We start from the raw sequence: 144,179 nt of genomic DNA on the forward strand, positions 1-144,179 counted from the left end.
CCATTTCTAACAATTAAACCTTGGGTAAGAAATATTATCTTTTTAATGTTGTGCATTCTGTTAATTTTTAAGAATAAAAATATTATATTCTGTTTATACGTTTTACTATATTTGCAATAGTGTTTGAGTGAAAATTGTCATTCTCATTATAATTTTGTTTGCTTACTCTATCTATCTTAAGTTTCATCCTAATTAATAATTTTCTGGACATTCATTAGTTATAACTATGGACATGCATTAGTTGTGAGAAGAGTTTTCAACGTTTCCATAGTCACATATTGGAAAATGCATGCGGGGAAGAAAGTCAGAAATATGTAAACTGTGATTTTGGGGGGAGTTGGGTCTACCAAGAAACATTGTTCAAAAAGAAGAAGAAAAACATCCTCACATGACCATTGGAAATAGCCTTGTTTAGTGCTCCATCAATTATGTAATGTACGCACTCTTAATTTTTGTAGGACAATAGCAAATATGGATTTGAAGCTGGATTTGTCCCTCCATCCCTAATAAACTTTGAAAATAGCCTGCCAAGAGACCTTATCATTGTGAAGATGCCTCAAGACAGTTAACCACGAAATCAACTCCATATATTGAAAGTGGTTCAAGTCTCCAGCGACCATATGTCAATAAACTCACATCATATCCCACACCGCTAGATAAAATCAATCATTGGATAGAAATGTTGTTGATTTCGTCATCTTTTGGAGGTTCATATGGCGGCAGGTTTTCAAGTTTTGCTTCAGCAGCAGCGAGATTCTCTTTAGCTTTAATGATTCTTTCTTGACGAGATTCTTCTTGCTTCCTCAAGTCTTCCATTTCTTTATATTTTTCCCTCGTACTTGCACCCCCTATAGAAAATGTAAATGAATGTAAACTTGAGGATTTAGGAGACAAGAGTGATACTGTCATTGAAAGTCAAATATGGATTTGAGCCATCCAGATGACGAAGGAGTCAGTAGAAGATTGAGAGGAACTTCTTCGTAATGTCTCTTTTCACATTGACATGAATGCCTATTGATACCGCTACTAATATGTCTTTATTCAAGAGACCTACATGATTTTATTTGGTGTTCTTATCTGTCTTGTAATGGGGAACTCATATCATACACAGTAGACTCTAGGTGCTACATTGGAATTCAATCAAAGTTGCCTAGGTCTGGTTTCGTATTTCCAAGAAACATCTTTCACGTTTTTTTAGGCTAAATTTGTATGAAATAGAATTGATTAATTCTCCCTACCCTCGTCTCCCTTTTTTTTCTGATAGTTGTGGACGCTCAAAATGTAATGGTGCAATTGGCTACATTGGCTCCATTGGAAAGGACAAGTTTGGAGAGGAGATGACAAAAAAATTGTCTTCAGCGGGTGTTAATGTGAGTTTCTCTTCGTCTTAGACTTACAACTGTTCTATTTTGGTTATGTCTTCACCTTCTTCCTCATGTTAAGACGATTATCAAAATTGTAATCAGGTACATTATTACAACTGAATTTTGGTTATGTCTTCGCCTGATTTTACCTTCACTTGCGAAATTGCGGACAATGTATGCTAAAGTAAGTGTTCTATCTTATAACTTTTGACGAGTCAGCTATAAATTTTGTAAAGAAAGATATTTGGTGATTTTTCACAGTAGCTGTACGTTTCTTCTCACACGATTGTATTTATTCTTAGGTTTGGAGGTTCATTTACATTTTCTATAGGGGGTGCAAGTACGAGGGAAAAATATAAAGAAATGGAAGACTTGAGGAGCAAGAAGAATGTCATCAAGAAAGAATCATTAAGCTCAAGACAATCTCGTTGCTGCTGAAGCAGAACTTGAAAACCGGCCGGCATATGAACCTCCAAAAGATGACAAAATCAGCAACATTTCTACCCAATGTTTGATTTTCTCTAGCGGTGTGGGTTATGATGTGAGTTTATGGACATATGGTCGCTGGACACTTGCACAACTTTCAACATATGGCGTTGATTTCGTGGTTAACTGTCTTGAGGCATCTTTTGGGCCCGAGTTCTGCTCTCTCTTTTTTTTCTATCATAAAATGTATTGGTGTACCTAATTAATAACCTGTGATGTTGTTGTTGTATTGGTGCAAGAGTCTCCAAATAAATGATGGATACAATTTTCAGATACCTATGCTATTTATGTTGTAACTTCTTGAGTTCCAAATAATATATGCATGATTTTATGTATACAAAAATCTAAATTCTTCTGTTGATAATAAGCCATGTATAAGGCCAGTAGCGTGCCTATGATATAAAGAAACTAAACTATTTAATTCCAGAAGTTGGAATTAAACATTAAAGATTAGCTTCATTTTTGTTATTTGATAGTGTTTGGGAATTAGTTATTGAATTTGGAAAAAAATAATAATAATTCCTTTTCGCACAATGAGAAAAAAAATAAGCCAGTATAAATCGAGCCTTTGAAACTTTATTTCCAGAGGAAATCGAGTTTCAAAGACTCGATTTCCTTTCGTTTCAGAGGAAATCGAGCCTTTTAAACTCAATTTCCTTTTGAATACTTTTTAGAGGAAATCTAGTTTAAAAGGCTCGATTTTTGCTTCAAAAATATAGTGGAAATCGAGTTTCAAAGGCTCGATTTCCTTCTCACTCGCTTCATACCAACATTGGTCTTTATTTACGCATATGCCATCCAATGTAAATCGAGTTTCAAAGACTCGATTTCTAGTGCCAATCCTTTTTCTTTTTTTTTTCTTTGGCAGTTACTCCTGCAGCAGTAAACCAGAACTAGTTTTCCCTTCCCCTGCAGCAGTAAACTAGATCCAGAACACATCACATGGGCAGTAAACAACTACATACAAGCATATGATACCAATCAAGGGGAGAGTACATCAGAACCAAACAACCGGATTAAAACAGATACTATTCATGTTGTGCATATTATAGTTGCCAAAGTAGTTGCGACTAATGTTCATGTAATATCATTGCTGGCATTATAGGCAACAGCTGTACAACGCAACTAATGTAACGAGTACAATGGGTAGCAAATAGTTCAATTACAACAACATTCGGCAATAAACTTGTCATCAAAAGCATTTAGATAACAACTAACTGAAATTAACATAGTCTACATTCGGCAACAACATTCAGCAATAAACAAAATAACACTTGTAGATAACCACAACATTTAGCAACAACATTCAACACTTGTCCATATAGAAGATAACCACAAGTCCCACGTACATTGCCAAAGCTTCAATCGAGTCTCCGCTTGCCTGATTAGATGAAAATACAATCATTAGTTTCCAAATGCAAAGAACAAAAACCAAATGAAATAATATGCATATTATATAAAAATAGTAAGGGCACTTGCCTAGTTTGTAGCACTACCACTTGTGGAAGCCCCACGGGAATTGGGACAACTTCTGCGGTTATGCCCTTCTTGATGACACACTCCACATCGCTGCCTCGGTTGAATCTCCCTCAAGTCCGGATCTTCCCTCCGGCTTCCCCGTTCTCGTCGTACCCCGTCCATTTCATTCCTTATTCTTGAGGCCACAGGACGACCTTTGGCCCGCAATAGCTGTGGGTCAGGCACCCACCGTGGTCCGCGAACATCCCTCCACAATGACTCTAACTTTGGCACCACAAAATGATGTGAATATGTGTGAATGGCGTTGTTCAAACTGTAACATGGGTCAATATAGCTGGTCGCATCGAGGTGCAGACCTTGAAGATATTTAATTGCATGTGAACAAGGGATCTTCAAGTTTTGCCACTTTCCGCAACCACATATTCTATCAAATACGTGCACTTCATGACTATGGTTTCCCCCTCCACCTCTATGATCGTTGTACGGGGTAAGCACTTGATATACACCAGTTTCATGATTAAAATTCCTCACAGTGTGGCCTGCGGTTTTCTGCGCATTTTTGTTATAGATTTCCATTGCATAATCACTCCACACCTTACCTCGAGAGAGATCTTCTGTAATTTTTTTATGTCGATCATGGAAATATGCAACAAGTTTGGACCAAGTGAACTCAACCATTGCCGCAATGGGCAAACCACGGGCACCTTTAAGTACCCCACTAAAGCACTCAGAGATATTGGTTGTCATTGCCCCGTAACGTCTTCCACCATCATGTGACTGGGTCCATTTGTCCACATCCTCACTGGTTAAATATGTGTATGGCATACAGTGTCCAACATGGCGAGCAGTAGGGTCTACACCCCTCAGTAAATTAATCTCGGCCTCCTTAATGATTTGCATTATGGATTCAAATTTAGCTTCATGGGTCCCATATCCAGCTTTCAAGGCCAATGCCTTTAGAATCCGGTCATCAAAGCGTCTGTTGAAGTTGCTAGCAACATGTCGAAGGCAATATCGGTGATATACCTGTTCTGTTCCGTCCCTCCCTCTAGGCCACTGTCGAATGGCGTTTTTGATACCTTTATGTTGGTCAGAAATAATGCAAATGCCGTTGGCAGGTATAACATGCTCAATCGAAGCCCTGAGACACTCTAAAAACCACCCCCAACTAGCCTCTGACTCCTTATCCACAACAGCAAAGGCAAGAGGCAAAACCTTTTGGTTGGCATCAGTTGTCATTGCAATCATCAAAACCCCTTTGTATTTACCATACAAATGAGTCCCATCAATACTGATCACTGGCCTACAATATCGGAATGCAGCAATGCATGGAGCAAATGCCCAATATACATAGCGCAGTAACGAATTCTCGTATGGCCTAGGTATGGTGTGATAATTGTACTGGGTACCCGAATCCTGATCCAAGTATGCCAACAACAACTTTCGCAACCTTTGGTAAGACTCCTCCCAATCCCCAAATATCTTAGCAATTGCCTTTTGTTTTGCATCCCATACTTTATAGTAAGAAAGCTCATGTTTATACTTAGTATGCATGATGTCCCAGAGATCTTGTATACGAGCAGTGTGATTTTGTCGCAATTTTCCCACAATTTCTGATGCAACAAAATTAGAATCCATCATTTTACCGTCTCTTCGCAGGCCAAAGGGTATACAAGTGTGTGGACCCACATAAGACGTGACCATCCATAGACCATTAAGTTTAACCTTCATGAATGCCCCAACGTACCACTTGTAGTTGTCGTCAATGCATGCAGCGCACAATTTAGTTTTGGTCGACCTCCGGATTATAAAATTTCTATTATCATTTGCTGCGTATATTATCAATGCACGCTTCACCGCCTCTTTATTTGCAAAAGTCAACCCTTTATGAAAATGCATCCCATCTTCCCAAGTAGAAACAAATGGTATCTGAAGACGTGAAGGATCAACCATATTTTCCCAAGTATTTGCGTAAAATGAGTCGGCAGGAGGTCTGTAGGCAGTAGTCGCATTTGTATCATGCTGGATGCCAATATCATCATCTGCATCACCTTCATCATGGTACTCCATATTTTCCTCTTCAAAATTGGGAACAACTTCATGGTCATCCATATCGTTCTCAAAGTCGCCTCGCTCAATCCTCTCTTCGTATTCATTCACGTTATCAATATTTTCACCATCATTCGCGGCATGATCTTCGTCTTCGTCTTCCTCCTCTAAATGTGTCTCTTGAGGATGGAGGGGTTCACCAGTATTGGCAACATGATCTTGAGATGGGAGCGTATAACCTCCCATTGTATACCCTCCCATTGTAGTAAATCCATCATCTAGGGCTGTAAATTGTAAAGCCGTAGTTGTTTGTTGCACCACCTCAGTATCAACTTCTACAAGCGGCTCTGAACTTACGTACAACTCAGCAACATTTACTTGGGGCATTTTTTGGATCCTATTAAACATCATCTTTACATGTTTGTCTTCTTTGATCTCCATATACCCGTAATTTATCCGTTCATGAAGGACTTCTTGTGGGTAACGATAAATAATCTTGATGTCATACCAAGCAGGGTTCAAACTCAATGAGTGCATTATTTTCCTCTTCAAATCATCCAACGTCTTCAACTTACGACGTATCATCATGTAGTAGCATTCAATACCCGGCCCTCTAAATGGGAATCCGTCAATCTCTCCAGGATTGTCAAGGGGTCCACCATAGTATACATTTATATCAATATTCTTCAGAAATTGTGAACCTATTAGAGAGTAAAGTATAATATGTTAGTGACATATTTTATCTCTTTTATTTAACATCAATTAGAAAACCTTGAATATCTACTCAAAGTACAAAAATTACAACTTCTCACCCCACATCACATACAAACACACTCAATCATTATCATTTCGTACTCAAACAAATAAAAAAATTAAAGACAAAACTCACCCCCATTACAAAATTTCGACTCAATTCTAACAAAAATATAAATAAAATATCAAACCAAACAACAAAAGTCATGAGGATGTGCAAATGAATGAGTGCAATTTGATCATGAGCAATCAAAATTAGACATATCATCTAATTTCAAAATCAAGGCATTAATATACAGTTAAATATACCATATGTGATATACAAACTCAAATTTAATACAAATTATGGAGAAAAGGAAGCAGATAAATTCACCGAAAGCTAGCAAAAAGACTTCCTAGGTCATGAATAAAATATATATATATATATATATATCTTTCTCCTCACTTTCTAAAATAGATATATATATATATATATGTATGTATGTATGTAAATATATATATATATATATATATATATATATATATATATATATATATCTTTCTCCTCACTTTCTAAAATAGATATATATATTTATATAAATATATATAAATATAAATATATATATATATATATATGTATGTAAATATATATATATATATATATATATATATGTATGTATGTAAATATGTAAATATATATATAGGTAAGAGTGAGGAGAACATTACCTGACATGAGGATGTGCAAATATGCTACTAGGATTGTATGAGAGTGAAGAGAGGAGCAATGTTTGTGTGAGAGTGGAGAGAGGAGCAATGTTTGCAGGATTGTATGATGAGATGGTTTTGCTGAATGTGTGAGAGAAGAGCAATGTTTGCTTTCCTGTACAGTTTTTTTTTTTTTTAAGATTCCTGAGAGACCTAGGAGACCTATTTTCTGAAGACATACACGCGTGCTTTCTTTTTCTGAAAATTCACGTGATACTTATCTACTCTCAGAGACAATACACTACTCTCAGAGACAATTCACGTGATACTTTTTCTGAAGATTCAAGACCAGATCAGAGTTCAGACCAGACCAGAGAGACATGGAAGTGACAGATGGGACCCAACGCTGGGAAAAGACCCCACTTAAAAATCGAGTTTATGAGACTCGGTTTCCATTTCAGGAAACCGAGTCTTTAATACTCGAGATCTAAGTGGCGTTTACGTGGCAAGAATCGAGTCTCTAATACTCGGTTTTAAAAATCGAGTCTTAGAGACTCGATTTTCAGGTGGATGTCACCTGGAAAAAACGCCACATCAAACTAAAAAACCGAGTCTCAAAGACTCGATTTTTAGGCCTAAAATTGAGTCTCTGAGACTCGAGATTCTAGTAAATGATATAGTTTAGAAACCGGGCCTGCTAACTATATAGTTGGAAACTAAGGGTTAATTTGCTATTTTCTCCCAAAACATACCCACAGACCACATTCTTTTTTTTCTTTTCTTTTTTCGTCAGTGAATAGCGAATTGCCAAAAATGGGCTAGGCCCAAAATAAAGAAGAAGAAGAAGAAAGATCTAGCTATACCCGTGGACGTGAAAGTAGGTTTAGTGTTTGATTGGGCCACTCTCTTTCTCAAAACCCAGTTTCAATTTTCGCTCGTCTCCTTTTTTTTGGGTACAATCGCTAGCTTAAGTAAATTCACCGACCACCCTCTGCTTCAATATACTCGGAAGTCGGACCTCATACATGATAATCGTTTCCCTGATATCTATGTTAATTGTGACGGTATTGTGGATGCCTAGAACATGTTCGATGAAATGGGTAAACAAGGATTTGTTCTTGGAACATAATGATATTGGGCTATGCAAATGTGGGGGGGAAGCTTTAAGAGGCTACAAGGTTGGTTGAAGAAATGCTGCAAAGAGATAACTTTTCACGGGCGGCAATGATGTTGTGTTACGTTCACCATGACTGGCCTAAAGAGGCGTTAGAATTTTACAGAATGAGGTTAAGACATTGGAATTCAAAATCGAGTAAGTTCACTATATCCAGTGCTCTTCCTGCTTCAGATTCATGGATATATAATGTGGAATGGATTGGATTTAGATGAGGCGGTTTGGAGTGTTTATCAGACATGTATGGGAAATGCGGGAGTATAGAGGAGGCTAGGCAAAATTTTGACAAGATGGTGGATAGGGATGATGTATCTTGGACAGCGGTGATTGATAGATACTTGGAGGATTGGACTATGGAAGAGGGATTTTCTTTGTTCTCGGTGTTATTGAGATTGGTGATTAGGACTAATGGTTTCACGTTCGCTGAGTTTTTAAATGCCTGTGTTGATCATGTTGCATAGGACCTGGGCAAGCAAGTTCATGGCTACATGACAAGGATAGGTTTTGATTTCCTATCATTTGCAGCGAGTGCTCTTGCTCATATGTATTCAAAGTGTGTGAATATTCAGAATGCTAAAAGGGCATTTAAAGCAATGCCCCGACCAGATTTTAGTTTCATGGACTTCCCATGCTTGATTAATTTGATAAAGTACTTTGATAAAGGAAAAGGGTGGATTAACACGTATTACAGATCATTCTGCTTGTACCACTGAGAATATTATTAACCAAATGCCCATGAAACCTGATAAGATCCTTTGGGCTTCCCTACTTGGTGGTTGTAGAATTCATGGAAACTAGTTACAAATAAAAAAATTGAAATAACCCATGGAATATGCCAAAAGAATCACCAAGTATAATTGTACATCATTCCGGGCCTCTGCAGCTGCATGATGTCTTCATTAGCAAAGCGTTCAGCTGTTCTAACACCTTCCTCGCATCATGGTGAGTGACAGAGAAAGCATCACAAAAACCAACTGAATCTGAGAAGCCCAGTTCACTTGTTGTCCCTATAACTAGATGTTTTTTTCTTCTGCTTTGGGGGACAACGCTTGGGCGAGATCAATAGCTTCAACGAGAATCATATTTGAAAAATGAGGGCCCAATGGCAGCACACTTCAGTAACCTTTCAATGCCATTAAGAATAACTAGCAAACTACCTGCGCGATGCGCGGATAATGCTATAAGCTTCTATTCAAGAAGCTTATGGAAAATGTTGACTATATAATAGAGTAATAACACAAATTATTGTTGCAATAACATAAAGGCTTTGGTTGAATTAAAATAGTACAAATTCAGGTGATAAAGAATTTAGACCATAGCATAATTGTTATAAAAATTAGAAATTAGTTTAAGCAAATAGTTTGTCGTAAAAAGCAAGAATTTTAAGTTGCATATGCACATATCCTTTTTTTTTCTTTTTTTTTGTGCTAAATTGATATGAAGCCTCTTAATTTGAAAATACACTTCAATGACTCAGGTGCATTTTCATAAGAAAACAAAACAACACAAAATTCAATTTTGGTTGTAATAATTTTCAAGCTCTTTCTCAATTTGATACCTCAAAGTTACGTGCTTTAAGGGCTGGAGGCCAATTATTCAAAGTTACATGCAAAGATGAGATTGAAGGTTAAATGCAAAATTACTTCAATAAAGTGCCACATAACATGACTTCATGTTTCAAAATAATATATATGAACTTATTTTTATGGCTGCACATTTCCTTTGTAACAGAATCATTATTACAAATAGTTTAACAATGGAAGAACACTAAATGACCAAATAAGGTGATATGGAACTTTATAGAAGATAACAAAATGAATTATAATATATTGCACATTTGCTACAGTGTGGATAGAACTTATTGCTGAAAACTGAAAACTGAAAACTGAAAACACTGTAGCAAAATAATTTTTAAATGTGTAAATAGTACTGCGGGACCCATTTTTAATAAAAAATTACTAAAAACGTACATAAACAGTGCGCGCACAGTGCACGCACAGTACGCGCACAGTGCGCGCACTGCACGCACAGTGCGCGCTTGTCCCCCTCGCAGCAGAAGGAAAAAAAAAACAAAAAAACAAAAAACAAAACAAAATGCAGACGCAGCATAATAAGCTGGATCCAAACCAGCACTTGATATACATAGGGCAAAGAGTGAATTGTTACAAATTCCAAATAATTTGTAAATAAAAAATAAAAAGAAATCGTATGAATTTCTAAATCCATATGGTTATCACCATAATTCCATTTAAATAAAGTTGTACAAATTTAAGGCCAGGTGACCCAATATTGTATCTTTGAACGAGATCTAAATTGCGCAAGGCCAAATGGGGTCCCATTACTTACATGTGTTGGGTCACCACCAACAACCAATACCATATTCTCCCTTAAATTGGCATCAGCAAGCAGCCAAGCACCAAAGGTCAATTTGTTTTTGTAAATATGAAATCGTTTGCTGAAATAATATTTGCAAATACATGTCATGTTAGATTTATCTAGTTAATATCAATTCTCCAATCTTATACTAATCCTTGATGTGTGTTTTTTATTGTACAATGAGCATATTGTAGTAAATTGATCTTAACACAAACAAAAATATCAAGAAATATAGAAATAACACTATAGGATGCCAATTCATGTACTCCATAATTAACCCAAAATAGAAAAAATTACCATGTGATATCACCATGACCCATCTTGGATTATTCCACCCATGACGTTCACTTTCTTCTTCAATATGCAAGCTTCAAATCCTTGATTGTTATGATTCATCAGTGTCATAGAAAGAAGGAAAACAACTTTTTTTTTGTCAAAATGAGTATGAGTATTGCTTGTCAACATCTAGAGAGAGAGAGAGAGTACCAAATGGTGGTTCCCAATGTGAGCACAACCCACAAGGTTCAATATACTTTTAACCTTGCCTTCTTCACATTAATGCTTTTGCATTTGTATTCTAGTTCTAGTACTTATAGAAGAAGAATGAGAATAGGAGGGGTTAGGCAGTGCAAGAGTCACATGTACCAAGGTCGTGTAAATGAAAAGAATTGTAATTCCTTTTAAGATAGGGATATTCACCCTTTTAAATGTGAGAGAAAGAAATGACCACATGACACTTATTAGAATTTTAGGTGAGGTGGAAGGTCAAATGAAAAGGAAAACTACTCTAAGGAAGTTGTACGGGTATGCTAAAAGACATGAAAATAAGAGAGATGTGGAGGAAGTAAACTCTTCAAAGGGACCACCACATGATGAAATCTCATGCTCTCCTGCATGAACTCTCTGCTTATATATATATATTGATTATTCTCAATGGGGACTTGAAAGACAAATCTCAAACACCTTGACAATCTATGCATACTTACTTCTCTCATGAAGAGCAATCATTAATGCTTCTTCTGAGACAATCTTGACTAGCACCTACTGTTGGCAATGTCATTGACCTTGATTTTTTTGTACTTCCATTTGACTTAACATACTCAAACCTACAATAGTTTCCAAGAAGAAACAATTCTCGGATATCATTATTTGGGAAGTGATATCAAATAGGGTGCGTAACCCACAAGAAGCAAACATGTTTGCTTCAAGAAAATAATTTTGAATATACAAGGTGATAGAGTCTAGAATCCACTAGAAAGAGGACAAAACGTCTGTATTTTTATTAATCTAAACAATGAATGCCTTAGAGCATTCACATCAGTGTAACTATTTTGATATTTCTCGCCAAAAGTCAAAGATAAAAAAAAATAAGGCTACTAGTAAAACACCCATAAAACCCTAATTTACACTAATCATGAAATTAGGTAGCAAAATAGTAAATTTGACCAAAAATGACAAAATTAAGATAATTGCAAAATTAAAAACTACCATCTCTAAGAGACATCCCAAAACAAAAAAAAATCTTATTGTCTTTTAAATTAAAAGTTATAAAGGAAAAAAAAGAAACTAAAAATGGCAAAAACACAGATTTCAAGGGCTAAACAAAAGAAATTGCTCGAAAAGCAGCTTTGCACCTAGTGTCATTTCCCTTAATGTCACCAATTTTCACACAATTTTGTCACTGTCACTGATGATTTATACTCATGCTTTTCTACTTCTTGGATTTTTCGCGTGCTGACTTACGACAGTCTCTCTATTATAAGGAAGTATGTGCTGTCTCATCTATATTAGGAAGCCAATTTAAGTTGATATCTTTTTCAGCCACCTTTACTTCAAGCTTGGTGAGGAATTCCTTAATAGGCTCCCATAACTTGGCCCTCTCATCGTCATATACCACAAGCTTTAACTGCTTAACGTTCATTATTGATTCTGGAAATGGATTACGCAATCTCAGACACTCTTTCATGTTAAGCACTTCTAATTTACACAACTCACCAATGTTTTTGTTGGCAACTTGCTAATGCTTAGGCAGTCAAATATTCCAAGAATGGTTAACTTATCAAGGCTTTTGATTGATTCTGGCAACTTTGACAACTCAGTACAAGACCTAAACCTTAGGACTTCTAAATTTACCAACTTTCCAATTTTTTTTGGCAATGCAAACAACTTATGACAATTGGCGATGCTGAGTTTTTTGAGGTGGACAATATCACATAGCCCAATAGGCAATTCCTCCAGATCATTGCAATAATCAATGTTTATCTCCGTCAAATTTGGCAACGCATCCGAAACCTGGATAGTACAATTCTCAAAAGCCTTACCAATATTACACATAAACAAGGATATTTTCTTCAAACTCTTCAACGGAACAAGGGTCTTGCAAAGGGAAGAAATTGAAACTTTCTCTAATATGATTCTCTTTAAATTGTGTAGAGACCCCAAAAGTTGAAAATTGCTTAGCTCGGCATGAAAGAAACCATAATTAGTGACCATCAAAACCTTGAGTTCATCCATTTTATCCACAAAATCAGGTAAGGTGTAATTCTTTGTCTGAAAATTCAGAACTAAAACCTCAACTTGGGAGCTTGAATGTTGCACCAACTCCAAGAGAACGATTCATCTGCAAAAAGAATTGTATACAGTGTGACAGGCAATCAATATTTTGTTGTTTACATAGTGTATGTGTATATGTGTCTTTGTTAGAGAGAAAATGTGCATACCGGTTGAAATAGATAATAAGCGAGCATTAATGAGTTGATGTTTCTGTTCTCTCCACCACCTTGGTTTTCACTTATGTTCATAATCAGTCTTTGTCTCTATCGTATAGGCTCCTAGCTGCTCTGATGCAAAGCAAGCTCTCTAAGAACATCATGTTGTGTGACAAAGTCATCATTGTAATATTGTGCACCTCACTTGCATCATTTCTTGTGAATGGGAAAAATTAGAAGCTTAGGACGTATTCAAAATTTTCAAAGTATAACTTTGTAAGAGCTAACATAAGACAACGTGTCTTTTAAAATATGATTAACAAAAGAGTGAAACACATCTCCACGCCTAAGAGAGTTGATAACAATCTCTGAATTACTTTTGAAAAATGAGTCCAAATCTTCTGTCTCATCAATTGTGCTCCACTTCATGCTCCACCAATAAAACTTGGACTGCTAGCCTCTCTCATTAAATGAGATAACTCTGACTTTAACACCCATGTTACTGGCGTTAACGTTAAAATCCCTTTCTTTCTTTTTCTTTTTTTTCTTCCGCAGCTTTTATTTCTTCTCTTTGTTTCCGGCTTTTGGTTCCTTTTTTTTTTTTTTTCTCTTCTCCATGTGGTTTGAGTCAACAAGTACGACTTTTGGTTTCTTTTTTTTCTCTTCTCCATGTGGTTTGTCTCTTGCCGCAACTTTTGTTTTTGATTTGGACTCTTCCCTATTTTGTCTCATTGTATTCCTTTCTCCCAAAGTGTTTCCGGCTTTTGCTTTTGTTTTTGTATGCCATTCCTTTTGTCCTATAGGTGCAGATTTTTCTCAACTTTTGAGAGACTCTTGCTACAACAAGCAACCTTCAAGGCTTTTACGTATTGTTCAGTCACACAGTAAGTTCTCTCCTTTTGGTTTAGTGTATATAAATTTCTTTTTTTAATTTATTTTAGGATTTATAACAACTTTCTTATATACACTTATGTGAGTTTGTGTCTAAAGTGTGCGTATATATATGTTGTTTATTAAAAAAAATAACTATGTTGTTTTTGTTTTCTAATAAGGTCATGAGTGATAGCAATTATCATACTAAGACTGATAGTCAATCAGTTCGAAAATTGAATTTTGAAGATGAGGATTCACCACTTGTGATAGTTGAACAACCAAAACCAATATCAATAGATAGCAACGATAAAATTCATGCTAACATAGAAGAAGGAGTGATTCCGAAATTAGGAATTGAGTTTGAGACTGAGCAAGATGCGTATGATTTCTATAATAGTTATGCGCGTGTAGTTGGATTTAGTATTAGGCGAAGTAAGGGCCACAAGGGTGATAAAGATGGTTCACATAAATGGTTAGATAGAGTTTTTTGTTGCTCTTGTGAGGGTATACGAGGGAATGACAAAAGAGATGATAATGTGAAATGCCATCGTCCGAAAACAAGATGTGGTTTCAGAGCAGAGATGAAAATTAGTTGTAGATATAGTGAAAAATATTGTGTGGTAAAATTTGTGTCAGAGCACACACATGTCTTAGCTTCTCCTCATAAGCGTATATTCCTTAGATTTCAAAGGTCCATTAATCCAGCCCAAGTTGTTGAGGCTGAATTAGCCAAATAGTTTTGGAATTGCACCAAGAGCAAGTGTAGGACTAATGGCCAAAAGAGTAGGTGGACTTGACAATCTTGGCTTCATTCCCGAGCATTATAATAATTATTTGCGTACAAGACGAATAGAAGAGATGAAAAGCGGGGATACTGGAGGCTTACTTGAATATCTTCAAAGAATGCAATTTGAAGACCTTAATTTTTCTTATGCAATTCAGGTTGACCTTGATGATCTAATTACAAATATTTTTTGGGCAGATGGTAGAATGAAGTTGGATTATAAATATTTTGGGGATGTAGTGTGCTTTGATACAACTTACAAAAAAAATAAAGAAGGTAGGCCGTTTGCATTGTTTGTTGGTGTAAATCATCATAAACAAACTATCATCTTTGGTGCTGCATTGTTATATGATGAAACATCTGAGACTTTCATGTGGTTGTTTGATTCTTTTCAGAAAGCAATGTTTGGTAAGAACCACAGACTATCTTCACAAACCAAGATGCTGCAATGGCAAAGGCATTAGCTTCACAATGGCCAGAAACACATCATCGTTTATGTGTTTGGCATATGTACCAAAACGCAGCTAAGAACCTTAAAGAAGTGTTTGGAAGGTACAGTACTTTTGCAGCAGATTTTAGTAGTTGTGTATATGACCATGACTGTGAAGATGACTTTTTAGATGCACGGGATAATATGCTTGATAAATATGATCTAAGGAATAACAGTTGGTTGCAAAGACAGTTTGAGTTAAGGGAGAAATGGGCTTTGGTTTATGAGAGGAAAACATTTTGTGCTAATATGTCTACTACTCAAAGAAGCGAGAGTATGAACAGTTAAATTAAAAGGTACATAACTTATAATTATGACTTGTTGCGTTTCTTTCACACTTTCAAAGGTTGGTTGATGATAGATGTTTTGAAGAGTTGAGAGCAGATTTTAAAGCAACTCAAAGTAAATCATCATTAGAATATCCAATAGAAATATTGAAGCATGCAGCAAGTGTTTATACTCCTGCAGTATTTAAGTTGTTTAATCGTGAATTATGGCTCACTTGGGATTGTGAATTGCATAAGGAGGGTGAGGTTGGATCTATGGTAAAATATAAAGTTATTTCTCCTCGTAAATCTCGCCAACACGTTGTTCAATTTGATTCATTGGCTTCTACAGTGATGTGTAGTTGTAATAAATTTGAATTTGTTGGAATTTTATGTGTCCATGCCTTAAAAGTGTTATCTCTTCAAAATTATAAAAGGGTGTCAAATCAGTATATTTTAAAAAGGTGGACAAAAGATGCAAAGGTTGGTTCTGCAATGAAAAATTATATGCATGTAGGGCCACATGACCAAAATGCAGATGTGGGAAGTTGTTATAAAGTGTTGCTTAAATTGTATTCTAACTTGGCAGCAAGAGCTACACTGACTGATGAGACTTTTCGTATTTCTTTGGATGCTCATGAAAGTACTTTGAACAAAGTAGAGGCAAATTTGAAAAATTTATCAATTGAAGAATCTACTGTTGGGAGCACTCATTTCAAATCAAAGGCTTAACAAGCTAATGATAATGTGCAGCCTACTAATTGTGAAGGAAATAAAATTAAAGGAATTAAGCTTAAAGGGAGACAAGCATGTGTAGGGACATCTCATAGAAGAAAGGGTGCATTAGAGAAAGCTACAAGAAAGAGAAAACGTCAAACTAAAACATCCTCTCATATTCAACAGCTCACACCGGTATGAAATTTGTTTTGTGTTTTGTTACTTTGTGCTTACGATTTGTGAGACAATAGTATGTACTAATTCTCTAAATTATTTATATATGATTTTCATTGTGAAATGTATCAGGAAGATAGCATGGGAAATTTAAATACACCTAGCTTTACTGATATGTTGAACTTGACACAGGTAGTTAAATGAAAATTTATTTATTGATTTATTTTTTGCTTTTATTTTTATTTGTTTCATTGTGAAATGTATCAGGAAGATAGCATGGCAAATTTAAATACACTTGGCTTTACTGATATGTTGAACTTGACACAGGTAATAAAATGAAAGTTTATTTTTTGATTTATTTTTTGCTTTTATTTTTATTTGTTTCATTGTTAAATGTATCAAGAAGATAGCATGACAAATTTAAATACACCTAGCTATACTGATATGTTGAACTTGATACAGGTAATTAGATGAAAGTTGATTTAATTATTAATTTTTTGCTTTGATTTTATTGATTTTTGATTTGTTATACATTGATAAGTAGGCACAATTACCCAAAGTGGGAAATCAAAGAAATTATGAAGATGTTGAATAAAACAAGATAGAATTGAAGATAGAAGTGTGATTGCTTGTAGGAATTTATCAGCGACGCTCCAAGTCCATAAAGATCATGCATTGAGATATTAACTTAATTTTGCAAATTTTTTATCTTTTACTATGGTTTTCCAGATGTGTCTTTTAGTTAGATCTAGTTAGCAAAAAGGCTCCTTGAACTTCTGTATTTGGGGGAGGAGCATCGTTTTTTGTTTGTTTATAGGCCTAAAACTTCTGCTTCCTTTATAAATTATCTTCCTTGAACTTCTGTATTTGTGGCACTTGCCTAATTTTGTTCACGGGGTCCTATTTTAATTGTAGTGACAAAGTTCTTGACTCTAGAGTCAATTGAAAGTCATAATCCATATAGAGAAAATACTGGTGGATTTTAAATTTCATATATGAAATCCTATTAGCCTAGCATGACAGTACAATTGTAACTAGCCTCACTGGACAAGGTTACTCCCTGTCTATGGATTAGCCTCTTCTTGATAGCTCCAAGCAATGGCCAAAGCATAGTGGCTAGCCAAGCCACACAACTGACAGCACGTTTAGCCTTGAGAAGCAAACTTTGGGACTTCACTCTTTCACTCTTCACCCCTTCAAATGGCCGAATGGCCTCTCCTTTTATTTCTTCATCCTTCTTTTCTCCCTTTCACACTCTTCACATCAAGTCACAATAAATGCAAGCCAACTTATCTTGACTTTGCTTCAACCAATTTCTTTTCTTCAGCTCTCCCTTAGCCGAATGATGCCTTTTGCTTCTTTCTTTTCTTTATTCCTTCCAACGTGTCCCAAAGTTTAACGTCACATATTCATTTATTTGGCTTGACTTTTGTACATCCCTTTCATAAATGTTGCTGGACTTTTGTACATAATTATAGAGGAAAAAATGAACTCAATTCTTCTCTTTCAGACAAGCTTCTCCAGCAAGTTCAATTTGCTTTGCTGACTTCTTGCCAATTCTTCAACAAGCTCATTTAATGAGCTAAGACAAAGTGTTGGCTGGACCATGGTGTAGTGCACCCAACATTCACCATCATCAAGGGATGTGTACAACTTCAAGCAGATAACAATGTTATCTGCAAAATTGGTATGGTTCCCCTGTTTTTGTTTCGGTAGAAACTGTTTTTCCTGCATATAATGTTTTGTTCCTGCAGAATAGGTCCGGTTTCATCTCAAAAAAAAAAAAATATATATATATATATATATATATATATATATATATATATATATATATATATATATATATATATATATATATATATATATATATATATATCTATTGAGACATATCCGACCTTATCTCAATTGAAACACAACACCAAAACATATCAGTCCAAGCATTCTCAGCAGATATCCATTAATCTAGTCAGTCCTTATCAAATAGAGTTTGATAAAATAATGAAATCTGGAATTTAAATAAAATGTTTTCTATATATTCAAATCAAATTGTAATATCTATAATAAGATATATACAAGAGAGCTTCTACGGAGGAGCTTCTCGTCCTAGTCACTCATTTAAGAATTTCAACAAACATATAAATTACAAAATCCAACAACCCCAATTATTTCCTGACTACAACCTTTACATCATCCAAAAACATTTTTCTTTCCACGTGTTTCATAATGGAACAAAAATCAAACACCATTATCATCATAGACAAGTCACTTTGTAGAAACCAATAGAAGCAGATGAACACTTGAAGATGAAGTGCGGATGTGTCTGTAATCGGGGCAAAGTGAGGATGAAGATGAACACTTGAGACGTCAACCACATAGAGAAGAGAAAAAAAAAGAAACCTTGAAAGCCTTGAAGGTTGCTTGTTTCAGCAGGAGTCTCCCAAAAGTTGAAACAAATCTGCACCTATAGGACAAAAAGGAACCTCTGTGGCATACAAAAACAAAAGCAAAAGCCGAAAACACTTTGAGAGAAATGAATATAATGAGACAATAGAGGGAAGAGTCCAAATCAAAAACAAAAGTTGCGGCAAGAGACAAAACTCAAAAGAGTTCTTGTTAACTCAAACCACATGAGAAAAAAAAAAAAGAAAAAAAAAAGAAAAAAAAGAAGAAACAAAGAAAGAAAGCGATTTTAACATTAACATCAGTAACGTGGGTGTTGAAGTCAAAGTTATCTCATTTAATAAGAGAGGCTAGTTGTCCAAATTTTATTAGTGAAGCATGAAATGAAGCACAATTGATGAGACAAGAGATTTGGACTCTTGAAAAAGGACAGGTGAAAGCTCGTTTCAATGGTAAACTGCACTGCTCTTCTTGGTACTAAAGCCTCCACAGCCACAACAGAAGGTTCTCAAAGTGCTACTTGAGAAGCCAATTCAAGTTGATATCTTTCTTAGCCACCTCAATCTTAAGCTTGGTGAGGACATCCTTGATAGGCTCCCATAACTTGGCCCTCTCTTCGTCACATACCACAATCATTAATTGCTTAAGATCTATTGTTGATTCCGGCAATGGATTACATAATCTCAAGCACCCTTTCATGTTAAGCACTTTTAAATTACACAACTCACCAATGTATATTGGCAACTTGCTAATGCTTAGGCAATTAGATATGTCAAGAATGCTTAACTTATGGAGGCTTCTAATTGACTCTGGCAACTCTGACAAATCAGTACAAGACCTAATCCTTAGTACTTCTAAATTCACCAGCATTCCAATACCTTTAGGCAGTATAAACAACTTATGACAGTTGGTGATGCAGAGTTTTTTTAGGTGGACAATGTCACACAACCCAACAGGTAGTTCTACTAGATCATTGCAATAGTCAATGTTTATCTCTTTTAGATTTGGCAATGCATATGAACCCTGGATGGTACAATTCTCAAAAGCAATACCAATATTGCACATAAATAACGATATTTTTCTTAAACTCTTCAACGGTACAAGGGTCTTGCAAAGGGAAGAAATTGAAATCTTCTCCAACCTAATTCTCTTTAAATTGGGTAGAGACCAGAGCAGTTGAAAATTTTTTATTTCAGCATGAAAGAAACCACGATTACTGACTATCAAAACCTTGAGTTCATTTGCTTTCTCCACAAATTCAGGTAAGGTGTAATTCTTTGTCTGAAAATTTAGAACTAAAACCTCAACTTTAGGTGCTTGAATGTTGCACCAACTCCCCAAGAATGATTCATCTGCAAAAAATACAATGTATACACCAAAAAATTCTTTAGGGAGGCCAAGCCAAATATAAAATAAATCCAAAGAAAAACTACACACACAAAATATGTTTGTAATATTATTTAACAAATGCTATTTTCTTACATATAACAATATATATCTAACATTAATAAAAACTAAAAGATTTTTAACTCCTAACCATGAAATCAACATTTATTGTTTCTTCTAAAAGAAAAAAAAAAAAAAATCATATCTCTAATTTTCTAAATGTAAAATTATAAAAATAAAGAAATTTTTTTTTTTTGGAGAGAAAATAAAGAATGTTTTTATTAAAAAGATTTGCTTATATATTTCTAGGATATACTATTATGGTATAAGAGTATAGAGCGTTAATAATATATAAACTTTTTCTATTTTTATGAAATACATTAAATACACTTTAAATTAATGAGTTATTCATGGTATAAGAGTAATTAGAGGAAAAAAAAAATGATGTATTTGTCATCTAAATAAATGTGTTACATGTCTTTAATCCAGAGAGGGGGGGGGGGGGGGGGGGAATATTTAATTTATATTAAGGATAGATTTTTTTTTACCAAAAGTATAAGAGGGAGGATGGATTTTTCAAAAGTCAAGGGGCTTATAGCCCCCCTCCCTCTGCCCCTGATTGAATATGATGTGATCAGCACTCAATATTATGTAGGTTACATAATGTGTATGTGTGTATTTGGGAGAGAGAAAATGCGCTGACCAGTTGAGATGGATAATAAGCGTGCATTGATGGGTTGTTGTTTCTGTTCCATCCACCACTTTGGTAAATTGGTTCCACTTATGTTCATAATCAGTCTTTTCCTTTGTCCCATAGGCTCCTGGCTACTTTGATGCAGAGCAAGCTCTCTAAGAATATTATGTTGTGTGACAAAGTCTTCATTGTAATAGCTCTTGACCTCACTTGCATCTTTCCTGGTGAATGGGCAAATTAGAAGCTTAGAAAAATCTTTAAAATAAAAAAAAAAATCATTTTTCACACACACACACACACATATCCAACAAAATTAAGAATATAATTATAGGAAGTTATAGACTAACAAAAGTTAAAATCCCTCTCTTTTCCTGGGCAGAGTAATCGACATCTCTTATTGTTTCTAGTTTGGTATAAGTTTCTTTCTTTCTAGCTCTTTGTTGTAATCACATTTCACATCAATGAAATAAAAAGTCCAAATTTAGCGCGGACAGGTCAATTAAACTATAATAACAAATTATCAATTGCCATCAAAAGTTAATTAAGCCATAAAGGGTCATAAATAGTTAGTGTACCTCGTCATCTCAAGGTTAGCCAGATTTCGAATGGTGAGTTCTTGCAAATTGGCAATCGCATGGATGCCATCTTCATCTAGTTCATATAATTCTGCCCACATATCAATAAGGTTAGCAGCAGAGATCCTTTGTTCTGCATAAAATGAACCAAGGTCCAAGAAGCACTCTTTGATAATGATCTTGTCATCTGGAAATTCTAGGCTTTTTTGAAGATGAGGAAGCAACTCAGTATCAGAATTGAAAAAAAAATGACCATCAGACCATTTCAAAAGTCTACTGTGCCATACCACTGCATGTTGCCCACACAGTGAGCCACCAATTATTTTAAGGACCAATGGAAACCCTCCACAACCTCTTACTATCTGCAATGCAAGGTACCAAATAAACTCAATTACTGTTCGAAATTCAACAAGGGTAATTTTTTCCAAGATAAATGACATTAATTATTCAGAAATATGAAAACAGAGTGTGTGACAAAATTTTCCCCCTTTTTTGCAGTCTCGCTTTGGAAAGTTGGGTTATTGGAAACAAAACAAGCAAAGCTTAAAAGTATGTATAAGTAGGAATAATGATTTTGGCAAAGTACATTTGGTATTATGTATGTACCCATGAAAAAATGCATATCTTCTGATATATATATCACAGATTCACCAATTACCTTTTTGATATCTTCTTCTGGAATATAAGAGCTCTCATCTTGTAGGAATGCTGAGTGACAAAAAAGAGTCATTGCATCCACGTCATTTAGTTGTTTCAAGTTATATGTATGTTTAAATCTTGGAAATGCAGTTCTTGAAGTAACCAAAATCTTGTAGTTTGGAATATTAAACTTAAACTTTTCGAAAAGGAATTCTGATCCAAGCCAGACATCATCCAGTATCAACAATATAGGATTCGGTCCAATATGACTCAACATTTGTGGTAGCTGGCAGATTGCATCTTCTTCACTTTGAATTTGATACTTAGGCTGATAACCCTTATAACTAAATAGGTTTTGTACAATGACCTTCACATTGGGAGTTTTAGAAACGTTGACAAAGAGAATATTGTTCGCAAACATGCCTGTATATCCAAAAACAATGTAGTTAGAAAACAGCCTTGGAGGCACATTTCATGTCTCATAAAATTACATTTAGAAAAAAAAAAAAACCCTCACATAATGGCTAAGTCATGAACAAAATTCCCAAGCCCAATCAAGGGAAAGGGTGAGAAGTGAGCCAACAAAAAAAAAAAAGATCTGAGAAATGCCTGCCACAATTATAGAGTCATGAGAATTGCTTTTCTTTTTTTCAATCATCTCCTACAATGACATATTAATTAAGGAGGTGATAGAGAATATGACTTTGGACATAATAGAATGATCGATAAGAATGCAAGTGGTTGATCATAGATAGTTTGTTGACAATTCATAGCCGAAACACCAAAATTTGGGAATAAGCCTTGATTATTGTTGTTGTACCTCTTTTCTTTTACTACTTTTCTAAGGAAATAATTCCAAAATATGAAATATGACAAAAACACTGCTTCAAGTGTTGAAAGGGCCAAAATAATTGAATGAACATGATTTGCCATGGCCACATATTGTTAGGAAAAACTAACCACTTCTTGGTGGGACCAAAGTCTCCCTCAATGGTGTCAACCAAGTGTGCATTTACCAACATAAAGGTAATCGCTGTTAGCCACAGCAAATAACAATGCTAAACTAAAAAGATATGCAATATCGATTCTAAGAGACAAATTATCAAACATAAAAAGCATACACAGTTTGAAATGAAGACTACATCCAGACGAGCTCCAACGATCTACTATAGAGTTTACATAATTTATAGTTTTTTGACTTATCATATCACCCCTCCCTCAATTTATTAAATATTACCATTTTTTTTTCTTTTTTTATAAATTTACTTGTGATTTAATTACACAATTCTTTTCATGTTGTACTATTTTTTATTAACCTTACAATATTATGAAAATTTATTTGAAAGTTTGTTTCAATTTTTTTTATAGATATTTTTAGTCAATTTTGCTAATATTTACAAATTTAATATACCTTTATTTGTATTTTAATTAATTACTAAATTAATTATGACAACTTCAGGTTTCAACCCGGTTAAACCTTAGTCCGAGCTTAAAAACCTTGAACTTCCACCTTTTTCGGTGCTTTGAACAGTTCAGGTTTGAAACCATGCCATAAATTGACTTAGCATCCCTTATGCCAAGTCCTGAACAACAGCCTTTGAATGCTTTTGATGTGTACTCTCACCCTTTAGTACAGAGACACTTCAATTGCTTCTCTGCCTCTCCAATTAACCATAGCATGAAATTGTTGAAATGGTTGAAACACTTGATCTTTTGTGTTCAACAAATTCCCCACATCTTCCTTGATGCATCGTCAATAAATGTGACAAAATATATATTGCCACCCAAAGACTCCACCTCAATAGGACCACAAACGTCAGAGTGACTAATCCGAAAGGATTAGATTTCTTTTTTCTTTTGTGAGGATATGGAAAAAGAAATATTATGTTGTTTATCAAAAAAACAAAGATTGCAAGGGTTTAGCATTTTACCTTTGAAAAAGGAAATAAGAGGCTTCTTTGCTAAAATTTGACACCGTTTATCGTTGATGTGAGTCAACCTTTTGTACCTCAATTTTGATTTGTTCTTTCACAACATATAATACATCCCTACACACCTTCACATGTGTCTTGTAAAAAGTGCAACAAAGCTTGCCTTTAGCCACCATAAGTGACCCCTAGTTAAGTTTACGTCTTTCATTACCAAAGTAATTGTCATAATCCCAATGTGGTTATGGAAATAGATAAAGACACAATTCAAACATGCCACACATCCTTCAAAGTCAACGTATACCCAACACTAGTTTAGATGCAAACATCACCACTTCTCACAATTTTTGAATAACTTTTGTTGCCCATTTTCTCAAAACCAAAGTCTCTAGCCATGTACAAAGTGTAGAACTCCTTGTTAGAAGTACAATGGACAGAAGCAGAACAAACCACTCAATTTCCTCCCCAACATGCAAGCACATATCCTTCACCCAAGAGAGAACCATTACTTGTACACCTGAGCAAGTAGCCGTTATATTATTGTCATAATCTTTCTTTTGATTATTTACCTCCTTTTGTTATCCTTTCCATGCTCAATAATTCATTTTCAAATGGCATTCTTTACCAAAATAAAATCATTTGCATTTCTCAGATTTCCCTTTAGTCTGAGATCTTCCCATGGATTTGCCATTATCCTTATGTTCACTACTCTTGCTTTAACCCATGTTCTATGTAACAAGAGCTTGTGCATTTTCTGTACTAGTTGACTTCCTTCTTGTTTCTTCATTGATCAAACTACTAGTAACTTCACTCATGGACAATACACCTTTAGGAGCAGAGTTACTCAATGTATCAACTAAGGTGTCCCAACTATTTGACAATGAACTTAAAAGCAATAAAGATTGCAACTGCAAGGACCATCTTCATTGTAGACAACTAATTCACAATCTCATTAAAATTCATTCAAGTGGTCGGGTTGTGGTAATCCTCTATAAAATTCATATTAGCAAGCTTCCTAATCAAGAAAGCCACGTTCCCTACTTCTTCCATAACTCATGAGCATCGGTTTCATTAGAAAAATGATGGATTACACTATCATCCAACCAGTGCCTAATGTTTCCAAATGGACATTTGATGCAACTTTTTAAAGTTTTATCATCCATATATTTTGGCTTAGTTTCATCACCCTCAGCAGGCTACAATAAAGGAGGTCTTCCAATATCAGTTTCCAAATCAACCAATTTGTAGTTATGAGCTAGGAAGCACAGGCACGAGTATGACACAACGACAAGATAATTTTTGAAAAATTAGGACACGATTACGGCATGTACACACACACACATATATATTTCAAAGCTTATAAAATTTGTTTTATAACAAAAATATTATTTGTTTTTAAATAATTGTTAAAAATTCTTTTAGAAGTGTATTTTTAGCCTAGCCACTGATAATATATACATGTGTCTACTATCTACCTACCTAGATAATGAAAAAAAGAATTTTAAAAAGTTGACTACCTAGCTAGATAGATGGTGGACTTTATCTCATAAAACACAAAAATTTGAAAAGAAGCACCTATTTACACATCTTTTGTTCAAGTGGGTGGCTTGAGATAAAAGAGCTCTTCACATGTGACACTGTGAGACAGACAAAGCAATAAAAAGCACACATGGACAAAAAGGGAAAAGGGTAAAATTATAAAAGCAAAATAGATTATAGATCTAAGAGCTGAAGAAGAGGAGATCGGCTTGGGAAGAAGAAGAAGATCAGTGTGAGAGGAAAAAGAAGAAGAAGAAAAAGATCGGTGGAGAGGAGATCGGCATGAGAGATAGTTGGTTTCAGCTTTTGGGCACATGTTGTGTCCCGCTGTGTCTGTTATTTTTATTTTTATTTTTTTTTAAATGGTTAGGACACATGTGCAGCTGTGTCTAACGCGTTTCCTATACATGTCAAACACAGGCATGGGCAGCCCAAATGCCGTGTCCATGCTTTCCAAGTTTTATCGCACATATTGAGTTACACAACAAACTTGGATAAATAGTTGCTTCTTTAAGAGCTCTACAAATCCAACTTTATCATAATAAAATATTCCAGAAAATTTGTTAAAAAATACTCTAAACACTTTTGAGACAATTGCTTTAATATATTTCAATGGGCATGGTAGAAGTAGGAAGAAGAGCTAAAACGTAAGCTCTGTGTGTGTGTGTGTGTGTGTGTGTGTGTGTGTTTTGGGGTGTATATGAGTGCATTGTAAAGGCTTGAGAACATAGGCAAAAATAAGCAAAAAATTCCTTATTGGCTTAGACCAAAGGCGCAACACAACTTAGCTAATGAGACATAATATTATTAAAAAAAAATTTATTTTAACTGTATTTCAATTCACTTGTAAATTTTAATTTTCATCTGTAAATGCAATCCTATTCATTCCAATTATAGCCAAACACACAATATTCAAGAATAGTTTCATTTTAGAATTGAACAATGAACAATGAAGTTTTTTTTTTTTTTTTTTTATAAATTTTGTTTTTGCTACTAGCCTACTACTTGACACTTTACTTATACTATGAAGGATTTAGAATTTCAGACACTAGCAATATAAATACTTTCAAACAATAGAATTACCTAAAATGTTTGCCAATTATACATATATATATATTACATTAAAGTTGTAACACAATCAAAATTGAAACTGAAATTCAAATTAGTTTCTAATTATTCTCTAATTTTACGGTATATGTCCAATTTATTTTTCTTATTTTTGGTGCTAAGTGATCCATTCATAATACTTAGCATGAAAACTGAGGTGACTACCTCACTCACCTAGGTAAGACAATCAAAATCCAAATTACTTTCTAATTGTAGCCTAATTTTGAGCAAGGTATGTATTTTATTTAACTTAATTTTGGTACCAAGTATCCTATTAATAATACTCAATGAGAAAACAGAGGTGATTGTGCCATTCACTTAGGTAAGACCTCTTCATCATTACTACTATTGAATTTTCCATGTGTAAGTGCCTAGACACATGCTATAATCTAGTTAGCATGTAAAATTAAACACACCCACCAATCTAAGAAGCATGGACTTTGATATAGGACACTACTATTCTTGAAAGATTAAGATTTGGCAGGGATATAACAATTAATTAATGGGTCCGGTTAATGTATGCCCTTAACAATCCATTTTAAGAAACTTTTTATTGGAAATTGAAAAAACTGTCAAACTTTTTTAACAGTTTTTTCAATTTCCGATAAAAAAATTTCCTAAAATGAATTACTAATATATACTCTAAGGACATATGTTAGTGAATACCTTAATTAATAAATATCTTAAGTATATTTTATTTATTTTAGGGGATATTTTATAAATTTTTTAAAGTTTTCAAAATAAAAACTCCGAAATTTTTGTATATATATATATATATAGTCAAAAGATTTTTGTTAAGAATTTTTTTTTTTTTTTTTCTCTTTACACCCACAAAGGACGCAAATGTCCACGCCAGGATTTTAGAGGGTGTGCTTATTAAATACACAGATCTGGCTCCTAGGCTAGCCCACTTAGGCCATTGCTTGGGACCCCTATTAAGAATAGGCCCCAAAATTTAGATTAATAATTAGTTTTATTAAAAAAACAAATTTGAAAATATAGTTGAGTTTCTTTTGGGTAAATGAAATATAGTTGAGTTGTGTGCTCTCTATCTTACCTCAATAAGGTCTCAAAAGTAGGCCTATAAAAATCCATATCAAAATTAGGCCTATAAAAATCCATATCTATAAAAGTAGGCCTTTAAAATTTATTTTATTCTTGCTATATTATAAATAAAAAATTTATCATAGGTAGTATTTTTTTTTTTTGTAAATAATTTAAAAATTGAAATATATATATAAAGCTTAACAAAAAAGTACAATAGAATAGAAAAAATTTCTTAAATCTCAAATGGGATATATTAATTAAGAAATTCGTAAAAAATTCTTAGAAGATAATGAAATACTAGAATGAAAAGATAACAATGAAAACAATCATAATGAAGTTATATTATGTAATATTATAACTATTCTGATTAGGGCAAAACTTAGATACAGTACTTAGATGTTATTCCTTAGATTCACTCTTTTAAGATTCAGCCATGTGACTGTACTTAACTAAAAACACACTCCCATCTTATAAGAAAATGCCTCATGGCTGAATTTTTAGAAGAGAATCTACGCAATAACACCTTAGTACCTTAGCTAAGTTTTGACCTTTGATTATATAAAGAGGCTAAATAATTTCTAAATACGTTTATCTGTTATAAAATTTTATTAACAAAACATGTTACAATTGTTTCTACAAAAAAGAAAATGTTTAAAATTAATATTGATATTATCCTACCTAAAATACATTATATTAGAAGAAAATCTTGAATTAGTGATTATCAATCAAAAAGTAAATGCAAGCAAGACCTAAATATAGAAACTTTACTACTAATAATGCTACATCCTATATATGAAATAGCAGGAAGAACATATTTTATATTTATAATTGATTTAAATAAATAACTCATTTATGGTCTTGGACCCCAAACAAATTAAAGAGATGGAAGTAGTACCTTTAATTTTCTCATCCTGACAGAGCATTTGGACCAATGTGGTCTTCCCACTTCCAGCAGGAGCAGTCAATAGAAGGTGATGCACCTCATCCTTCAACAGCAGTGTCTTCAACTCCTTCATTGGCATATCAAACCCCACTGTAAAAATCGGGGGTCTACGAACCGCACAAAATGCCCTTGGTCTATCCCAGTTCGAATCCTCTTGTTCTTGAACAATATTCAAGTTTATCGAAATCTCGGTCCCATGATTCCTTGTGCTATTTGCTTCCGTATCATCCTCACAGGACCTTGCGATGTCCTCGTCCGACTCGCAAAGTTCGATGGGGCAACAGACTTTAAAACAGCACCACCGCCGGCTTTTCGAGCACTTGCGAACTAGATTCTCACCCTTTTTCACGTCTTCGATGGAGCACTTTGTATTCTTTTTTGGGAGATTTAATCGCTTTATATCATCTATGACCGAAGGCAATAAACGATCTAGCCTGGATCCTAGCCTGGATCCGAGGCGTTTAAGAAGGGCTTTGTTTTCCACTTTCTTAAATGTGTCATGTAACACCGCACAGACCTCTACAAGTGTTTCCTCAAGTCTAATCATTATTGCTACTGCAATAACTCTTAAAAACTTTGCTTCGATCGACAAATAAACCCAACTCTTCAAAAGATTGTAAATCCAATCTAGTATTTCGAAACCCAATTTAGAAACAAACTGACAGAGACTTCCCTCTGCCCAACAAATTTTGTTTAAGGATGTTTTAGAATTTCCTTCAAATGAACGAAAAAACCGCAACACAGTATAACTTAAATTAGCTGCGAAATCTTAAAATTACGAAGCCGAAGTAGCACCTTATATACTGCTACAGAACTTTATAAAGACGCAAACCCAGCAATTTCTTCTTAGTTTCTCTGCGAGGAAAAGGAAAAGGAAAAGAAGCTGAGGAAATTAAATAATGCAGTTGAGTACTTAAAGAGAAGAGCGTTAAAAGAGATAGTATAAGCCCGTCTCACCTGAGAAAAAAACATACACGATTCTTTCGAGGAAAAGAAAGCAACCAACGCACGACAATAAAGCAACCAATGCGCGCTTTTGACTTTTCTCCGCAATTTCGCATATCTTTATCACGAACAAGGAGCTGGAAGTTAAGGACAAAGTTACATAATATTTTTTATTTTTTTTAGGAACCAACCAAGTTGTAGACCCTAGCGACACGGCACAGACTTTTATTATATCATTTTTTTATTTATTTTTTAAAGACAAACGGCATGGACTAGACCAGACCTTTCAGAACTGGAATAAAAACAGATGACAAGCTTTCACATTCGGTTTTCAAACTTTAGCCCAATAGACAAGTTGGACAGATCATAGCTTTTGCATCAGGCTTTCAAACTTTAGCCCTATGCACAAGTTGGACAGATCATAGCTTTCACATCTGGTTTTCAAACTTCGGCCCTTTAGCCCAATACACAAGTTTGACAGATCATAGCTTTCACATCTGGTTTTCAGACTTTAGCCCAATACACAAGTTGGATGAAAAAAGTTTTTGTAAATGAGATGGGAACTGGGGCGGAGGAGACATTAAGCGAACTGAGAAATGAGAATCTCTCCTTTTCATGTCTTGTTAAATTATTAATTCTTTCGAAAGATTAAACTATAAAAAATAATAAATTTATTTCTAACATTACAAACATTTAACAAATTTATATAATATTTAAAAGTTAAAGTGTAACATATTAGTTCACTTCAATTCATTTGGTTCACTTTGGTGATGCTTTGGGAAGAAAAGAGAGGATGTGTAGAAAGAGGCTCAATTTACAATTATGTCATTTTCTCAGCATAACATTAGTAGGTTCTTACTAAAATTACATTTTTTTTATATTATTAAATTTTTACATCTTTTTTTTCTAATATAAGTGATGGATTTACTTATATATGTTACATTTTTTAAGTCATTCAAGACATATAAAGGACAAACCTTTTGTAAGGAGTATTGAAAACAAATTTCAATAGCACATTATTTTATTTACAAAATATATCATCTTATATAATACTTGAATGTAAAATGCATTATGTTTCCTTGAAAAAAAAAAAAACTTGCAAAATTTAAAAAAAAATTCAAATAACAAGTATAGATAGCTTAATTTAGAAAATCAAATATATTTTATCAATTCTAATTTGTTAGAAAATAATCACATCATTTTAATAAAGGTTTGAAACTAACACTTAATAAGTTTCATCTACTATTTTCATTTTCACTTAACAAACAAAAGATCGTAAAATTTGTCTGCATGTTGCGCAAGTCTACAACCAACTACAAAATACAGTAAAAATTATTACACTTCATACTCATCAAGAGTATGTTTATATTTGATTTTTTATTTTAAATTTTGGTTACTTGGGAAAAAAAGTATGAAATGTTACAAATGAAAAATTATTATTGTTGAGTATAGATTGAGTCTATGTTTGGTTTTTTTTTTTTTTTTTTTTGAGAAGAAAGACATTAAATTTCATTAAGGGAAGTCGTTAAAATTAGCTTGTAAAACAATAACGACGTCTAGTGGTACATCTTCCATCCAAACTTGGAATTGGGGGTGGAAATTGCTTGTCTCGCAAGCAAGAGAGCTACAATGTTACAATGCCTACGTAGTACGTACATGGGAATAATTTAACATTGAAAAATAAGAGGCAAGGTACTGTATATCTTTTGCAATGTGGCCTGTGGGACTCGAGGACCGAGGAAGGATAGCACAACTGTAGCCTTCAGTCGTTCCTCATATAGAAGCATTCATAACCTGATGAATGAGATTACCCGAGGAGAAGATGGGAAGAGATAGAATGTATTTTTGAAGTATAAGAGGTGTGAAAGGCGTCTCAGAGGAGAAAAAAGATATTTTTGGGAAGTCCCCTATAAAGTTTCACCTACCACCTCCGCATAAAATGACTAGCAACAGCTTTATCAACTGCATTGATAAGGAAGTAACTTGAACAGCAGATCCACAGCTAAGCAGCTCCTTCTACCACCTTCACCAGAAGTCTAAAGACGAGACAACTACAAGACGAACATAGGAGGGTGTAAGAAGATCATGGGAGCTTATTAATGACATATATTACTAGAATACTATAGAAAATAACTGCAGAATATGGGATAGAACACAGAACAAGATACAACAAACTGATAGATATTATTATGTTGAACAAGTTTTTTACAGGACTGGAAGACATAGACTGTAAAATATTTCACAAGCTGGCTGACTCTCTAATTTTTCTTACTCTAATTCACTCTCTCTTTTCTGTTTTCGCTTCACTCTGCTAAACTAATGATACAAAGGGCCTTTTTATAGGCAAACATCTTACAAGAAGACGAAATAATTTACAGTAACAAAGCGTGAATTCTGAATTCTTGCTTTACAGGTGTTGGAAACTGGCAGAGGACGCACTTACGGCCGAAGCTTCGCAAAATCTTCTTCGACGGCGGAAATCCCAGGAATCTGAAGTAAAGGACTAGTGATAATTCATGCATACTTGAAAGTAGTGTGACGGCAAGGTGGAAAAGGAGGCCAAGACAAAAGTGGGTCCCACAATTTTCGTTTTTTTTTTTTTTTTTTTTTTTCATATATCCTTTTGTACATAATTTCTTCTAATCATCTCTTCCTTGAAACCATTCTTCATCAATGTCTGCATCTGGATCAGGATTATGGTAATAGGGATCATCAAAATCAAACGGACTGGGCATTTCCCAATGGTGTTGATGAGGCCATTGCTGTCTGCAAATGTCAGGGTCGGCGGGTATCATCTGCATGAATCTGGGCTTGCTCCAAAAGCTTTGCTGCTTTTGCTTTCTTTGGACAATTTTTTGCAAAATGACCGGGCTTTCTACATACAAAACAGACTTTTGAATTTTTTCCTTTGAACTGCTTTCTTCTGAGAAACTTCCATTTCTTTTTTCTGAAAAATTTCTTCTTTGGATGAGAATATTTCTTCTTCCAAGAGTACTTCTTATAATGACTTCTTCTCTTTGTGGGGCAAGAACAATTCTTATCATAACACTTAATCTGCAAATCTTTTCTTTTGCAATTGTCTTTGGGCTTGCTATGGATCTTGTCAATCTCCGAAAGAAACTTTCTTTGATTGCAAAGTTTTTCCAAAGCAATGAGGACATGCTGATAGATTTCTCCAAGAGAGGCTTGCTGCAAGGTGATTTTTTGAAGATTCATCATGCGAAGAGTTTCATCACCAAGTGGTTCTGGAAAAGAATTCAAGAATGTGTGCTTGGAATTCACATCATCCATGCCATTAAAGGCATAATATCTCGCTTGACATTCGTCAAAGTGTTTCTCCAAATCTTTTCTTTCAAAAGAACAAGATTTCATCAATAAGAATTCATCTCTCGGCTACTATGTAATGGGCTAATGAACCAAGAAATTCATTATGGAGGATCGTGAAAAAATCCTCGAGTGTGTTACTGGGTTGCTTGTCTTTGCTCGTATTCTCCAAGATTAATCCACCATTGTCTCGGTCTACTCGTGAGTCTTGCTACAAATTTGGAAATTATCTCAGTAACCGTATTGTTTGGGGCTTGAAGTTCTCATTTATACACCATGAATACATGTTGAAAATCTCATCATGCCATTTTGAAGGAGGAATTGTTATCCGGGGTGAACAGGGTGTTTTGAATCTGTGGTTGATGAGTAGTTTAATCTTGTGTGATGATCGGGGATGATGACAGGTGGTGTAGGGAATATTGGTGGTGGTGGTGGAGGTTGTTTAGGACGAAGGACATCATCTTCTTCTTCTACTTTTGGGTCGGTCATAAAGACTTCATCTAAGTCAAGAATCAGACAAGTCTAGATGCGCTTCATCATGACCGGAAGAACAAAGGGGTTCTGTTTGTTCTTGAAGAGTTAAAGTTCTAAGAAATGATGATATCGGGTTTGGAGGATCAGTGTTTATGGCTAACAGGTTCATATCTGGAGGAAGCACCAATGGTTGGATCTGGTGGTTGGTATAAGGGTTCTTTGTCTTTTTTGAGGGGAGGAGGTTCATTTTGTGGTTTGGTTGGAGGTTCAAGTCTGGGTTCGAGTTGAGGTAGTAGTGTTGGGTTTGGTATATTGGGAAAGAGTCCACATGGTTTAAAAGGGTTTTGAGCTGGATGTGTCATGTTTAATGGTTGGAGGTTTTGGTATGGGGAAACTGGGGAAAACGGTGAGAGTACTGGTATGGATAGATCCTTATACAGTGATTGACGAGGTTGGTATGGCATGTAAACTTGCATTGGAAGTGCTTGAGTAGCTGCTTTCTGTGAGTTCTCCAAAGACTGGAGTTGTATTAACAACTGCTTTTTTTCTTTTTCTTTTTGCCCGATGAGGGGAAAGGATATAGACAAATCCTTTACTGTAGAAACAATTGTCTCCAATTCTTGTTCAATTGACATTATCTTCTTCTTCAAATCTTCAACGAGGGAATTTGAGGATGAAAAGGTATTGGATACCGCTTCAGTCAACTGTTGTTGGTTGTCAAGAATTTTTGAAAGGACTTGATTCTGTGCTACAACATTTTCTGCTTGCCAATTGAGGGCTGCTTCAGCTGATGAGACCTGTTTTTTACTTCCATCTGGATTGGTTCCAACAGGGTTTTTTATCTTCCAAACATGTTTTACATTGGCTTGTGGGTGGTCAAAACTTTCTAAGGGAGGAAAATTTTGTGAGTATGAGGGTGATGCATGGTCAAACATGTAACAAGGTAAGGGTTTTTGTGTGTCGGTTTGACTGGAAGGCTTGGGTTGACATTTTTGTATCTGGGGAAGGACTTTCTGGTAATATGGGATTAAGGGTGGTTTCTGGTTTTGTTGGTTTTGAACCTGGTTTTCTTTGCACGGGGAAAAGGATGGAATTTTTTGTTTTCTGGATCTGGGGTAAAGGACATAGTAATCAAACCTTCCTGAGGGTTCTCCAAGGAGGTCGACTTCTGGGTCTCCTGCTTCATATCTTTCTTTGAGAATCTGCTGGGAAGACTTCTTCTTTCTTCTTTTCTTATCTTATTCAAATATTTCTTCTTCTCTGCATTCTTCACAATTACAAACATCCCACCATATATGGCCTGTGGGTGATTTTCCTTCATAGACAGGTTTTCCATTTTCTTGAAATGCTTTGATCTGAAGACCATCAAGACCTTCATAAGAAACTGGCTGGATCATAGCTGTTGGAAAGACTGTCACTTCTTCTTTTTCTGGTGTGGTTGTCCTAAATCTGACTTCAACTTCACCATTCGGTTTCGATGAAAAAGGAGTCTGGATCGAATTGTTGAGATGCCTGATGGAGAGTCTCATATTTTGTAACCCGTTTGTCTGGAAAAAGTTTTTTCATTTGTTCTTTATCCAACTGTCTTGGAACAACTGTGCACGAAGGCGTCATGCCTGGATCAAGTTGGATCAAAAGAGCATCATTAGATTGGGCAAACTCTGGTATGGCGACATCAAAAGCATGGTTCTGGAGTCTGTAAGCAAGTTGGTAGTGAAGTGTGGCTGCAAAAGTATCTGGTACTTGAGAGGCTCCTGTAATCTGAACTTGAACTTTAAGGGCATCACATATGTGAGGATCTCGGAGAGACATGTTGAAATTGGGAAAAAGGGTGACAAAGAATGTTCCTGCATTTAGTGTAGTTTAGACTATACCAATGACTGCATTGTGATATTCCATAAATCTAGAATCAAGGAGAGCAATTCTAGAAACTATAGGGAGTCCTTTTCTGCCATGAAAGGTGAGTGCAAGTCTTACTGCACCAAAATGGAGGTGAGTATAACCTTGTCTTTGCCATGGGATGACAAATTCTCTGGGAAGGGCAAGAGTGATAAAATTTTCTTTCTCACTGGCTGGAATACTAAACTGGTCAAATTTTGAAGCTTGGACATACTCTTTGACACTAGAGGGTTGAGAAGGACCTAGAAATTTTTTTATGGATTTTTTGAAAGTTTTTTGGGGTTTATCAAACACAGTATAGGGATTTACAATGGGAAAGTCTGTAATAGGTATTTTACTATCTTCAGGAATATGGGAGATTTCATATAGATACTCTAATCTATTTGCAGTAGATTTTCTAAGGGAAAGATCACAAGAAGTGGGAATGGTATCAGTGACTGCTGAGGATGTGACTGCTGAGGATGATGAATTGGAACTGGCCATGACTGTTTCTAAAATGAAGAACAATTTTCCTAAGATCTGACAGGACTAAAACGCCACTCCTAGGTGGGCTATTGGTGTGGGGCCAATTATTGGGGCTATAAGTGAAAGAGGACGAAACCAAATGTAAAAGACTAAAGGACGAAGAAGACTAAAATACAAAGAACAACAAAACTACAAAACTAAGTTATTTCATGAACTTAGGAAGCTACGGGGGAAGAAATGGAAAAGATGAAATGTGGATAAAGACGAGACAACTACAAGACGAACATAGGAGGGTGTAAGAAGATCATGGAAGCTTATTAATGGCATATATTACTAGAATACTATAGAAAATAACTGCAGAATATGGGATAGAACACTGAACAAGATCCAACAAACTGGTAGATATTATTATGTTGAACAAGTTTTTTACAGGACTGGAAGACATAGACTGTAAAATATTTCACAAGCTGGCTGACGCTCTAATTTTTCTTACTCTAATTCACTCTCTCTTTTCTGTTCTCGCTTCACTCCCCTAAACTAATGATACAAAGGGCCTTTTTATAGGCAAACATCTTACAAGAAGACGAAATAATTTACAGTAACAAAGTGTGAAGTCTGAGTTCTTGCTTTACAGGTGTTGGAAACTGCAGAGGACGCAGTAGTGGCTGGCTTCTGCAAAATCTTCTTCTGACAACGGAAATCCTGGAGCTGAAGTAAAGGACTAGTTATAATTCATGCATGCTGGAAAGGAGTGTGACGGCAAGGTGGAAAAAGAGGTCAAGACAAAAGTGGGTCCAGAGTGGGTCCACAATTTTCGTTTTTTTTTTTTTTTTTTTTTTTCATATATCCTTTTGTACATAATTTCTTCTAATCATCTCTTCCTTGAAACCATTCTTCATCAATGTCTGCATCTGGATCAGGATTATGGTAATAGGGATCATCAAAATCAAACGATCGGGCATTTCCCAATGGTGTTGATGAGGCCATTGCCGTCTGCAAATGTCTGGGTCGGCGGGTACAATTTCGGAAGGATTCTGGTTGAGAGATTCTGCCATTGAAAGTGAATAGTGACGGGATATCCATGATACATACGTGTGTCCGTGAATAGTACCGTCGGCATTTGTTACCCAATGGACATCTGGAGGGTGGACAATTCCTTCTGCTTGTACATTATTTTTTGAATTTAGCTTTGCAACTATACATGCTGAAGTGATTCTTTGACCAAACCTGGGGTGATCCGCTTTGTGATACTTGGACCATTGACCATCATGAGCATCATTCTTCAAAAGTTCATGCCAGAATTTGTTAAAATATTTATTATCATGAAGAAAAATGTATGAGTAGAAACGTGGTTCAAAGTGAATGCACAAGTAGTACTCATTGAGTAAGTACCACATGTAAAGGTAATGAACAACATTCCATCGTGTTATCCAAAATGCAAATGGGGTTTTCCATGGTTGCTCAATATCTGGGTAAATGGCAAGGAAATGGTTCTGGTCTTGTATGAGGTAATTATGGAGGACTTGGATGATTCTTTTGGATCTGGCTTGAAGGGTTAGGATTTTTATTTGGTCTTTTATGTCTGATGGAAGGGTTTCTATTATTTCCATGATGTCATTGGAGGATGAAGAGGATGAGGAAGGACCTGAGGATGAGGATGGATCTGTTATTGGATATACACATAAGGGTGGAGGGATTATAGTGGTATGGAGGACTAGAGGTTTTCTGAAAAGGTAATCAGTGATAAGGTTATCTGTACCTTTGATGTGCTTGACTTGGAAGGACCATTGTGAAAACCAATTTGACCATCTAAGTAACTGGGGATGGGGGAGCATTTTTCTTTTGAACTGGAGCATTTTTGGGAAGGAAGACATATCCATTTCTACAAGGAAATTGTGACTAAGGAGGTGAAACTGGAACTTTTCAATACCATGTTTAACTGCTAGAATTTCTTTGAAAGTGGAATGATAATGGAGTTCTGAAGGCTTGAATGCACCGCTTTTGTATCCACAAATTCTTCTTTTTCCATTAATTTCTTCAAAGAGAGCCTCAATACTCATCACTTGCATCCGTCTCGTAAAATCCTTTTTCCGTGCACGGAATCTCGCAAAGGGAAGCTTTTCACTAATTTCTTCAATGTTGAACCTTCTTGTATGAAATTTGAATTCCATGATGGAGGAGATTTCTTCAATAACTTGGACAAAAAATCTCTATATCTGGAAATTTTGGAATGAAATCGACATGTAGTTAACAATTCCAGAAACCTGTTGGATCCGCAGTGTGGTAGTATATCCGGAAATTCACCGCATAGAGACTATGTGTCACGAGTATACTTTCCATCCGAAATGTTTACTCCAAGGAAATCAATAGAGGATACTCCTATGACCATCTTCTTTTCGAAAGCATTATCCCTTGAGCTTTTACTAAATTGTAGAATTCGGTAAGCAATTTTTCATGGGATTAACATCTATTGAGAATAGGAGGATATCATCTACATAGATCAATGCATTTGACAACGATGGTTGAAACAAAGTTACCATTGCTTTTTGGAACTGGGATGGAGCATTTTTTAGGCCAAAAGGCATTACCGTCCATTGATAATGGTGGTCTGGAATGCAAAAAATTTGTCTTGTATCTTTCTTGGATGGATTCCAAGTTGCCAAAATCCTCGCTTTAAGATCAAACTTTGAAAATACTTTGGCATTGGAAAGATCTTGGAAAAGAGCACTTTTGTTTGGCGGTGGAAACTTGTCATCGGCAAGGAAATGATTAAGATCTTGGTAGTTAATTACCAATCCGAGCTTTCCTCGAACTTGTTCTGCATGCTTGTTAACATAGAAGGCTTCACATGCCCATGGAGAAGTTGTGGGTTCAATGAGGCTTTCTCGAGAGAAGGGTAGCTAACTCCCCGCTTAGCTAGGGACAAGTGTTCGGATTCATACCTCTATGGCTAGCTTTTTGTAGGGTTAACATCTTCATTCTTTTTGAAGGGGAGGGTTATGAAAAAGGCTGGGTTTTTCCATAGTGGGTTTGGGTTTTTTAAGAGGAATTCTCGAGTGGGTGGCCGCACAAAGATTCATTGATGATCTCGAGCTTTCAAGGAATCAAAGGGGTTTAGTGAAAACAAATGTGGTACCTGGGTCCATGTGAGAAGGTGTTGTTTATGCAGCAGGCCTTTTGAAGACCATCTCGAGGCTAGGTATCTGTGGTGGAGGAGGTCAAATCCTATAAGGAGGTCTGCACTGTGAGAGGGGATCCAAGGACTTGGTGTTTAATGGTAAGGGTTGGGAATATTCTAATGTGAATAGGTTTGCTTTTCCGGGTGATCGTGAATGTTTCTCCATTGGCTGCTCTGAACATCTGATGATGGGGTAACCAAAAATCTTCTGGTAAAATCTTAGGATGAAGGATTGTTGCTGCTGCTCCTATGTCAAACAAGGCTATCACTGGGATGGGTCTGGAGTAGGTATCCAGGAGGATGTGAACTTGGGCTATTGGTGTGGGGCCAATTATTGGGGCTATAAGAGGCTAAGATGTGTATATGGTTTGGATTTCTGGGTCTAAATCATCTGTAATGCTTGAATCTGATTCTTCTTCTGAGGATGAATAGGCTATTACTGCCAAGGCTTGGGGAGAATAATCATCATCAAGTGAAAAGAGTGATTCCACATCTGAAAATGGGGTATCATCTGCATGAATCTGGGCTTGCTCCAAAAGCTTTGCTGGTTTTGCTTTCTTTGGACAATTTTTTGCAAAATGACCGGGCTTTCTACATACAAAACAGACTTTTGAATTTTTTCCTTTGAACTGCTTTCTTCTGAGAAACTTCCATTTCTTTTTTCTGAAAAATTTCTTCTTTGGATGAGAATATTTCTTCTTCCAAGAGTACTTCTTATAATGACTTCTTCTCTTTGTGGGGCAAGAACAATTCTTATCATAACACTTAATCTGCAAATCTTTTCTTTTGCAATTGTCTTTGGGCTTGCTATGGATCTTGTCAATCTCCGAAAGAAACTTTCTTTGATTGCAAAGTTTTTCCAAAGCAATGAGGACATGCTGATAGATTTCTCCAAGAGAGGCTTGCTGCAAGGTGATTTTTTGAAGATTCATCATGCGAAGAGTTTCATCACCAAGTGGTTCTGGAAAAGAATTCAAGAATGTGTGCTTGGAATTCACATCATCCATGCCATTAAAGGCATAATATCTGCTTGACATTCTGTCAAAGTGTTTCTCCAAATCTTTTCTTTCAAAAGAACAGCATTTCATCAATAAGAATTCATCTCTCGGCTACTTCGATGTAATGGGCTAATGAACCAAGAAATTCATTATGGAGGATCGTGAAAAAATCCTCGAGTGTGTTACTTCCGGGCTGCTTGTCTTTGCCGGTATTATCCAAGATTAATCCACCATTGTCTCGCCTACTGTGAGTCTTGCTACAAATTTGGAAATTATCTCGTACCGTATTGTTTGGGGCTTGAAGTTCTGCTGTACACCATGAATACATGTTGAAAATCTCATCATGCCATTTTGAAGGAGGACTGTTATCCAGGGTGAACAGGTGTTTTGAATCTGTGGTTGATGAGTAGTTTAATCTTGTGTGATGATCAGGGATGACAGGTGGTGTAGGGAATATTGGTGGTGGTGGTGGAGGTTGTTTAGGACGAAGGACATCATCTTCTTCTTCTACTTTTGGGTCAGTCATAAAGACTTCATCTAAGTCAAGATCAGACAAGTCTAGATCTGCTTCATCAATGACTGGAAGAACAAAGGGTTCTGTTTGTTCTTGAAGAGTTAAAGTTCTAAGAAATGATGATATCGGGTTTGGAGGATCAGTGTTTATGGCTAACAGGTTCATATCTGGGGGTCTGGAGGAAGCACCAATGGTTGGATCTGGTGGTTGGTATAAGGGTTCTTTGTCTTTTTTGAGGGGAGGAGGTTCATTTTGTGGTTTGGTTGGAGGTTCAAGTCTGGGTTCGAGTTGAGGTAGTAGTGTTGGGTTTGGTATATTGGGAAAGAGTCCACATGGTTTAAAAGGGTTTTGAGCTGGATGTGTCATGTTTAATGGTTGGAGGTTTTGGTATGGGGAAACTGGGGAAAACGGTGAGAGTACTGGTATGGATAGATCCTTATACAGTGATTGACGAGGTTGGTATGGCATGTAAACTTGCATTGGAAGAGCTTGAGTAGCTGCTTTCTGTGAGTTCTCCAAAGACTGGAGTTGCATTAACAACTGCTTTTTTTCTTTTTCTTTTTGCCCGATGAGGGGAAAGGATATAGACAAATCCTTTACTGTAGAAACAATTGTCTCCAATTCTTGTTCAATTGACATTATCTTCTTCTTCAAATCTTCAACGAGGGAATTTGAGGATGAAAAGGTATTGGATACCGCTTCAGTCAACTGTTGTTGGTTGTCAAGAATTTTTGAAAGGACTTGATTCTGTGCTACAACATTTTCTGCTTGCCAATTGATTTTCACTCGATGAGACCTGTTTTTTACTTCCATCTGGATTGGTTCCAACAGGGTTTTTTATCTTCCAAACATGTTTTACATTGGCTTGTGGGTGGTCAAAACTTTCTAAAGGAGGAAAATTTTGTGAGTATGAGGGTGATGCATGGTCAAACATGTAACAAGGTAAGGGTTTTTGTGTGTGGGTTTGACTGGGAGGCTTGGGTTGACACTTTTGTATTTGGGGAAGGACTTTACGGTAATATGGGATTAAAGGTGGTTTCGGTTTTGTTGGTTTTGATCATGACTTTCTTTGCATGGGGAAAGGGATGGAATTTTTGTTTTAGGATCTGGGGTAAAGGACATAGTAATCAAACCTTCCCGAGGGTTCTCCAAGGAGGTCAACTTCGGGTCTCTGCTTCATATCTTTCTTTGAGAATCTGTGGGAAGACTTCTTCTTTCTTCTTTTCTTATCTTCTTCGAATATTTCTTCTTCTCGCATTCTTCACAATCACAAACATCCCACCATATATGGCTTTGTGGGTGATTTTCCTTCATAGACAGGAGTTTTCCATTTTCTTGAAATGCTTTGATCACGAAGACCATCAAGACCTTCATAAGAAACTCGGCTGGATCATAGGCTTGGAAAGACTTGTCACTTCTTCTTCTCGGTGTGGTTGTCCTAAATCTGACTTCAACTTCACCATTCTGGTTTCTGATGAAAAAAGGAGTGCTGGACTGAATTGGCTGAGATGCCTGATGGAGAGTCTCATATTTTGTAACCCATTTGTCTGGAAAAAGTTTTTTCATTTGTTCTTTATCCAACTGTCTTGGAACAAATGTGCACGAAGGCGTCGTGCCGCCATAGCTTCGACTTCAATAGCTGTAAAAGATAGGGGGATGCGTTGGGATAGAGAGACCATAACCTAAATAACTCATTTCTAATTATCATCCCAATACCAGCACAATTTTCTGATTGAAAAAGACTTCTATCAAAGTTAATTTTGCACTGAGAGTTTTCTAGAGGTTGCCATCTTGTAGGTTGTCGCCAAATTGGTGCAATCGTGGAGATGTTGTGGAGAGCAAACTCACGCAATCTGTCTCTTTCCTAACTTAATAATTGATCCAGCATACCAGTAACGTTTCCAAGCTTGAGATTATTCTGACGGTTCCACAGCACCCAAATCACCGTTGAGAACAAAGTCGAGTCTCTATTTTTTACAAAAATACACCCAACAATCGACAAAGGTTGAAACTTGCTTTAAACTGCTATGATTTCATATGGGGACTTTATACCAAAGCTTATCCAGTTTTGGACAGAGGTATAGTGCATGCCTCACGTCTTCTTGGTGATCATAGTAGAGTTCACAACTGTCCCTAGTGATAATTTGTTGCTTAACTAGATTCTTCTTCACAGGTAAAGAATTTTTGGCTGCTCTCCAAACTAGATTTTTTTACCTTACACAGAACGGTTAAAATCCAAATTGCTTGCCTCAAAGGTTTCAATTGTGCAATATCGGATTGAACTAGTTGGCTATCTTGAAACTCCAACTGCAAAAACTAGTACCCTAACTTGATTGTGTACTCTCCAATGGGGTTGTAAGGCCATGTGAGAATTATGTGCAAATTGATTCATTAGTCCAAATTATGCGCAAATTTAATTAACTATTTACCTAAGTTGATTAATTAGTCCAAATTATGGGCAAATTTAATTATGGCACAATCAAATCACCAAGCAAAATAAAGTGTAGCGAAAAATAAGTTTGACACGACCATTTGATCACAATGAGGAAAACCTCACAGGTAAAATCTCACCGAGTAAATTTGTAGTTCAGTTTTCCTGTATCTCGATATGTCAAGCAGGTATCGAGATTCATTTATTGTCGATAACTTGATAGGTATCAAGACTTGCACAACATCTTTTCTTAAGTAGTCTTGTATTTTTAATAATACCACTTGTTAACGAACAATATGTTCTTAAAAACACTTGAAACTAAGACTCAGTTACATATAAAGTTTATGTTGATCTCATATATGCCAATACATAAAAATATGACCCTTACAATTATACTTTAGGAAATAACTATTATATACTCAATGTACACACAAATCTCCTTTTGCACTGAAATCATGACTTCAAATCACAATTTGAAATCAAAAAAATTTGAATTGAAGTTATTTGAAGTCACGATTTTAGTACAAAAGATAATCTGTGTATACTTTGTATGCACTAAGTGGTGTGTAATAAATACCATTCACTTTATACTCATCAGTCAATCAACGTATCAATTATGTCTGATTTTTTTCTTCTAATTTTGGTTACTTAAAAAAAAAATGTATGGAATATTGTTATTGGTAAAACATGAAGTGCAAAAATTAAAGTGGAACATAAAATTTTTATTCTAATTTTATCTTCTTCTTTTTTTAAATCTTTCAAATATGCTAAAAGAGAAAAAAATTATTTAAAACAAAATTTTTATTAAAAAAATAAATAATATTAGAAGCGCATATGAAAATATCTTTTTCTTGATTACTATACTCTTCCATTTGAGAAAAAAAAAATTTGACGTGTCCACTTCCATTGCATATTCATTCTACAGTTAAAAATTGTATTTTACTATTTATGAGATAGAGAGAATGGGTTATACTTATAGGATGGGGAGATAACGTAAATGGTGGTGTTAAACTTGGTCTATTTGAGTTTTAAGTAATCTTAAATGATGTGTCAATTTATAATGATGTCACCTAACTATTCTGTTGTATGAAGCTAGACACTCACAACATTGAGAAATTATACAATTCTTATGGCAGACCATCGTCAATTTAACCTTTTTTTTTTTTTTTTTTGCAATTTAAAATAGATAGGAGTCTTTTAATAAAATGGAGGACCACGTCACCATAAGAATTATATAATTTCTCTGTAACTTGCTAGAAACATTGGTATACCTTCTCACGATTTGGAGGAGTTGTTGCTAAACTTTTTCCTTGAAAAAGTATGTATAATGGTAATAGTCAGAGTATACCTACTTTCTACATTTGAACATTTGTACTCCACTACATCCAATTCAAAATTGTGACTAAATTAATAGATAAGAGTCTTTTAATGAAATGGTAGACTACGTCACCATGAGGATTGCATAATTTCTCCACAACTTGCTAGAAACATCGGTATACCTTCTCACAATTTGGAGGAGTTGTTGCTAAACTTTTTCCATGGAAAAGTATGCATATTGTTAATAGATTGAGTATTCTTGCCTGCTATATCTGAACATTTGTACTCTAGTGCACCCAATTCAACTTTCTGACTGAATTAATAGATAAGAGTCTTTTATTGAAGTGGTGGACCATGTCACCATGAGAATTGTATAATTTCTCTGCAACTTGCCAGAAACATCGGTGTACCTTCTTATGATTTGGAGGAGTTGTTGCTAAACTTTTTCCATGGAAAAGTATGTATATTGGTAATAGACAGATTATTCTTACCTACTGCATCTGAACATTTGTACTCCACTACACCCAATTCAAAACTGTGATTGAATTAACAAATAAGAGTCTTTTAATGAAATGGTGGACCATGTCACCATGAAAATTGTATAATTTCTCCACAACTTGCTAGAAACATTTGTATACCTTCTCGCGATTTGGAGGAGTTGTTGCTAAACTTTTTCCATGGAAAAGTATGTATATTGGTAATAGACAAAGTATTCTTACCTGCTGCATTTGAACATTTGTACTCCATTACACCCAATTCAGAATTGTGACTAAATTAATAGATAGGAGTCTTTTATTAAAATAGTAGACCACGTCACCATGAGAATTGTATAATTTCTCCGCAACTTGCCAAAAACATCGGTATGCCTTCTCATGATTTGTAGGAGTTATTGCTAAACTTTTTCCATGGAAAAGTATGACTATTGGTAGTAGACAGAGTATTCTTACCTGCTTCATTTGAACATTTGTACTCCACTATTCCCATTTCAAAACTGTGACTAAATTAATATAGGGATTATCCAATCAAATTAAAGATTCAACAACTTTATATTAGATACATCTAACAAGCACCTACTTCGAAATTCCATTGCTACATTAAGGAAAAAACTAAAAAAACTAAGATAATCAATCACGATTGTATCTTAACATCAAATTTAGTTGAGAAGAATCAACCACAAGAAAGGAAAGATACAAATTGCAAAAACTTTTTGCCTTGTTTGACTTGAGGGGAGGGAGGAGAAGTAGAGCAGAGTTGGTCAAAAATTAACTCTACTTTACTCCTCCTCCCTCTCCTAATTTTTGGCCAACCCTACTCCACTTCCCCTTCCTTCCCCTCAGTCCAAATGGACCATAATTAGTAATTCATCCCATTTGCTATGCAGAACATATACCTATAATTTTTGTTCTATACACATACGCAGTTTAGAAGATTATATTATACATGTTATCACATCCTTTTATAAACCAGGGTATATTGATCCACAGGGGTGGAGCTATATCAAGGCTTGGCCCCCCCAAAATTTAAAAAAAAATTATTTTTTATGTTGTATAAGTGTTAAAAACTTTAAATATTTAGTTACAAAAATAGAAGTTGGCCCTCCCAAATGTTTGAGTTAGTCCAATAATGCTCTTAAAAAACAATAGAATATGTCAATTAGTCTAGTAGCTATAAAGACAAGGTAGTTTTTGTTTTCTTTAATTCATTTTTTGTACATATTTAATATCAGACTAGACAGCTTTTGAACAATATTGGAGTTTAAAAAATAATAAGTTCTCCTAAATAATTATCTTGCAAATATGCATATGTGAAAGTTTATATTTGTGTATGTGCATTTATGCATATATGTGATGGTTTATCTCAACTCAAGACTAATATATTAGTAACAAAATTTGGCCCCCCAAACAAAAATTCCTGGCTCCGCCCCTGGAACCACTAACAAACTTGAATAGCTATTGCCACTGCTCCAATATTTCTACAAAAGACCAGGGTATACAGAGCATATTTCAGCCTAGACCTCCTATAAAAACTATAGGCCATAGCAACTGTTTGCCATTGCTCCAACCACAGCAACAGTTGTGAGAACATTACTTTGTTCCCATCATCCTATCCAGCTTGACAGTTTATCTAGCCCTTCTTTTCATGTGCTATGGTTTCTTTCTCACTCTGTTTTGATCCATCTCTGCTAAAAAAAACTCATTATTAACACCCTGCCAACAGCCAGACACATTTTCCTTACTATTCTAAGTGATATTTTCTCGGTGCTTCTTCTTGTTTTTCTTCACATCCCCATTAGGAAGCTTCTGTTCATCCATTTTGCCACCTTCCTCAGTGGCTGCCCTATTTTTCCTCTGCATATAATCAATATTACCTTATGCTCATCTGTCGGTTGGAATAATGCCAAAGATTGACAGTGCAATCATCAAGTAGAAACCAAAACGACAAATGGAATGATCCTCATTCAGAGCAAATGTGAGAAAAGCTTTCCCTTTTTTTTAACACATAAAAATGTATGAAGAACTTCCAAAAGACTTTCCTTTCCCTATGTCTTTCAACAATTAAAAGACTCACGTGCCAGTAATAAAGCTGATAATAGAACTCACATCGAAACACATGGAAGCAAAAAAAATGTAGGCTACGTTTAGCGTCTTTAGACGGTCACAATGAGACAATGTAAGGAATTTAAACAGATTTAACGGACTACTGAATACATTGGATGTTAACGGATTTCTAGTTATAGGCTGAATTGGGAGGTAATTGGCTACTTCGAGGGATCCATTCTCAGAGAAATAGAGATAGAGATAGAGACAGAAAGAGACGAGGGAAAAGATAGAGCTAAGAACATTTTATTACTTCCATAATTCTGTACATGTTACAATTTCTCTTTAATAGTCTGCTCAGGTACTCAACTGGTAATTACAGTTAGTACCTTAACAACTTCTTAACCAGCTAACTATTCTAGAAACTGACAGACACAGTAACTAACTTGCAATAGACACAACCCCATTGGTGACAGCTGAATTGGGGTCTTAACATTGGATTGTAATTGTGAAGTCTAGATAACATTATAATAGAAATCATGCAAGAGATTGTCTTAGTAGTTGATCACTTGATCTCTTATGATAGCGTGACTTTTGGATCTTTGGCATATATTGTGGAAATCTAATCATTGTTCATGAAGCATAATCGTCAACCAACCGCCAGTATATTATTTCTGATGAATTGAATCCAATCTCTTATAGTGCATGACTATTGGATCTTTAGCGTATATGGTGGAAATTTAATCAATGTTCATGAAGCATAATCATTGATCAACTACCAGTATATCATTTTCGATGAGTTGAATCCAATGCTATAAGAGGCTATCATTTTTTTTCTTTGAATATATATATATATATAAAACCCAATAAGAGTGACTTCGCCATTTTAGGGAATGAGATTCAATTGGTGCTCAGAAATTAAAACATATTTGAAACTCGAGCTCCATAGTAACTAGTAAGTGATAGAATGCTTGTGAAGTTTACCACATAATGTCTCAACCCTCAAGGATCTTCTCTATTAATCTGATTTTATTCTTTTATGCCATTAAATTATCCTGGTACATGATATTTATAATGCAAATCCCCCATTTTGCTTTTTGTTTTTGTTTTGTTTTTTTTTTTTGAGGGGGGACTTGCTACTTTTACACGCTTTGTAGGGTAAAAAAAGAAAAACCAAAGACAATAACTTACCCACACACACATATACAGGTACTGGTACATGATATTTATAATGCAAATCCCCCACTTTGCTTTTTGTTTTTGTTTTTGTTTTGTTTTGTTTTTTTTTTTTTTTTTGAGGGGGGACTTGCCACTTTTACACGCTTTGTAGGGTAAAAAAAGAAAAACCAAAGACAATAACTTACCCACACACACATATACAGGTAAAGGCAGAGTTCGTGAGAAACATATATTACAATAATAAAAATTGAAATGACCCAAGGAATATGCCAAAACGAATGATCAAGTATAAGCTAATAAGGCATAAAACAAAGGCCAATGGCAACATACTCCGGTATCCTTTCAATGCCATTGAGAATAATTATTTAGTGGTGACTCGTATACATCCTCCAACACCATGATAATCTGTGCACACTTAGTTCTCTGTTGAAAAATAATCATTGCTTCTGCTGAGAACTATCTTGACTAGCAGCTACTGTTGGCAATGGCATTGACAGTGATTTTCCATATTTAAATTTGACGTAACATACTCAAACCTACTACATTTTCCAAAAGGAAAGAATTCACAGAATTCATCATTTGGGAAGCCAATTCAAGTTAATATCTTTTTCAGCCACCAATACTTCAAGATCAGAGAGGAATTCCTTGATTGGATCCCATAACCTGGCCCTCTCTTCATCACATACCACAAGCTTTAATTGCTTAAGATCCATTATTGATTCTGGAAACTGAGTACGCAATCTCAAGCACCCTTTCATGTTGAGCTCTTTTAAATTACACATCTCACCAATGTGTTTTGGCAATTTCATAATGCTTAGGCAGTTAGATATGTCTAGAATGCTTAACTTATAGAGGCTTCTGATTGAATCTGGTAGCTCTAACAAATCAGTACATGACCTAAGCCTTAACACTTCTAAATTCACCAACTTTCCAATTTCTTCTGGCAATGCAAACAACTTATGACAATTGGTGATGCTGAGTTTTTTGAGGGGGACAATATCGCATAGCCCAACAGGCAATTCTTCTAGATCATTGCAATAATCAATATTTATCTCCGTCAAATTTGGCAATACATCTGAAACTTGGATAGTACAATTCTCAAAAGCCTTGCCAATATTACACATAAACAAGGATATTTTTTTCACAGTCTTCAATGGTGCATAGGTCTTGCAAAGGGAAGAAATTGAAACCTTCTCTAATCTAATTCTCTTTAAATTTGGTAAAGACCCAAGCAGTTGAAAATTGCTTATTTCAGAATGAAAGAAACCATAATTATTGATTATCAAAACCTTGAGTTCATCCATTTTCTCCATAAACTTAGGTAAGGTATAATTCTGTGTCTGAAAATTTAGAACTAGAACCTCAACTTTGGGTGCTTGAATGTTGCACCAATTTGACAAGAAAAATTCATCTGCAAAAAGAATGTTATACGGTGTGACAAGCTATCAGTATTATGTAGGTTACCTATTGTGTATGTTTGTGCCTTTTGATAGAGAGAAAATGTGCCTACCAGTTGAGATAGATAATAAGCGAGCATTAAAGAGTTGCTGTTTTTGTTCCGTCCACCACTTTGGTGGATTGTTTTTACTTATGTTGATAATCAATCTTTGCCTTTGTTCTCTAAGCCCCTGGCTGCTCTGATACATAGCAAGCTCTCTAAGAATATCATGTTGTGTGACAAAGTCTTCATTGTAATAGTTATTGACCTCACTTGCATCTTTCCTGATTAATGGGCAAAATTAAAAGCTTAGAACATATTAAAATTCTTCAATCTTCACATATAAATAATATATATTCCATTATCATCCAACAAAACTAAGAATATATTTACAATCTACACTATCAGTTTCAATCTAAGATAAATGAATTCAAGTGTCTGCCTGACAAGCAGCAAAAGGGTATAGACTAATAAAAGTTGAAACCCCCTTCTTTTCTTGGGTAGAGTAGTTGGAATCTCTAGTTTGGCATCACTTTCCTTCTTTCTAGCTCTTTGTAGCAATCTAGTTTCAATGGTAAAAAAAAAAAAAATTCCTAAATTGGCCAGACATGTAAAATAAACTAAAACCATAATAACATAATATTAATTGCCATCATTAGTTAATTAAACCATAAGACATGATAAAATATTTGGGCCTATGGTTGGGTATAGAGTTATAGCTTATTTCTACTAGCAGCAATCATATGAAGAGATCACGCTACAAGAAAATCATATTTTCGAAATAATAAGGTAGCATACCTTGACATCACAAGGCTAGCCAAATTCCGATTGGTGAGTTCTTGCAAATTGGCAATGGCTTGGATGCCATCTTCATCTAGTTCATATAATTCTGCCCACATATCAATGAAGGCAGCAGCAGGGATCCTTTGGTCTTCAGGAAATGAACCAAGGTCCATGAAACAGTTTTTGAAGATGACCTTGTCATCTGGAAATTCTAAACTATTTTGAAGCTTATCAAGCAGCACAGTATCAGAATTGAAAAAAAATTGACCATCAGACCAATTCATTAGTCTACTGTGCCATACTTCTGCCTTTTGCCTACACAGTGAGCCACCAATCACTTTGAGGACCAGTGGGAACCCCGCACAACCTCTTACTATCTGCAATTAAAGGAACTAACAAACTTAGTTATTGTTTGGAGGTTACAGGGTAATCTTTGCAAAGATTTTAATAATAATTGCTTGGAAATTTGAAAACATTGTTTGGTGACAAATATTTTCCCCTTCTTATTAGTCTAGTTTTGGAGACAGTTGGGTTATTGGAAAACAAACAAGCAAGGCTTAAATGTACGTGTAGCCGTGTGGGTATGACAACATAATTTTGGCTGGTACATAAGGTATTATGTAAGACAAAGTACCTTTCTGATATCTTCTTCTGGTGGAATATAAGAGCTCCCCTCTTTCAGGGATGCTGAGTGACGAAAAAGAGTCATCGCATCTCCATCATTTAGCGGTTTTAAGTGATATGTAAATTCAAATCTTGGAAATGCAGTTCTTGATGTAACCAAAATCTTGTAATCTGGAATATCAAACTTAAACTTCTCAGGAAGGGATTCTGATCCAAGCCAGACATCATCCAGGATCAATAATATAGGATCAGGTCCAATATGATTCAGCAATTGAGGTAGACTGTCAATTGCATCTTCATCACTTTGAAATTGAAACCCAAGCCACAAACTCTTATAATTAAATAGGCTTTGTACAATGAGCTTCACGTTGGGAGTTTTTGAGACAGTGACGAAGAGAATATTTTCCTTAAATTTGCCTAGCCAACCAAACACAATGTAGTTAGAAAGCTGCCATGGAGGCACATTTCAAGGCTCAAAACATTACACACAAAAATATTATTAGGTCTATAAGGAGGATTGTTGAAATGATCATCTTGGTCCTTTTAACTAATAAAACACTGTCATTTATGCAAATATGAAATTACCTAGTGAGTTATTATTTTTAATTCTAGTACTGATTAGGAATTTGACTCACACATATGCATAAATGATATTAATTCATTAGTTGAGAGATTGGTTGGAACGGCCACTTCAGCAATCCTCCTGGTAAACCTAATTCTCCAAATACATGTGCTAACACCATAAATAACTTCAACAACATGCAAATTAGCAACAATTTTTATAACACTTGCCAAGTAAAATTACACACACACACATACACACAAAAGAAAAGAAAATAAAAGAAATGGAAGTACGTACCCTTAATTTCTTCATCCTGACAAAGCAGTTTCACCAATGTGGTTTTCCCACATCCTCCAGGAGCAGTCAATAGAAGCAGCTGCACCTCCTTCTTCAACAGCAGCGTCTTCAACTCCTTTATTGGCATATCCAACCCAACTTTTAAATCTTGGCGTCCAGCAACCCCGTGGCTCGACCCAGTTGGTGTCTCCACGACCCTGAACGAACCCATTCTCTTGCTAATACTGATCACCGTTTCCAAAGTCCTCAACCCATTCCTTGTGTTATGTACTTGCAAATCAACCTGACAGAACCTGACGATTTCGTCTTCCAACTCTTTAAGCTTTGGGGAGTAATATACTTTGAAAAGGTAGTTCCACCAAGGGATTGTCGAGCACTTGCGAACCAGGTTCTCTCCCTTTTTCATATGTTCAATCAAGCTCTTTGTTTCCACTTCTGGGAGCGTAAGTTGTTCGCTTAATCGTCCTATTTCGATGACCGTTGGCACCAGACGATCTAACGTGGATTCGAGGCGTTTAAGAATGGGTTTGAACAAACGGGCTCTGTCTACCACATACTTAACTACAACACGGAAATCCGCAAAGCCCTCTCCAAATGCTGCCCCTAGAGCAGCCCCTGCATAGTCCAAAGGCATAGCTTTGCTTTGTTTTTTTTTTCTTTCAGAATGAATGAGAATTTTATTCAAACAAATGAAAGAATGCAACAAAGTACAAGTAAACTAAACTAGCAGTGCAACCTGAAAATTACAAAGCTAAAATCAATACTTATATACTACAAAAATTATAAACATGGTACTGACAAGGAAAAGGAACAGAAAATACGAAGTGAATCTAAACGAAACCCTTCAATTTCCTCTCAGTTTCTTTGCGCTCATAAGGAAATCCGACAGAATATACAAAGTGAATCTTAGTTTCTCTGTGCTGATAAGGAAACGAAACAGAAAATACAATGTTAAACCCTGCAATTTCTTCTCTGTACTTTCTTTATGCTTATTATTTTATTTTTATAATCAGTACTTTCTTAATTTATGCTTCTTTGCGCTAAAAGGCAGTAAAAGAAAAATATAAATTAAAATAAAGCAATCAATGTCTCTCGCCAACCAGGAAGTTTCCAAGTCTTATCGCAGATTGTCTGACACCGTTGACTGTGGAAGCTCCTTTGCATTGCATACAACTATACAAAGGAAACATACTCACTGAGCACAGTGAGTTCTTTTTTCTTCGTCGTGAAATAGGAATAGCGTGTAAGAGCAATTTCATCAGTTGGTGTATAAGTGTGTATAATAAAAGAAATGCTTAAATTTACACATTTTTGATCAAAAACAGCTCACATCAGCTCATGTATAACTGTTTATATTTTACATTCTCCTTCAAATTGCTACAGTACCGTGTAAATTTACACGGGTACTGTAGCATGTGTATTTAATTTTTTAATTATTTTTTCTCTCTCCTCCTACTGACTCTCACCTCCCCCTCTCTCTCTCTCTCTCTCTCTCTCTCTCTCTCTCTCTCTCAGACACAGCACAGCTCTCTCTCTCTCTCATCTCATCCTTTTTTTTCTTCCTCTAGCCGCCGGAGAAGAATGGGTTTGGGTGTGGGTGAGGCTCGACGGAGAAGACGCTCGCCGGAGAAGACGCAGCGACGCTCGACGGAGAAGACGTAGGCTGACGGAGAAGAAGCTCGCCGGAGAAGACCCAGTGGGGAGGAAAATAAATAATAAAAAATGTAAAAGAAGGAATATTTTATTAAATAAATGTGTAAAATAAATAAACTGATGTGGGTGTTTTGTAAAAGTGGGTTTTTTCGTGTAAAATAGACAAAAATTATGAACGAGCTGATGTGGTTGCTCTAACAGAAGGTAAAATTTACCTTCTAACTTCCATTATTTTTTGTTTCATTTCTTTTTAAGTCATTTATGAATGTGTTGTAAGTTTCCACTGTTAACTAATTTCTTTTAATATTTCAAATTTTATTTATTTTTAAAATTTAGAAAAAAATTAATTAAAAAAAATTTAATCCACCCTCAACGTCAGATGTTAGGATTTGATTAGACCAGCGTCCTGTCTAGTGTCTAGCCCCAGTTTCATGTTTGGAAGAGCTGTATCAGTTGGATAATCAAAGCTTTGCCATAGTACCAAACTTGTTAATGTTTCTTTATGGATCAATAATAGATTAATTTTTTTATATTTATATTTTAATTCTAGAAAAAACGTTAATTAAATAAAACGAGAAATTGGGTTAGCGTTTTTGGTTAGGCCACTCTTTTCTCAAAACCTAGTTTCAATTTTTGACTACTAATTTGCTTGCTTAACCAAATTCACCGACCCTCTCCTCTGCTTCAATACAAACTTTATGTTCCCAGTTAGCATAGCCGCATAGGGCTCTTTAATGGAAAGAATGAAAAGTTCATTCCATTATTTAAGAGTTTTAATGAAGGGAATGAAAAGTCTATTCCATTATTTGGAAATTTACATTCACACAAAAGCATGCGGGGTTTTCATTTATAATCGTTTCCCTAATGTCTATGTCAATTGTGAGGGTATTGTTGGAATATTTTTATATAAAATAATTTTTTAAAACTATTGATTAATTGCTGATTTAATTTTTATATGTTTTTAATATAATTTCATAACGTGCCTATGATGAGTTGGCTGATATAAGTACTACTAACAAAATGAATGTTTTTTTTTTTTTTTTGATAGGAAAATGAATGAATGATGAATGTTATTGGTTTAATGTATATAGCAATATTCCTTGTCAAATACATTTCCTTATAACACGTTTTCTTTTCATATGATCTGATGACGTTTTAATATGGGAGTTGTTGGTATAAATAACTATTTACTATTTGATTTTGCAAGGAAGTCAAACCAACGTTAAAATGTCATTTAAGACAATTTCAATGGGTATGACTTATTTAGTCTATATATATATATATATATATATATTTGCAGCCAACATGTCCGAATTTGATATAAGAAAATCAATTTTCTTATGGGCATTATTTTCATGTAAAAAGAAAACTCCCTTTGTATATACTATATTTTTGGGTAAAAAAAAAAAGTACTATTAAAAGTTTCCTGTCCTACAAGCAATGTAGGTTTGTAAGAATTATCAGCGAAGGTGGCTCAGTTGTTGTATTCCTAGGGCGACACACACAATATTTTATTCTACTACACCGAAAATCTCGTAGACACGTGTATCGTCTCAAAACAATGACATGGTCCACGCCTCAATCCTGCCATCTAAAAATATATATGAATTGACAGTAAATTGCTTCTTGTTATGAGATTACAAAGTATCATCAGGGTAACATCTCTCCACTTTTCTCTATTTTTATGGTAAATCAAATTTATGTGAATTTTAATCATTTATATAATATGTTAAATGTAATGAAATTCAATATTTATCAATTATTGTTCTTAGGAACAACAGGTATTGCTTATGCCTAGAACATGTTTGATAAAATGGTTGAACCTGAACCTGGATTTGTTCTTGGAACACAATGATATTTGGCTATGCAAATGTGGGAAAGCTTAAAGAGGCTAGAAAATTGGTTGATGAAATGCTACAAAGAGATAATTTTTATTTTCGTGGACGGAAATGATATCATGGTGCGTTCTCGGCCTATAGAGGCTTTGAATTTTATTGAATGAGATTAAGACAAAATTAATTCCTGCATCAGATTCATGGATACATAATGTGGAATGGATTGGATTTAGATGTGGCAGTTTTGGAGTGTTTATCAGCCATGTATGAGAATTGCGGGGAGTGTAGAGGTGACTAGGCAAAATTTTGACAAGATGGTGGATAGGGATGATATACTTGGACAGCAGTGATAGATAGATACTTGGAGGATGGGACTATGTAAGAGGGATTTTCTTTGTTCTCGATGTTGATGAGATCAGTGATTAGGCTTAATGATTTCAGGTCTGCTGGGTTTTTAAATGCTTGCTGATCATGTTGCAGAGGACCTGGGGCAAGCAAGTTCATGGCGACATGACACGGATAGGGTTTGATCCCCTTTCATTTGCAGAAAGTGATCTTGATCATATGTATTCAAAGTGTGCGACTATTCAGAATGCAAAAAGGGTATTTAAAGGGATGCCTTGACTGGATTTAGTTTCATGGACTTCCCTGATTGTTGAAAATGCTCAAAATGGTCAACAGAATGAGGCTCTTAAGTTCTTTGAGTTACCTCTCAAATCAAGTTCCCAGCACGACCTCATTACTTCTGTTGAGGTTCTTTCTGCTTGTATCCATGCTTGATTAGTTTGATAAAGTAATTGAAGATTTCCACTTAATAAAGGAAAAGGGTGGATTAAAACATATAACAGATCATTATGCTTGTACTACTGAGAATATTATTAACCAAATGCCGATGAAACCTGATAAGATCTTATGGGCTTCTACTTGGTGGTTGTAGAATTCTTGAAAGCTTTGAATTGGTAAAGCATGCAGCAGAAGCATTATTTGAGATAGAACCTGAAAATGCAGCGTCTTATATGCCTTGGCTACTGCTTGTATGTGGGGTCAGGTGGCAAAGGTTAGAAAGGCTATTGATGACATAGGGATGGTAAAGAAACCAGGTTTAAGTTGGATTGAGATTTAGAAAGAGGTGACCTTGGTTGAAAATTATGCTAATGCTCGTATGTGCAGGCTTCTCTCTCCTACCACAATGAGAAGCTTGCAGTTGCATTTGGAATCATTTCAACTCCACCAGAAACAACAATCAAGCTTTTAACACTTTAAGAAATTGTGTAGATTGCCACGGTGACTTTAAATTTATTACATACACTGTTCAAAGAAAAATGATAGAAAAGGAGTTGCTTATATGACTATTCCATTTTCCCTTATAAGACTTGGTGCTGCTTCTTTGAGACTATTGGGAGTTGTCCAATGGTGGATCTACAAGTATGAAATTTTATTGTATTTGGGCTAAATTCTTTAGTTTTGAGTTAAAAAATACAAAGAAAATACTGAAATAGACATTAGAAATTAGAAATATGAGCCCAAAAATGCAATAAAAATGATAAATATTCCAAAGTCTTATTCAGTCCTGATTGGTTCTATTCGGTCCATTTGTCCTCTTCGGTCCAATGTCATCCTATTTAGTCTATTCAGTCCACTAAAGTTTTATTTCGTCCAATTTAGTCCAGTAGGTCTTATTCGGTCCATATTGGACCTATTCAAGCCACATTGGTCCTATTCGGTGCAATCTGTTCACTTTGATTTACTTCAGTTCTATTTGAGCCATTCGGTCCACATTAGTCTTATTTAGTCTATTTTTTTCACTTCGGTTCTATTCTGTCCACTTCTGTCTTATTCAGTCCATATTGCTCCTAATCAGTCTAGTCTGTCTACTTCGGTCTAGTACGTCCACTTCAGTCCTATTCAGTCCATATCGGTCATATTCCGTCCATATGTTCTTATTTGGCCCAGATTGGTTCTATTTGGTCCATTTGTCCTCTTCGGTTCAATTTGGTTCTATTTAGTCCATTCGATTCACTAAAGTTTTATTCGGTCCAATTTGGTCCCCATTCAGTCATATTCAGTCCACATTGGACCTATTCAGTCCATATTGGTCATATTCAGTGCATTCTGTTCACTTTGATTTACTTCAGTCCTATTTGAGCTATTTGGTCCACTTTGGTCCTATTTGATTCATTTTGTTCACTTTTTTTCTATTCGGTCCATTCTGTCCACTTTGGTCTCATTTATTCCACATTGCTCCTAATCGGTCTAGTCTGTCCACTTCGGTCCTATTCGGTCTACTTTGGTCCAATATGTCCATATCGGTCCATTCATTCTTATTCGATCCACTCAGTCCTATTCGGTCCACCTTGTTCCTGTTACTATGATATATAAACCTTCTCTACATGGATTTTCATTCATCATTTCCGATTATTAGTTCACTTTCTATTTGGATAAAAGCGACCATCAAGTTGTAGCTTTATTTGTGCTCCTATCATTTTTATGGTTTTCACGTCCGGTTGTCAAACTATAAGCCAAATATACAAGTTGGATAAAATAAAAAAAAGTTTTACATGCTTTAGCCAATTTACAAATAAAAATCCACTGCATACCTTTCGTACGATAGTCATTTCACAAGTATAAGTGTTTGTGAGGTGTGGGAGTAAATGCCAGGGTTCAAGTCTTCAGGATGGAGCTTTACACACATGTATATTTAGATTAAGTTAAAGTAGAATTTCTATCTTAGGTTGGACTTGTGTCCAGTGGCTAGTTCCACTAGATACGTTGAGATGCAGGCACGTGTCCAAAAGCCTCTCTCTTCTATCTTGTATATAAAAAAAAAAAAAAAAAATCATTACACTTTATTAGACTCATCAATTTAACTCATATGTTATGTTTGATTATTTATTTTAAATTTTGGTTACTTGGAAAAAAAAAGTATGAGATGTTGTTATTGGTGAAACATGAAATGGAATTTAAAGGGAGACAAGATTTTTATTCTAATTTTATCTTTCCTTCTTTTTTTTTTTTTTTTTCAAATAAACCAAAAGAAAAAAATTGAAAACAAAAAAAACAAAAAAAGCTTTTACAAAAAATTAAATATTATTAAAAAACTGATGAAACTTTTCTTTTCTTGATTACTGTACCCTTCCATTTGAGTGAGAGTGTGTGTTTGGGTTAAAATGAAAAATGAAAATTATTTTACTATTTAACTTATTTTTGCTATTATTCATGAGCTCTACTGCACTTTTTGGCACTATTCATGAGTCCTACTGTATTATTTCAACTAACTTTTACCTTTATCTACCGTACTTTCAGTAATAATTTTTTAATTTTAGCAAAATAAGTGGTATCTAAACATACCAAAATATATTTTGAAGGGAGAGGAAATGTACGGACTATGGAGATAACGTAAATGGCGGTGTTAAAACTCAATTTGAGTTTTGAGTCATCTCAAATGACTAGTAGGTTGTGTCAATTTATAGTGTTGCCACCTAGTGGTTTGGAGTTGTAGTTTAAACTTTTTCCATGGAAAAGTATGTACACTGGTAAAGACAAAGTTTGCCTACAAACTCCCACCAAAACTGTGATTGAACAGTGTATTCTTACCTGCTGCATCTGAACATTTTTACTCCACTTACACCCAATCAAATTAAAGATTCAACACAAGTTTATGGTAGATACGTCTAACAAGCACCTACTTCGAAATTCCATTGCTACATTAAGCAAGCAACTAAACAAATTAAGATAACCAGTCACAAGTGTATCGAAACATCAAATTCGTTGAGAAGAATCAACCACAAGAAAGGAAAGAAACAAATTGCAAAAACTTTTAGTAGTTCATCCCTTCTGCTATGCAGAACATATACCTATAATTTCGTTCCATACACATACGCGGTTCAGAAGATTATATTATACATGTTATCACATCCTTCTATAAACCAGGTTATATAGACCCACTAACAAACTTGGACAGCTATTGCCACTGCTACAATATTTATACAAAAAGACCAGGGTATACAGAGCATATTTTAGCCTAGTCATATAAAAACTGTAGGCCATAGCAACTGTTTGCCATTGCTCCAACCACAACAACAGTTGTGAGAACATCACTTTGTTCCCATCATCCTATCCAACTTGAAAGTTTGTCCAGCCCTTTCTTTTCATGTGCTATGGTTTCTTTCTTACTCTGTTTTGATCCATCAGCAACAAAAAGCTCATTATTAACACCCTGGCAACAGCTTGCCACATTCTCCTTACTGTTCTAAGTGAGATTTTCTCCATGAGAAACAATCATTGCTTCTGCTGAGACTATCTTGACTAGCAGCTACTGTTTTTAACAATTCTCAGAAACCATTATATGGGAAGCCAGTTCAAATTGATATCTATTTCAGCCACCTCCACTTTAAGCTCAGTGAGGAATTCCTTGATCGGCTCCCATAACTTGGCCCTCTCTTTGTCACAAACCACAAGCATTAACTGCTCAAGATCTATTGTTGATTCTGGCAATGGATTACGCAAACTCAAGCAACCTTTCATATTGAGAACTTTTAAATTACACAACTCACCAATCTGTTTTGGCAACTTGCTAATGCTTAGGCAGTCAGATATGTCAAGAATGCGTAATTTACTGAGGCCTCTGATCGACTCTGGCAACTCTGACAAATTAGTACAAGACCTAAACCTTAGCACTTCTAAATTCACTAGCTTTCCAGTTCCTTCAGGTAGTGCTGCCAACTTATGACAATTGGTGATGCTGAGTTTTCTTAGGTGGAAAATATCACACAGCCCAATAGGCAATTCCACCAAATCAATGCAATAGTCAATGCTTATCTCTGTTAGATTTGGCAATGCATTTGAAACCTGGATAGTACAGTTCTCAAAAGCCTTATCAATATTACACATAAACAAGGATATTTTCTTCAAACTCTTCAATGGTACATGGGTCTTGCAAAGGGAAGAAATTGAAACCTTCTCTAATCTTATTCTCTTTAAATTGAGAAGAGACCCGAGCAGTTGAAAATTGCTTATTTTGGCATGAAAGAAACCATAATTAGCAACTATCAAAACCTTGAGTTCATCCATTTTCTCCACAAATTCAGGTAAGGTGTAATTCTTTGTTTGAAAATTCAGAACTAGAACCTCGACTTTGGGTGCTTGAATGTTGCACCAACTCGACGAGAACAATTCATCTGCAAAAAGAATGGTATACGGTGTGACAGACCATCAATATCATGTAGGTTACATAATTTATATGTTTGTATCTTTGATAGAGAGAAAATGTGCCAACCAGTTGATATTGATAATAAGCGAGCATTAATGAGTTGTTGTTTCTGTTCCGTCCACCACTTTGGTAGTTTGTTTTCACTTATGTTCATAATCAGCCTTGCCCTTTGTTCTATAGGTTCCTGACTGCTCTCATGCATAGCAAGCTCTCTAAGAATATCATGCTGCGTGACAAAGTCTTCATTGTAATAGCTTTTGACCTCACTGGCGTCTTTTCTGGTGAATGGGCAACATTTAAAGTTTAGAATATAGTCAAGTTTTTCAGTCTTCACATATGAAAAATATATGTTCCATTATTTTCCAACAAAATTAAGAATATAATGACACAATCAAGGGAAACAACACCATTAGTTTTTATCAACCATAATGGAATTCAAATGTTTGCTAGCCAAGCAGCAAAAAGGTATAAACTAATAAAAGTTGAAATCCCCCTCTTGTCCGAGGTAGAGTAGTTGGAACACCTGATTGTTTCTAGATTGGTATAAGTTTCCTTCTTTATAGCTTCTTTAGTAATCACCTGTCATATCTATGGTATGAAAAATCATAAATATGCCATCGACATGTCAAACAACCAATAATAACATATTATCAGTTGCCATCAAAAGTTAATTAAGTCATAAGACATGATAAAATATTTTGTGCCTTAGGCCAGGTATAGAGTTGTGGCATAATACAACCAGCAACTAGCAGTAATTATCTGAAGTAATCACACAACAAGTAAATCATATTATTGAAATAAAAAGCCAGCATACCTTGCCATGACAAGATTAGCCAAATTCCGAGTAGTGAGTTCTTGCAAATTGGCAATGGCATCGATGCCATCTTCGTCTAATTCATATAATTCTGCCCACATATCTATGAGGGCAGCAGCATGGATCCTTTGGTCTTCAGGAAATGAACCTAGGTCCATGAAACAGTCTCTGATGACCTTGTCATCTTGAAATTCTAGGCTTTTTTGAAGTTGACCAAGCAGCTCAGTATCAGAACTGCAAAAAAATTGACCACCAGACCATTTCGTTAGTCTACAGTGCCATTCCTCTTCAGACCGCCCACACAGTGAGCTTCCAATCACTTTAAGAGCTAGTGGGAGCCCCCCACAGCCTTTTGCTATCTGCAATTCAAGGAACCAAAGAAACTCAGTTATTATTTGGAGGTTATAGGGGTAATATTGACCAAGGTTTTAATTATCTAAACAGCACTTACTATCCAGAAATTTGATAGCATGTTTCGTGTGAGAAATTGTTTCCCTATATATATATATATATATATATTGATGAAGTACCTTTTTGATATCTTCTTCAGGAATGTTAGAGCACCCATCTTGCAGGGATGCTGAGTGACGAAAAAGAGTCATTGCATCTTTGTCATTTAGCGGGTTTAAGTTATATCTAAATTTAAATCTTGGAAATGCAGTTCTTGAAGTAACCATAATCTTGTAATTTGGAATCTTAAACCCAAACTTTTCAGGAAGGGATTCTGATCCAAGCCAGACATCATCTAGGATTAACAATATAGGATCAGATCCAATATCTTCCAGCAGTTGTTGCAGTTGTTCGATTGCATCTTCATCACTTTGAATTTCAAACGTTGGCTGCAAACCCTTACGACTAAATAGGATTTGTACAATGACCTTCACGTTGGGAGCTTTTGAAACGTTGACAAAGAGAATATTTTCCTTAAATGTGTCTATACAAACACAATGAAGTTAGAAAACTGCTATGGAGACACATTTTATATCTCATAACATTACACACAGAAACACAGATAATGGTCAAGTCATATGAACTAAATTTCCAATCCCAATCCCAATCCCAATCCCAGCAAAGGGTAAGAAGTGGACAAAAGCAATTTGTGAGAAAAGCCACCAATTATGAAGATATGAGAATTGTTTTTTTGGTATTTTAAGCATCTTCTAACATGACATGTCAATTACTTCATATATATTAGAATAGTGGAAAAGAATACATGGACTTGACCCTAGTTACTTTATTGTCATCCATTGCCAACTCTAAGATTTTGAGACTAAGGCTTGGTTATTTTTGTAAAATTTCTCTTCTTATACTATTTTTCTCCGAAGTATGAAATATGCCAAAAATACTGCTACGACGATTGAAAGGGTCAAAACAAAATAATGAACATATTAGACTTTTTTTTTTTTTTTTTTTAATCAAACAGAAGTCAATTTCCCATTACTCCAATTCCAATTATAGCCAAACATATACTATTCAATCAGTAGATTCATATCAGAATTCAAAAATGAAATTCTATATGTATTTTGTTGTTGGTACTCCCTAACGGTTTACCATGAAAAGGACTTACATACTAGCACCATAATAACTTCAACAAAATGTGAAACATACTTCTTCCTTAAACAATTGACAATTATAAAGTAAAATTACACAAAAATAGGGTGAGAGTCAGAGTCAGAGAGATGGGAATACCCTTAATTTCTTTATCCTGACAGAGCATTTTCACCAAAGTTGTTTTACCACATCCTCCAGGAGCAGTCAATAGAAGCAGCTTCACCTCCTCCTTCAACAGCAGCGTCTTCAACTCCTTTATTGGCATATCCAACCCAACAGTTAAATCTTGGGGTCCAAAAACCCCGCTCAACCCCCTTGGTGTCTCCACGCCCCTGAACGAATCCATTTTCTTGTTTATACTGTTCACCATTTCTAAAGTCCTCAACCCATTCCTTGTGCACAGTGCTTGCAAATCAAGCTGACAGAACCTGGAGATTTCTTTGTCCAAATCTTCAAGTTTGGGAGAGTATTTGACTTTGAAAACGTAGTTCCACCACCGGATTTTCAAGCACTCGCTAATCAGCTTCGCTCCCTCTTCCATTTGTTCCATCAATCTCTTTGTTTCCCTTTCTGGGAGTTCAAGTTGATCGCTTAATCGTTTTATTGCATCGACCGTAGGCACCAAACGATCTAGCGTGGATGCGAGGCGTTTAAGAATGGGTTTGAACATACGGGCTTTGCTTACCACATCCGTAACTGTGTTATGTAACACTGTAAAGCCCTCTCCAAATGCTGCCCCAAGAGCAGCCCCTGCAACGTCCAAAGGCATAACTTCGCTTTCTTTTTTTGTTTTTTTCAGGATGAATTAGAATTTTATTCAAACCAATGAAAGAGCGCAACACGGCACAAGTAAACTAAACTTGCAGTGCAGCCTGAAAATTACAAAGCCAAAATAAACACTTCAATTTCTGATGAGGAAACGAAGCAGAAAATACAAGGTACTTCAATTTCTTCTCAATTTCTTTGTGCTTCTTTCGCGGAAAAGAAAGAGAATTAAAAGGCAGTAAAAGACCAAAAAAGAAAAAAGCAATCAAAGTCTCCCGCGAACCACGTAGGAAGTTTCCGAGTCTCAGCTAGTTGACTGACACCGTTGACTGTGCGAACTGGAAACTCCTTCGCATTACACATTTACAAATTACACAGTATGTTCTTTTCTTTTTTTCTGATGAGGAAACGAAGCAGAAAATACAAGGTACTTCAATTTCTTCTCAACTTCTTTGTGCTTCTTTCGCGGAAAAGAAAGAGAATTAAAAGGCAGTAAAAGACCAAAAAAAAGCAATCAAAGTCTCCCGCGAACCACGTAGGAAGTTTCCGAGTCTCAGCTAGTTGACTGACACCGTTGACTGTGCAAACTGGAAACTCTTTCGCATTACACATTTACACAGTATGTTCTTTTTTTCTTTGTCATGGAATAGGATTAACGAGTTGACCCAAAACAAAAACAAAAAAAGGGGCTAGGCCCAAATAAAGACTGTGGACGAGAAAGTGGGTTAAGTGTTTGGTTGGGCCACTCTTTTCTCAAAACCCAGTTTCAATTTTCGACCGCCAATTCGCTCGCGTAACCAAATTCACCGACCCCTCTCCTCTGCTTCAATACAACTTTACGTCCCCGGCGAGCAGCACTTTAAGAGGGTGAGAAAGTTCATGCTCACGCCCAAAAGCGTCCGGGTTCGTGCCCGGGTTTTTATTTATAATCGTTTCCTTAATATCTATGTCAATTGTGAGGGTATTGTGGATGCCTGGAACATGTTTGAGGAAATGGGTGAACAAGAATTTGTTCTTGGAACACAGTGATATTTGGCTATGCAAATGTTGGGAAGCTTAAAGAGGGTAGTCAGTTGGTTGATGAAATTCTGCAAAGAGATAATTTTTCGTGGATGGCAATAATATCATGGTGCGTTCACCATGACTAGCCTGAGGAGGCTTTGGAATTCTACAGAATGAGATTAAGACATTGGATTTGGATGTGGTGGTTTTGGAGTGTTTATCAGACATGTATGGGAAATGCAGGAGTGTAGAGGATACTAGGCAAAATTTTAACAAGATGGTGGATAAGGGATGATGTATCTTGGACAGCAGTGAAAGATAGATACTTGAAGGATGGGACGCGACTATGGTCGAGGGATTTTCTTTGTTCTCGGTGTTGATGAGATTGGTAATTAGGCCTAATGATTTCACGTTTGCTGGGTTTTAAATGCATGTACTGATCATGTTGCAGAGGACCTGGGCGAGCAAGTTCATGGCCACATGACACGGATAGGGTTTTTAAATGCTCTTGTTCATATGTATTCAAAGTGTACGATTATTCAGAATGCAAAAAAGGGTATTTCCGTATTTAAAGGGATACCTTGACCAGATTTAGTTTCATGGATTTCCCTGATTGCTGGAAATGCTCAAAATGGTCAACCAAATGAGGCTCTTAAGTTCTTCTTTCTGCTTGTATTTATGCTTGATTAGTTTGATAAAGTACTTGGATATTTCCACTTAATAAAGGAAAAGGGTGGATTAACACACATAACAGATCATTATGCTTGTACTGCTGAGAATATTATCAACCAAATGCCCATGAAACATGATAAGATCTTATAGGCTTCCCTACTTGGTGGTTGTAGAATTCTTGGAAACTTTGAATCGGTAAAGCATGCAGCAGAAGCATTATTTGAGATAGAACCTGAAAATTCAGCTTCTTATATGCCCTGTCTACTGCTTGTATGTGGGGTCAGGTGGCAAAGGTTAGAAAGGCTATTGATGACATAGGGGTGGTAAAGAAACCACTTGGATTGAGATTTAGAGAGAGGTGCATGTATACCTGTGGTCGAAAATTATGCTACTGCTTGTATGTACAGGCTTCTCTCTCCTACCACAGTGAGAAGCTTGCAGTTGCATTTGGAATCATTTCAACTCCACCAGGAACAACAATCAAGCTTTAATTTTAACAATTTAAGAACTTGTGTTGATTGCCACAGTGACATTAAATTTATATCATACGCTGTTCAAAGAAAAATAATAGAAAGGGATTCAAATTGGTTCCATTCTTTTAAGGATGGGAGTTGTTCATGTGGAGACCATTGGTAATTCAAGCCACCTGAAGATCCAAGGCACGTCTCTACATGATGTCAGAAACATAAGTGGAATAATGTTCCTCTGATATGTGCATTTCCTACAAATCTTTCTGGATTCATTTCTTGGGGTGTTTTTGATATATGACTATTCATTTTTTCCCTTATAAGACTTGATGGTGCTTCCTGAGACTGTTGGGAGTTGTCCAATCGTGGATCCACAAGTCTTTAGAGAGAGAGAGAGAGAGAGAGAGAGAGAGAGAGATAAGGGGGGTGGAGGGGAAGAGTAATTGCACTTTACCTTACTTGTTCTTGTTTTCATGTTGATAATTGATTGGTTGCACAAATTACTGGAGAGTACAAATTTTTCTAATGTTGTTTTTCTTTTGCTTCAACAGTTAGCTAGAGGTGTACTTGAAGAGCTAAAGCAAATATGATAGCATTCTTTATTCACCATTGTCACTGCTTGCATTAGGTAGCTTCTGTTTTCACTTTATTTAGTATTATTACAGTTTTTGTTAAAACTGTTGTGTCATGTTCCTATTGAATACTATTTAGCTATGGAAGCCTGGCATGTATGCCGCCTTGGATTTTACACTAAACTTTAAGAGGGCCTTCAAAATCTTGGTCGCTATCCCAAGATTCCCACTTTGAGAACTTGGGTGTCAAAATGCTTATCAATTTTTCCACGAACGTTTCATCTCTATATGACCACACTGCAAATGAAACACAGCTCCTTTTATGGATAAAACACACTGCCACACCATCTTATGCAAGTACACTCTATCATCAAGCTTTGATGGACTTCCATTTTCCAGTTTCCAGAAGGTAATAATGTTGGGGATATTATACAAAGTAAAAATAGAAGAACAAGGTTAACACAAAAGACAAATAGAAAATAGATAATTTGGAGGCACAATATTGTTTTTCTTAGACAATATTTGCCCCCTACACCATTGTTGCTAAAAGGTTATCGCAAATTTGTTCCTAGGATACAACCAAGATGTTGAGTTCTACAGATAGCAATTCTAGAGAATGACCACATGATTTCTTGTGTTTCTCTCTATAAGCCTCTATATATACCCATAGGGTTATATTTCATCAAAAGGCACGTATGGAGAGTTAAAGTGTTTTATAAAACCATTCACAAGGCTTAAAACCTCTTCAAACACACTGAACAATTACCAGAAAATTTTGCAGAAAAATCCTAATTTTCGACTTTTGATCGGTCGAAAATCTAGGTTGCACCGACACGGCATTTTTGCTAACGTACCGGTGTCCGACACGTTTCGGACACCGGTACCAGTACGACTCTCCAGACTCCGGTGTACGAGCTGTCGTTTTTTTTTTTTTTTTTTTTTTTTTCAAAAATTGATGTATCGCCGTATCCGTGTCCGTGTCCGTGTCCGTGCATCATAGTCGAAAATTCCTTTCAATCAATTAAGTGCTCTTTTCAATCGGTCGAACAAGAATCGAGCAATGATCGAGTCATCCAGAAACTCGATTGAACCAAAGTTTCGACCAATCGAAAATGCTTAACTTCGAATTTTCACTTAGAAAATTGCAAAACTTTAATTTTCACTTTAATAACTTTATGAAACAATATTTTCAAACTCAAACATCATCATTATTACAACCTATACTTGTATATACCTATATATACAACAAATAATAATTGATAACCAAATTAACCTTTTGTTCATCAAGGCCTTGGGTGAGGCTAGTTGATATAAGAACTAGTTGAACCATCTTTAAACTCTTTGATTATCTCTTCTCTATATTTTCTGGTTTGTGATCCCCTTGAATTATAGTAACTGCATTATGCAACATGCTAGCATGATTTCTCTTTTGTACAAATATAATTTTCTGCCCCAAATTCTATCATAGTTTAACAAATCTGTAACTAATCGCTTGAATTTTAGCAAGTTCACATTCTACTGATCTATAGCCTCTAAAAGATAGTTCTCCTGTCTTTACAAAAAGTAGTAATCTTGATTTATTTCTTGGATGCGAAATTTTTTTATTTTCTTGTTAAAATGTAGCTGGAAAGTGGAAGCACCTGGCAATCAGAAGTGACTGTATCAGAATTCCAGATTGATTTAGCTTTCTATTTTGTATGTGCATTTGCTAGGCTTGTTATTAAGAAATTGCAATATCATGAAAGATGAACGCCTCATGAATCATGAGCTTTCAGAATGTTGCTTCATTAATTTAATAGGCGTTTGTTTACAAGCACTTTATTAACTTCTATCAAATACGATTACAAGTTACAACATCAATCCTTTGGCTTTTGGATTTTGCATTGTTGTCATACATGATAAGAAGACATTAATCTAAAAATCCGTACAAAACATGGATATTACATGATCTATTAAATGCAGCTGCCACACCCCACTGTTATAGTTTCTATTACTATGATATATAAACCTTCTCTACATGGATTTTCATTCATCATTTCCAATTACTAGTTCGCTTTGCCATCTATATCTATAGATATATATATATATATATATATATATATATATATATATATATATATATATATATATCTAAAAGTTAGGGCGTAATATTTATTATTGTTACGCTCTAATTAAGCCACGTCAACATTCACGTCATTATCGTTTTTTCTTTCTAATTTTTATATAATTTTTATTAACATTCACTTATTTTTTTAATAATTACACTTTCTTTAACCTTTATCTCTCCCTTACCTTTTCATCTCCCCACTACTCTTTACTTTAATATCACTATCCACCCTTCTCTTTATCTTCCTTTATTTTGTCTCTTCTTATTCACACTTTCTTACTATAAATTTATAATCTTCTCTTCCATTCTTTGCATAGTTTTCCCGCAAAAAAATGTTATCTCTCTCTCTCTCTCTCAATTTTTTGGTGGATTTTGTTATTTATTTGACATAACATACTCAAACCTAAAACATTTCCTGAGAAGAGATAATTCTCACAACTCATTACTTGGGAAGCCAATTCAAGTTGATATATTTTTCAGCCACCTCTACTTTAAGCTCAATGAGGAATTCATAGGCTCCCATAACTTGGCCCTCTCTTCGTCACTTACCATAAGCTTTAACTGCCCACGATTTATTGTTGATTTTGGCAATGGATTACACAATCCCAAGCACCCTTTCATGGTGAGCACTTAAATTACACAACTCACCAATGTTTTTTGGCAACCTGCTAATGCTTAGGCAGTCAGCTATGTCAAGAATGCTTAACATATGAAGACTTCTAATTGACTCTGGCAACTCTGACAAATCAGTACAAGACCTAAACCTTAGTGCTTCTAAATTCACCAGCTTTCCAATTCCTTTAGGTAATGCAGACAACTTATGACAATTGGTGATGTTGAGTTTTTTAGGAGGACAATATAACACAGCCCCACAAGCAATTCCACTAGATCATTACAATAGTCAATGCGTATCTCTATTAGATTTGGCAAAGCATTTGAAAGTTGAATAGTACAGTTCTCAAAAGCCATACCAATATTACACATAAACAATGATATTTTCTTCAAACTCTTCAATGGTACAAGGGTCTTGCAAAGGGAAGAAATTGAAACCTTCTGTAATCCAAGTCTCTTTAATTTGGGTAGAGACCCAAGTAGTTGAAAATTGCTTATTTCAGTATGAAAGAAACCATAATTAGTGACTATCAAAACCATGAGTTCATCCATTTTCTCCACAAACTTAGGTAAGGTGTATTTCTTTGTTTGAAAATTTAGAACTAAAACCTCAACATTCGGTGCTTGAATGTTGCACCAGCTGCACAAGAATGATTCATCTGCAAAAGGAATTGTATATGGTGTGACCAACACTTAATATTATGTAGGTTACATAATGTGTATGAGTGTGTATTTGGGAGAGAGAAAATGTACTAACCAGTTGAGATAGATAATAAGCGTGCATTGATGAGGAGTTGTTTCTGTTCCATCCACCACTTTGGCAGATTGTTTCCACTTATGTTCATAATCAATCTTGGCCTTTGTTCCTCAGACTCCTGGCTGCTCTGATGCATAGCAAGCTCTCTAAGAATGTAATGCTGTGTTACAAAGTCATCATTGTAATAGCTGTTGACCTCACTTGCATCTTTCCTGGTGAATTGGCAAAATTAGAAGCTTAGAACATATTTAAAAATTTTAAATATGCATATGAAAAACATATATTCCATTATCAACCCAAAAAAGAAAAAAGAGAATATACTGACTCAACTAAGGGAAATCAACACTATCAGTTTCTGTAAACAATAACTTAAATCAAGGGTATGACAGAAAAGTAGCGAAAAGATATAGACTAAGAAAAGTTGAAATCTCCCTTTTTTCATGGACAAAGTAGGTGGAATCTCTGGTTCGGTATAAGTTTCCTTCTTTCTAGATCTTTGTAGTAATCAACTTTTCAATGGTAAGAAGATATTTGGGCCTATGGCCAGGTATGAACCATAATAACATATTAGTAATTGCCATCAGAAGTTAATTAAGCCATAAGACATGATAAAATAAGTTAATTAAGCTCATATGTATTCAAAGTGTGTGAATATTCAGAATGCTAAAAGGGCATTTAAAGGAATGCCTCGACCAGATTTAGTTTCATGGACTTCCCATGCTTGATTAATTTGATAAAGTACTTTGATAAAGGAAAAGGGTGGATTAACACGTATAACAGATCATTCTGCTTGTACCACTGAGAATATTATTAACCAAATGCCCATGAAACCTGATAAGATCTTTTGGGCTTCCCTACTTGGTGGTTGTAGAATTCATAGAAACTAGTTACAAATATAAAAACTGAAATAACCCATGGAATATGCCAAAAGAATGACCAAGTATAAGTGTACATCATTCCGGGCCTCTGCAGCTGCATGATGTCTTCATTAGCAAAGCATTCAGCTGTTCTAACACCTTCCTTGCATCACGGTGAGTGACAGAGAAAGCATCACAAAAACCAACTGAATCTGAGAAGCCCACTTCACTTGTTGTCCCCATAACTATATGTTTTTTTCTTCTGCTTTAGGGGGCAACGCTTGGGCAATTCAACAGCTTCAAAGAGAAATCATATTTGGAAAATGAGGGCCCAATGGCAGCACACTTCAGTAACCTTTCAATGCCATTCAGAATAACTAGCGGACTCTCTGCGCAATGCGCAGATAATGTTGTAAGCTTCTATGTAAGAAGCTTATGGAAAATGTTGACCATATAATAGAGTAATAACACAAATTATTGTTGCAATAACATAAAGGTTTTGGTTGAATTAAAATAGTACAAATTCAGGTGATAAAGAATTTAGACTATAGCATAATTGTTATAAAAATTAGAAATTAGTTGAAGCAAATAGTTTGTCATAAAAAGAAAGAATTTTAAGTTGCATGCACATATCCTTCTTTTTTTTCTTTTTTTCTTTTTTGGGTGCTAAATTGATATGAAGCCTCTTAATTTGGAAATACACTTCAATGACTATGAGGTGCATTTTCATAAGAAAACTTGGAAATACACTTCGATGACTATGAGGAGCATTTTCTTATGAAAACAAAACAACACAAAATTCAATAATTTTCAAGCTCTTTCTCAATTGGATACCTCAAAGTTGCGTGCTTTAAGGGCTGAAGGCCAATTATTCAAAGTTACATGCAAAGATGAGATTGAAGGTTAAATGCAAAATTACTCCAAGGTTAAATGCAAAATTACTCCAATAAAGTGCCACATAACATGACTTCAAGTTTCAAAATAATATATATGAAGTTATTTATGGCTGCACATTTCCTTTGCAACAGAATCATTATTACAAATAGTTTAACAATGGAAGAACACTAAATGACCAAATATGGTGATATGGAACTTTATAGAAGATAACAAAATGAATCATAATATATTGCACATTTGATATACATAGGGCAAAGAGTGAATTGTTACAAATTCCAAATAATTTGTAAATAAAAAATAAAAAGAAATCATATGAATTTCTAAATCCATATGGTTATCACCATAATTCCATTTAAATAAAGTTATACACATTTAAGGCCAGGTGACTCAATATTGTATCTTTGAACGAGATCTAAATTGACGCGAGGCCAAATGGGGTCCCACTACTTACATGTGTTGGGTCACCACCAACAACCAATACCATATTCTCCCTTAAATTGGCATTAGCAAGCAGCCAAGTACCAAAGGTCAATTTGTTTTTGTAAATATGAAATCGTTTGCTGAAATAATATTTGCAAATACACATCATGTTAGATTTATCTAGCTAATATCAATTCTCCAATCTTATACTAATCCTCGATGTGTGTTTTTTATTGTACAATGAGCATATTATAGTAAATTGATCTTAACACAAACAAAAATTTCAAGGAATATAGAAATAACACTATAGGTTGCCAATTCATGTACTCCATAATTAACCCAAAATAGAAAAAATTACCATGTGATATCACCATGACCCATCTTGGATTATTCCATCCATGACGTTCACTTTCTTCTTCAATATGCAAGCTTCAAATCCTTGATTGTTATGATTCATCAGTGCCATAGAAAGAAGGAAAACAACTATTTTTTTTGTCAAAATGAGTATAGGTATTGCTTGTCAGCATCTAGGCAGAGAGAGTACCAAAGGAAGTGTCATCTAGCAAGTTGAATACAAAAATACGAATGGTGGTTCCCAATGTGAGCACAACCCACAAGGTTCAATATACTTTTAATCTTGCCTTCTTCACATTAATGCTTTTGCATTTGTATTCTAGTTCTAGTTCTTCTAGATTAAGAATGAGAATAGGAGGAGTTAGGCAGTGCAAGAGTCACATGTGAGGATGGACACGAAAAGCCTAAATCTGATACGTACCAAGGCCGGGTAAATGAAAAGAATTGTAATTCCTTTTAAGATAAGGATATTCACCCTTTTAAATGAGAGAGAAAGAAATGACCACATGACACTTATTAAAATTTTAGGGGAGGTGGAAGGTCAAATGGAAAGGAAAACTACTCTAAGGGTGTGTTTATTTGGAGGTGAAACAGGATAGATGGAAAACTTTTAAGAGAAAATAGAAGGGAAAACTTTTTTAGAGTGTGTTTAGTTAGATGGGGAGGAAGGAAAATAAATAGTGTGGCCCAAGTATTTTCTCTCCGAACCTACCAAAATGTTTTCTCTCCAAAATGGAGAAAAAACTGAGTAAGGATGAATTTTTTATTGATTGACAAAAATACCCAATACATGTGCACACACACTTCTTCAAGTTGCCTTTATTTTATTTTATTTTCGTTGCTTTGGCTTATGTTTTTTTTTTGGGCAACGTTGCCTCTTCTTTTTTTTTCTTTTGATTTTCTAGGCCTGCCTTTTTTCTTCTCTTTTTTTCTTCTTCTGGGCAGCAATGTTGCCTTTCTTTTTTTGTTTTTTTTTTTTTCCAGTCTTGGGCGTGCCTTCTTTCTTTTTCTTTTTTTTTTCTTCTTACGTTGCCTTTTCTTTCTTTTTTTTTTTCTTTTTTTCCTTTTGATTTTCTAAGGCCTAGGCGTGATAGTTGTTTTTAAAAAAAACTAGATGTGATTTTTTTTTGGGACATAATTTTTATCTTTCTAATAGAGTTGGGTGATTGCTCTTTTTTTGTGGTTATTTGTCACTTTTTTGTTTCAATTGGGCATAATTCTTTAGAAAGGGTATATGAGTCAATTTATTCAAATCCATTTTTTCCATCCCTCAACTTTTCCACTCCCAACCAAACAAATAGGAGAGAAAATAAAATTTTTTCTATCCTCCCACTTTTCCATCCTCCTACCATTTTCTATCATTCCACTTTTTCACTTCTCCAACCAAATGGACCCTAAGGAAGCTGTTCGAGTATGCTAAAAGACATGAAAGTAAGAGAGATGTGGAGGAAGTAAACTCTTCAAAGGGACCGCCACATGGCGGAACCTCATGCTCTCACACATGAGCTCTCGGAGGAAAATCACTTTGATCTCTTGTTTCGGAGAAATAAGTGGCTCACACGAAATGGAAAGAAACATATTCTATTTGATCTCGAAGTCCTCATATAGCACTTCTTCCAATCCTAGATGGTCTCCACGCGGAATCTGCTGTGGATAGGAAAAGGGATAGGGGAGTGCACTAGTCAATCAATGAGCAATATGGTATGATTTGCTCGAATGCAATGGGGAGGTGGGCTCCAGTCCTATGTTTTCCAATTACCAAAACATACCACACCATCTGGTTTTTTTTTTAGGAACACACCACACCTACTCTTCTTCGTCTGTTACAATATGCATTTTGCTTTTGCTATGCTTATGTTCAAGGTTGTTAAAATTGGGATCCTACGTAGGATCGTGAGAAGTAGGTGGGATTGTAGATCGTAAAATCGGATTGTGAATCGTAAGATCCTACATTATTTGAGAAAAAAAAAATACACATTGGTATGTTAAGTAATCACATAAATTATACATTCATTTATATAATTATCATACATCACTACATCCATTTGTAAACATCATTTAAAGAGTCCAAAAACCTCAAAATGTGACACACTATTGGGATATCTATTATTTGGGTCCAATTGACACTTTCCCTACACTAGAGTGGAAAAACTTGGTCTATTGAGATTTTATTTTTTATTTAGATCCAACTGAGCCTTCTGTCGAGTTAAAGAAGATTACAAGAAACTAAGGTTGCTTGGGATCAGTAAAATCGTACAATTCTACCGATCATGAACGATTGCAAAGATCCTTGAAAGATCTGAATCGTTTTGAGCAAGTGGGATCGTAAAATTGTAGAATCTTAGGATCCATATTAGGATTTTGACAACCATGCTTATGTTGCTATTCGCCAACATTATAATTATGAGTTGTATAGTTTGCTGAAATAACATGTTGTCTTATTGTGCTCCTAGGAAAAATTATCTTCATCTCAAGAAATTTGTGCTAGATCCAAGGGCAAAAGAATCTTCCATGGAAGCACATGTTCATTCACATGGGTTGGTAATCAACAATATTCCCCATCTTGCACATACCTGCCCAGGGTCCCTCATGGTATTTTCTTCTCTCTCTCCCTTTGGGTACCAAGATGTTCCTTTATTACATGTACTTGATTCGTATGGCCTTTTGGGGAAGCATAATATTAAAGTATGCATTTTACTAATTATTTGTGTCTAACATTATGGTGCCACATCTTCCAATTTTGTTTTTTTTGGCAGATAGTTAATTTATTTTCTGAATTCCTCAACGTCTTTCACAATCTATAGAGAAAGAAACATCATTGCAACTTCAATGATATCAACATAATTATTTTTTTCCTTTTTTTTAATTTTTTTCCTTTTTCCAAATTTGTGTAGTTGTTAAGTTGATGTTTCAGTATTGTTATATACAACTTGATACATATATATTATTTTTCTTGATTGATTTGATACATTCAAAAGGGAGACTTTTGCAAAGGTAACATGTAAAAATGTTGTTATTTGCTTGATTTTCATTTAAGTTCTATGAAGTTTTAGCCACCACAAGAATTAACACTTGAATACTTTGACAAAAAAAAAATCACTTTGACGATTGCAAAAAGATAAATTTCTAACGAAAAACCACACAATTTGAAAGATCATTTCTTTAACCTAACGAAAATACATGCACTTTAATCCTTTTATATTGTTACTAATAATTTTAATGTGTAATTTTTTGGTGGTAGAGATCAAGAAGAACCATGACGTGTAGCTTGGTGGTGTTAGGACTTAGGAGAGCTCTTGAGCTAAGAAAGTTGTTTTTATCCAAAAGATTTTTTTTTTTTTGGGATAAAATCGAAGAGTTTTAATACAACCTTGATGCATTTGTATATATTTTTGTGTATGCACACACGTTTATGTGTGTGAGTAGTTGTTATTATGTGATACTATTGCTACTTTTTAATTAATCATAATTCAAATATTGCGACATACTCCAATGGATTAAAAATATATTTATTAGAGTAATCATTAATATGCTCAGATTGTAACTTTCTATTCTTGATTTATGTACAATTGTACAATTTCTATATATTTTCTAAAAAAAATTTGCAATTGATTATAATTGGACAAAATTAACTATTGCAATATTTCCAAGGCCATATAAGCTACACTTTCGTTCTTATAAAGATTTGAAGAAGGATGAAATGAGGTATGTTATACTAAATGATAAGTTAATTATCTTACTACACATCAGCTTGCTTGCATCTTCAAGTAGGTATTTTGTTGTTCTTTTTCTCACCAATTAGTTTAGTTCTATACTTCCTCATAATTTGTTTTTGTGCCCAACATTATCTTTTTGGTATCTAATGATGTATTATTATCTAATGGGATGGTTTCATAATAATTCTATGGTATTTTATTGAGCATTATACTTTGATGTCATACATATCTTTTTCTTTTCTTTTCTTTTTTTTCTTTTTCTTTTTCTTTTCTTTTCTTTTTCTTTTTCTTTTTCTTGATAATTCAATAGTTGGGGAGGGGGTTTTAAATCTTGTATATCACCATTAGAAACACTAGGAGATTCTTATTAATCTAGAAAGCTCTAAGTACAAACATGTTGATGCACTCTATTAAGATGACTATTCATCTCCTTCACCAAAAAAAAAAAAAAAAAAAAAAAGATGACTATTCATCTACTACTGAGTACTAAATCTTCTCAATTGTTATCCATACAACATGAGTTATTATCTATAGTTACGACTATTCACATCCTTCCATCCAAAATTGGAATTTGGAAGCAAAACAGTTTCTTTGTAACATAAATGCAGAGTTAAGAGTCTTCTATCCAAATCACCCGTCCACTTTCAATAGCTAATCCAAATTTTATATATTCTACCTATAAGATCTCTCTCTCCATTTTAGTTTTTTCCCCCCCAAATTTCCATACTAGCCAATGCCTAGCGAATATGCAAGACAAAGGTGTGCAAACTAACAAGAATTCAATTCCACTGTTGATTATTGCTTACAATCCTAGAGGAATTTTTCGATTCTTTATTCAAATTTTGGTAGCCAGTTTCTTTTACATATCACTCTTGATTTTTGTTTAGGTGTGTTTCACAATGCTGAATTATCACTATATTTATATCGCAACTTCTAATGACTTTTTGAATGGTTAGTATTTTTTGTTTAACTTTAAGACTAGATGCTAAATTGCTCACAACGTGCATGTAGTTTTGTTTCTAGAAGGTAGCCAACCAATCAATGTAACTCATGTCTCATTCTTTTAATGTGTTGTGGCACATGGCAAAACAAGTCAGAATTGTCTAACTCAACCTAAAAAATATCTGACCCTAACCTGATTTTTTTTACCCGAAACAAAATTGAGTTGACCCGTGACCTGATCCATTTTTTTGTTGGTCAACCCGACTCGACCCGACCCACGACCCGACTCGACCCGAACCTGAACAATTTTTTCAAAACTTTTTTTTTGGGTAAAAAAAAATAGTACAATTAAGACAATAATGGTTTAATTATTTGTTGTGAGCTTTAAGGAAACAATTGATACATTGCATAACTGTATGCAAATTAATTAAAAGATAAATGGTTGAACATTCTGTAATGAGTAAAGATTTTTAGATATCAAATAGCAAAGTACATGCCAAGATAATGTGGTTACAGTAGAGTTAAAAATATATATTTAAAATTGTAGACATGTGTGAGAAACATTCACAAGTGTGAAAATAGTGAAGCCAAAGTATCAAATTAGCATAAATTATGAATGCTTAGACCTATTTTTTAACAATTTATGTCCAAAATAAACGGCTTTTCAAAATAAATTATGATATTTCCTAGAGTGTGTGTTGCTTAACAATAATATGATATTAATAAAAGAGACCATGTATAAATAAGTAAGCAATCAAAATTTAATGTATATCTCAAATTGAAATAGAGTGTCAACCACAATTGATAATAGATTATAAAATTAATTTTCAAGATTGTAAATTTCTTATATATTTTTATTCTTTATCAAATGAGTTATCCAATAAGTCATTTGTAATTTTGTTTTATATTTTGGAATGTTGATATTGTGTAGAAATAAAACTTGTGTGTTTGTTATACTTATCTTTGTGTTATTTTGTTTTAGATAACAATGTTAGGATTTGTATAATTTTAAAATTATTGAATAAGTATTGATAAGTTTAACTGAGTTCATTCTTGATATAAGTGGTGAATTCAAAATAATACATTTTACATCAATTAATTTGTTGCATAACTTTTCAAATGACAAATACATGTTGTTTTCTTTATTAAAAAAAAATTCAAGTGAAAAATAAGGGTCAACCCGACCCGACCTGCAATCATATTGACCCGAACCCATTTTTAACCCGCTTAATTAAAATGACCCGTTTTGACCCGTGACCCGTTTGACATGCAACCTGATTGACCGGACCCAAACCCGACTCGACCCGCATGTTTTGCCATGTCTACTTATTAGAGAAGAGCCAGGAGAAGTTTGTTGATTCTATGTTAAAGAAAGCGAAGGTAATAATTCCTTAATGATTGTCTTTTGCATAATTTTTCATACTTATTGGTTATCAATCATAAAGTTCAAATACTACCACCTGAGTTGTTATTAGGTTTTCAGTTTCTGGGTTTTGTTTTATAGTTCTCAAGTTTCCTTTGCGGCAAGAGGAAAAAGGTGGCTGAACATCAAAGAGATTCTTGGTATTCTTTCGTGGACTAACAAATTGATTGATTTTGATAGAAACACTGATTCCAAAATCCTATCCTTTTTGGGTTAACGACATCCATACAGAAGATGCTACCAATAGATGCAGTGGCTCTCCTCCTTTACTCTCTTCTATTTCACTCTTATTTCGCTTTGGTTTGATTGTGTTTTGTTGTGTTAAATCATTTACAATTTATATATTTATGATCACATCACATGTTACACGTATCATATATTTTTTAATCTAATTCCTTTGCTTTTAAAGACTGAAAAATTTATCTAAATTTTGTTGAGGCTTAAAAAGTAATTAAAAACTCATTGCTCATAGACTTTTTTCAATCTGTCTAATCTGCTAGAGTTTCGTGTTGGTTTAGGACCCTCATAGAGTTTTTTATTTGATTACAGATTATTTTTTGTTTTATAGATGAAAGCATACACCCAAAAATCTTCTAGCAATCAAGAAGAAAAATTAATGTGAGAGAAGAAATGGTGGTGACAGAGTTGCTTCCTTGTCCAAAAATATTATTGGTACTATATTATATATGATCATATCTTCATATGTTGCTTCCATTCTTTGTTTTGCTAGCTAATAATCAGGGAATTGTCACTCATGGTATTTCTTCTTAATTAGTTGCTGACCGAGTAGTTCAAACTTTGAACCCCTCTCTTAGAATCTCTATGCACCCAATATGTGGAGAGGTACCATCCCGCCTAAAAAGGCATTGATTTTTTAAGATATAATATTTTCTTCTAGAAAATTAGTGTATTTTCTATCCAAACTAATAGAATTTGTGTTACCCTATTTATTTATATGGTTGGTTGAGAAATTTTGATGATTTATTTTGTTGGTGAGAATTTTTTGTCTGAATCTTAAATTTAATACTAAATATTAAATTTGATGTTTGCTTCTTCCCTTTTATCTCTTGTCCTAATCTATTTGTCTCTTCGGCAGGCTTCAAGTGTAGGAATGGTGCACACAATCTTTGGTTAATAACTATGCAAGTTTGTTTTAATTTCATGTGATTTTAAATAAAAGTTTTTTAATGATAGTTAGATATCTATTTGCTTTAATTTAGATTATGTTTGATATCTATTTGCTTATGAATGATATCAGATCTGACCCTCACTTTTACTAAGCATAAGGTATCACATTGACAAAACTTAATGTAACTTATTCTATGCTTTCTTTCTGTTTGAGAAAATTTCAAATCCATTTCATGTGTTTGTTTTGTGTTTTTGTTTTGTGCATCTTTGTGGCTAATAAGCATGGTTTTAAAAACCAGTACGGTGAAAGAACCAAAAAAGGGGCTGATTACTGGTTTTCTAGTCGAATTAGTGACGTCATAAATAATTTAATTAATAATTATAAAAATAAATAAATGATTTTATAATAGGTCATTTTAACTAAAAAAATTAAACAATAGTAAAATATTAAACTCTAGCTTACCAACTTTTAGACACCGCTGAACACAATTCAACGAAAACAAAAACAAAAAAACATATACAAGCACCACAAACCCACTATAAAATATTTTAGTTATTTTTTAACCTTTCAAATAACAAAAATTGTAAAAATAACAAAAATAAGTGCACCAATGTGTAATAATATCATTGCCCACTTATATTTTTTCCCTTCACACATTCACACCTACCACACAATTTGAAATCACATTCACACGTTTTCCAATCTCATATCTCACTTTTTGCTTTTCAGCCTTTTTCATGTCTCTTTCTTCAATTCTCTCTCTCTCTCTCGTGAATATGTGCACTGCAAGAGGCAAGAGCAGAAAAAAAAAAAAAAAAAAGCCTCAACTCAAGCAGACAAATTCTTACAAATCAACTTTTCTTTGGGCTTCTTTGGTTCTTCCTCAACACAATATCGTAAATCTGATTTTTTTTTTTTTTCTCTTTTGAGCAAAAGGTAAGTAACTTAAATTGATTTTTTGGTTCACTGTGGGTACTTAGGCTTCACCACTTCATACTTAATAGAGCATTTTCAAAATCAAAATCTCTCTTCTTAAATCTGAAACAAGATCTCTTTTTTTTTTTTTTTTGGTTAAAAAACACAACAGTTGAAGTATTTATGAAGAAATGCTAAAACTGATTTAACCGGACTGGTTTCCGATTATGCCGATTGAACCGGTGGTTTTTACTGTTTGTTCCGTTTTTCTTTCATTTCCGGTTTTTACTAATAATCGGACTGGATTAAGGTCTGGTTCCCTGTTGAACCAGTTGAACCGGCCGGTCCAGTTCCTTGTTGAACCGGCCAGTCCGGTCTGGTTTTAAACTATGCTAATAAGGCAACAACACTAAAGTTTTTAAGGTTGTCTGGCATTGTCAACAACATCGCATAATTGGTAGCTTAAATTCTTCTTTCATTGTTGGATTTTTTTTCTTTTGCTTTGATTTGTGAATAATGACTTTTTTTTTTGGATGATGACTCTAAGTTCATTACTTTTCATATTGATGGTGGACTCCATTGGGTGCTTATTCTTTTTATTGCATTTCAGTGACATTCAATTACATAACTTTTTAATTGATTTGCATTGCATTTAAGTGAGATGAAATATTATATATATATATATATATAATTGTCATACAGTTGGTTCACTCTACTCATTTGATAAATAGTGATTAGCTTTAAGGTTTCAAAATTGAAAATGGGCTAGACTTCAACAAAGATGGTGAAGGCTCAGCGGGTTGAGATGATGCCTTTGGGATGAGGTGAGACATTAAGATGAGAAGTCAATAGTTTACATGAAGCGATATGGAATTTGAAATTGGAGTTAAATGCCAAAACCTGCTGGTAGGAAATGTGTAAATAAATAAATAAATATATATATATATATATATATATATATATATATATATATATATATATATGGGGGGTAAAAGCTATTGAATAAACGTTTTGGGCTTTAGGCCTGATCGGTTGGTACCAGTCTGTTTTGATCAAGGCCTTTAGGCCCACAAGTCAATCCGAACGGTAGTAGTCCGAGGAGTTGTTCGAGGAGGAGTATCTCCTCGGACAGGTCCAGCAATGACCCTAGGACTTGCTAAATGGGTTAGAGGCAGAATTCTGGAAGAACTGATGGGTAAGAGGGTGATCCAAGCACCCTTTAGAAGCAGGAACATGTGAGAAATATCCAAGGAAAAAGCTGCTACCACTACATTAAAGGCCCCGCATCTACCTCCCTGGCCGCATTAATGGGAAAATGACTTCTGAACAATAAAATTCAGCCTTCCTGCTATTATTTGAAGACTTCAAGGTGGTGGATGTGACAAGTATCCAAGGGGAAGATTTGTATGACACGTAAATGAACCAGTGAAGAAGAAGAAGTATATAAGGAAACGAGAGAGGAAAGAGAGGGGGATCTGCACTTTCTGCTGAGAAAAATAGGAACTAAGAATTGTAAACTTTGGCATAAAAGAGAATATTTATACAAATTGTCCTCGTCTTACGTCCGAGGTCTCTTTGTCATATTCGTTTATCATTTGCACAGATTGTGGCACTCTATCCTGTTAATCAAACTTCCAACATCTTAAACCTAGATTTCAAATCCATACTCTACAAATTTTATTGTATAAGGCTCATTGGGCCTGAGCCCAACACTTGTTTTTGGATCCGGGTATAATTGCGCACTTACAATATATATATAAAGTTGTATTCATATGAAAATCATTTTACTAAATTTAGTTGGTTGAATTCTAATTAAGATGAATGGATAGTTCAAAACACTGTGTAAGTGTGCATATGTATATATTTTTCCGTTTACTGCCCTTAGATGTTGTTACACATTATACTTATATATTGGTTGCTGCATCATTATGTCATAGAAGTCTTTCCAATTGAAGACTTAGTACTTCCCTTATCACAAAACAAAAAGACAAAAATGCAAGTTCTTTGTGATATAAATGTGAGATATCTTCTTCTCAAAGTTTGACTAATTGTCTTAGGTGAAACATTATCATGTAGTGTCATAGCTATCATTTAAATAATTAAATTCATGTGCAAATAATACAAAGAATAGTTTGACATTCAAGGGAATAAGCAAGAAGTCAACATTTGTTTTAAACATCATTTTCAATTCCTTTCTTGTATAAGCTTGCGACTTTTTAAATCAAATTATTTTTTACTGAAAGCCAATGCTATTACCCCAATCCATTCTTCTTACGTTGCCTTTTCTTTCTTTTTCTTTTTTCCTTTTCTTTTCTTTTGATTTTCTAAGGTCTGGGCGTGATAATTTTTTTCTTTTTTAAACTAGACATAATTTTTTTTTGGGACATAATTTTTATTTTTTTAATAGATTTGGGTGATTGCTCTTTTTTTGTGGTTATTTGTCACTTTTTTGTTTTAATTGGGCATCATTCTTTAACAAGAGTAAATTTATTCAAATCCTTTTTTTACCATCCCTCCACTTTTCCACTCCCAACCAAACAAATAGGAGAGAAAATAAAATCTTTTCTGTCCTACTACTTTTCCATCCTCTCACCATATTCTATCATTCCACTTTTTCACTCCTCCAACCAAATGGACCCTAAGGAAGCTGTTCGGGTATGCTAAAAGACATGAAAATAAGAGAGATGTGGAGGAAGTAAACTCTTCAAAGGGACCGCCACATGGCGGATTCTCATGCTCTCACACATGAGCTATTTGCTTTTATATATATATATATATATATATATATATATATATATATATATATATATATTGATTATTCTCAGTGGGGACTTGTATTCATCCTCAAACACCTCAACAATCTATGCATACTTAGTTCTCTCATGAAGAGCACTCTCTTGAAGAGCAATCATTAATGCTTCTTCTGAGACAATCGTGACTAGCACCTACTGTTGGCAATGTTATTGACCTTGATTTTTTTATACTTCCATTTGACTTAACATACTCAAACCTACAATAGTTTCCAAGAAGAAACAATTCTCGAATATAAAAAATTTGGGAAGTGATATCAGATATGGTGCGTAAACCACAAGAAGCAAACATGTTTGCTTCAAGAAAATAATTTTGAATTCGCAAGGTGATAGTCTAGAATCCACTAGAAAAGAGAGGACAAAACATCTGTATTTTTATTAATCTAAACAATGAATGCCTTAGAACATTCACATCAGTGTAACTATTTTGATATTTCTCGCCAAAAGCCAAAAATATATTTATTTGTTTTCAACTCTCTCTCTCTCTCTCTCTCTCTCTCTCTCTCTCTCTCTTCAAATCAAACCTCCACGGCTGAGCTCCTCCTTTATGGGTTTGGATTTTTTGGCTAGGCTCGGCATATGGGTTAGGTGGTTAGGTTGTGTTCGCTGTTGTTACTTTACCATCATTTGCTACCTGTAATGGTACCATTGGTGATGATTAACAAAAACAACTCTACTTGGGAGATTTTGAAGTCCAAGTTTATACTTTGGGAGATTTTGAAATTTGGGATGTGGGTGTGATGGTGAAGGTTATTGCTGTTCTTGGAGCTAGTCATTGACAAGCAAATTCCCCTTTTCTAGACCAAATTCCATGATCCAGATGATCTTGACAAGGGGGATATAAACTTAGAAAGTGCATTGGAAATGTAGGTGGCTATGTAGCTTAGGGTTTTTATTTTTCCTTTCTTTCTTTTAGTTATGGAAAAGAGAGATAGTGATTTGAGGGAGAAAATATACTTTTTTTTGGATAAATTTGGATAATAGATTAAGGAGATTGATGTAAATACTATTAAAGGCTATAATATGTTTAAATAGTATAAAATAAAATAAAATAAAACCTAAGGCTACTAGTAAAACACCCACAGAACCCTAATTTACACTAATCATGAAATTAGGTAGAAAAATAGTAAATTTGACCAAAAATGAAAAAATTAAGATAATTGCAAAATTAAAAACTACCATCTCTAAGAGACATCCTAGAACAAACAAAATCTTATTTTGTCTTTTAAATTAAAAGTTATAAAGGAAAAAAAGAAACTAAAAATGGCAAAAACACAGATTTCAAGGGCTAAAGAAAAGAAATTTCTCAAAAAGCAGCTTTGCACCTAGTGTCGTTTCCCTTCATGCCACCAATTTTCTCACAATTTTGTTACTATCGCTGATGATTTATGCTCATGCTTTTCTACTTCTTGGATTTTTTGCGTGTTGACTTACGGCAGTTTCTCTATTAATGGGAAGTTTGTGCTATCTCATCCACGTCAGGTTGCCAATTTAAGTTGATATCTTTTTCAGCCACCTTTACTTCAAGCTTGGTGAGGGATTCCTTAGCATTCTCCCATAACTTGGCCATCTTGTCGTCACATACCACAAGCTTTAACTGCTTAAGATTCATTATTGATTCTGGAAATAGATTACACAATCTCGAGCACCCTTTCATGTTGAGCACTTTTAATTTACACAACTCACCAATGTCTTTTGGTAACTCGCTAATGCTTACGCAGTCAGATATGTCAAGAATGGTTAACTTATCGAGGCTTTTGATTGACTCTGTCAACTCTGACAAATCTGTACAAGACCTAAACTTTAGCACTTCTAAATTTACCAGCTTTCCAATTTTTTCTGGCAATGCAAACAACTTATGACAATTGGTGATGCTAAGTTTTTTGAGGTAGACAATATCACATAGCCCAATAGGCAATTCCTCTAGATCATTGCAACAATCAATGTTTATCTCCGTCAAATTTGGCAACACATTTGAAACCTGGATAGTACAATTCTCAAAAGCCTTACCAATATTACACATAAACAAGGATATTTTCTTTAAACTCTTCAACAGAACAAGGGTCTTGCAAAGGGAAGAAATTGAAACTTTCACTAATTTGATTCTCTTTAGATTGTGTAGAGACCCCAAAAGTTGAAAATTGCTTAGTTCAGCATGAAAGATACCATAATTAGTGACTATCAAAACCTTGAGTTCATCCATTTTATCCACAAACTCAGGTAAGGTGTAATTCTTTTTCTGAAAATTCAGAACTAAAACCTCAACTTTGGGAGCTTGAATGTTGCACCAACTCCAAGAGAACAATTCATCTGCAAAAAGAATTGTATACAGTGTGACAGGCAATCAATATTTTGTTGTTTACATAGTGTATGTGTGTATGCGTCTTTGTTAGAGAGAAAATGTGCATACCAGTTGAAATAGATAATAAGCGAGCATTAATGAGTTGATGTTTGTGTTCTCTCCACCACATTGGTAGATCGTTTTCACTTATGTTCATAATCAGTCTTTGTCTCTGTCCTATTGGCTCCTAGCTGCTCTGATGCAAAGCAAGCTCTCTAAGAACATCATGTTGTGTGACAAAGTCATCATTGTAATATTTGTGCACCTCACTTGCATCTTTTCTGGTGAATGGGAAAAATTAGAAGCTTAGGACATATTCAAAATTTTCAGAGTTCACTTATGAAAAATATATGTTTTATTATTATCCAGCAAAATTAAGAATAAAATGACACAACCAAAGGTAATAAACACTATTTTTTGTTTACAATTATTGAAATCAAATGTCTGCCAGACAAGCAGCAAAAAGATATAGACTAAGAAAAGTTGAAATCTCCCTCTTTTCATGGGTAGAGTAGTTGGAATCTCTAGGTTGGTATAAGTTTCTTTCTTTATAGCTCTTTGTAGTAATCACCTTTTCAATTGTAAGAAAAATTCTAAATTGGCCAAACTTGTCGAATAAACCATAATACATAATATTAATTGCCATTAGAAGTTAATCATAAGAGCTATAACATATTACAACTAGCAAATAGTAGTAATCACATGAAGAAATCACAGTGCAAGACAATAATATTATAGAAATAAAAATCCAGCATACCTTGCCAACACAAGACTAGCTAGATTCAGAGTGGTGAGTTCTTGCAGATTGGCAATGGCCTGGATACCATCTTCATCTAGTTCATATAATTCTGCCCACATATCAATGAGGGCAGCAGCATAGATCCTTTGGTCTTCAGGAAATAAACCGAGGTCCATGAAACAGTCTTTGATGAAGAACTTGTCATTTGGAAATTCTAGGCCTTTTTGTAGTTGATCAACTAGCCCAATCTCAGAATTGCGAAAAAATTGACTAACAGGCCATTTCAATAGTCTACTGTGCCATTCCTCTGCACACCGCCCACGCAGTGAGCTACCAATCACTTTAAGGGCCAATGGGAACCCCCCACAGCCTCTTACTATCTGCAATTCAAGGAACCAACTTAACATAATTATTATTTGGAGGACACGAGGGTTATATTGGCCAAGTTTTTAATTATCTAAACCACACTAATTGTCCGGAAATATGAAAGCATGGTTTTAATGGCAAAATTTTTTCCCTTCTTTTAGTAAGTATTGGAGACAGTTGGGTTCTTAGAAACAAAATAAGCAGAATTAAATGCATGTGTGAGTGTAAGTATGGAAACATCATTTTGACAAGTATGTTTGGTATTATGCACCCATCCCAAAAAACAAAAAAAAACAAAGAATATATATCTTTAGTCACGTATTCATACCTTACCCAAAAGATAAAAGTACAAATAAAATTAGCATATTTCATGCATGCGTGCGCACACATATGTATATCATAGATTGAAAAATTACCTTTTTGATAACTTTTTCTGGAATGTTAGAGCTCTCATCTTGCAGGTCTGCTGAGTGACAAAACAGAGTCATTGCATCTTTCTTATTTAGCGGTTTGAAGTTATATCTAAAATTTTTCAAATCTTGGAAAAGCAGTTCTTGAAGTAACGATAATCTTGTAATTTGGAATATTAAACTCAAACTTTTCAGGAAGGGATTCCTGCCAGACATCATCCAGGATCAACAATATAGGATCAGGTCTAATTTTTTCCACGAACAGCTGCAATTGGTCGATTGCATTTTCTTCACTTTGAATTTCAAACTCCGGCTGCAAACCCTTATGACTAAATAGGTTTTGCACAATGACCTTCAGGTTGGGAGTTTTTGAAACTTTGACAAAGAGAATATTTTCCTTAAATGTGCCTATCCAAACACAATGTAGTTAGAAAGCTGCTATGGAAGCACATTTCATATCTCATAACATTTCACAGAAACACAAAATGTCCAAGTCATATGAACATAATTCCCGATCTCAATCCCAGCAAAAAGTAATTTTTTGAGAAAAGCCACCAATTGTGAAGATATGAGAATTGTTTTCCTTTTTTAAGCATCTTCTAATATGATATATTGATTAAAAAGGTAACAAAAAGTATGACTTGAGATATATATCTCAATTAGAGAATACATTCTGTCCGGAGGTGGCGTAAAAGAGCTTCTTTACGCCACCAATAATAAAGCGCCACGTCACACAAAAACTTTAAATTTAATACACCTTGTTCCACACGATTATAACCCACATAATATCCCAAAACCCAGGGATGTTCTTCTCTCTGATCCCTCTCATCTCTGTTTCTCTCTCCCTCTCATCAAAACCCAGCGACGGTCTTCTCCCTGCACCCACACCACCTCCGATCTGCCATCACCCAACGATGATGCTCCAACAACCGGCTGTGCATTTCAGTCACCCACCTCTGTTTATTAGATAAGGTAAAATTTTGATATCCCTTTCTATAATTGAATTTTTTTTCCCCTTCCTTGCTACAGATCACTGGTAACTGTAGTTGGGTATGGGCCTCTCTCATTTTCAATTTCTCTCTCTAATTTCTTTTTTTATTTTTTACTTGAAACCCTTTGTCTTGTTTTGTTTCATAACTGGGTTTTATTAAGGAGTGTAAAGCTTGATAATTTTTCTTGGGTTTGAAAACTGGGGTTTTTGGGTATGACCGAACGTGCTGTGATTGAATGGAAAGTGCCCTGCAGTTGAAAAAATTACTAAGAATAAATTCCAAATTTCAAAACATTGACAAAAGCTTTTATTTTTAAGTTATATGCTGATCAAATTTCATATAAAAGTTCAAAAAACTATTTTTGGAAGGCATGACTGATTTGAATGCCTAATGTAAGTTCTCTGTTGAATTTAACGCCATATGCAATTTTTTTTTTCTTTCCTTGATTTCTTGTTTTGGTCCAATTGGTGCTCCCTGTTGCGTTTATCAATTTACAACAATTTAGAGGAACTCATGCCTTAGCCAATCTATGAATCTTACTTTGTGCACATGTCTTGGTCAATCTGTTCAAAGGTTGTGTTTTTGCTTTTAATAGTTGTGATGTTGATTTAATTGAAGCAATAGATTTTGGAGGTAAAAACTAAAAAGTTAAAAAGCCAAATTGAGCAACTATATTTGACTTAGGAGAGAATTTGATCAGTGACAAGTGACTTCTAATGGTCTTTCTATAATTCTATTGGTGAGAAAAAGTAGTTGTGCCTCCTAAAATATGAGAAATTGAACAAAGATTTTATTTCCTTAAAGCTGGTGCAGAACTCAATTAGTCCTACTTGTTTATTGCTTTTGGAAAGATATTACTGCCATGTATTGTGACTATAAATTCATAGCAATTGATATGTACTGTGATTTCTTGTTTTGTGTTACAGGCCTTGGGTTTTGTGGTCAGTGAAGCAAAGAAAACAAGATCATACTTGTATTAAACTAACAACTAGGGTGCATATGGTGGCAAAGCCTAAGTGTTAAGTATAAAAGAGATCTTGCAGGAGAAGATGGAGAAACTTCCCAAAAGTTGAGCAAGCATTTGTAACCCTTAGTAGGAAGTACCATATGTATCTGATTTGTAGATTGCTTTCTTTGTTGAAAATGTGAACCTTGAATGGTCTCATGTTGAATTTCTTTTGCAACTTTTGTAGAAGTGATTAGAGGTTCTTATGAATTTAACAAGCGAAATTTTTGGTAGTAACTTTTGTAAGCTCGAGGTTTCTTTGTAATTGAGTCTAGTTGTGGTCTAGATTGGTGCGGGTCCTTTTGTTTTTCCTTGCTTCGAATCTACCGTGTTGGTTGGTTTTGTCTTGTTTCTTTGCCGCCGAATGAATTTCAGTCATATCTCAAAAAAATAAAAAATAAAAACGTATGTTGTTTCCATTCATGATTTGCATTTGGAGAATTTTTCTTTTTATGATCTTTTGCTTCAAAACAAGCTATGAACCTGAAATGTATCCTAATTCCATATATTCAAATGTACAAAGTATACTCAAAACACTAGTACACCGTTACCAAACCAATTGGTATATAAATAACCATGAGAGCATTTGTCCACAACTTATGTCAAAGATTACAAAACATGATTCTAAATTAGAAAAACAGCATCCTAAGCTAGAAAAATGGCTCGACTATGTGCACCATCCTATGTGCTCCACTTGCAACACTTCCTTATACAGTATATATGGCAAAGAATTTATAAGAAAACCACTTAAAAAGACTAATTTCACAGAAATTTAGCTTGAGTAGTAGAGATTTGAGTTCAACTGTAAATAAGCAGTCATGCAAAGATGGATCTGATCAATACTAAGAGGATTCCTCAAATAATCCAATTCTTGCAAACACAAAACTAGACCACAAGAAGAGATGATAAGAGCACCTTTTGTAAGCCTTATTATTTGACATGTGATACAAACATTTTTTTTTTTTTTTTTTTTTTGAGGTTAAACGGCAGAAATTTTTTTCAAAACAAAGCAAACTATACACTAGGAGCAAACTTGCTCAGTACAATATAAGACACCTCCGACTAGAAGGCTTTTGAAACAATATCAAATCTCTAGCATACAAGACATGTTCTAGAGCATATACAATATCTTCCTAGTCTACCATATATTTGTCTATCTATACAGAATTAAGAAGGAAGGGGGGCATTCCTCCATCCAAATTCCCTTAGAATTTCTCTTGAGAGATTCCTTTGCTATTACTTGAGTTGCTTGATTACATAAAGAATTTGTAAAACTAAAAACTTTTTTGAAGTGTGATGCTCTCCACTGGATGTCTTCAACCAATGTTCCAAAAGGGGTAAAGACATTTCTCTGGATTTTGTAGAGCTAGGAATAGATCAGTAGTCACCTTCAAGCATGAGATCATACAAACTCAAGTTAGCAGCACACTATATTAGTAAACTTATTATTTGACAAGTGATACAAACTGTATTAGTAACAAGAAAATCTATATAAAAGCAACATACATAGACTCCCTCTAAATAATTACAAGCTAAAATTCAAATTATTAACAAAGTCTACAAAGGAAGGGATACAAACACCACAAAATCTAGAAGAATACTAATACTATTACAACAAAAATAAATATTTTAGCTCAAGAATTGATAACTCAAAGCCATTAAATGTGTGGTTACTCATCTCTATCATTATTGTCCATATAAGCAAAGGGGTATCCTAATAAGAAACAATTACATATGAAAGCTCATTCAAATTGCAACTATGATCCTGATGATTACCAAACTCACATTAGGCATTCAAATCAGCCAATGTTCTGAAATTTGGAACTTAGTCTCTGTTAATGCCAAAACCAAGAGACCTATACACACATCAACTACAAGCAGGTCACTTTCAGTTCAATCAGTGCACATTCGGCCATAGCCAATATCCCAATTTTAAAACCCAAGCAAAATCAGCAAGCTTTATACTTAACAAAAAAACTTAGTCATCAGACAGATCAAAATTGAAACAAAATGAGATCCAAGGGTTCGGTAAACAAAAATAAAAACTAAAGAAAAAAAAAAACAGAGGGACCCTTGACACCAACTATAGTTACCACAAATCTATGGCAAGGAAGAGAAACAAATTAAAATGAATAAGCAGCCACCAAGCTTGAAAGACCAACCATCACACAAGGAGAAATTTAATTGGTATAGTATTTTCTTACCAGATGAAACAAAATTTCCCTAAACCATTGAAGACTATTAGGAATAAAAATACGTTCAAAATTTTGATATTACTCTTCGGAAATGTTGAACAAAGAGAAATCTTTACATATATAATAATAAAAAAATGTCCCAAAATAATTCTATTATAAATTTGGAACCAGATGTTTCTCTCTTATAAGTTTATACATGATAGCCAATGTAAATTTCACAATAATAACAAAATTAGAGGTCATAATAACTCAAGCATAAAGTTTTGCAGTAAACATCAGCAGATGTTCTTGGGAGAAGTAATAAGTTGGCCTATGATAATGATAGCATTGCCATCAAGTGCAAAACTGACAACACCTCATACCAAGCATTAGACATGCCTGTTTCCTGCAAAAGTATTGATCCATATTAAAACATCAATTCCATTGAACGGAGGAGGGATGTAATGACAACTAGAAATGAAAGGCAGAACAGAAATTTGAAAATTGATAGATTAGTCCTATACTCCTACCTCTGTGTCATCCTCCTGATTTACCTATACAAATTGTACCTTGTATTGTAGATGGCTTCCTGCAAATAACAGATAAGCGCCACTATTATGAATTATCCAAAACAATTAAAACATTCAAATCATAGTGGCACTAATACATGCTTTACCATCTTTAATGAGTCCTAAAAGAACAGGCAAGTAATCTTCCATAGCCCGCTGAAGATCAGCTAAGGTTGAACCTCCTATAAACAACAAAATTATCCAATGTTTCAATAACTGAGGTCTCACAATTAGTAAACCAATATCAAGTTTTTTCTATAACGATCACCCAATGAATGGGAGAAATCAACAGGTTTAGGAATCTGAAAACCAGGAACATACATAGAAACATCCCCAATATTCCCAGGCCTCCTCAAGAACATCCTTTCCAAATAACGTTACTGTGCAAATGATTTCGTTAGTTGGCTGGGTTTGGAAAGTATGTGGGAAACTAACAACTCGAGTTTTAGAAACTCGAGATTTAATTAAAACTCGAGTTTTTAAAACTCGAGTTGTCGTGTTTGTTCTTCGATTACGTGGACAAAGTTTCCACCTGGAGGAATTTAGCCACGTAGAAATCGAGTTTATAAGACTCGAAATATGAATTAAAAATCAAGATTTTAAAACTCGAGTTATTGGGTTTGACGGAATTTAGCCACGTAGAAATCGAGTTTATAAGACTCGAAATCCACACAATTTTCCCCCACTTTACCTTTCAAACGCGTAACTGAAACACTCTCAATCTCTCAACTCTCAGTACTCTCAATCTCTCAACTCTCAGTCTCTCAACTCTCAGTCTCTCAACTCTCAGTACTCTCAATCTCTCAATCTCTCAACTCTCAGTCTCTCAACTCTCAGTCTCTCAACTCTCAGTACTCTCAATCTCTCAACTCTCAGTCTCTCAAACGCTCTCTCTGAATCTGTCACTTTGAAACGCTCTTTCTCCTCTTTCAGAACCCTCTCTCTCTCGCTTCTCAGCTGCTGCTACACCGACCGCTGCTACACCGACCGCCGGTCCGCCGTAACACCGCCGGTAAGCCTCTCTCCCTTCTCTCCATTTCCTTTCATCTTTCTTTTCTTTGCTCCATCTTTTCTTTGATCTTTGGTACCAATTCTGGGTTGTGAAAATTTGTGGGGGGCAATTAATGTGGGTAATGGGTTTGTGAACATCATAGGTGTGAGAAATTAGGTCTAGTTTTAAGAGGCCAATGCTGAGCTTGATACTTATTGATGAAGAGGTAAGATCCTCCTAATCTTTTTACCTTTTTCCTTTTTTGCTTCCCGTTCTATAAATTTCTTTGGGGTTGGTATCATTACTGGCCAAGGCTGTATCATGGTATCCACCTATCCAAAACCATCGTTGCCAGCCAGCAACCCAACTTCAACTTCTTGCAGCAAGTAACATTATTTTTCCCCTCTCCTTTAGTTCTTGTTGGTTCCATTTGCTAGTCTTCTTCTATGCTTATGGGTTGTCATCTGTGTTACTGCTTTATTTGGACATAAAATGCAAGAATTTGTATGGGTTTGGTAGTAGGTGTCTGTTTTAAGTTAGTTCAAATGTTGATTTTTATTGCATGGAAGCTGTTTGTGAAATTGTCTCTTACAAGCTTTGAAACTAATTGGGTGTATCTATGAAGTTGGTCCAGATGGTTTCATTAATTTTAACTATCAGTTTGTGTGTAGTTAAAATTTTGAAAGTTATATTGATATGCTTTCTAGTGTGAATGAATGGTACTGACTGTTTTGAGTCATTTTTCTAGTAAAAAAGAAAAGGAAAATTTTTTCTTAATTGTTTGCTACATTCTGAGTTCATAATATATTCTTTTATCTTTAGGTTGACATACGACCATTTGCAATATGCAAAATGGGGCGTAGAAATGCATTACCTGGAATCTTCCACTTCAAGGCCTAATTTTCCCGCCTTAATCATTAATAAGGAGAAGTTGAGCATATTTGACTAAACACAAATATAAGACGATTTGAAAACACAATAAATCATTTGGTAATGGACATAATGATTATATCTATTGCACAAGGATACTGAAATCTGAAAAGGTATTGATGGAGATTTAGTTATATGTATAAGCTGTGTCTTACAGGACTTTTAATAAGATTTTTTTTTTCTCTACTTATGGACTTCATATAAGCAAAAAGATATTTTGGGATCAGGAGTCTTTTTTTTTTTTTTTTGTTAAGTTACGAGGGTCTTGAACCCTCCACCTAGCACTTACAAGGGAAGGAGGTGCCAATTGAGCTAGAGCTCATTGGCGGGATCATAGTAGTTAATGTGAAATAGAATTGAACATTTAAATTTTGTACTGGCATGTGAGTGGGTTAATTGATACATCCTTAAATCATGCCATAATAATGCTGTAGTTTATAGAGACTCTATGGATAGCTTGCCATTTGCCTGGCAAGTTAGATTGACATGATAGTTACTGTTCAGAGCTTTTTTCATTCTAATTTATTTCACTGTCTTAATGTTTCAATGTCTATGATGCCCTTGTTTCCATCTTTGGTTTTGATGACTATGACCATCCTCAATATGTAGATTATGCTTTTTTGGTTGGCATATGTACATTATGTGCTTTGACAAGGCCGTTCTTAATATTACTGAAAATAATAATGAAGATGAATTTTGGTTGCTTACTTGCTTATAGTCTTGAAATTTGTTAAACTTAAGATAATTTAATTTTTAAAGTGAAATAACCAGTATTGATTCAATTAGATGGTAAGGTGAAGATCTCTTGCATCTGGACCAATTCATTACTGTTTTGTTCTTCTCTATATTATGTTGCATCAGTTTCAAATTTTTTATTTTATAAATTAAAATCAAACTTGGAACTTAGAGATGCTTTGATATCCTAAATCACAAGTTCTATTCTCCTACTGTATAGAGATTTAATGGCATTGGTCATATGCCAAAAATAAATTCAGTAGATGCCAACCAAATACAAAATAGCAGCAATAAGATGTCTGAAAAACATAATGAAATATACAATTACTACACAGCTAAACACCCTAAACCATGTAATATTATTTTTAATTCTGACTACAATTGGGTTAGATCTGCTGCTAATTTACATCGATCACAATGTGAACATCCCTTTATTTAAAGCTATTAACATTTTTCCACTAATAATTTATTTCTTATTAATAACCCTGTCATAACCTTGTCATAAGGGACAGTCACAATTTAGTCTTCCTACCAATCTTGATCGGATTTATATTTGAATTAATAGGTGTGAGAAATTAGGTCTAGTTTTAAGAGGCCCCGCAATTTTTTTGAAGTCATTGTTTGTAGTTTTTGGTTGAAGATTCTATATCCTTAAAAGAAATACCTTAGTGAGATAAATTTTGGGTTTTTGAGTATCTTATTTTGCAGGGAAGTGTAGTAGCAATATTCATACTTGCTATGTAGGTCATTGGTTTGAGGACAGAACTAGTTCATTAGCTAATGAAAAAGTAAATGTAAAAAATTGGTTAGATTTGTCAGTTCAACTGCCAAATTTGTTCACATTTATGCAGTATGTGTTGGTTTAGACCAGTTTAGAATTAGATCCCAGTAAAGGCTACCATTTTTCAAACTCGATTGACATTAAATTGTTCTTTGAAACTTTAGTTTCAGCCATCAAATAATCATGGCTTAAAGATTCACTTGGACAAATCACTTTAATGTCAAGCTTTATTTGATATGAAGCAGTTTCACTACGCACCATGTGGTCTCACTCCACATTACTACCCAAGTAGGTTGATATAAGTAGTAAGCAGATTTATTGCTTACCTAAAAAAAAATTTCTTGTCAGTCTGGAAATTTGTTTTGCCATGTCTATTAGTAGATAGATTCACTCATTAGCATCACTTTGACCTGTCCTGAGAATTTCTGGTTAGTGTTTTGTTTCTCTTTCCCTTTAGTAACTAGACTGAGTGATATACACTACATGTGCACCTTATGACCATCTGTCCTCCTACCGTCCCCATTTCCCTTAGTAAGTATGAGAAGCTTATTATGTAGAATTTGATGGTGGTCTGATTTGTTTGGAAAATGGGTCATGAACTGACAATATTTACATACTGTTAAAATACTATTTTACTTGGAATGCCTTTTATTAAAAATGTTTCAGGGGATAGAAAGTGGTTTTTGGTCGGCACTAGACAAGCTTCTCTGCTTAAGATCAAAATTTTCCACCTAATTATCATTCTTTGGACACCTTCTTCAAATAACTTATTACCATTAGAATTCAATCACTTGAAGCATCTTAGTATCTTTTTAATTATTGTAGGAGGCATCAAATAATGTTACCTTAGAGTTATTTATGAAGACTTAATTCTGTGGAATATTGTTGCACTCTTTGCAGTATGGAGCCTGGGATCGATGAGGAGCCAGAGATTGTGCGCCCTGGTCCAGAAGATCCTTCATTGTTGACGCGACAACGAAATCATCGATCAGAGGACATTTGGAATGGCGAGGTGAAATATCTAGTTTTAACAACTGCTTTAATTTTTACGTTGTCTTTGACTTTTAGCAAGTTCTTTGAAAGTTGTATATCTAATTCTAACGACCGCTATAATTTTTATCCATTTTACAGGACTCGGGCTCACTTACATGCCGTGGTCGCGCTAAGGAGATGGCAAAGATAACGATGCAAGATAATCGGGTGATTGATATTATCAAGTTGGTGGGGTTAGAAGGATTGTTTAGGGTCCCTTCCAGAGAGATAGATCATTGCCTAATATCGGCCCTAGTTGAGCGATGGCGGCCGGAGACTCATACGTTCCATCTTCCACATGGTGAGATGTCAATCACCCTAGAAGATGTGGAGGTCATTTTTGGACTTCCTATAGACGGTGAGGTCTTGGTTGGGCCGACTACTGTGGTGGATGGGAATTGGAGGCAACTGTGCGTGGAGTTGCTTGGTTTTGGCGTTCCGGAGAATGACAACAAAACTTTGGTGGGGCAAAGAATTCTCATTAGTCGCCTTGTTGAGCGCATTGCAGAGCCACTGCCTCATGATGCAACGGAGGAGCAAGTACATCAGTATGCCCGGTGCTATATTTTAGCGCTACTAGGGGATAAGATTTTCATGGACAAGTCGGGAGATAGGGTGCATCTGATGTTCTTGGAGTTCCTGCGGAACCTTCATGATCCGCCAAAGTATAGTTGGGGTAGTGGTTGCCTGGCATGGTTGTATAGGGAGTTGTGCCGGGCAAGTGATAAAGAGGCATCGCAGATTGGTGGGGCGTTGCAATTGGTTCAGTATTGGGCATGGGCGAGGTTGCCATTCTTGTGCCCGAGGATAGAGCCTCCACCTGGATGCGATTATGGCCCATGGCCAAAAGCTCCACTTGCATTTAAGTAAGTATTTTCCTGATACTTAGTGTGTGTTATGCAATGTACTATTCTTAGTAACTAAGTGGTAATATCTTATGTTATTCGATCGTAACTGTAGGTGGGTGCGGGTGCCAAGCCCGAAGAGTAGGCCATCCGGCACGGCGTTGATCCATTATCGTGAGCAATTAGTTAGAATGCAGCCGGACCAGGTAATAGTATACAAAATTTCTGTAGACGTTATGTTAATTTTCCTTAAGAATATGTTGAAATCATTGCTTTAACATATCTTCTATTTTAATTTTTGTTTTTCCCTTTATCTATGTATTCTCCTTTGTTTCACATTTTAAGATGCTATGATAATTGTATTTTGTTTCTACTGTAGATTATATGGCAGCCATATGAGGCAGACTTCGGCCACCTTCCTGACTTCGCGTCGCAGGAGGGATACGTGGACGGCAAGGGTGCCACCGGTGTGTTTTTGCATAGTAGAGACACACCACCCGCATCGTGTCCTTCGACAGCTTGGGTTGGCGCAAGAGCGGCCCGACCATGTTGTGTACGATGATAGATCGCATAGAATAGACTTACGTGGGAAGGTGGAAAAGAATTGGAGGGAGGAGCATGGACCGTATATCCTTACATGGGATACGAGACAACAACGAGTTTGCCATGCACCTCCTCGATTGGTGAGATGCCTCGCAATCATGATTATTACCGCTGGTACCGTTCGGTCACTCGAAAGTATGTCGACCGCAACAGCGCTAAATTAGATATAACGGTAATGTGTTAAATTAGATTTTATTGCCTACTTTGTTTTTTCTTCAGTACATGTAGGAACGTAGAATCAATTGATTTCTTTTTTCAGCAAATCTGGTTTGATCTGACTGACCTCCAATTAAAAAGACTTTCTATTACATATAGTATTCTAATAACACTTTTTGTTCTTTGTTGAGTATTTGAGTAGATTAAATCTGATTGTACTGGTTCTTTCTCCGTTTTAGATTGAAAGTCATTTAGCACTGTTGGAGATGCTTCCTGTAGGCAGCCGAGCACACAACCATGTCCGACGTGTCCTAAATAATGTGGCTGGGCTTGGTGGTGGTCTTGCAGCAAATGGGCAGGCAAACAATGGGCATGAGACTGAGTCAACAGCTATTGCAACCCCAAGCACAAACCCAGCACCCCGAAGTACATCGACCCGTGGTCAAGGTGCTACTGCAAGCCTAAGCACAAGTGCAGCTAGGGGCCGTGGTCGGCCTGCTACAGCAAGCCCAAGCACAAGTGCAGGTAGGGGCCGTGGTCGGCGTGCAACAACCCCTCGGGTTGTAACTAGTCCCGAGGTACCTGCACCCATCCCACACGCATCTCCTCCACCTGAGGTTCCTCCACCCATCCCAGATGCATCTCCTCAACTCGAGGTCCCTTCACCCACCCCTCCTTCGCAGCCTAGTTTTGATCTTGGTTTTGATTTTCATATGACCCCTCCTACGCACCCTGAGACACCCTCATACCCACCCACCAGCTCCAATGCACCCACTTTGCCCATGACAATGATCCCCACTCCTAGCTATACAGAGCATCATTACCCACCTACCTCTTCCTCATCCGACCCTTTAGGGCCTCCGGTTGGGATTGACACTGATGTACCGGACGAGCATCCCCCTCAGCAGCCCTCACCCCCACGAGGTAGACCACAACGTACTAGAAGAGCACCCACTTGTGGGACTGGTGGACACAAAATAGGACACAAAGGCGGCTCTATGGTATGATAACATTACCAACAATGTAATGATATATCTTGTGGTTCACTTTATTCTTATCATTACACCGAATATTGATTGTATGCATCTAATGTCTTTGCAGCACGATGATGAGCCTAAGGATGATGCCCCACAGCCTCCTCCCCCCGCGCCCAAACATTACATAAGGGTTAAAAAACGCAAAATTGGTGAATCTTGAAAAAGAAGCAATACCTGCAATGTGGTGGATGTGGATGTGGATAATGTGAGGCAATGAGTTACAGAAAAATTTAATTCCAAGCTTGGCTGCTTTTTAATTCATTTTTGCCACATGCTTTTTAGGAATTTTTTGATTTCTTTACTTGTTGAATTGTTTGTGATAGTGCTTCTAAATCACCTTTTATCTGTGATATAGGTTGTTCTTGTTGCTTCCATTGTAGGCAAGTCTGGGAAAGGTGAGTTTTTACTTGTTACTTACATTTAACACTTTCTTTTTTTTACTTGTCATTATGGGAGTAACTATGTAAGTTAGCCCAAAAGAAGAGTGATTAGGATTCGAATGTTTTAAAAGCATTCTTAAGTGGACAAGTAACCAGTAACTATTTAAGGTATTTAAATGTCCTTTATTGTCACAGAATTTGCACAAGTAACCATATCCTTCTTGATCTCTCAAAAACAAAAATTCATTCTTTATATTAATGTAACTATTAAATGATCCTGGAAATATATATAGACACATTGTGGAGCATGTTGAGATTCATGAGTTGCCGTTGGATTTTCATGCAGGGTGAAGTATTTGAGATTCTTGAGGATGATAAGTGCCTTCCAGAAGAACAAGTCCAAGCAATTGCAAAGCAGTTGGTAATTTGATCCCATGATTATTGCATCTGACTTAATTGATTGTTTTCTTTTCCAGTCTTTGGTTTACTATTATGTTCAACTTGGGTATTTCTTATTTCAATTGAAACTTTATTTTGTGGAATTTACAGGTGAGAGCGTTGCACTACTTGCACTCAAACCGTATCATCCATCGTGATATGAAGCCACAAAACATTCTCATTGGTGCTGGGTCTGTGGTTAAGGTTGAGCAGTCAGATAACATCACTACATGTTTAAGAGCATCTATTTATTAAATCTGTTAACTGAATGCATAGAAGGTTGATTATGGAAAAACAATGTTTAGAAGGTTTATAATCTGTTTAAAATTTTCAAATATTGTCTATTTTTTGAATTTAGAGAACCTTACTAGGTTTGACTGAATAAATTACCATCAGGTCTCTGTGTTCTTTGTTTGGATTGGCTTCACTAAATCAAAATTTAACTAATTGATTGTATGTATTTTTTTTCTTCTGGTCCAATACTCCAATTACATTGCTATTTTTTTCCTGTAGCTTTTGCCTGATACTGAATTGTATTATACTAATATCTAGGTATTGTCAAAACTTAGAGGCTGCACGTGTAACTTGCCAATAAATGAAAAATATCTTGGATTTGATTACCTATGTACTAATTTGTTGGTTCTTTCCATCCATGGGGTGGGATATTGCTATGTCTATTTGTAGGCTATTATTTTTCATTGGTTTTATCTCTTTACTCTCTTGAGACTGTTATTACATATTGATTCTTTCACCAAAGATTTGGTCTGATGATTTGATATCGTGTCCTGCTTTGTATTAAATGTTTAATTCTTGTAATTTCTTGTGGTTGTTCATGGCTTATAAATTTTTCATTTATCACAGCTTTGTGATTTTGGGTTTGCACGTGCAATGTCCACGAATACTGTTGTTTTGAGATCCATAAAAGGTTTGTCCAATCTTCGCATTAAATTTCTGGTTACCTTTCTATTTTGTGAACTTTTATTGAGATGCTATGATATCCTTGAGGAATTAAGGTGTTCTAATACAACTTCTATCTATATTATTCAGGCACTCCACTGTATATGGCTCCGGAACTGGTACGGGAACAGCCTTACAACCACACGGCTGATTTATGGTCCCTTGGAGTTATTCTGTATGTTAAATCTCATTGATTGTACTTTGGAATTTTCTAATTTGATTGATTGCTTGCATTCTATTCTTTATTTTAGTTTACTTCGAGTTTTGACTCATTTAGTTGCACTTGGGCTGGAAAAGGGGTATGAAGCACCCTTATTTTGTGTTGCATTGACCAAAAGGAAACACATTTAATCACACACGGGCTTTGGGCTCAAGTAAACACCTTTTTTTTTTGATAAGTAGGGTTCAAGTAAACACCTATAACATGGAACAAGGTGACCAAATGAGTCCCTTGTCGGCTTTCATCATATTTTCAAATTTAAACTTTATGTTGATTTATTATTTAGGGGATTTTGCATGACACCCTATTTTTTTCCTTTTGTTTTTTTCTTTAAAATATGAATTTTAGTCCAATAACTAATAAATATGTAACATATTAAATTCTGGATTGTTCAATCTTCATAAGATACTCAACATTTCTTTTCATTAAATTTATTACTTTCCGTCCAGGCATAGGCTTTGGTTGTGGATACAGAATTGTAGACCTTAATGCGTGGACTGCAAATAGAGACTAATGACACCACTTTCTTCTTTTGCCTGCCAAAGAGAGCCTCTTTACTCTATTTAATGATAGGAAAATTTTATTCAAAACAGAATATTTTGGCTAAGAAATTGAAGAATTGCAATCGAAGCTTTATAGTGTCTAATTTGCACATTCTTTAGGATCCTCAATCACGGCTTCAGTTACAAGCTCTATGCCAAAAGACTCTTTTTGATTGGTCTAGGTGTTGGGGCTCCTTGAATTGTTCTTCTATCATTGAGTTTCTTTCTTCTCTTAGAATTGCACCTTAAGTTTTCTTCCTTGTTATTGTTTGTTGCTTTTTCTTGTGTTCACCATCATGAACACCTTGTATTTGCTTTCTTCTTTTTTTCATCTTGATTAATATTATTCTTATTACCTATTAAAAAAAGAAAAGAAAGGAAAGAATGGTCATTATAAATTTAAGTGCTGAATTGGGAATAATCTATTTTAAGTTGCATGGTGGATTGTTCCAATGCTGTAGAAGGACAAATGTTGATAGTTTTTTGCTTAGACATTGATGTCGTTGCAAAGTCCACAAGAGAGTAGTTTTGTGTTCCCCAAGCCCATTGTTTACTTTTACTCTAGCATACTTTGAAGTCTTCCTTTTATAGACATCCTTAAATTTCATTCTTTGGCAGTAATTATTATTATTATTATTATTATTATCTCTGATTCATTTGGAATTTCATCTTGATTATAGATCTTATGTGAAAATCCCTATTATTGACTTATTTGAATATAGAAAATTTATATTGCTCTATAAAAGAGCATGTTGCCTTTCCCAGAAAAATAAAAAATAAGTATAACATTGACTAATCTCAAATTTAACAATTACCTGCTTCAGTATTTATAGCATTATCTCTTCCTTTTCCCTTCATGTTCTTCTTGAATTGAAACTATTTTGTCATGGACACTACAGGTACGAATTGTTTGTTGGACAGCCCCCATTTTATACAAATTCTGTTTATGCACTCATCCGGCATATTGTTAAGGTACATTTGCTCAAACATCATGTGAGTTTGTTGTTAGTTTAGATTTGTTATGCTGTATAAAGGTACAAGCTAATGTTCAATGCCGTATTCCAGGATCCAGTTAAATATCCAGACAATATGAGTCAAAATTTCAAAAGCTTTTTGAGGGGTTTGCTTAATAAGGTTGTTTTATGGTTCAAGTGAATGAACTCTTGATTAATAGTTTTTAACTCCCACTGATGTCAAAGTTCTAAGATGATTTTTCAATTCATGAAAAACAGGTACCACAAAACCGACTAACTTGGCCCACTCTTCTTGAGCACCCCTTTGTTCAAGAAACTTCAGATGAAGTGGATGCTAGGGTAATGATACATCACATTAACATTTCCTTTAAATATTAGAATCTAATATAGTAGTATAAAGCCAGTCTTATTAGAATCTAATATACATCACATCACATTAATTTTTCTGGAATTCAATTCATAATATGATCAAGAACAACAACAACAATAGCAACCAAGCCTTAGGTCCAAAATCTTGGTCCGGCTATGGATCAGACTAGTCAGGGTTGGTTGTCACATGTATTTTCTTATGCCATAACACTTGCCCACTTTTCTTTATATTCGAGGTCCGATGTGCATTGCTAGTAGTGGATGCCTCATTGCGTATTTGTAGTGTGGACCTATTCATAATAGAGTGACTGCGTTTTACAGTGGTTGTCAACGTACCACCAGACTCCTTTTTTTGGGACTTGGTAACGACTGTGTTCAAATATTTGTCACTAAGTAAAAGCACATGTGGAGTTCAAATTGGCAAATGCTGTGTTATGTTTATTACAAATTCATTATTAGTGATGTGTATTTGATTGGCTTATAGTGTGGTGTAAATTTTGCAGGTTGTCTCCTCTTATTGAGCAAATAGTGTTCAAAGAAATTTTGAATCGAAAAATACAAGAAGTGTGGGTAGCAATGCACTATGAAAGCAACAGTTGGATATGGGAAGGGGTGTACTACTACCCACACCTATTTGGTGGTTTGATGCTCACGGCGGCCTTACTTGGCTTGTCCACCAGCTATTTTACCGGTCTTGGTGTTCCACAATTGCCCTTTTTGTGGTACGATCTCGGGATTTTCCCCAAGAAGAAAAATGGGAAGAAGCGCATTCGGGTTTACATGGATGGGTGCTTTGATCTCATGCATTACGGCCACGCCAATGCATTGAGGCAAGCCAAGGCTTTGGGGGATGAGTTGGTTGTGGGTGTTGTGAGTGATGAGGAGATCGTTGCCAATAAGGGTCCACCTGTTTTATCAATGGAAGAAAGGTCTGTATATGCATGCATTTCTTTCTTTTCCATTTTAGTTTGGTTTATAACTCTAAGTTAACCAAGAATTTATGTGGACTGTTATCCAGGTTGGCCCTTGTTAGTGGGTTGAAATGGGTGGATGAAGTAATAGCCAATGCTCCTTATGAGATTACAGAGAAATTTATGAACACTCTCTTTAATGAGCATAAGATTGACTACATTATACATGGTGATGATCCTTGCCTGCTTCCCGATGGAACTGATGCTTATGCCTTGGCAAAGAAAGCCGGCCGCTACAAGCGCAGATTAAACGCACTGAAGGTGTCTCTAGCACAGACATTGTAGGTACTATGAATCTCTTGATCAATCTCAGAATTCTTTTTTGATGAAATTATTATTGTATTGGAGGAAAAAAAGGGTCACTTGATTTTGGCCTGTTTGATTATCACTCTACCTCTTCTATACTTTTCACATTAAACTCATTGTACTTTTTTTTCCCCGAGTCTCTCGCATATATGATCTGGATGTAGGTAGAATACTCTCATATGTGAGGGTTCCAGAAGTTTCTCAGGATCATAATGGTTCTTTGTGTGGAGAACCTCATAAAGAAAGTCAATCTAAGGGTTCCCACGTATCACAATTTCTACCGACTTCCCGACGGATTGTGCAGTTCTCAAATGGCAAGGTATTGTTCATTTGGGTTATTCTCATGCAAAGACTGTCATGTATGGCTACCTTTTTCTCATGAAAAAAAAAGAAAAAGAAAGAGAGAGAAGGAAAGTAGGATTATGTTTTGAAATGTTGCATGCTAATTAATCTATCTTCTATACCTATATATCCCCTTCACTAATTTTTCTGCCACATATCTAATTACTTAGACTGATGTTTTTGGGGTCCAGGCTCGGGTAAAATGAGACACAACTATATAACTCTATTTTAACAATTTTGTAGAGCAATCTGAATATATTAAAAATAGGGAGTTCATTGAAGAGATTTGTACTTAATTCATCAAAAATAAATAAATGAAGAGAATTGTATGTATGCAATAAAAATGAATGACCCATGAGAATGAGTGCTTTGTATTAAATCAATGACTAATGGCTCTTTAGTGGTCAATAACACATTGTTATTTTTCTATGTGGATTCAGTATGTTGTTATCATCAGCTTGTCCTAATATGAGAACAGAGGGTTGAGAGGTTAAATTTCCCCCTCCCTTTGTCTGGATTTTTTTCCCCTGAAATATGATATGTTTTCTATTTGTTAGGGACCTGCCCCAAATGCTCGTGTTGTGTACATTGATGGGGCATTTGATCTCTTTCATGCTGGGCATGTTGAGGTAAATTTCTCATGTATACTCTTGCTAGCATCTTTTTGTTTCATTTTGATTTTAGGTGACTATATATTCCTTTTCTGTCAATTACATCAACTTAATATTTAATTGGATTTTTTTCATGGGTATAGTGTCTTGGCAATAAATTTATTTTGGTAAGTTACAAATGCACCTGATGGGCCTTGAACCCACAACCCTCTCCACCTAGAACTTATAAGGGTAGTTGGGTAACTTATGTACTTGATTATAATGGTTCCCAGCTGAATTCGTCGTGTGTACTTGATCATGCATGGTCTACACTGATGCTTTGTCACCAATACTTGTGTCATGTGTCTACTAGATTACATCTAACCATGTCCTGCAAAGTTTTCATGAAACTCATAATTTTTTGTTTTTAGTAGTATGTAAAAGTTTAATCATTGATTGGTCTTGACAACGTCCACAATGGGACATGGAGCTTCAATAACTAAATACTTGTTCTAAATAGTTCTTTGGACTAACTTAGATGGCCATTCTGGTTTATAAAATTTAAACCCTTTTAGTTTTTCTTTGTGTGAGCTGACTAAAATAAGTGTTAGGAGCTCAATCTCTACTAATAACTAATAAGTTACTTTGGAACTGCTTTAACTCCAGGAACAACCCTGGCATAGTTTGGCATCCAATTCCAATGAGACTAGGTTCATGAGATGGCTCGTAAAGGATGATAGATAGAGTAATGTGGAATTTGGTGCTTGAATTGTGCTTGTATATGGGTGTGTTTTTGGCAAGAAAGATTCCTTTCATGTGGTCTAGGACTAATTTGTACCTGGCTATACTTTGAGAGTCAAGATTCAGATGCTGCTGGTATCTCTTGTGAAATGATTGTTGTAGCATGGGATATCTATTCTTTTCCTCTTGTTAAATATTTTGTATCATCTGAGTTGTATTTTCTTGGCATGAGCAGATTACAACTTTCAATATCTCATTGGTTGTGCATGGAACAATGGCTGAGAGTAACCCCTTGCCGATCGTAAGTTGGGTTTTTATTTTTTTATTTTCCCCCAGTTAAATATATCAATTATTATTTCCCAGTTTATATTTTTACTGAGTTATGGATAGTGATGATCTTGTATTCCTTAGGGTGAAAATGATCCATACAAGGTTCCCAAGAGCATGGGAATTTTCCGGTTGCTTGCAAGCCCCAAAAATATAACCACTAGCTCAGTAGCCCAAAGGATAATGGCCAATCATGAGGCTTTCTTGGTATTCCTTGTTCTTTTGCTGCATCTCTGTATTCAAAATTTCTTTAAATTTGAGCATCCCATCTGAAATACAAACCAGCAATTTATACATGTTTTGTGTTTGCAAGTTTCATTTATAAAAAGAAATGCTGTTTATGGTTTTGTATCTTATTTTCAATGCAGAAACGCAATGCAAAGAAGGCTGAGAGTGAGAAGAAATACTATGCTCAGAAAAAGTATGTCTCAGGAGACTAGTACTAACATAGATATGAGCAGGAAGCCTAGTTTGGTACAGTTCATCGTCTACCTTTGTCCTCCCATAGAGATGCCTGTTGTTCAATACGTAGAGGAGCCCATACTTTGTTCTTGAAGGATAGGAGAAAGGAATATCATATGAGAATACATGCAGCAGAGACCTGGTAGAATTATATTTCTTCAAATTTTGATGTTACTCATTGTAGGATTATAGGGATTCAAATTCTAAATTTATATGCCAATCTGATCATTACCTAGTCATATTTGTAAACATTGAACTCAACTAGTTGTTTAACAATTATTTTTTTATGGCATTTGATTTTGTGGTGGGTGTTATTTATTTTTACAAACAAGTTAAACTGGATGTTTCTGCTTGTCTCACTGAGAGATTTATTAGATCATTGAGTGCCTTAAATCAAGTCAGGACTCGCTTGCCTAAAAGCTAAAAACTGTTTGCTAGGCTTTTCCTCTTTTACTTTTCCTTAGAGTGAGGACTGTTTTAGGACATGATTGAAAGCGAAATATTTTTAAGAATTTGGCTCCATCTTATGTACTCAACCTTTAATATTCTCGTTATTTATACCTCTCGCATATAAAAGGCATTGGGATGGTTTAGACTTTAGACTCATTTTGTCACATATCATCATTGTGATGGTCCAGTGCACTGTAGCATACTGTTTAAGGCATGATTGAAGGCTAGATATATTCAAATAACTTGGCTTCATCTGATGATTCTGATGTACTCTTTTAGTTACATCTATTCTATGTGAGGCCGGCTTCTAAGAGGCATTACACCCATTACCGTTATACCTAATATTGTCTCGCATAAAAAAGGCTTTGGTTTTTAAAATGATACTAATTTTGCCAATTATCATTACTATTTACTATGAATGGTCTACTGTACTAGACCCAAGCCAAATTTTCTAATTATATTTGCCTAGTCAAAAATACTGGACAAAATTGTGATTGGTAGAATAGAAAATCCTGATCCTTGACCAGTTCAGTTTCTTCTCATACTGTTTTCAACTATGGAGAACGCTAAATGGCTGACAGCAGTCAGCAGTCAAAAAGCACCAAGAACATATCTGAAGAAGGATTTAACGTTCGGTCCATCACTTACAAGGCACAATATATTCCTTACAACCACTCTGAATTTAAGTAAAAATTATCATATGTCGGCAGAGTCACATAGCACCCCATAAATATCAAAGACTAAAAATTGAAGTGTTACACAGTCAAACACCAAACTCTAAAGCTTATGGAAACTGGATCAAATGATTCAAGACTAGACGTCATTGCAGAAAGGATTAAATTTAAATTATTTAATGGAGTAAAGCTGAAAATATCCATGCCCTTACCCCACTTTCCAATCTTTACTTAACAGAAATGGCAATAATTATTTTGTATCCATCTTCCCTCTCACAATGTGTCAACATAAAGACCCCATTTATCCCTCCATAATGTATAGACCCCACACTGATTAGCACTGTCACACACTAGTTGTGGGACCTAGATCTGTCCATAATTTATAAACCCTACACCCACACGCTAATTAGAGGAACTTTATCTAAATGAATTAGCTTCGTATTCAGTTACCAGTGGATCACTGATCCCATAAGAAAATGCAAAACCATTCTTGCAATTAAAACACATGAATTTCTACATTGATTGCACATTATAGCACTATTTTTTTTTTCTTTTCTTTTTACAAGGAGTTCTCATACAAATGCCCAAGTTGATTGTTGAAGGACATTCTCAATTTCTTATCCCCTTAACTACTACATGGCTACTAGCTCAGCAGCTCCACTCTCCATTACAACAACAAAAATTTCAAAATGGAGATGCACCCTAGAAATACAAAATGCAATTTCTTAAATTATCATCGAAACCATGTAATGGGAGTGGAAGTGTTCTGAGGAAACTGTGGCATCATGCAGTGTTGTTGCTGCCACTGATGTAACCCCTCACTTCCAGGCATTTCACCACGCACATTTACATTTGGGTGCACTTGCCCTAATCCCGCATTGTGACTTCACCACATGTGACTTCTTGAGGTAAACAAAATATCACTTAATGGACCATTCTAAGCATTATCATGTGTTTCATGATGACTTACCTCTATAGCTAGGAGCTATTGGGATGCTGCTATGTTTTGGTTTCATTTTTCTGTTACAGCTGGTTTATGATCATATTGGTTTATTATTATTTTTTAAATGTCTAAAATTAAACAGGGTTCAGGCCTTGATCTTGTCACCAACAAGAGAATTGGCATCTCAGACAGAGAAGGTGATATTGGCAATGGGTAATTTCATAAGTATTAAAGTACATGCATGCATTGGAGGCAAGAGTGTGGGTGATGATATCAGAAAGCTAGAATTAGGCCATCAGGTGGTGTCTGGAACTCCAGGCAGAGTTTGTGACATGATCAAAAGGAGAACACTGAAAACTACACACATCAAATTGTTAATTGTTGTAAGTTTATGTTTTGTGATCCCTAACCTTACTCTTTTAACTCTCCTCTCTCTCTCAGATGTGCAAAATGCCTATGAATGTTGCTGATCTAATATAAGTTTTGCTGGCCGTCTTGTGTGTTGATGCATCACAGTTGTGCGGTTTAGACCATAATTTTCACCAAGCACTTATAATTCTTGCAAACACTAATACAAGTACACCTTTTCATAACATACCAACAACGAACAGCAGGGAAAAAATGAGCAAGTAGACATCAACAACAACAACAACAACAACACTAATACAAGTAGGTTCACAAAACGTGTAGACATCAACAACAACGTTGAATGTTCGTAGGTAGAAATTTTTGGAAGTCATCATTGCTTGAATCTGAGAAGTCTGAAATGTCACTTTCATCATCTAACGCAGTAATTTCATTAATAGACTTCATGGCTCGCTCTTGCGCCTTCCCCTTTAGATGCTTCCTAGCTTTTTGGACTGCATGAAAACGGTCTAGCCGCCTTTGCATTTGATTGTTCTCTTGTTCAAGGCGAGCAAGTATGTTGGCAGGTTCATCTCTAGGTAACTCGGCTGAGCGTGCCTTAGGAACTCGTAACCCGTGCCATCGACAATACACCTCCAACTCACACCTCTTCTCGTATAGGGTTGACCATGGTGGTTCTGCTACGGTGAACTCCATTGCGGTGGTATCTGTACTTATTTTTGTAGGTTTGCCGACCATGATGTGGCCAACGCTTCCAAGACTCTCGTACGTGTATATTGGCATATTAACGAAATCTCTCTTCTTTCCAACCCATTTCCCTCCATAGTGGTCTGTGTATGTTTGTAGTTGTTGATCTGCTGGAACTTGTGATGATTCATTTGTTGAAGTAGATTGAAACTTGTTTCTACGTGTACGAGATGATGTTGAGGCGTTGCGACTCATAGCTTACTCAACCTACAAAGTTAGTGGTGTAGGAATAAGAAAAGAATTGTGGTACATTTATAACCTCATTCCACTGTGTATTCAATAATAAAATTTAATATATTCAGGCTTGTCATGTCAATACAGGCTGGAAAACCACTACACGAATTTTTTGTTCAAATGTTCCCAATGTCACAGTGAGATTCTCTTATTCTGGGCAGTAGTTGCAGTGTACTGCCATGACTATTCAGCTGAACAGTATTCATGTGAAGAGTATTTAGCATGCTTGTGTTTCATCTGACATGAACTTGACAAGACAATACCGAGTTGTGTTAAATGCATCATAAACTTTTCAGGGGTCTTCTGCATCCTTGAAAACAGTGCATTGCAAAATGATGCAGATCTGTGTATTGACGTGAGTGTGAATGATATGACTAGATAGGGTTCAACAGTGCCGAGCTATTGAGCAGCACATGTAGCACTATGAATATCAGTATAGCAATGGTGGACAGCTGACCCCCAAACTCGAGAATTCGTTTTAATAAATTTAGATTTTGAATAAGGCCTCTCAACCTAACCTTGTTGTCTCCAATTACATATGTAAGTACACAAAGATGGATCTTCCTGACCAAAATGGAACAAAGTGGACTGAATGGACCAAATTAGGCCAAATCAGACCAAATTAGACCAAATCAGACCAAATAATTAGACCAAATTATCCAAATCAGACCAAATTAGGCCAAATCAGACCAAATTAGACCAAATCAGATCAAATTAGACCAAATCAGACCAAATCAGACCAAATAATTAGACCAAATTATCCAAATCAGACCAAATTAGGCCAAATCAGACCAAATTAGACCAAATCAGACCAAATTAGACCAAATCAGACCAAATCAGACCAAATAATTAGACCAAATTATCCAAATCAGACCAAATCAGACCAAATAATTAGACCAAATCAATGTTCCTATCCCAGACCAAATCAGACCAAGTAAGACCAAATTAAACCAAATCAGACCAAATCAGACCAAATCAGACCAAATCAGACCAAGTAAGACCAAATTAGACCAAATAATCAGACCAAATAATTAGACCAAATCAATGTTCCTATCCCAGACCAAATCAGACCAAGTAAGACCAAATTAGACCAAATTAGACCAAATAAGACCAAATCAGACCAAATTAGACCAAATCAGACCAAATCAGACCAAGTAAGACCAAATTAGACCAAATTAGACCAAAATAGACCAAAATAGACCAAATCAGACCAAATTAGACCAAATGGACCGATTTTATTTTCCATTACTCGTAACCAAAGAAACTCGAGTTTTAGAGACTCGAGTTCCACTGGGCAAATTTTTTTTCCCCAACTGCTCTGTTTCAGGCAGAGAGGCAGAGAGGCATGCCCTGTTTGAACAAAATATTTGCCCAGTGGAACTCGAGTTTCTAAAACTCGATTTTCACTGGGCAAATATTTTTCCCCAGCATCATGCTCTGTTTCAGGCAGAGAGGCAGAGAGGCATGCCCTGTTTGAACAAAATATTTGCCCAGTGGAACTCGAGTTTCTAAAACTCGATTTTCACTGGGCAAATATTTTTCCCCAGCATCATGCTCTGTTTCAGGCAGAGAGGCAGAGAGCCATGCCCTGTTTCAAAAAATTTTGCCCAGTGGAACTCGAGTTTCTAAAACTCGATTTTCACTGGGCAAATTTTTTTCCCAAGGAACTCGAGTGTCTAAAACTCGATTTTTACTGGGCAAATTTTTTTTTTCCCAGCAGAAAATGCTCTGTTTCAGGCATTGTTTTACAATGTAAATGCACTCAAATCACAACAAAAGTCATTCTCAATATATCACCATTCTAAACATGTCCAACCACACTTAATTTGCAATTCTAACCATACTACTCAAATCACAATCTTCATAGAGGTACATTGGATAGAGAATTACAAGTACATTCAACAACAATCAAAAAGTTCACATAGAGCCAATACAACGTCGTCCATGGAAGGATGCCTGAAAAACGTAGAGTATTTACGTTAGGAGACAAGATAGTAAACATCGAATGAACAACAATTATTTAACCGATGCATAAATTTTTGCCAACCTACCTAGTGTGGAACATGGCCGCTTGTGGAAGCACCGCGGGACTGCGGACATTTTCTGCGGTTATGCCCGGAAGCATGACACAGTCCACATGTCTGCTTCGGTTGACTCTCTATCAAATCTGCGTCCTCCCTCCGCCATCCCGGTTCTTGATCCTTATTCCTCACTCCATCCATCTCATTTCTTATTCGTGACTTCACCGGTCGACCTTTGGCCCGCAACAATGCCGGATTAGGCAACCACTTTGGCCCCATGGGATCCCTCCATAATGACTGTGACTTAGGAACCACAAATGCATGCTCATAAGTGGTAAGGGCATGGTTCAAACCATAACATGGGTGAATATACGTGGTCGAATCAATATGTAAATAGTCACATACTCTAATTGCATGTGAACACGGGATCCCTATAGTTTGCCATTTCCCACAACTGCATGTTTTTTCCCGTAACCGAACTTCGTAAGTGTGGTTTCCCCCTCCTGCGCTAGACACGGTGAGTTGGGTAACTACTTGAAATATCAGCTCTTCATTGCTAAATGGCTTGAGATAGTGTTTCTCGCATTTACGCTTATTTCCATCCCACGTGGATAAGGCATATTCACTCCATTTCTTACCCTCTGACAACTCATAATGGTATTCTTTGCGCCGGTCGTGGAAATATTGAACAAGTTTGCTCCAAGTGAACTCAACCAACGCGGCAATAGGAAGGCCCCGTGCACCTTTCAGCACACCATTGAAACACTCGATATATTGGTTGTCATTGCTCCAAAACGTCTCCCACCATCGTATGACCGGGTCCACATGTCCACATCCTCGCTCATTAGGTATGTGTATGGAAGATAATCTTGATTCTTTTCCTTACCATCCCTCCCCGTCACCTTCTTCTTCTTCCTAATGGCCTCAATTTCCACCGCTTAATGGAGTCCATTATGGTAGCAAATTTAACTACCCGACTAGCATATCCCGCTTTCAACGCCGCCGACTTTAGAGTCGAGTTCGAAAATGGGTGTTGAAGTTGCTAGCAACATGTCGAAGACAATATCTATGAAATACCTTTGCTTTTCCATCATCCCTTCTAGGCCGGTTTGCAATGGCGTTTTTGATACCGAGATGTCGGTCGAAATTATGCAAATGCCGTCGTCGGGTATCAAGTGGCCAATCGTTTCTCCGAGGCATCGTAAAAACCACCTCCAACCGGACCCCGACTCACAATCCACAACAGCAAAGGCAAGAGGGAATACCTTGTTGTTAGCATCGGTTGCCATTGCGACCAACAACTTTCCCCGATATTTACCATACAGATGGGTCCCATCAATGCCGATAACCGGCTTGCAGTATTTGAATCCCGATATGCATGGACCGAAAGACCAAAACACATAATGCAAAAATACGGTGTGATCTTCATCGGTGGGTGTGACACGATAGCAAAACTGGGTAGTCGGGTCCTGATCAATATACGCCATTAGCAACTTTTGCAGCCTTTGGTAAGATTCTTCCCAATCTCCAAACATAAGCGCAATCGCCTTTTGTTTCGCATCCCATACCTTGTAGTAAGAAGGCTTATGGCCATTATATTTCGCCTCTATCAGAGATCTGAGATGCTTAATTTGAGTGGTATGATCCTCAAGTAACTTGTTATGGATTTCTGCTGCAATAAAATTACAACTCATCATTCTACCATCATTTCGCACCCCAGTCGGTAAACACGTGTGAGGACCCACATACACGGTGACCATCCATAGATTTTGGAGCTCGGGCTTCATAACTGCGTAGACATACCACTTGCACGACTCATGCACGCATTTCGCACAAAAATTTTTCCTCGTCGACCTAGTGATCTTAAAGTTTTTGTTTTCCTTGAGGGCACAAATTGTTAATACGCGCTTCACCTCCACTTTACTCGCAAAAGTCAACCCTTTGCACAAATTCATCCCCTCTCTCCAAGTAGACACAAATGGCATCTCAATATGCGAAGGATCAACCATATTTTCCCAAGTATTTGCAGAGAATGACAACGCAGGAGGTGCGTAGGCAGGGATTGTGTTTGTAATGTTTTGGACACTAATAACATTGTCTGCATCAGGTTCACCGCCGTCCAATGTCTCATCGTCATCAATGTCCCTCTCAAAGTCCCCAAAGTCCCGAAAGTCCCCTCTCTCAATCATGTCTTCATAGTCATCTTTATCGGCAAAATCTTCACCGTTAATGGCAAGATTCTCATCAACATAGTCGTCATCATCATCATCATCATCATCATCGTCATCATCATTGTTAACGACAGTAGTCTCATCAACATAGTCGTCGTCGTCATCATCATCGTCATCATCATTGTTAACGGCAGTAGTCTCATCAACATAGTCGTCGTCGTCATCATCATCATCATCTCCATCGGCATGAACATCATCATCCTCTACATGTGTAGAATACTCATATTGAGCATCCGGAAGCGCAACTTGTAAGCTTCTAGTTGTTTGTTGGATATCCTCTTGCCATCCTGCACGCGGCTCCAACTGTATGTACAACTCAATATTACTTACTTCAGCTATACTCTCCAACTTGTCAAACATGATCTTCACATGTTTGTCTTTTTCTATCAGCATATACTTGTAATTAATCCGGTGCTTCATGATTTCATTTGGCATACGATAAGTAATTTGCATGTTGTACGCATCCGGATTCTTACCCAACTCTTCCATGACAAGTATCTTCAATTCATCAAGGGTTTTCAACCTACGATCAACTTCGGCATAATAGGTTTTCATACCCGGCCCCTCAAATGGCAATCCCTTGTTGGCATTGGGATTCTTAAGCGGACCACCATGGTATATGATTATAAGAATATCAGGCATTGTGAACCTGTTCAAGTCAAGTCCTATGTTAGTTAAATCACATAGTCGTAAAGTGAGGGAAAAAAGTAATGCAATCTTACCAATGAACATATTCAAGCCAGGTTATAGAGTGCCCATTAATATCTAAAGGCCAAGACGTAAACCTTCTAATCCTAGTGGATGGAGAGACGGAATTATCTATTACTCCATTGTGTGGTGACCTATAATGCCTAAAAGGGTTCTGAAAAAACTAGGTGGGTAGAGGAGCATGATTACATACCCATTCACTACATTCATTCACTACCCATTTCATACCCAAACCAATGATAAATAAAGTCAAAAAAACTTGAAAGATCATGATAAAAATAAAAGCCTAGAAATGATGAATAAAATTTTGATAATTACATACTCATTCCCATTCATTACATTCATTCACTACCCATTTCATACCCAAACTAATGATAAATAAAGTCAAAGAAATTTGTAAGATCATGATCAAAATAAAATGATGAATAAAATTTTGATAACAAAAACTATACAAATAAATACTCAAAAAATTAACACTAACAAAACAAAGTTCTATAATTCACAATATTGATAAATTAACTAAGTTATGTTAACTATCTACAAAATAAATGGTAAAACTCTTTAACCCACACCCATAGACAACATACCCAACTATAATGACAATCAAATTATGCAAACCCTTACCTTAGATATGAATTTGCTGAGAGGGAAGAGTAGTGAGAGTGGAGAATGTGGTTTTGTGAGAGTGAGTGGTGTGAGAGAGTTATGGGTGAGTGAGTTAGTGAGGGTGAGTGAGTGAGAGAGTTAGTGAGGCTGAGATTTTAGGTTTTCTCTGTGTGTTGAGCAGTGAGAGTGGAGAATGTGAGAGTTAAATGCCACGGGCTGAGTTTTAAATAAACATGCCCAGAGGAAATCGAGTCTATAAGACTCGAGTTACTGCATAAAACTCGAGTCTCTAAGACTCGAGTTATATGCGTATAAACTACATAATTTATAATAAGATATATAGGTAAACTCGAGTTTATAAAACTCGAGTGTAGGTAGACTTAAAACTCGAGTTTATAAAACTCGAGATCCATGTGGCATTTTCTCCACCTTAGCAAGCCCAAAGCGAGCATAAAGCGAGTTTTTAAAACTCGATTTATTATGTAAATCTCGAGTTTCAAAAACTCGAGTTGCTATTTTCCTACATAGTTTCAAACTATGCCTAACTTACTATATTCATGCATCCACATGCCTAATCTGCACATTCCCCCCCATAAACCCAGAAAACCCCATCAATAATGTTTTCTCTTCTCAAAATCACACCCAGAAATAACAATTCAAAGACTAATAATATTAGCACAAAACCCAAAATTAGCACAAAATTAGCACAAAACCTCAAGCTATGAGTAATATTAGCACAAAACTAGCAATACCCAGAACCCTTAAACTCCAATTCCAAAACCCAAAATCCCAAACACAACTGTACTGAACCCATAAAACCAGAAAACAGAAAAACCCATCAATAATTTGAAATCCAAATTGGGGAAAAGGGAAAATCATGAAAAACAAACCTTTGGATCGTGGCTCCGGTATGTTTCCAAGCTCCACGCACAGCTCCGGCGACCTCTGTGGCGGTGAGCTTCGGTGTGTGGTGTGGTGGAGGTTTGGGCAAGCAAAGGACGTCACAACCCCAGAGGAGGAAGCGGAGGGCACGGCGAGAACTCTTTCTTCTTCGAAACCGTTCTGTTCCAGCGATCTGTGTGGCGGCGGTGGAGGTTCGGCGTGAAGGAGGCAAAGGTAAATGGCGTGAGCTTTTTTGCCTGAGGGCTGAGCTCTGAGGTGAATGGCGTGAGCTTTTGTCTGTTTAGAGAGGGATTTAATATTTGTCTACGTGGCAGGAGTCTATTGGCTGGCGTAAAACACTGGTATTACGCCACAGCCTGATAGAATGTTTTCTCTTATTCTTTTCCACAATCCTTAAAATTTTGTTTTCTCTCAGGCTGTGGCGTAATACCAAGATTTCTCTTTGTTCAACATTTCCGAAGAGTAATATCAAAATTTTGAACGTATTTTTATTCCTAATAGTCTTCAATGGTTTAGGGAAATTTTGTTTCATCTGGTAAGAAAATACTATACCAATTAAATTTCTCCTTGTGTGATGGTTGGTCTTTCAAGCTTGGTGGCTGCTTATTCATTTTAATTTGTTTCTCTTCCTTGCCATAGATTTGTGGTAGCTATAGTTGGTGTCAAGGGTCCCTCTGTTATTTTTTTTCTTTAATTTTTATTTTTGTTTACCGAACCCTTGGATCTCATTTTGTTTCAATTTTGATCTGTCTGATGACTAAGTTTTTTTGTTAAGTATAAAGCTTGCTGATTTTGCTTGGGTTTTAAAATTGGGATATTGGCTATGGCCGAATGTGCACTGATTGAACTGAAAGTGACCTGCTTGTAGTTGATGTGTGTATAGGTCTCTTGGTTTTGGCATTAACAGAGACTAAGTTCCAAATTTCAGAACATTGGCTGATTTGAATGCCTAATGTGAGTTTGGTAATCATCAGGATCATAGTTGCAATTTGAATGAGCTTTCATATGTAATTGTTTCTTATTAGGATACCCCTTTGCTTATATGGACAATAATGATAGAGATGAGTAACCACACATTTAATGGCTTTGAGTTATCAATTCTTGAGCTAAAATATTTATTTTTGTTGTAATAGTATTAGTATTCTTCTAGATTTTGTGGTGTTTGTATCCCTTCCTTTGTAGACTTTGTTAATAATTTGAATTTTAGCTTGTAATTATTTAGAGGGAGTCCATGTATGTTGCTTTTATATAGATTTTCTTGTTACTAATACAGTTTGTATCACTTGTCAAATAATAAGTTTACTAATATAGTGTGCTGCTAACTTGAGTTTGTATGATCTCATGCTTGAAGGTGACTACTGATCTATTCCTAGCTCTACAAAATCCAGAGAAATGTCTTTACCCCTTTTGGAACATTGGTTGAAGACATCCAGTGGAGAGCATCACACTTCAGAAAAGTTTTTAGTTTTACAAATTCTTTATGTAATCAAGCAACTCAAGTAATAGCAAAGGAATCTCTCAAGAGAAATTCTAAGGGAATTTGGGTGGAGGAATGCCCCCTTTCCTTCTTAATTCTGTATAGATAGACAAATATATGGTAGACTAGGAAGATATTGTATATGCTCTAGAACATGTCTTGTATGCTAGAGATTTGATATTGTTTCAAAAGCCTTCTAGTCGGAGGTGTCTTATATTGTATTGAGCAAGTTTGCTCCTAGTGTATAGTTTGCTTTGTTTTGAAAAAAATTTCTGCCGTTTAACCTCAAAAAAAAAAAAAAAAAAAGTTTGTATCACATGTCAAATAATAAGGCTTACAAAAGGTGCTCTTATCATCTATTCTTGTGGTCTAGTTTTGTGTTTGCAAGAATTGGATTATTTGAGGAATCCTCTTAGTATTGATCAGATCCATCTTTGCATGACTGCTTATTTACAGTTGAACTCAAATCTCTACTACTCAAGCTAAATTTCTATGAAATTAGTCTTTTAAGTGGTTTTCTTATAACTTCTTTGCCATATATACTGTATAAGGAAGTGTTGCAAGTGGAGCACATAGGATGGTGCACATAGTCGAGCCATTTTTCTAGCTTAGGATGCTGTTTTTCTAATTTACAATCATGTTTTGTAATCTTTGACATAAGTTGTGGACAAATGCTCTCATGGTTATTTATATACCAATTGGTTTGGTAACGGTGTGCTAGTGTTTTGAGTATACTTTGTACATTTGAATATATGAAATTAGGATACATTTCAGGTTCATAGCTTGTTTTGAAGCAAAAGATCATAAAAAGAAAAATTCTCCAAATGCAAATCATGAATGGAAACAACATACGTTTTTATTTTTTATTTTTTTGAGATATGACTGAAATTCATTCAGCAGCAAAGAAACAGTACAAAACCAGCCAACACAGTAGATTCAGAAGCAAGGAAAAACAAAAGGACCAGCACCAATCTAGACCACAACTAGACTCAATTACAAAGAAACCTCAGAGCTTACAAAAGTTACTACCAAAAATTTCGCTTGTTAAATTCATAAGAACCTCTAATCACTTCTACAAAAGTTGCAAAAGAAATTCAACATGAGACCATTCAAGGTTCACATTTTCAACAAAGAAAGCAATCTACAAATCAGATACATATGGTACTTCCTACTAAGGGTTACAAATGCTTGCTCAACTTTTGGGATGTTTCTCCATCTTCTCCTGCAAGATCTCTTTTATACTTAACACTTAGGCTTTGCCACCATATGCACCCTAGTTGTTAGTTTAATACAAGTATGATCTTGTTTTCTTTGCTTCACTGACCACAAAACCCAAGGCCTGTAACACAAAACAAGAAATCACAGTACATATCAATTGCTATGAATTTATAGTCACAATACATGGCAGTAATATCTTTCCAAAAGCAATAAACAAGTAGGACTAATTGAGTTCTGCACCAGCTTTAAGGAAATAAAATCTTTGTTCAATTTCTCATATTTTAGGAGGCACAACTACTTTTTCTCACCAATAGAATTATAGAAAGACCATTAGAAGTCACTTGTCACTGATCAAATTCTCTCCTAAGTCAAATATAGTTGCTCAATTTGGCTTTTTAACTTTTTAGTTTTTACCTCCAAAATCTATTGCTTCAATTAAATCAACATCACAACTATTAAAAGCAAAAACACAACCTTTGAACAGATTGACCAAGACATGTGCACAAAGTAAGATTCATAGATTGGCTAAGGCATGAGTTCCTCTAAATTGTTGTAAATTGATAAACGCAACAGGGAGCACCAATTGGACAAAAACAAGAAATCAAGGAAAGAAAAAAAAAATTGCATATGGCGTTAAATTCAACAGAGAACTTACATTAGGCATTCAAATCAGTCATGCCTTCCAAAAATAGTTTTTTGAACTTTTATATGAAATTTGATCAGCATATAACTTAAAAATAAAAGATTTTGTCAATGTTTTGAAATTTGGAATTTATTCTTAGTAATTTTTTCAATTGCAGGGCACTTTCCATTCAATCACAGCACATTCGACCATACCCAAAAACCCCAGTTTTCAAACCCAAGAAAAATTATCAAGCTTTACACTCCTTAATAAAACCCAGTTATGAAACAAAACAAGACAAAGGGTTTCAAGTAAAAAATAAAAAAAGAAATTAGAGAGAGAAATTGAAAATGAGAGAGGCCCATACCCAACTACAGTTACCAGTGATCTGTAGCAAGGAAGGGGAAAAAAAATTCAATTATAGAAAGGGATATCAAAATTTTACCTTATCTAATAAACAGAGGTGGGTGACTGAAATGCACAGCCGGTTGTTGGAGCATCATCGTTGGGTGATGGCAGATCGGAGGTGGTGTGGGTGCAGGGAGAAGACCGTCGCTGGGTTTTGATGAGAGGGAGAGAGAAACAGAGATGAGAGGGATCAGAGAGAAGAACATCCCTGGGTTTTGGGATATTATGTGGGTTATAATCGTGTGGAACAAGGTGTATTAAATTTAAAGTTTCTGTGTGACGTGGCGCTTTATTATTGGTGGCGTAAAGCAGCTCTTTTACGCCACCTCCGGACAGAATGTATTCTCAAAGAATAAATGCAACTAGCCCTGAATACTTTGTTGAAATCTATAGCCAACCCCAAAATTTAGTGTTTTAGGCTGGGTTGTTGTTGTTGTATCTCTTTTCTTTTACTGCTTTTCTAAGATAAAATATCCAAAAGTATGAAATATGCCAAAAACACAGCTTTGATGATTGAAAGTGCCAAAACAAAAGAATGAACATTATTAGCCACGGCGTACCACATCTTACCTAATGAGACATAGAACTATTATTATTTTTTTTCCAAACAGAAGTTCAATTTCACTTGGCAGAGACTCAAATTTTCATGTGTGAATGCAATCCCATTATTCCAATTCCAAATATAACCAAACATATAACATTCAATCAATCAGTAGATTCATATCAGGATTCAAAAAAATGAAAAAAAAAAATTTCTATATGTATTTTGTTGTTGGAACTCCCTAGAGGTTTACTATGAAGAGGATTTACCTACTAGCAACATAAATAACTTCAACAATATGGAGAAAATACTTGGAAGTACCTTTAATTTGCTCATCCTGACAAAGCATTTCCACCAACTTGGTTTTCCCACATCCTCCAGGAGCAGTCAATAGAAGCAGCCGCACCTTCTCCGTCAATAGCAGCGTCTTCAACTCCCTTATTGGCATATCCAACCCAACTGTAAACTCCGTGCGTTCACGAACCGCGCACGACACGGGCCTTGGTATCTCCCTGTTCAGCAATATCTCCAGCATACGAATCATATTTTGAATATTTTCCAAAGTCATTAACCCATTCCTTGCGCACTGTGCTATCAAATCAAGCCAACAGAACCTGACGATTTCGTCGTCCAACTCTTTAAGTTTGGAAGAGTATTTGAATTTGAAAACGTGGGTGAACAAGGTTTTGTTCTTGGAACACAATGATATTTGGCTATGCAAATGTGGGGAAGCTTAATGAGGCTAGAAAGTTGGTTGATGAAATGCTGCAAAGAGATAATTTTTCGTGGATGGCAATGATATCATGGTGTGTTCACCATGACTGGCCTAAAGAGGCTTTGGAATTTTACAGAATGAGGTTAAGACATTGGAATTCAAAATTGAGTAGGTTCACTGTATCTAGTGCTCTTTCTGCTTTAGATTCGTGGATATATAACGTGGAATGGATTGGATTTAGATGAGGCGGTTTGGAGTGCTTATCAGAAATGTATGAGAATTGAAGGAGTATAGAGGAGGCTAGGCAAATTTTTGACAAGATGGTGGATAGGGATGTTGTGTCTTGGACAGCAGTAATAGATGGATACTTGGAGGATGGGACTATGGAAGAGGGATTTGCTTTGTTCTTGGTGTTGATGAGATTGAAGATTAGGCCCAGTGATTTCACGTTTACCGGGGTTTTAAATGCCTGTGCTGATCATGTTGCAGAGGACCTGGGTGAGCAAGTTCACGGCAACATGACGCGGATAGGGTTTGATCCCCTTTCATTTGCAGCAAGTGCTCTTGTTCATATGTATTCAAAGTGTGAGACCATTCAAAATGCAAAAAGGGCATTTAAATGGATGCCTCGACCAGATTTAGTTTCATGGACTTCCCTGATTGTTGCAAAATGCTCAAAATGGTCAACCAAATGAGGCTCTTAAGTTCTTTGAGTTCTTCTCAAATCAGGAACCCAGCATGGCCACATTACTTTAGTTGTAGTTCTTTCTGCTTGTATCCATGCTTGATTACTTTGATAAAGTACTTGGACAGGATATTTCCACTTGATAAAGGAAAAGGGTGGATTAACACATATAACAGATCATTATGCTTGTACCGCTGAGAATATTATTAACCAAATGGCCATGAAAACTGATAAGATCTTATAGGCTTCCCTACTTATCGGTTATCGAATTCATGGAAACTTTGAATTGGTAAACATGCAGCAGAAGTATTATTTGAGATAGAACCTAAGAATCAAGCTTCTTATATGCCCTGGCTACTGCTCGTATGTAGGTTTAGTGGCAAAGGTTAGAAAGGCTATTGATGACTAAGGGGTGGTAAAGAAACTGGGTTTAAGTTGGATTGAGATTTATTAGAGAGAGGTGCATGTATACCTGTGGTCAAAAATTATGCTACCGCTCGTATGTGCAGTCTTGTCTCTCCTACCACAGTGAGAAGTTTGCAGTTGCATTTGGAATCATTTCAACTCCACCAGGAACAACAATCAAGCTTTTTAACAATTTTAAAACTTGTGCAGATTGCCACAGTGACATTAAATATATTTCATACACTATTCAAAGTAAAATAATAGAAAGGGATTCAAATTGTTTCCATTCTTTTAAGGATGAGAGTTGTTCATGTGGAGACTGTTGGTAATTCAAGCCACCTAAAGATCTAAGGCTCGTTTCTACATGATGTCAGTAACATAAGTGGAATAATGTCCTCTGATATGTGCATTTTCTACAAATCTTTCTGGATTCATGTCTTGGGGTGTAACTGTGTAAGAGAGAGAGAGAGAGAAGGGGGGGGGGAGGGAGAGTAATCGCACTTTATCTTACCTGTTGTTGTGTTCATGTTGATAATTGATTGGTTGCACAAATTGCTGGAGAGTATAAATTTGTCTAATGTTCTTCTTCTTTTGCATCAACAGTCAGCTAGAGGTGTGCTTGAAGAACTCAAGCAAGCATCAGCATTCTTTCTTGAAAATTGTCCCTGCTTGCATTAAGTAACTTCTGTTTTCATTTTATTTAGTATTATTACAGTTTTTGTTAAAACTGTTGTCATGCTTCTATTGAATACTATTTAGCTATGAAAGCCTGGCATGTATATCGCCTGGGATTTTAAACTAAACCTTAAGAGTGCCTTCAAAATCTTGGTCGCTATCCCAAGATTCCCACTTCGAGAACTTGGGTGTCAAAATTCTTATCAATTTTGCCATGAACATTTCATCTCCGTATGACCACACTGCCATTGAAACACAGCTCCTTTATGGCTAAAATGCACTGCCACACCATCGTATGCAAATGCAAGTACACCCTATAGTCCAGCTCTGATGGACTTCCATTTTCCAGTTTCTGCAAGGAGATAATAATTGATAACCAAATTAACCTTTTGTTCATCAAGGCCTTGGGTGAGGCCAGTTGATATAAGAACCGTTTGAACCATGTATAAACTCTTTGATTATCTCTTCTCTGTATTCTGGTGTGTGAGCCCCTTGAATGGTAGTCACTGCATTATGCAACATGCTAGCATGATTTCTCCTTTGTACAAATATAATGGTCTTCCCCAAATTCTATCGTAATTTAACAAATCTGTAACTAATTGCTTGAATTTTCGCAAGTTCGCATTGTACTGCTCTGTAGCCTCTAAAATATAGTTCTCATGTCTTTACAAGAAGCTTCTTGTAATCTTGATTTATCTCTTGGATGTGACATTTTTTTTTTCTCGTTAAAATGTAGAGGAAAATAGAAGCACCTGGCAATCAGAAGTGACTCTATCAGAATTCCAGATTGATTTAGCTTTTTTCTATTTTGTATGTATATTTGCTGGGCTTGTTAATTGGTAAGAAACTGCAATATCATGAAGATGATCACCGCATGAATCAAGATGAAGCTTTCAGAATGTTGCTTAATTAATTTAAAAGGCGTTTGTTTGCAAGCACTTCATTAATTTGCATCAAATACAATTACAACAACAATCCTTTGGCTTCTTCTTGCTTCTCTTCACAATAACACCCTGGCAAAAGCCAGCCACTCATTAAGTGTTGTTTTCTTCGTGCTTCATCTTGCTTTTCTGCACATTGCCATTGTTGGGTATATTGCCCAAAATTAATTTACTTTTGTGATTATATAAACAAGAACAACGAACATAGATCTTATCATAAATGATAACACAAACAGATTCAACAGGCAATAACAATAAATAGAAGAAATCTGTAATAATAGTTTTAAATAACTCATAGACCAAAAGGATAATGCAAAACTAATCAAGTTTAAGTTGACACATTGTCAATTTCTTATTCACTCCTTAACATTTTCTAGTAGCCATTAGGAACCTTCTTTTCATCCACTTTGCCACCTTCCTCAGTAGCTGCCCCATTTGTCCTCTGCATATAATTTTGAATATTATTTTATGCTCATCTACTGTTTGGAATAATGCCAATGATTGAAAGGGAAATCATTAATTAAAAACAAAAACCACAAATGGTATGGTTGTCATTAAGAGCAAATGTTATGTGAGAGAAGCTTTTTTTCCTTTTTAACAAATAAAAATGTAAGAAAAACCACCAAATTACTTTTCCTTTCCCTATAACTTTCAACAATTAAAAGACTCACGTACCAGTTATAAAGCTGCTAATAGAACTCACCTTTTTTTTTTTTTTTTTTGAAACTAATAGAACTCACCTTGAAACACATGTAAGCAAGTAACCAAATGTAGGCTAAGTTTAGACAGTCAGAATGAGAGTCAAAGCATGGGATTGAAACAGATTTAATGGACTACTGACTACATTGCATCCCCTGTCTCAACTATCTACCGATTATGCCAATCTGGAATATAATTTAGACTGGCGTGTTATTGTTTTTGATAACTATTGGATTATAATTGTGATATCTAGAAAACATTATAATAGAAATCATGCAAGACATTGTCTTAGTAGTTGATCTCTTATGATAGCATGACTATTGGATCTTTATGATGGAAATCTAGTCAGTGTTCATGAAGCATAATTATTGACCAACAGCTAGTCTATTACTTTGGATGAGTTTAATCCCGTGCAAAAAGATGCTTCAACTTTAAAAAAAAAAAAAAAAAAAAACAAAAAGAAAAAGCAAGCAAAACCCAAAAAGAGTGAATTTTCCCTACGCATGGGCCAGTCTATTATCAGGGCAAAATCAAGTCCTATTTTAGGAAATGAGATTCAACTGGTGCTCAGATAATAAAACATAATTGAAAATAGGGCTCCCTAGGAAATCATACGATGCTAATGAAGTTTATAACATAATGTCTCAAGGATCTTCTCTATTAAACTGCTTCTATCCTTTTATGCCTTTAACTTATCCTTTTTCAGGATACATCATAACATAACCTACATATATACATACAGCACAAAAGGTTCTCTTTGATTCTAAAGCTGAAACTGCAGGGTAGGGATAGAGAAAGGGAAAAAACAAAAGCTTACACATAGTACTTGTGATCAAAAGAGGAATCTTATTTATTTCATACCTTTCAGTTAATGAGAAAATGGGCCAGATTCTATAGGATCAAACCAATGGAACTTTTTTATATATATATAGATAGAGGTAAAGGAAGTGTTCATGAGACACATATAATACTAACAAAAAAAAAAATACCCAAGGATTGTGCACAAGGAATGATCAAGCATAAGCTTACATCATTCAGGGATTGAACAGGATCAATAACTTCTGAGAGATTATATTTGAAAAATGAGGCCTAATGCCAACATACTCCAGTAACCTTTCAATACCATTAAGAATAATGATTCTCAGTGGTAACTTGTATGCATCCTCAAACACCTTGACAATATGTACACAGGTTCTCTCATGAAGAACAAGCATTGCTTCCGCTGAGACTATCTTGACTAGCAGCAACTATTGGCAATGGCTTTGACAGTGACTCTCCATATTTCCATTTGACACAACAAATATAATCAAACCTAAAACATTTTCCAAGAAGAACAATTCTCATAATGCATTATTTGGGAAGCCAATTCAAGTTGATATCTTTTTCAGCCACCTCTACTTTAAGCTCGGTGAGGAATTCCTTGATAGGCTCCCATAACTTGGCCCTTTCTTCGTCACATACCACAAGCTTTAATTGCTTAAGCTCCACAGTTGATTCTGGCAACGAATTACGCAATCTCAAGCAACCTTTCATGTTGAGCACTTTTAAATTACACAACTCACCAATGTGTTTTGGCAACTTGCTAATGCTTAGGCAGTCAGATATGTCAAGAGTGCTTAACTCATGGAGGCTTCTGATTGACTCTGGCAACTCTGACAAATTAGTACAAGACCTAAACCTTAGTACTTCTAAATTCACCAGCTTTCCAATTCCTTTAGGTAATGCAGACAACTTATGACAATTGGTGATGCTAAGTTTTTTTAGGAGGACAATATCACACAGCCCAACAGGCAATTCCAGCAGATCATTGCAATAGTCAATGCGTATCTCTATTAGATTTGGCAAAGCATTTGAAAGTTGATTAGTACAATTCTCAAAAGCCTTGCCAATATTACACATGAACAAGGATATTTTCTTCAAACTCTTCAATGGTACAACGGTCTCGAAAAGGGAAGAAATTGAAACCTTCTCTAATCTAATTCTCCTAAAATTGGGTAGAGACCCAAGCAGTTGAAAATTGCTTATTCCGGCATGAAAGAAACCATAATTAGTGACTATCAGAACCTTGAGTTCATCCATTGTCTCCACAAAATCAGGTAAGGTGTAATTCTTTGTCTGAAAATTCAGAACTAAAACCTCAACTTTGGGTGCTTGAATGTTGCACCAACTCCATGAGAATGATTCATCTGCAAAAAGAATTGTATATAGTGTGATAAGCACTCGTTATTATGTAGTTTACATAATGTGAATGAGTGTGTATTTGGGAGAGAGAAGAAGTGCTAACCAGTTGAGATAGATAATAAGCGTGCATTGATAAGGAGTTGTTTCTGTTCCATCCACCACTTTGGTAGATTATTTCCACTTATGTTCATAATCAGTCTTGGCCTTTGTCCTTCAGGCTCCTGGCTGCTCTGATGCATAGCAAGCTCTCTAAGAATGTCATGCTGTGTTACAAAGTCATCATTGTAATAGCTGTTGACCTCACTTGCATCTTTCCTGGTGAATGGGTAAATTAGAAGCTTAGAACATATTTATAATTTTTATACTTTGCATAGGAAAAACATATATTCCATTATCAACGCAAAAAAAAAAAAAAAAAAAAAAAAAAAAAAAAAAAAAAAAAAAGAAAAAAAGAAAGAAAGAAAGAGAGAGAGAGAGAGAGAGAGAGAACATAATGACACAGCTAAGGGAAATCAACACTACCAGTTTCTGTTTACAGTAATTTAAATCAAGGCTATGCCAGAAAAGCAGCGAAAAGATATAGACTAAGAAAAATTGAAATCCCCCTCCTTTCATGGACAAAGTAGGTGGAATCTCTAGTTTGGTATAATTTTCCTGCTTTCTAGATCTTTGTAGTAATCACCTTTTCAATGGTAAGAAAATATTTGGGCCCTATGGCCAGGTATGTTTACGGTAAGAAAATATTTCGGCCTATGGCCAGGTATGTCAAATAAACCATAATAACATATTATTAATTGCCATCAGAAGTTTATTAAGCCATAAGACATGATAAAATATCTAGGCCTATGGCCGGGTATAGAGTTAAAGCATATTACAACTAGCAACTAGCAGTAATCACATGAAGAAATCACACAAAAAGAAAATCATATTATAGAAATAAAACAGCCAGCATACCTAGCCATCACGAGACTAGCCAGATTCCGAGTGGTGAGTTCTTGCAAATTGGCAATGGCATGGATGCCATCTTCATCTAGCCCATATAATTCTGCCCACATATCAATGAGGGCAGCAACAGGGATCCTTTGGTCTTCAGGAAATGAACCTAGGTCCATGAAACAGTCTTCGATGTTGTCCTTGTCATATTGAAATTCTAGGCTTTTTTGAAGACAAGCAAGCAGCTCAGCATCAGAACTGACAAAAGATCGACCATCAGACCATTTCATTAGTCTACTGCGCCATACCTCCTCCTTCTGCCTACGCAGTGAGCCGCCAATCACTTTAAGGACCAGAGGGAACCCCCCACAGCCTCTTACTATCTATAATTCAAGGAACCAAATAAACTTGGTTATTGTTTGGGGGTTACAGGGGCAATTTTTTTTCCGAGAGTTTAATTATCTAAACCTCACCAACTGTTCGGAAATATGAAAACATGGTTTTGAGTGACAAAACAAGCAAAGCAAAGCTTAAATGTATGTGTAAGTATGGAAACATAATTTTGGCAGGTACCTGTGGTATTATGCACCTATATGTACATAACACCAGGAGGCAAAAGTGCCTACATACTTTTGTAATCATCTACATACCTTACCCAAAAGCAAAAGTACAAATAAAATTAAGCATACCTTTTTGATATCTTCTTCTGCTGGAATGTAAGAGCTCCCATCTTGCAGGGATGCTGAGTGGCAAAAAAGATCATTTGCATCTACATCATTTAGCAGTTTTAAGTTATATGTAAATTCAAATCTTGGAAATGCAGTTCTTGAAGTAATCAAAATCTTGTATTTTGGAATATTAAACTTAAACTTTTCGGGAAGGGATTCTGATCCAAGCCAGACGTCATCCAGGATCAACAATATAGGATTAGGTCCAATATGATTCAGCAGTTGCGGTAGCTGTTCGATTGCTTCTTCATCACTTTGAATTAGAAACTCAGGCCGACAACGCTTATAATCAAATAGGTTTTGTACAATGACCTTCACGTTGGGAGTTTTTGAAACGTTGACAAAGAGAATATTTTCCTTATATATGCCTATCCAAAGACAATGCAGTTAGAAAGCTGCAGTGGAGGCACATTTCATAGCCATAACATTACACACAGAAACACGCATAATGGCCAAGTCATATGAATAGAATTCCCAATCCCAATCCCAATCCCAGCAAAGGGCAAGAAGTGAAAACGCTACCAATTATGAAGATATGAGAATTGTATTTTTTAAGCATCTCCTAATTTTGACACCTTAATTAAGGTGGTAACAAAAGTATAACTTTGGATATAATAGAATGGTGGAAAAAAATACATACGAACGACCCTAATTACTCTGTCGAGATCCATAGCCAATGCCAAAATATTGGGACTAAGGCTCAATTGTTGTTGTTGTTTTATATCTTATCTTTTACTACTTTTCTAAGATAGAATTTCATAGTATGAAAAATGCCAAAAACACTGCTATGACAGTTGAAAGGGCCAAAACAAAAGAATGAACATAATTAGCCACGGCATACAACATCTTACCTAATGAGACATTTTTCTTTCCAAATATTATTTCAATTTCATATGCAAATATTCAAGTTTTCACGTGTGAATGCAATCCCATTATTCCAATTCCAATTATAACCAAACATATAATATTCAATCAGTAGAGCCATGTCAGGATTCAGAACTGAAATTCTGCGTACTTTGTTGTTGGTACTCCCAGATGATAAGGATTTACATAATAGCACCATAAATAACTTCAACAATATGCGAACAATACTTCTAAAACAGTTGCCAATTATAAACTAAAAAATTACACACACCAAAAAAAAAAAAAAAAAAAGAGAAATGAGAGTACCCTTAATTTGGTCATCTTCACAAAGCTTTTGGACCAACGTGGTCTTCCCACATCCTCCAGGGGCAGTCAATAGAAGCAGCTGCACTTCCTCCTTCAACAGCAGAGTCTTCAACTCCATTATTGGCATTTCCAACCCAACTGTTACATCCCGGAGTCCAGGAACCGCGCACGACGCCCTTGGTGTCTCCAGACTCTCCACGACCGAATCCACTTTCTGCAGCATACGATTCATACTTGACAAAGCCAGCAACGCATTCCTCGTGCTATATACTTGCAAATTAACCTGACAGAACTTGACGATCTCCTCGTCCAACTCTTTAAGTTTGGTGGAGTAATGGACTTTGAAGCAGTAGTTCCACCACCGGATTTTCGAGCACTTGCGAACCAGCTTCTCGCCTTTCCTCATATGTTCGATCAAGGTCTCTGATTCCACTTTTCGGAGATCAAGTTGTTCGCTTAACTGTCGTATATCCTCGACCAATGGCGCCAAACTACCTAGCTGGGATTCAAGGCTTTTAAGAATGGGTTCGAACATAAGGGCTTTGCTTCCCACTTCCTTAACTGCGTCATGCAACACCGCAACAACCTCTTGAAATACTAGCCCAAGAGCTGCCCCTGCTGCCATAACTTCTCTTCCAAGACTTCACCCAACTATGCAAAATGCAAATTTTTTTAGTTTTTATGGATGAATTAGATTTTAATACTATAATAAATGAAAACGTGCAACACAGCTAGCGCAAGTGAACTAGCAGTGAAACCTGAAAAATACAAAGCCGAATCAATTAAACAATCCAATAAACATGGAAACCAGTTCAGGTCCTTAAGGAAACGGAAGAGAAAAATACAAAGGAAATTAATTTACCAATGTGAGTGTATGTGTATGCCTTGCTTATTTATTCCTTCGTGGAAAAGAAAACAATAGTGAAACTAAAAAAGACAAATAATAAAGCAATATTCGATGTACACCTTTCTCCTCAATTGCGTATTTAATTACCACGAACTAGGGAGGAAGTTTCCGAGTCTTTGAAGTCTTTTAGGGCATTGACCTTGCATATTCAGATTACTAGTCAGTGCCCACCCGTGCTTCGCATGGTTTTTTATTAGATATTTAGTGTAAAGTGTTTTTTTTTTTTTCCCTAGAATACAACTACTTTTAATTTTTTAACACACAGGATGTCTTAAAAAAAACTTTTACCTACTTACATTCCCTAGTTTTTTTCATCAAAGAATTCAATCCTTAAACTTGTGTGGTGGGCCTTTTTTTTAATTTTATTTATATATATATATATATATCCTTGGTTGAATGCTCCTGCTGTATTATAACCCAATGATTCTAGGGTGGGAGAGTCGTGACTGGTTCAATTGAAATTCACCTTAAACCAACTTGTATGCAAGCTAGAACCCCAAGCAGGAATTTTGGTCACGTGCCCACGATAGGAAATATTGTTACAAAAACGTTATAGCAGGAGAAACATAATATAGCAGAATTGTTAAAATATTTTAACTAAAGTACTTGCTACCGAACAAAGATAATGTTTAAACAATTTTGCAAAAGAAAATACGATAATATAAGTATGGCAAGAATGAATTAGTAACAAGAAAAATGACGTTACCACTTTAACAATCATAAAGAAGGAAGGGGGTTAGTCTATTAAACTTTGCTCCTTGACGGATTTAAGTCCATAAAAGGAACCAATCTCCAATGTGGGTAATCTCATAGGGGAATCCTGCCATAGAAATTACCTACTTTGGAAAAGGGACCTAAGTGGCTTAATATCAAATTCTTAACTTGTTAGAGGGCAGGCTATTGAGAGTGAAAGAAGTGGGCAGCCTATTGGTGCATGCTTTCCATTCCTCTCACTCCTATTTGCTTCCTCTCGGTTATCTTATTTTCTTTGTTTATCTTCTTTTTTTGTTTTTTTTTTTTGTTTCTCACTTCTCTATTTTTCTGTGTTTTCTCCTATTCCTCGTTGTTGTTGTTTACAATGCACAACTAAGGCCTTTTTATACTGCCTTCCGTGATAAGATTTACCATTTTACCTCTCAACTACTTTTGGCCTGTTGTGGGTGTTCTTCTCAGACTGGCCACTAGATTGCTGGCTGCCCAGCCATCACCATTACATTGTGTTAGCCGCACCACGCTTCATTCCCAAATAAAAGATGTTTTATTTTGTTTTCTTGATTCTTGTGGCACTCCTATCTGGATAAGGGTTGTTTTTCTCTCTTGCTAACTCCTATAGCATGCACCTAGTGATTCTAGCTCATCTTTGACTCTTTTGGGTGGTATGTCATCCTAGTAAGATGTTTCTCTCAAAAGAGCTAAAGCGAGAACCCTAGAATAGACTTCTCCCTTCTCCCTACCACCAGACCGTACCCTCTCTTACCTCTGACCCATGGCCCACCGCCCATATATTGGCTAGGTACAAGTGGGTGGTGCTTAAGCCTTGTGCATGCTCCATTCCCATTTGAGTCCATTACTTGTCTGGTGTTCACGCATTTGCCATTGCCTGTAGGTTTGTCTGGTCCTGCTGCGTGTTTTGCTGCTCGTTTAACTCTTTATGGCATGGATGAGTCATTGAGTCTTCATTCTTTGCATCTCGTTTCTTCTTTGGTATAGCTTGGGTATGAGCTTTTTCTTCTTTAATTCAGCCCCTGTCTCCTTTCAATTCTGGTTTGTGGGCTAACTGGTACTCTGGCCACGCCACTGCATTGTTTCTGCCATGATATTGTTTAACTTGTGTTTGCTAGGCTCCCTCTGGGCCTATCATGCTAGTTTCATGTGTTATTCATTCCCTTAGTTTACGTTGTCCAGTGTTCTTGCTAGGTTAATTCTTATAGCATCTTGGGCTTCCCCATCCTATTTTATTCATTTAGGCATCCTTGGCCCATTTCATTCCTTGGGGCATCATTGGCCCATCTCATTCTTTCCTACTTCTCACATTCTCATGGGCTTTTGCTAAATCTTTTGGGCTTCCCAGGCCCAATGACCTTATCCTTTACTTTTGGGTTTATTGGCCTTTGAACCAATCCCATTTACTAATCCATTTCTTGGGGGCTCTTCCGATCCATCTTTGCTTTCTTTCTATTTCTTATGATTCCCATGGGCTTACTATTTCATTCTTTGGGCCTCCCTTAGACCCATTTGCCTTTTTTGGGGCCCTTTTACTATCTTGTAGGCTTATGGACCATTATTCCTGCCATTTGGGCTCAATAGTTTTTTTTGTTTTGCTACATGTTCTTTCTTCACCCCTTTTCATATTGGTGGGCTTCTTCTATCATGGGCCCTTTTGCCTAAATGGGCATCAACAACTTGCAACCTAAAATTAATAAATGCAAGCTTTTTTTTTATATATATAAGTTAGAAATTCTACTCTAGCATAATCTAAGTGTATATGCGTGTGAAATTTCCTCCTTAAACTCCAGTCCTTGTCTCCTATACCCTACAAGTACTTATACTTGTGGACTGACCATTGCACCAAGGGTATGCAGTGGTATAAATGCAAGCCTTGAGATTTATACAAATTTTAATCTTTCATTATTTGCGAATTTTTAAACAAATTTTTATTTGAGCCCTAATACTTAAAAAAATATGTGAAATTTCCAAAAATCATCATATTGTGTTTATTTTACTTATAGTTATTTTATATTATATAAAAGCTTTTTATATTTCAACCTTTGTTGAAAAATTCATCATATATAAAGCATTGAAATCTCCAAATATGACACACTTTCATGTTGAGTTATTGTAAAAAAAAAAAAAAAAAAGGCATCAAAACCCTAATAAATATTAATGAAAAAGAAAATGATAAAATTTGATAGAACGAATGGCGACAAATAATAACTTTTTTTTTCTCTCTAGTAAATAAAGAAAGATGTGAGAATCATCTATAGAAAATGATATGAGCAAAACTTTTTATACTTTTGAGTTTTAAAAATGTAACAATTTATAGTTTGATAATCACACTAAAACAATGTTAAGATAACAATTTATAGCTTCATTACAAAAATATCTATTAAAAGATATATTGATATTTCTTCCTTCCAAACAACTAGCACACTTAAATCATATCATGTGACTTGGAGATACTTGAATTGCTGATTAATTTGATGTCGTCTTTTGGTGCTTTCTTTATCACCATCAACGCCACCATCATCATCTCTCTTCCTCCTAACCACAATCCACGCATTAAGAATTTTAGAATAAATAAAACAAATTCATCATGTAATTTTGTCAAACGGATTATATACATGTAATTAAGCAAATAATTATATTCTATTGAATAGATATAATATTACACAACATCATTATCCTCATCTAAACTAACTCCTATTTGAATTATGTATGTTTCACCAAAGCATTTAAGAAAAAATTCTGGCTAGCATTTAGTCCACAAATGGAATGACTACTTATTTTTTGGTATAAAATTCAACACAAATTTATGGTGTTCCAAATAAAATATTAGTGCATTTTGAATAATATTTTCAAATACAGCAATCTAGAAAAAAAAAAATTATATATATACACCATTTGATACAGGTCTATTTTAATATACCATTTTGGGATTATCAATAAAGTTATATATACACACACACACAAAGTTTACATACTTTAATAATTGTCTGCCTGATGAAATTCTATCATAATTTAATAATTCTGTAATTAATCACTTGAATTTTGGCAAGTTCACCTTCTACTATTCTAAAGCCTCTGAAAGATAGTTACTTATCCAACAAAAAAAAAAAATTACTCTAAAGATAGTTTCCGTCTTTACAAGAAGCTGATTGTAATATAGATCCATATCTAGGATGTGAATTTATTGACCACATCAAATTTCCATTTTTATTTAGCTTTCTGCTTAATGTGTATTAATTAATTGCTAGCTAGGCTTGATGGTACGAAACTGCAATATTATGGACGCCTCATGATGAAGATTTTAGAATGTTGCTTCATTTATTTAAAAGGTGCTGGTTTATGAGCACTTTATTAATTTGTATCAAATACGATTGATTACAACATCATTTGACTAGTGGATTTTGCATTGTTGTTATACATGATAAAAAGAGATTAATCTATGAGATCTGTACAAAACATGGATGGTACATGATCTATTAAATGCAGCTACCACACCCCACTGTCATATTTTCTAGTACTATTATATATAAACATTAATTCTTTACATGGATAAAAGCTGACTGTTAACCTTTGATATGTTCCCATCTGTGGAACCTCAAAATAAGTGAACTCAAGTAGAGAATGATCTGCCGTGGCATGGATTGGACAATTCTTCTTAATCCAGAACCCACAAGAAAAACATTACTTTCATTTCTTTGTTCTGGTACCATTTGATCCAATCTTCTATTCAGTGCTCGTATCTCATCCAAAATCCGCTGAACATTCTTGAAATTCTTAATCTGCGAATCCATTTGAATCTGCAGGCTACAAAGAGAACCATCCAATTCAAGTAGCTTCTTGGAGTACCTGTACTTCTTGTAGTAGTTCCACCAAGAAACCTTCGAGCACTTACCAACAAGCTGCTTTGCTTTAATTAACTCTTGGATCAACAGATGTAGTTCATCCATTAAAGCATTTTCTGGGTCTTGGTCTAAATGATAAATCTCATTTATGGTTGAATTTGCAGAAACAATCGTGGTTTCAAGGTTTTTGAGAATGGATTTGAATTTAAAAGCTCTACCTGTAACATGCAAAACTCCCTGGGCTGCATTTCCAATAACTGCCTCCCCAATACATGCTGTTACAGCTTCCATTTGTGAACTTTTTTTTGCAAATATAAGTACCCACAATCATTTCTTTGCTACAAAAACCACATTTATAACAGGAAAGTGGAAGTAACTTTAAGAAGTTTCTTCGTTTTTTCATTTGATATATGCTTGTATTATGAAACATCTTACAGTATGAACTGACTTGAACTTGGTTTTAACTCTTTAACTATATTTCTCTTTGAAATTTCCTGGATATTACGCACTCACGGTTAGGTATGGAGCCAAAACTTAGAGTTATGGGGCAAAAGAATAAACAATTTTTTTTTTTTTTACACCAAATAAGCATTCATTTAGAAGAGAAATGCTATGTTGACAATATTATCACAACAAATCTTAAGTAATAAGTTATTATTGGTTGTTATGAGTGGGTAAAAAAGTAATTTAAGTTGTAAATTCAAATTAGAATCAATAACAACTTATCGCGTGTGATTTGTTATGAAAATATTATCGACGTTGTATTTCTCAATTTAGAAAGTTAAGTTTAAAAAAAAAAAAAAAAAAACTGTTTTTTGAGTGTCTTGTGTATTGTCAGATGTAGTTGTTCACTTAGATTAGTTAGAACTGACTTAGAAATTTTTTATTTTACTTTATTTTTTGTTTGTCTTGCATGGGTTGGTTTTGGGTGTTGTTTGGGCTTAAATTTGTTATTGGTAAATTTTGTTGTTAAACTTGTTAAAATTTATTTCAAATTTTAGATCAATAAAATTTTATATAGCCTTTAAAAAGATCAATAATATTGTTGAATGGACAAATTACAAATTTAATGAAACAAATTATTAAAATTAAAACATATTGCTGAAAACTGAAAACACTGTAGCAAAATAATTTTTAAATGTGTGAATAGTGCAGTGAGACCCATTTTTAATGAAAAAGTTACTGAAAAGTGAAATTTGTGGGTCCATAAACAGTGCACGGATGCACTGTTCATGAGGAATTAGTCAACAACTTCGGCTGAAACAAAAAAAAAAAAAAAAAAAAAAAAAAGGGGGAAAACGTGGACGCAGCAATAAGCTGCATCCAAACGCCCTCATAATATATATATACACTAAAAAAAAATTTGAGAAATTGGGGGCCACTGCCCCCAAGTCCAAGTATAGTCCGTCATTGCTCACGGTACAACTACATTACTTAGGAAATAAGGATTTGAGTAGCTACAACTGGCGTGGCCGGGTCCAAAATCTAGAAGTGCCACTTAACAAGATTTTCCTATCTAGACAAACTCATTGTCTGTGGAAGGGAAGGTTCACAAACAATATGAGAGAAATAATAAGAGGAGCTTGACGAAGTTTGAGTTCAACTCATTACGAAACAGCAGGGAAGGAAATAAAGTTTAGAAAAAACGTAACCTTGTTTCGGGTTTCCACACGTTGATCTATCATTTTTCAAAGACAAAAAGCGGCTCAATTGAGATCTTGCCAGTGTAAAGCGTGTTCTGGAACAGGTCAAAATAACTCATTCGCTTCTACTAGTGTAATTAGTAATTACCCTAATTTCAGACACTTTTTTTATTTAATAAAGATTGGAGCATTTGGGTCAATTTTCTGGAGAGGGTTGGGCCCATATCTTTTTCGGCCACAAGACTCCGGATTAGAATTTGGGCTGCTGTTAGGGATGGTCATGGATAGGGTATAGATCGGATACACCCATACCCTACCCGAAAATTTTATCCATGAATGCCCGAATATCAATACCCATTAGTATTCATACCCGAATCTTACCCGAACATATTATCCATGGATATCCATACCCTACCTGAAACCCATTTAATTTTTTAAAAAAAATCCAACAGCTTTATCACCCTCCACGTGTATTTTTTTTTCCCACTCTTTGGTCTGTTACCGTGTGTATATAAAATATCAGAACACGAACAGAAACTTAGCTCCACCTCAGTCCTTAAAACAAAATCCAAAAGTAAAATCAGAACACAACATTTTCTGAGCAAGCAAACAAAGACTATAAGAGAGAGAGAGAGAGATTCCATGGAGAAGGTCATCAACGTGATCGGAGATGAGAAAGAGATCAGCTGCTCTGACCAAGGTGGAGTAGCGTGAGATGATCCGCCTCCGATGCCGTTGTTGGAGCCGTTGAATCTTTCCGATAACGGGAAGAATCCTCTTCATCAAAAAAAGGCGATTTCATTCCTCTGCAATCACATCCGACGGAATCACCATCTTCACCGCTTTTGACGAAGAAGACGACGACTTCTTTTCCATGAACTTCTTCACCATTGTGGCTAAGTTGGGATTTGAAGGCTTGGATTTGGTGTGGGGAAGACAGATCGGATGGCTTGGACGACTTGACATAGTGGGTTTTTTTTTGTTGTAATTGTTTTTCATTTTTCATTTTTGGATTTGGTTTGGAGAAGTCAGAGTACTTTTGAGGACATAGTGAGTTTTTTTTTTTTTTTTTTAAATACGGGTCAAGTTTGGATAATATCCAAACCCTACCCAAACAATTTGGGTAATATCCATACCCTACCCGGTTAAGCTCTACCCATAAAAAATCGGGTATTACCCGAAATATTTGGATCGGATAGGGTTGGATATCCATTGGTATGGCCATCCCTAGCTGCTGTTAACTTTCTCCTCCTTAATCCTTCTCCAATAACGCTATTGGGCCCATGGGGTTCAGAAACCCAGCCCATCTCAGGTTCATAAATCATAGCTATTGGGGGCCCATGAAAAGAAGAAGAACGGAATTGAACCCGACGTGGAGTTCAGAAACCCAGCCCATTTCAGGTTCGTAAATCATAGCCATTGGGGGGCCCATGAAAAAATAAAAACAACAAAATTGAACCCGACGTGAATCGAACACGCAACCTTCTGATCTGGAGTCAGACGCGCTACCATTGCGCCACGGATCCGTTTGTTTTTAATGTCGCACATAATAGATATTATTCTACTATATGATTCATTTTCCAAAGTTTTTTGTGAACTCCAACGGTGTGTAACAGGTTTGAACTGAACATTGGATGTAACAAATACTACCCACTATGCGACCTTTTCTTGATGTTCAATATTTTATTGAGCACCCCTAATTACAATCACAAAAGATGTGGAAAAGCTTGCCTTAAAGCTCACAGACCACCTTATTCTTGTTTATCACCATTTTTATGCTTGTGATTAATATTGCGTTACACTTATATAATTATGCACACACTCGAAATTAACGAAGCTGCTGATAATAACGTAAAGATGATATATATACATATTAATATACACGGTACACCGCGACTTTTGTAAGTAAAGAAACTATTCAACCTTCTTCTCCTTCTTTACTTTGACGATCTTGTTCTTCATGTTCTTTACGACCTTCTCATCAATCATGTCATAGAATCTTCTTGATTGCCCCTTCACCCATTCCATTTGCCTCTTTATATTATCCTCGTACTTCATATAAAGTACTGGAACAGTCATGCCGGTTACAATACCTGCACAGTGCCGGCTGAAGCTATAGGCCAGCTAGGCCACCGCCTAAGGCCCACTTATAAGAGAGGGCCCCAAATAGTAATAATATATTATACAATATTGCTTTTTCTCCTTAAAAAAAAATTTATTACAACCGGCCATAACCAAATCCCATCAGGCCATGAAAGCCCATTTCTCACAGAGGCCCATTTCTCACAGGAAAAAAAAAAAGATTACAAACGGCCATTAACAAAAATCCCATCAGGCCATGAAGGCCCATTTCTCACAAAGGCCAATTTCTCACGAAGAAAAAAGCTGAAGTGACTATGTGACGTGAAGGCAAAAGGCTAATCCCATCAGGCCATCACCAAAGCTTTAGCTTGCAAAAGAAAAGATTACAAACAGCAGAAATCTTTAGCGTGTAGAAGAAAAGATTACAAAAAGCAGAAAGAAGAGACAAATAAGAAAATGCAGAAAAAAGAAAGAAGAAAAAAAACACTCACTCTATGACTCTCTTCATCTTGATTCTAAAAAAAAAAACACTCTTTTTAGTTGGCTTACACATCAATTGGTGCTGACAATAGACTTGGTGTGTTGACAAATCTTCATTTCAGGTTCTTTTTTGTTTTCACTTCCTTTGCCTCTTTCGTCTTCTTCATGTTTGCTACCGGGTGTCTGGGTTTTTTTTTTTTTTTTGAAGAGGAGTTTGCTCATTGCTGCTGGGTTTTTTTCTTTTCTTGAGGAAAAATTGCTGCTGGATTTTTTTTCTTTCTTTTTGGCTGAACTGCTGAACTTTAGTCTTTAGTTTGTTTGATTTCTTTAGATTTTTCTAGAATGCTATGGAATGGTCCGAATGGACCCACTTAAAAGAGTTAAAGTATTGATTCTTTTAAGTTAAAGTATTGATTCTATAGACTTCTAGTTCTAGTCTCACACGTTGTTTTTTTTTTTTTTAAGAAATCAGATTTAGTGGGATGGAGCCATGGAGGGATAGGGGACTGTTCTTAGTCTTAGTCTTAGTCTTAGTGGATCCAATTAAGTTGAGTCTTACACATTTTGCTAAAAAAAGGGTTTACTGCTACACAAAAAAAAAAAAAAAAAAAAGTATTGATAACAAAATTATAAACTTAGAATAATTTACTATGTATTAATATTAATTTTAATTTTTTTGTGCAGGTTTAAAGTGTAAAGTGATCATATTAAGTAAAGCTGCAATTGTGCTTTTGATAAACCAGGTTCTATTGTTTTATACACTAAATTTATATTATTCTAGTTAAATTGTAATTTTTTTTTATTATTGATTGTGTTTCATTTATTTATAAATATTTTTGAATTACAAATGTCTACTAGAAAATATCTATCTGGATATGAAAAACTAAAAAAAAAAAAAGACAGAGAGAATAACTAATTGAATCTCAAAAAGGAGCTATGGACAAATTTATTACTAGTAAAAAACAAAATCTTGCAGAAAATTTGAGTGAAGGTTTCATAAATGAACAAGAAATTCATCAAAAAGAGTTAGAAGATAATGAAAATATACAACAAAATGATAATAATGAAGTTGGTCATGATAATGTTCAAACATGTAATGTCACCATTCTTGATAATGAAGCTCAAAATAATTTAGAGGAGAGTGAAAATATTAATGATCAACCTAATTATATTCCTACAAATATTTTTGATCTAAGTCAATGGAAAACTATTGATATAAAATTAAGAGATTTGTTAGTAGAAAATGGTCCAATAAGAGTTGATGATCTAAACTTTCCTATAGATAAGAACTCTAGACATTTTTCTACTACACATTATATTCGAAAATTACCAAATGGGGAGAAACATGATAGAAAATGGTTAGTGTATTCGAAAGACCTAGATAAAGTATTTTGTTTTTGTTGGAAGTTGTTTAATTCAAAACATAATACAAATCAACTGACAAAAATTTAATTAGTAATTTTGCCTCTCAAAAAGCAAGAAAAATAAATTTTAATTGAAAAAAATATATGAATTTATAATTAAATATAATAAAAGGCCCGTTTAAAGCTTTTGCCTAGGGCCCAAATTCATTGAGCCGGCCCTGTACCTGCAAAGAATATACCACATTAATCCCACTTCACACACACACACACACTCGCATATAGATTTCTGACTTCCTTAAGAGATTACCTATGTAAAGAAGTGTTAGAAGATCGGAGAAAGTCCCCACATATGAGTAACAACAAACCAGCAACAGTTCTTACAAAGACAAACCAGTCTCTCTCTGCACTCACTCGAAACATCCATCGAATTCCTTCTTCAATCCATGCTCTAACCCCATTCACCATTTCAATAGTTGATTCCTCTGAAATTTCCAGCCACGACATGTCTGGCACATCTCTGAATCCAAAATAATCAACTATGATCCACCATATCCCAGTCCAAAAAAAGAAAAATAAAAGAAAAGAAGAAGTGAATGTCGGAGGGCCTTACTTGCCAAGAAGCCTGAGAATATTGCCCCAAAGGAACATTGAAGTAACAACGAACATGGCTGCCCATGAAATAACAGTGAGGAAGCTGAATTGATAGACTTCTAACAACACCCATGTTGCTGTTGAAATTAAGAGAACCGCCATACTTTGCCCCTTTCTCTTCCATAGGAATATATCTCTCAGAGTGTCTCTGTGTCAAAACAAAATACTAGTGAAAGGACAAATAGGGGTACGTAAAAGCTTATTGCCTTAGCTATGGAATGTAATTACCTGAATTGGGCAATGAAGATTGTGTTGTACTAGACATATTTGAAGATTGAAATGAAGCTGCAGATTAACTTCTTCTTTTTTCCCTTCACTTTATGGTCAGAGCTGAAGATGAAGATGGGACGTAGGTGTTATACGTTTTTGAGTACTTTTTTTTTTCTGGTTTGGAATTTTGTACAATTGATCTCTCGGTGAACTGTTGGTAAGAGATTCAGAGTGGAATTTTACGCTTCCACGTGAGGACTAAAAGAAAACGTACGTGGAAGCCATGCACCGCTTGTGACGCCTTAAGCCAGTCAGACAGAGCACGCTCGCAACAGCACTTTGTGCATGTGTAAGTGTGTAGCTGTTTCAAGTTTGGAATTAGGGATGACCATTTAGATCCGACCCGCAGATACTTGGTCCGGCCTGACTCTAATGGGCAGCATTTTATCCGGCCCAACAAAGAATAGGGTCGGGTATGGATTTTTTTTTAAAAATCCGAAGCGAGTCCGGGTCGGGTCCGGGTTTTATAAAATTTAAAAAAAAAAACCCGGAACCCGGCTTGAAAACCTAGCCCGGAAAAATACCCTGTTATGTGAGATTACTTAAAACCCCCCTTTTATATATATATATATATATATATATATATATATATATATATATATATATATATTTATATCATTCTAATTGGCAAACCCTAACCTAAGTCACCACTCAGTACTCACTAAGCCAACCTAGCCGTCTCTCATCTCATTCCCTCACGCCTCACTGCCTCAGTCACAGTTCCACTTTCTCATCACGCCTCAGTGCCTCATCAGTCATCACGCAGCCACCACCGAAATCCCCCACCAAATCAAACATCACCGAAACCCACCCAAACAACCACCACCCCACCGCGCTACACACACCGCAGCAACCACCAAAAAAAAAAAACCCAGCATCCCCACGGTCTCCACCACTGCTGCACCATACACACACCACCATCTCCAACACACAAAAACCCATTAAATCCATACCACCATCAACGCAACCCCAAAGCCCATTAAACCCACACCACCATCAACACAATTAAAACCACCACCATTAACCCACTCCACCAATCACCAAACTCATCTCAAAAAAAAAAAACTACCGATGAGCAAACCCACAACCACCACCAATTAGCCTACAGAAACCACGCTCAAACCACAGACCCACCACAGCGCTTAGCCCACAGACCCACCATCACGCTCAGCCCACAGACCCACAACCACCCACACCCACACCCACCTCCACGAACCCACCACCACGCTCAGTCCACAGACCCACCACCACCCACCGCCGATCGGCCCATATTTGAGGGAGTGAGCAAGGTCTAAGAGGGAAAGGAGAGAGGGAGAAAGAGAGAGCATTGAAGTGTTAAGGTTGCTATGAAATGTGTATTCATATAGTCACTGATCAAATTTGTTGTTAAACACTTATCAAAACCACTGATAAGTAGTCTATTACTTTGTTAAATTTACTGTTAGCAATAATAATGTTGAGACTTACATGTATTTTCAGTTTATGTTGAAATGTGTGTGCTTAGATCCTTATTATTGCTGCATTGATTTTTTTTTTTTTTTTGGTTGAGCAAGATTTGGACCCAAGAAGATAAACGGGGCCCGCGGAGCCCGGTAGGGCGAGTCTAGGTCTCGGAAAAAAAAATCCGATTAATAATCGAGCCGGGTACGAGTATGCAAAAACTCGGCCCGAACCTGATCCGTTGCCATTCCTATTTGGAACAATAGGTTTCTCAAAAAAAAAAAAAAGTTTGGAATAACAGGTACTTAATCGATGCTTTTTCTACAACCTCGATATCTTTCTAATTTTTTTTTCTTTTTTTACAATGGGCATCTTCGGATTGACCCAAAAAAAACTTCTTCTGAACGCACATTTCTTACAGTCTTACACTAGAACTATTTATGGAGGCGAATTTTGGTTGCCTTTACAACATTAACAAGAAGGTGCACCAATTATGTTAGAAAGTGGCGGTCTTACATTAAAATATAAAAATAAGTAGGGAGAGGTGTCACTTGCATATTAATGCTACGATCACAATTTTTGTCACAATTTACTCATATAGCAAATCGCAAATTGTGGAATAAAAGTGATGGACTCATGTAAGCAAGTTGTGACAAAAATTATAATCCTAACATTTTCCGTCATTTGCATAACCCATTTAATCAACCATTCGTGGTCAATACAACTTATTTGATAAATAAGTTAGTCAAGTGAACCGTTTTTTAAGACAAATAACTTTTTAGCAATTCTCATATTTTATAAAACATATAAGTATACAACTAGACTCCAAACAAAGTCACCAACAGCTAAAATTAACTTTCAATTAAATGAATTAAACAAGTTCAAACATGTTTCACATGTCAAACTCTAGTTGACTTGTTTATTAAAAAGGTACATTTGTGTCGTTTCGAATTTAATATGAACCCATTAATTACTACAAAAAAAATGTCTTATAGCCGCGTTTACAACTATGGCCTAAAACTCGTAACTATAGGGTTGAGGGGTCTATGGCCGCATTTTTGCAAACGCGGCTATAGGCCATGACCAAT

At 35.5% G+C, this 144,179-nt stretch overlaps 9 protein-coding genes, 4 long non-coding RNA genes, 1 other non-coding gene and 5 pseudogenes across 18 annotated transcripts; 9 read left to right on the top strand and 10 right to left on the bottom strand.

The window, feature by feature from the left end:
* The first annotated feature begins 1,474 nt into the window (after positions 1–1,474).
* Positions 1,475–2,127, top strand: LOC142623931 (uncharacterized). Its single transcript, XR_012842250.1, has 2 exons — positions 1,475–1,548; positions 1,667–2,127. It is a non-coding gene; the product is annotated as an uncharacterized LOC142623931 (long non-coding RNA).
* Positions 2,128–6,857: 4,730 nt separating this feature from the next.
* On the top strand, positions 6,858–56,437 carry LOC142625407 (pentatricopeptide repeat-containing protein At4g37170-like; annotated as a pseudogene).
* Positions 18,384–29,636, bottom strand: LOC142624495 (putative disease resistance protein At5g66900). The gene is made up of 6 exons (XM_075798069.1): positions 29,593–29,636; positions 28,588–29,490; positions 22,091–22,494; positions 21,433–21,794; positions 20,867–21,078; positions 18,384–20,129 (listed from the first exon to the last, which is right to left on the bottom strand). The coding sequence occupies exons 2-6, from the start codon at positions 29,180–29,182 to the stop codon at positions 19,294–19,296; spliced, it is 2,409 nt and encodes an 802-aa protein (XP_075654184.1). The 5' UTR covers positions 29,183–29,490; positions 29,593–29,636; the 3' UTR covers positions 18,384–19,293.
* On the bottom strand, positions 48,175–52,254 carry LOC142624494 (putative disease resistance protein At5g66900). The gene is made up of 5 exons (XM_075798068.1): positions 51,601–52,254; positions 50,752–51,158; positions 50,133–50,494; positions 49,407–49,618; positions 48,175–49,307 (listed from the first exon to the last, which is right to left on the bottom strand). The coding sequence occupies exons 1-5, from the start codon at positions 52,232–52,234 to the stop codon at positions 48,472–48,474; spliced, it is 2,451 nt and encodes an 816-aa protein (XP_075654183.1). The 5' UTR covers positions 52,235–52,254; the 3' UTR covers positions 48,175–48,471.
* Positions 56,438–58,854: 2,417 nt separating the features above from the next.
* On the bottom strand, positions 58,855–64,003 carry LOC142623673 (putative disease resistance protein At5g66900). The gene is made up of 5 exons (XM_075797116.1): positions 62,801–64,003; positions 61,642–62,045; positions 61,112–61,470; positions 60,364–60,575; positions 58,855–60,265 (listed from the first exon to the last, which is right to left on the bottom strand). Exons 1-5 carry the CDS (start codon positions 63,429–63,431, stop codon positions 59,430–59,432), a joined length of 2,442 nt encoding a protein of 813 aa, XP_075653231.1. The 5' UTR covers positions 63,432–64,003; the 3' UTR covers positions 58,855–59,429.
* Positions 63,488–66,002, top strand: LOC142625408 (pentatricopeptide repeat-containing protein At4g37170-like; annotated as a pseudogene).
* A 3,025-nt stretch (positions 66,003–69,027) lies between these two features.
* On the bottom strand, positions 69,028–70,716 carry LOC142625409 (putative disease resistance protein At5g66900). Its single transcript, XM_075799074.1, has 3 exons — positions 70,631–70,716; positions 69,617–69,828; positions 69,028–69,518 (listed from the first exon to the last, which is right to left on the bottom strand). Exons 1-3 carry the CDS (start codon positions 70,714–70,716, stop codon positions 69,028–69,030), a joined length of 789 nt encoding a protein of 262 aa, XP_075655189.1.
* Positions 70,717–84,526: 13,810 nt separating this feature from the next.
* Positions 84,527–121,215, bottom strand: LOC142625410 (putative disease resistance protein At5g66900; annotated as a pseudogene).
* LOC142624221 (serine/threonine-protein phosphatase 7 long form homolog) lies at positions 96,015–97,552 on the top strand. Its single transcript, XM_075797759.1, has 4 exons — positions 96,015–96,125; positions 96,245–97,011; positions 97,106–97,196; positions 97,370–97,552. Exons 1-4 carry the CDS (start codon positions 96,015–96,017, stop codon positions 97,550–97,552), a joined length of 1,152 nt encoding a protein of 383 aa, XP_075653874.1.
* Positions 98,227–99,181, top strand: LOC142623369 (uncharacterized). The gene is made up of 3 exons (XR_012842128.1): positions 98,227–98,750; positions 98,851–98,991; positions 99,142–99,181. It is a non-coding gene; the product is annotated as an uncharacterized LOC142623369 (long non-coding RNA).
* On the top strand, positions 99,343–103,187 carry LOC142624222 (serine/threonine-protein kinase TIO-like). Its single transcript, XM_075797760.1, has 9 exons — positions 99,343–99,372; positions 99,513–99,587; positions 99,716–99,808; positions 100,466–100,529; positions 100,652–100,736; positions 102,223–102,295; positions 102,389–102,457; positions 102,556–102,636; positions 103,170–103,187. Exons 1-9 carry the CDS (start codon positions 99,343–99,345, stop codon positions 103,185–103,187), a joined length of 588 nt encoding a protein of 195 aa, XP_075653875.1.
* On the top strand, positions 103,228–106,006 carry LOC142624223 (ethanolamine-phosphate cytidylyltransferase-like; annotated as a pseudogene).
* On the top strand, positions 106,034–106,719 carry LOC142624070 (uncharacterized). The gene is made up of 2 exons (XR_012842271.1): positions 106,034–106,150; positions 106,312–106,719. It is a non-coding gene; the product is annotated as an uncharacterized LOC142624070 (long non-coding RNA).
* LOC142623893 (uncharacterized) lies at positions 111,587–112,159 on the bottom strand. Its single transcript, XR_012842240.1, has 2 exons — positions 111,871–112,159; positions 111,587–111,775 (listed from the first exon to the last, which is right to left on the bottom strand). It is a non-coding gene; the product is annotated as an uncharacterized LOC142623893 (long non-coding RNA).
* A 32-nt stretch (positions 121,216–121,247) lies between the features above and the next one.
* LOC142626454 (pentatricopeptide repeat-containing protein At4g37170-like) lies at positions 121,248–122,066 on the top strand (annotated as a pseudogene).
* A 1,899-nt stretch (positions 122,067–123,965) lies between these two features.
* LOC142623474 (putative disease resistance protein At5g66900) lies at positions 123,966–130,581 on the bottom strand. Of its 5 annotated transcripts, none has more exons than XR_012842145.1 (6): positions 129,687–130,521; positions 128,478–128,884; positions 127,810–128,171; positions 126,959–127,170; positions 125,704–126,860; positions 123,966–124,104 (listed from the first exon to the last, which is right to left on the bottom strand). XR_012842145.1 is itself a non-coding variant. In XM_075796899.1 (6 exons), exons 2-6 carry the CDS (start codon positions 130,309–130,311, stop codon positions 126,025–126,027), a joined length of 2,442 nt encoding a protein of 813 aa, XP_075653014.1. In that variant the 5' UTR covers positions 130,312–130,337; positions 130,549–130,581; the 3' UTR covers positions 125,528–126,024. The 5 variants fall into 5 exon arrangements, 3 of the variants coding, with proteins under 3 accessions (XP_075653014.1, XP_075653013.1, XP_075653015.1); XR_012842146.1 differs by lacking the exon at positions 123,966–124,104 and adding an exon at positions 124,126–124,417; XM_075796899.1 differs by lacking the exon at positions 123,966–124,104 and adding an exon at positions 130,549–130,581 and having other exon boundaries at positions 125,528–126,860; positions 129,687–130,337.
* Positions 130,582–134,882: 4,301 nt separating this feature from the next.
* LOC142625411 (RPW8-like protein 3) lies at positions 134,883–135,452 on the bottom strand. The gene has a single exon (XM_075799075.1). The coding sequence runs from the start codon at positions 135,450–135,452 to the stop codon at positions 134,883–134,885; it is 570 nt and encodes a 189-aa protein (XP_075655190.1).
* A 2,806-nt stretch (positions 135,453–138,258) lies between these two features.
* Positions 138,259–138,330, bottom strand: TRNAW-CCA (transfer RNA tryptophan (anticodon CCA)). Its single transcript has one exon. It is a non-coding gene; the product is annotated as a tRNA-Trp (tRNA).
* A 388-nt stretch (positions 138,331–138,718) lies between these two features.
* On the bottom strand, positions 138,719–141,646 carry LOC142624156 (reticulon-like protein B13). Its single transcript, XM_075797675.1, is given in 5 exon segments — positions 138,719–138,897; positions 141,038–141,084; positions 141,086–141,247; positions 141,341–141,527; positions 141,610–141,646. Coding segments are annotated over 5 exon segments (612 nt in total).
* Positions 141,647–144,179: the final 2,533 nt, after the last annotated feature.

Source organism: Castanea sativa, chromosome 2, assembly GCF_040712315.1.
Source record: "Castanea sativa cultivar Marrone di Chiusa Pesio chromosome 2, ASM4071231v1".
Classification (NCBI taxonomy): domain Eukaryota; kingdom Viridiplantae; phylum Streptophyta; class Magnoliopsida; order Fagales; family Fagaceae; genus Castanea; species Castanea sativa.

What these genes read in the sequence shown, in the direction of transcription:
- LOC142623673 (XM_075797116.1), bottom strand. Translation starts at nt 63,431, where the DNA reads ATGCCTTTGGACGTTGCAGGGGCTGCTCTTGGGGCAGCATTTGGAGAG. An exon ending in CTGAAGAAGATATCAAAAAG is followed by an intron (nt 61,471 to 61,641) that starts GTACTTCATCAA and finishes CTTGAATTGCAG; the next exon opens with ATAGCAAAAGGCTGTGGGGG. An exon ending in GCTAATCTTGTCATGGCAAG is followed by an intron (nt 60,576 to 61,111) that starts GTATGCTGGCTT and finishes CCCATTCACCAG; the next exon opens with AAAAGACGCCAGTGAGGTCA.
- LOC142624494 (XM_075798068.1), bottom strand. Translation starts at nt 52,234, where the DNA reads ATGCCTTTGGACTATGCAGGGGCTGCTCTAGGGGCAGCATTTGGAGAG. An exon ending in TCAGGATGAAGAAATTAAGG is followed by an intron (nt 51,159 to 51,600) that starts GTACGTACTTCC and finishes TTGGTTGGCTAG; the next exon opens with GCAAATTTAAGGAAAATATT. An exon ending in CTTATTATCTATCTCAACTG is followed by an intron (nt 49,308 to 49,406) that starts GTAGGCACATTT and finishes TTCTTTTTGCAG; the next exon opens with ATGAATTTTTCTTGTCAAAT.
- LOC142623474 (XM_075796899.1), bottom strand. Translation starts at nt 130,311, where the DNA reads ATGGCAGCAGGGGCAGCTCTTGGGCTAGTATTTCAAGAGGTTGTTGCG. An exon ending in CAGAAGAAGATATCAAAAAG is followed by an intron (nt 128,172 to 128,477) that starts GTATGCTTAATT and finishes CTTGAATTATAG; the next exon opens with ATAGTAAGAGGCTGTGGGGG. An exon ending in GCTAGTCTCGTGATGGCTAG is followed by an intron (nt 127,171 to 127,809) that starts GTATGCTGGCTG and finishes CCCATTCACCAG; the next exon opens with GAAAGATGCAAGTGAGGTCA.
- LOC142624222 (XM_075797760.1), top strand. Translation starts at nt 99,343, where the DNA reads ATGTCCTTTATTGTCACAGAATTTGCACAA. An exon ending in TTGTCACAGAATTTGCACAA is followed by an intron (nt 99,373 to 99,512) that starts GTAACCATATCC and finishes ATTTTCATGCAG; the next exon opens with GGTGAAGTATTTGAGATTCT. An exon ending in TCATCCGGCATATTGTTAAG is followed by an intron (nt 102,296 to 102,388) that starts GTACATTTGCTC and finishes GCCGTATTCCAG; the next exon opens with GATCCAGTTAAATATCCAGA.
- LOC142624495 (XM_075798069.1), bottom strand. Translation starts at nt 29,182, where the DNA reads ATGATTAGACTTGAGGAAACACTTGTAGAGGTCTGTGCGGTGTTACAT. An exon ending in TCAGGATGAGAAAATTAAAG is followed by an intron (nt 22,495 to 28,587) that starts GTACTACTTCCA and finishes TTGGATATACAG; the next exon opens with GCATGTTTGCGAACAATATT. An exon ending in CTTATTATCCATCTCAACTG is followed by an intron (nt 20,130 to 20,866) that starts GTCAGCGCATTT and finishes TATTTTTTGCAG; the next exon opens with ATGAATCATTCTTGGGGAGT.
- LOC142625409 (XM_075799074.1), bottom strand. Translation starts at nt 70,716, where the DNA reads ATGGGGACAACAAGTGAAGTGGGCTTCTCAGATTCAGTTGGTTTTTGT. An exon ending in CACCGTGATGCAAGGAAGGT is followed by an intron (nt 69,829 to 70,630) that starts GTTAGAACAGCT and finishes CCAATTCACCAG; the next exon opens with GAAAGATGCAAGTGAGGTCA. An exon ending in CTTATTATCTATCTCAACTG is followed by an intron (nt 69,519 to 69,616) that starts GTTAGTACATTT and finishes TTCCTTTTGCAG; the next exon opens with ATGAATCATTCTTGTGCAGC.
- LOC142624221 (XM_075797759.1), top strand. Translation starts at nt 96,015, where the DNA reads ATGGAGCCTGGGATCGATGAGGAGCCAGAGATTGTGCGCCCTGGTCCA. An exon ending in AGGACATTTGGAATGGCGAG is followed by an intron (nt 96,126 to 96,244) that starts GTGAAATATCTA and finishes TCCATTTTACAG; the next exon opens with GACTCGGGCTCACTTACATG. An exon ending in AAAGCTCCACTTGCATTTAA is followed by an intron (nt 97,012 to 97,105) that starts GTAAGTATTTTC and finishes TCGTAACTGTAG; the next exon opens with GTGGGTGCGGGTGCCAAGCC.
- LOC142625411 (XM_075799075.1), bottom strand. Translation starts at nt 135,452, where the DNA reads ATGGAAGCTGTAACAGCATGTATTGGGGAGGCAGTTATTGGAAATGCA.